The 144,179-nt window shown below is 41.9% G+C and overlaps 1 long non-coding RNA gene across 2 annotated transcripts; it reads right to left on the bottom strand.

Annotated features, from left to right (window-relative positions):
* Window positions 1–59,109: 59,109 nt before the first annotated feature.
* LOC137163046 (uncharacterized) lies at window positions 59,110–117,055 on the bottom strand. 2 transcript variants are annotated; one of them, XR_010922605.1, is made up of 3 exons: window positions 116,849–117,055; window positions 114,028–114,131; window positions 59,110–59,155 (listed from the first exon to the last, which is right to left on the bottom strand). It is a non-coding gene; the product is annotated as an uncharacterized lncRNA (long non-coding RNA). The 2 variants fall into 2 exon arrangements; XR_010922604.1 differs by lacking the exon at window positions 59,110–59,155 and adding an exon at window positions 103,360–103,937.
* Window positions 117,056–144,179: the final 27,124 nt, after the last annotated feature.

Consider the following 144,179-nt stretch of genomic DNA (forward strand, 5'->3'; position numbering starts at 1 on the left):
GTTTCCATATCATACAGGTAATGATAATCTAGCAGGCATACCTCACAGTGTTGTTATTTCTCTATTAAATTGTCAGGCTTTAAAACAATCTCATTTCTTAAAAGCTCCAAGTTTCTTCCCTTCACAGATATCACAACTGTGGCATGAATTTCTCTCTGCTCTGAAAATAATGCACATTGCAATTTTTTGGTTTCAACTGAGTCAACTCTTGACTCTAAACATTCCCAGTGCTTTCCTGCACATTAATAAAGCAAAAACCAAAAATTGCCATGGTTCTATCTTAGTTCAGTTTGTGGTTTTAGTACTTGTACAATGGGTGTGAGTCGTAGTGTCTATAATTCCTTATTAGATGGAAAATAGCTCTTCTATACTCATAATGAGCTTCATTGAAACACAAAGCCACTTCTTTGCATTTATTTAAGCACAGAGCTAGAATACAGACCTGCATGAAGAATTCTAAACATAGTTCACATCTGGCCCAAAAACCACAATCAATTTATTGCTGTATCTGAAACATTTTCAGCATCTGTCAGATAATATATTTTCACACGTTTCTAACAAGACATTTTCTTGGATGTAAAATAGACAGGTATATCTGTCAGTTCAATTCCATGCAAACAAAACAAAAGATTTTTTGGCATGGATTATTATACTGTCTTTGGAGCAGTGTAACCATCACGTGAAGAGGGTATTATTTAAGGATGCCAAAAGTTCAGTAATTTCTTCCAAAATGTGGAATTACTGACTATACAGCAGATTTTTTTTTAAATCTTTACCTTCCTTTTTTCCATTTTGATAGAATTCATTATTAAATGTATTTGAAAAGAGTGCACACAACATAGTTAAAAAGTCCATCCTTCTCCCATTACTGGGATTTTTTTGTACTGTACGTTAAAGTGTAATCTTTGTCAGCATGTTCCTGTAAGCAGAACTTTATTCAAAGATTTATTAAAAATTAAAATGCAATAGAAATCCCATTACAATTCTTAAAAGTTCCCCATTTTCACCCAAATCTCTCCTGGGCATTCCAACAGAGAACCACAGATGTATCAAAATAGCTTGAAAGCGCTGAAACCTAATAAATAGGCATGCCAACTTGCCCCTATATTGGCCCCAATACAGCCATTTACCACCTCATTTTTGGCTACATAAACTGCCTCTAAGAACTTTCTCATTTGAAAATCATGGGGTTGCTGTAAGAGCACTGCATTAACAAACAAAATCTTCCCTCTCCTACTTCCCTCCCTCCCTCTCCCACCTGTGCTCATATATGATCATACAGGCTTTACCTTTCTAAGGGTATATGAAAGGCAATCAGATGGTCTGGATGAGCATCCTATTCAGGTACAATTCTATATTATGACTCTCCTCTCCATTTTAATGAGGAAATTAGATGAGGCATTGCAGGGGCAGAGTAGATAACGTGCTTGGATAAGCATCCCATGCTCTATCTACAGAGGGCTTTTCAGAAACATGGAGAATTAGTTGATACTAATTAACAATGACCCACCATGGGAGGAAGATCTTGAAATGGTTAAATACTTGTTCTTATCAAATTAATATTCACTGGAATTGATTAAGGATGAAAGTTAAGCCGTTTCATAGACAAAGGGCCAAACACTACTGTCCTGAATTAGGTGAAACTTATTGGACTCCAGTAGGATTTTTGCCTGAGTAAAAACTTCAGGATTTGGCCTTTCAGGCTAACCTAGATGCTGCAAAGTAAATTCACATTGTTCAGAATGAATTTTTAATAATACAGCCTAAGATGTGGCTTCATATCCTCTCAATATCTTTGGTTAATAGGATTATACTGTTATTATTTGTATAATGCCAGCAGCGTGCTGGTGCTGTACAGGCAAGTATGAACACTAGGTCAGTGCCCCAAAGAGCGTATAGAAATTAAACAGAAATAGACAAATGATATATCCTGGATTGGGAAGTGAAAAAACAAACAGTGAGTCTGGACAATGAAGTAGAGCATGTGGCTTGTTAATTCCATGATATTTGTTTGTTTGTTTAATTTGTTAGGTGCCATCTTTTATCAGTCATCTGTTAAATTAACAAGTCTCTGTTAGGAGATTAAGCAGAGGCTTGGAGGAGGAATAGGGGAAGGCAGGACAGTCTGGATCCGGGAGAGGCGTACATGGAAGGAAGCTAAGAGATGAGAGAGGTAGGAGGACACAAAGAATGCAGATAAGCTGAGCTGCTTGGACAAGGATCAAAATGGGAGAAAGGCCAACATGTAAGCATGGCTCTGAACTACCTGACTGACTTTAATAGAATTCCTCTTGATTTACACCAAAAGTGTGATGTCAGAATCAGGCCATTGTTCTGTGTAAAGGGAGATTATTGGAGTTTCTTGTAAAGTTGTTTCTGTTGTGCAGGGGAGACAGTAAAGTATAGGTGTGATATTAAAGGAGGGTAGGTTACTAAATTAGGGCCTGATTCCCCTCACATTTACTCTGTTTTTACATAGATGTAAGTCCAATGACAGTGACTTCAGTGGGACTACTCCTGATTTACACTGATGTAAGTGAGAGGAGAATCGTGGTCATAGCATTGAATATATATATATGTGTACACAGGAGGGAGAGTAAGACGCACAAGATTTTGTGTGCTGATTCAGTGCTCTTAAAGGAGCCCTGGGGTTTTTGAATGAGAAAGTGCTTAGAAACAGTTTATGTAGCCAAAAACAAGGTGGTAAATGATTGTACTGGGGCCAATATAGGGGCAAGTTGGCATGCTTATTTATTGGGGTTGCAGTGCTCTCAAGGTATTTGACACAGCTGTGGCTGTCTCTGAGGATGCCCATGAGAGGTATGAGTGGAAAAAAACAGAGCTTTAAAGAAATGCTAATGTGATTTCTATTGAATTTGAATTTTTAATAAAACTTTTAATAAAGTTCTGGATAAAAGACTATGATACTCTAATTTTTCATAAGAACATAAGAATGGCTATACTGGGTCAGACCAATGGTCCATCTAGCCCAGTATCCTTGTCTTCTGACAGTGGCCAATGCCAGGTGCTTCTGAGGGAATGAATAGAACAGGCAGGGCCCAAGCATAATTTTTTCAGGCCCAGTACAAACTTGTAACATGGGCCCCCTCCCACACACATACCACAATCCCTCATCCCATACATACAATGTCATGAGCCATGAAAACCTTTTTCCTCGTGGCAATGGGGGTTGCAGCCTGGGCCAGGCCCACCAGGGCCTCTGGGCCCCGGTAAAATGTACCCTTTTTCCTCCCCATGTGGGGGCCCTGAGAACAGGTAATCATCAAGTGATCCATCCCATCAGCCCTTTCCAGTCTCTGGCAAACAGCAATCCCTGCCTATCCTGGCTAATAGCCATTGATGGACCTATCCTCCATGGACTTATCTAGTTCTTTTTTGAACCCCCTTATAGTCTTGGCCTTCACAACATCCTCTGGCAAGGAGTTCCACAGGTTGACTGTGCATCGTGTGAAGAAATACTTCCTTTTGTTCATTTTAAACCTGCTGCCTATTAATTTAATTTGATGACCCCTAGTTTTTGTGTTATAAGAATGAGTAAATAGCACTTCCTTTTTTTACTTTCTCCAACCAGTCATGAGATTTTATAGACCTTTATTATGTCCCCCTTTAGTCATCTGTTTTCCAAGCTGAAAAGTCCCAATTTTATTAATCTCCCCTCATATGGAAGCTTTTCCATACCCCTGATCATTTTAGTTGCCCTTTTCCAATTCCAATATATCTTCTTTTGAGATGGGGCGACCAGTATTCAAGAAAAGTACAATTTCCTTGTATTATCTGAGGTATTTAAGTAACATAAGCACATTGTGTTCTAACAAAACATGGAAAACTTTGGCACATACTGTTATTCTCATTTTGTTTTTCCTACAGTATTAATTAATGCCTTTACAAGCAAATCCCCTCAACACATTTTACACCAGCTTTGTCTCCTGGTAAAAATATATTTCCAGTCAATTAGCTATGGGAAGTTTTCTAGCTCCATTGAATAAGTTTAACCATTTGACTGCTGAACAACATACCAGGTACAGAGAGCAAAACAAATATATGGCACTACCCCATGGATTAAGTGCTTTGCCTTAAAATGTTGATATCCTATTGGAACACTCTTGCCTCCAAAGAAACCAGCTGCATTCCACTATCCCAGAAACTATGATGGAACATGGAAGTGAAGGAGTTAAGGAGGCATCCTCTGTATGACTGATATGCACTGATAAAAAAAAAGGAAGTTCTTCATGGTAGAAATTAGATGAACTGTGGCATTACTGAGAAATAAACCTTTTGCAGGTTAGCAATACACATTATTAACTTTCACACCCAAAGAAAGGGTGTGCTCAGTTGGTTTTGTTTTTCTGTGATTTTGAAGGCCGTTAAGGTTTCCATTTACCAGTGATCTTTTAAAAGAAGTGCCTAGTGGCTTCCAGGTCCATGCTATTCAACAAAGTGCAGAATTGATGGGTTACAGAAAGTCACCTGTGGAATGAACAGATTTTATCTTTCTGAAAACACTGTGATAAGTGTTACAGAGATTTATAACTTCCCTAAAAGTCAGAAATCTAGCTTTTCCCAAAGGTGAAGAAAGCCAAACCTGCAAGAGAATGCAAAACCATGAGGAAATGGGAATGCTCACATCTATTTACACATCTGCAGCCATTTGGGACATCTGACATTCAATAAGAAAATGCTCGTGTTTTTCTCCCACTTAAGCCATAAATAGTTAAGACAAGGTCCTCACCTGTCTTAAATTTTCTCAGTGCACTATAAATAGGTCACAAACAGGCAGGGACTGACTTCAAAGACTGTCAGTGGCATGGGCTGCAGCTGCATTAAACAGGAGGGTGGAGGAGCAGGTGAAGAGGTCAGTCCGTTGCCCATAGGTATCCCTTGGGTCTGTAGATGCGGATGGCATGGAGCATAAAATATTGGCCCACTGAAGGGAAGTGTTTTAATGACCTGTCATGATTTAAAGGGCAAGTCTGAGTCTTTCACATAAAGCAGACGTGCTTTGCCAGTCCATATCAGATTAGAAGCTATATAATATTTTTATGCCACATGCATAAACCAAACACCTACAGGCAATGAGACTCTAGCAGGCATCCCCATTCCTTTTGTTCATCCTGTTACATTACCCACAAACTCACAGCAGCAGCAAATCCAACCAGTGTTTTCAGGCTGTTAAGTATTCCAAGTAAACTGGTGTAACCCTTCTGCTAGACAGAGTCAGCAGCAGCAAGGGCTGGGGTCTATATCTAGGGGTCCCTGTCAATGATACCACACCAAACTGGCTCGAGCCCCCACCCGGTCATCTGGGAAATCACACACTATCCCCTGGGTGCCCCAAAGGGCAATGCTTCCCCTCTCGCAAGCACAGAGTCTGAGTGCAGAAAGTAAACCTTTTAATAACAGAAGGGAAGTAACACAGCACTGGTTTGGGAACCAGTGCAAACAGCATTCATGAACTCAATGAGCCAAACCCATCCCAGAGTACTGGGGCGTGTCTTTCGCCTCTCCCTTCTTGCTTTCCCCTATACTGACCATCATAGTTGCAATGTCCACCTCTCATTTGGGGCTCAGCCAGTCCCCCTCTGCAGGCTCCTGCCGGACACAGGCTTGACCAGGCCTCCTCCACTGCTGCCTCCTGCCACCTCCGGGCCTCACTGAGTCCCTGCGGCTGGCTCTCACCGTCTGCCAGCACCAACCGCTCCTGGCTCCCACCATCTGCTGGTCTCCCACTGTCTACAGATGCTAACCGATCCTGGCATCTGCAGGCACTGACTGCTCCTGGCTCCCGCTGTCTGCTGGCGCCGACCGATCCCACCATCTGCAGGCACCCACCATCTGCTGGCATTGACTGCTGTTGCTCCCGCCATCTACTGGTGCTGACTGATCCCGCAGTCTGCAGGTGCCACCCACTGCTGGCACCTCTCTGCTGGTTGTCAGTCAAGGTTTCCCAGTTTGTCTAGTGATTCAGTTCTTAGTGAATTTCAATTCATGGGAAAACCTTCTGCTGACACAGAAGCAATGTCCCTGCTTTTAACAAACAAAAGACTCCAAGAGGAATAATTAATTCTACCTTTTAACAGTGGGAGGAGATCGTCAATCCATGCCTGAGGGTAGCCCTTTGCCAGGGCTAGTGCAATCTCAACAGGAGACTTCTCACCTCTGCCTCTCCCCCTTGCAATGCTGAAACATCCGTCCGCCACCCTTTCAGCTGCTGAGCAGGGAGAGTGCCACTCAGCCACTCAGACCTTGCTTACACTGGGATGATCTGTTTTCTCTTATTCTCCACGTGTGCTCTTTGTAAAGTGCTGCTATTTTATAAATAGTAAAAATCATTGTTCAGCACAGGTACATCTGATGCGCAGCCTTCAATATCTGTCATGGGTACAGGTGTCTGCTGTGAGAAGTCAGTGTTTACCAACAGTTTATACAGCGTGTTGGACAAAGTACCATGGTCAATACCTGCTCTAAGTTCAAGGAGATAACGATGTCTCTGATACCAATATGTAGTAACTGCTGTTAAATATTGATTTGTTTAATGCTGAACACTCTGAGAGTACGTCTACACTTGTCAGGACCCATAACAGGGCAGTCTGACCTAATGGTCGTAGCCAGTGGCAGTGTCAGGGTCACAATTTGAAGCCACACCCCTGTCTGCTGCTGGCACCCAGGGCTGCAGCTGCTTCTCAGCTCCAAGCCCCCTTTGACTGCTCGCGAAGCTGGTAATAGTTGCCCGGGGGGCAGGGAGACCCAGCAGAGTCCTTGGGGAGCAGCGACCGTGGGGGGGTCACATGCAGCTCCTAGCTATCCCCTACTGCATCCTGAGCTACCCTCCTGCCTGCACACAGCCCCTAGCTACTCCCTGCCTACACCCTGAGCTACCCGTTACAGCCCCTAGCTAACCCCTGCCTACACCCTGAGCTACCCCATTGCCTGCACACAGCCCCTAGCTACCCTCGCAACACAGACATGCTGGGTGGCCAGCTGAGGTGAGCCAGGAGGTAGAGATTGTGCTCCCTCTCCGGGTCCTTCTGCACGGAGCTGGCCTGAGCCCCACAAGGCCTTGCCCCTCCAAATAGAGAAGTCAAACTACGCCTATGCGAGAGGTGTGACTGCAGAACCTATGGACACACCCAAGCTAGCTTTGATCTAGCTAGCTCACATGACAACAGAAGTGAAGCTACAGCAATGCAGACTGTACAAGCCAACCACAAAGCCTAGATGTGTGCGTGAGCAGCCAGCCTGTGCAGCCACAGTTTCACTGCTTCCGGTATTTGTGCTATCTAGAATCACAGAGGATTAGGGTTGGAAGGGACCTCAGGCGGTCATCTAGTCCAACCCCCTGCTCAAAGCATGAATGAAGAATGAAGCTAGCTCAGAGAATGAAGCTAGTTCAGGTGCTACAGTCATACCTCTGACTGCAGTGTAAACATACCCTGGCTGTTCAGCCTCTCTGAGTTTCTCCATTCATTCATCTTACTCAGAGGAACTGTCAGTTGTACTGGAGTCACAGGAACTGCACGGGTGTACTGCCTTGATCTATGATCATTTGTGTGTGGCAGGGCAAGATTAAGCCTATTCAGAAAATGTCTGGAACAAGAATACAGCACATGTATGTCAGTACTCAAGATGTGACACTGTCTATCAAAAACAGAACTACAAATGACTAACCCATCCTGCTGCTTGTGCTGCCGCAACTACACTCTATTTTTAACAAGCCAGCTCTATCGGAGCTAGCACAAGTATGTCTCCTTGAGCTGACAATCACATCCCCAGCACCAAATGTAGATATACCCAGAGTGGAACAAATCTCCTTAAGGCGGTCATACCACACAATGCCTCCCCCAACCCTTGGCAGCATGGTGCTGTTCTGCACTGCCACAATATGGAACAGTGCCTATAACAGTCACAATAGAAACCTTAAGCGTTTATTTACTAGCTTGTTTGCAAAGCATATAAATAGTTTCTCTTAAAATGTTAAAAAAGACTTTACATGATCTATCAATAACGAACACACCGACCTGACAGAATTCAAATCCTAAAGCTGCACAGTGCCCACGCTCTTTCATCAAACTTCTCACCGCAAATCAAATGGTAAAACATCGGCAGTATAGGACGTAACAATTTCAGCAGTTACAATAGATAGCAAAAGCTTTGAATTTAATTGAGCAAACATGATGGAAATGTAAAAAGTCAAAGTAGCTGCTAGGATGAATAAACAGTTATTTTTACTGTCCATTAACAATATGAAATATTTCTATTGTATCTTCTATCCAAGATTTCCAAAAATGGAGCCTGAAGTTAGGTTCCAAAATCCATATCTAGGCACCCAAATAAGTGCTTTATTTTCCAAAAGCACTGGCCACCCAGCCTTTCCCACTGGACTCAACACAGCTGTTGCATGTTCATTACACTTGAAAACAATGGTTAATGGTCTATTTTGACTAACTGTAGAATCCTATTTTTTAAAAAAATCTTTGTCTTAAACTTCACAGTTTCCACATACTCTACAGCAATGACGAAATCTATAAAGTCCCCAGCAATGTCCCTGGATTCTACATCACCAGAGTGAAAATAGCAGGTGCAGTACAGTGTTTTAATGATTTAAATAGAAAAATGATCTAATAAATTCTGGGCACTATCTAACCTGTATTATTTACTTTGATAGTAAATTCTATTTATTTTACCTGTCCTGTAGCAAGGTGGAATGGCCTCCCTCTGATGCTGGTCAGAAGGGAGGAACCACTCCCCACCCTCCTGGTGGGTGGAGCCAGGCCAGGCCCGCCCCTTGCACCAGAAGCAGAAGGGCAGAACAGGAGGTATAAGAGGTGGGGCCTCCAGCTCAGTTGAGGGAGAACCAAAGAGGGAGTCAGATGTTGCTGGTCCCTGAACTAGGGACTGAGCTGTATCAACCCCCCGCCTCTGGAGGCATACCTGGAGGAGTTGCTACCAGGTGAATATCCGGAGGCGCTGCCAAGTACCCTGAAGAACCTGAGGTCCCGTGAGCAATGAAGCCCTATGAACAGGTAAGGGTAGGAAGTAGCCCAGGGAAACCAGACATTATTCTGGTTGTTGCTGAAACCATGGTTAGTGTATTTCATCAGGATCCCCACTGTTAGGACCCTGGGCTGGGAGCTGGTAGAGTAGGGTGGGCCCAGGTCCCCCTACCGCCATCCCCACACCTGGGGTGGCAGTCTACCCACCTTAGGCTGGATGGCCTGCGTTTGATTGCTGGCTGCCCCAGAGACTGCTTTGCTCTGCCTGGCCAGAGGTCTTGGGCCTGACTGCGATGGTTGTCTGCCCCTGTCAGGGGTCTAGACTAAAGGCTGTTAATTGCCCTGTGCTGAAGGGCCAGGGTTCTAGACTCTTTACTGATTTACAGTGTTAATCCCTTGTTGATTGGCCATCAGTCATTAAGTGGCGTAGCAAGGCGGAGTGGCCTCTCTCTGATGCTGACAGGGAGGAACATGCCCCCACATATCAGTTTTCAGTGTGCCAAAGATTTTTGTAAAGACAATACATCACAGACAGTATCAGAGAGAAACTGGAGATTTTGGCAACTGGGTAGGAGCAGTGAGGGTTTTTGGCAGCTAGGAAAACATGGGAGATTGTCTGGGATTGTAGAATAAATCCATCAGGTGGATGTTGCACTGCTGATCATTTTAGCATTGTGATTATTACATTTCAAAATTAAAACAGCAGCAATGAACACAGTACTTCCCAACTCTGAGTTATTGCTTTGGGCTCTCTTCCAAATGAGGAAGACACTGCATCAGTTACACTTGGTTAACATTTTCAAGGTCATCTTCACAACCATGAGGGCTAGAAACATAATATTTTAAAATGAAAGTTCAGATTCTGAAGCATAGTTCTGCAGCAAGGAGTGAATTCTGTGACACATTATGTAGCCACTGAACTCCTGGAGATCATGATAATAAACAACACAAATACACAGCTCTAATGCTAGAGAAATAATTTTCTTTTTTCTTTAATAAAGCTAAATTTAATTTATTTCTAGACTTTGGCATTATTATTAAGAACTGCTATGTGTAAGAGACTTTATTTGCACTGTAGTCATATAACTGAATGCCTTTGTAATTAAGTGCTTTTAAATGGTATGTACATAAAAATTATTTAAAGTTGGCAAGTGAAAAAGATAAAAAGGAGGAATTCTTTTTTAAAACACGAGGTATTTGAATTGGCTGTGATGTTCAATCCCAATAGCTAGTGAGGTTTTAATTAGTATTGAAAATCACAGAAATTGGAGATGAAAGAGACCTATTAGGTAATCCAGTCTAGTTCTCTGCTAGTAAAGGACTGTTCCCAACAGTGTATTTCCTAGTGTTTTGTTAGGTCTGGTATTAAAATGTCCTAAGCTTGTTCATTACATAAGTAATATGCTCTTTTGATGTGACAGAAAGGGAGCTGCTCTAAAATCCATTTAGGTGTTCTATACCAATGGTTTCCAAACTGTGATCCTCGGACCCTTAGGTGTCCACAGATTATGTCTAAAGATTCCACGAAAGGTTGTCATTACCATAGAGGAATGGTTTTCAACATGTGGTCCTTGGACCTCTTGAGGTCTGCAGACTGTCTAAGATTTTCTAAGGGATCGGTACCTCTATTCAAAATTGTTTAGGGGTCCACAAATGAAAAAAGGTTGAAAACCACTGTTCTGTTCAATTAATAAGGAAAAAGAAAGACATGTAAAGGATGCCAGCTAGTATATACAGGTACAGGGCAAGATTCCAAAGGGCCTGTTAACCCCATTATTCCCAGAGGGATAGTCTGAAGAGCCTGAGAAAGACCAAGCAAGGGCTAAATGGCATAAGTACGGATGATGGACCAGCTGTTTAATACTCCACAGAACTGGTCCTGTGGGGACCTCAAAGGGGTGGGTCAAAAATTTCATACATCCCCTTCACTAAACCTCCACTGACCCTGGCCCAATTTTCTCCCCACACAGGGATCTCTTTGAATTCCCTCCTTCCATTTATAAAAGTTCCAGTCAGGAAGAAGAAACAACACCATGTGTCTTCAGTGACCAATCCTATGACACGAGCAACGAGAATTGAATTGTCAAATACTAAATTGAGGTGAAGCCTGTGCGAATGACCCAGCACCGGCTGAAATCCATTCCTCATAAAGTGTTGGTCGAACAACTTCTGTCAAAATTATGCATTTATTCAATCAAGTCCTGTTCTCAAACAATTGCAAACAGAAAAAAGGATAAATTATTCACTGTGAATAGTTCACCCAACTCTAGTCCTGAGAAAAGCTATACAAAAACTCCCTAAAAAAAGGTGTGCAATATTTTTATTAAATCAGATCTTGAATTTACAAGAACAAGAATTATTTAGATATTTAAAAGTCCATTTAACGCTTGGCATAAAACTACAGCTTTTTACATTCAGTGCAAACACACTTCAAGGGCACTGGAGTTCAAATTATTATCCTGTGAAGTGTAGGGATTGGCTGAACAGTTCAAGAGTAACTCAAATACCAGTGAATCTGGCTTGTTCTCTGTCCATAAACTACACAGCAAATGATCCTGCTTACTGACGTTTTTTCAGCTGGGACAGCTGCTATAACAACTCAGAGCTTTTCAATCTGTATACAGTACTCATGTATAACCACTTCCAATTTTCAGCGTGGACCCATTTTTCTTTCTAGGCAGTTTTGTTGGAGCTATGAGAGCCTGGGGAAAAGCTGCTTTGATAGCCTTGGAGGAGGAGGGATATTAAAGTCAATGGAGAATTTAAAAGGGGAAAAATAGGGTAGGAAGATTTACAGCAAAAAACAACATACATCTTGAATCTCATCCAGGAGAAGCCACAGGGGGCTGGTGCCAGTCATCACTGATGAAAGGCTTCGAATTTGTCAAGGAGAAAGATGCTGTATAAAAACTGCATTAAAGCAAAGGGGAACTGCATTAAGGGGACAATCAATGGGAGTTTTGCCTGAGCAATGTCTGCAATTTCAGGTGCTATGGTAAATATTAAAATTCTCCCCCTTATACTCTCTTTTTTAATATAAGGGCTCAATACTGCTGTCCTTCCTCAGGCAAAATTTCCGTTGAAACCAAATGAGAGATTTGTAAGAACTTTAGGATCAGGCTCTTAGTCCCTGGATTTTATTGTTAGGTAAAATTCCCCCGTTGCCTCTGTACTTTAGTTGCGTAATATTAAATGGAGCACGGCAAAATTTTTCACCAAAAAAATGCAGATTTGAGTCAACCACAGCAACTCCCTAATTCAGGCTGATTACTATGAATTGTTTCAGTCAAAAAAGAGAAAAAAAATTAAAAATAGTAAACGTTGAAAGGGTTCATTTTTGCATTTCTGAAACAAAATGTTTCGACTTTTCATTTCAGAAAGTAGAACTTCCCTTGATTTTATTTTTAAAAAATTAAAACCCCTCAAAATCAAAACAAAACCTTTCTCAATTTCTGTCTGCAGTTTTTTTTCTTTTCAGCTACTGAACCAAAAACTCAGTTATTCACACAGCTGTAATATTCAAGTCAACCACTTTATTCCTCCAGTCCACTAGTCCAGCCATAATTTCTTCCATTAACATATATTTCAGTGGGCACTTGGTATGGTTCAGTCTCCATTTTTTCAGACTGTAGACAGTGGCTACTTCTCATGGAGGTATTGCCAGTGGAAAACCCACTAGTGTAACTATTCCTATGGAGGAGCACATCATGGCTCACTTACTGCAATGGGAGGAGTCAAGGGGAGAAAATCCACTGCAATAGAGTAAGAAATTTGCAGTCCTTTGGCCACTGTATGCAAGAGGCCATAAGCACCCTCACTGGCCTCTTTATGGCCTCATTTTCTTAGTTTCTTCTCATTAGCTATCAAAATACCTCCCTTCCATAGGATGAGAATATGTTCCTGGTTAGGTTTTTTTGCGTATATTGTTTTGAATGTTGTTGTTCCTTCCCCTCTGCTATGCTTCCCATTCTAAAGAGCAAAGCTCGCACCAGCAACCTAGATGACTTTTGTTCAGATGAAACAACAAAGAATATAAAAAATCTCTGCAAGAAAGAACAAAATGAGTCATTCCAAAACATGATGCAACTAAACTGAAACACAAAGTGGCAGCTACTCCTGCAGCCAAGAGGGGGTCACTGTTGCCCTTCAGATCTGAGCAATTAGCCAGTATCTGGGGTCTTGTGGGTTGCTTCCATTCGGAGAAGAAATTGATGATGGAGTCACATATTTCTTTAATGCAATCCTGACTATTTACAAAGAATGTACGTAAAATGCTGTTTCTCTGAACACAGTAAGAATCACACAAGAGGCAATTTCTTTTTTCAGTTTCAAGTCTCTTGCCAACCAGTACGCCAAAAAGCTCCCTTCTCTTCACTTTGTTTCATGGCGAATGTTTCTCATGTAGTCTGCTTCTGTCCACAGACACACACACACCTCCATCTCCCTATATTTGCATTCAACCCACAACAAAACCAATCTGCCCATATAGCTCAGCTCCTGACCGGCTGTGCAAGTGGCTGTGTTTTGGGTGGTGGCTTCAATTGTTTCAGCTATCTTACTCAATAAATAAATAAATAAAATAAAAGGCAGCTTAACGACTTCTTACATTTATCCTGAATGAAGGATGACCAGCTTCAATAAGGTTCCACACTAACTCCCACCATAACAATACATTTAAAGGTGCAGTAAACAGAAGACAAAAAGATCACTCCTTTAAATTGTTCAGCTGCACAGAAGAGGGACTGCCTTTTTGTTCTGGGTTTGTACAGCACCTAACACAATGGGGTCCTGGTTCAATCCCAACCTCAAGGCCTGATGGTTCAAAAACAGGTGCCTGAATATATAAGATTCCGGGCTTGAACTGACACTGTAACAGTGTACACAGCTTTCTTAGAGGCATATGTATTGGGTCCAATTCTACTTGCACCTACTCTGGTTTTACATCAGCGCAGTTCTTATGACTTCTACAGAGTTACTCCTGGTTTACTCTGGTATATGTGAGCTCAGAATCAAGTCCACTGTGAGAGGGTAGCAGTATTTTTCCTGTAGCATGGTAGCTATATGGTTCCTGCTATTCCCAAAGAACTGTAACAACAGAATTCCTGCACTTGTGAGATAAAATCTTCTTTAGATCAGGAGTTAGTTTGTTTCTTTTTTTTTAAAGCTGACTTGCAGTGTCACCATTGGCATAAACAGTCCTGACTTCTCCATCAGCTATTTCCTTCTCCACTTCCTCTTTCACCGCATGTTTTTCACATTTGTACTGTACTTGCAAGCTCAGAAAAGCTCATCTGACTGTGTCTGCAACTCTGGCATGTAGCTCAACTTTTTCCCCCTCTGTCTGAGATAAGATTTTGCACAATATGCTACCAATTTCACTCTTTATTTGCTTATTTGATTCCTTCCATATAAGCAAAATATATTTCATTCAGATATTTCTTACACATTTTATAAAATACGTTGCACATACAGAATGAATTTGGTCCCATTGTAAAATGATTTGGCATTATACAATAGACTAATTCTGCTTTAACACACAGAGAAATGAAATCTATGTAATTAAAAGATGGGATGTACATTCAATTTTCATTTATTGTAGTGATTGATTGCTTTAGTTATCAGTGATGAAAACATGACAGACTATAAATAAAAACTGTATACCACCCTTCAAAGACATTTATTTTATAGGAGGGATTATGTTCTAATTTTTTCAAGATATGTTGCTTTAACAGTAGCACTTCTACAAGAGTCAGCATGTAAACCTTAGTTTCCTGGCCAGATTCCAGTGTGGTTAATTTCATTCTGCATACTGCACATTTCCCATGTAATTTTCAGTTAGAGAAATCACTTCCCCAATTCTTTTAAAATTGTTGGTTAGTTCTGCTGCATGCAAAATGGTGTTCCACCCCAGAGGTGGCTGCATGTAGGCAACAGTGAGCAACCTGTCTATCTATTGGCCCCAGTGTGCTAGGCATGGTACATACATATAAAAAAAGACAGTCTCTCCCCTATAGGGCTTGCAATCTACACAGAACTTGATTCAGCAAATCCTTATGGAGCGCACCACAAAATTGCATGGTTGTTACTCTAGTGTAACTGTGAGCAGAGATTACTTGGGGGCACAAGGGAAGGCAAATCCTGAGCAAAAGTAAGTTTCAGGTTCCTCGTGCACTTACTCCTTTTGTCTTATGAGAAGAGGGCAAAAAGGGATGGGAGATGCACAGAGAATAGGAATGTATGAAGAGATCTGTGCATAGGTGTGAACTTCATTATGCTATTATGGGCTGCTCCATACACAGATTTTCAGCCAAATAATAGGGGTGAATGAAAAGTGATTTAGTTATTTCAGCGCAAGTCTGTGTGTAGACACTTATTTCAAAATTCAGAATAGAAGTAGCTAAAATCAGTTTGTTACTGATCTTTACTAAATGTTGGGGGGTTTTTTGGTGGGGGTTTATTTTGTTGTTGTTTTTTTCTCTCACTGACAGGAGTTTAGGCGGGAAGGCTATGACAGATACAGAGGCAACAGTGGTAGTGACCCCAGCTGTGGAAGAGACCAGGCAGATGACTGGATGTGAAAGCTATGGAATGTACATGATCCTGGAGGGGGTATCTCAAAAGAGCTTCATATGTACGAAGTGCTGCCTGACGAAGCTGATGGAAGAGAAGATCCGAGGTTTGGAGATGCAGGTGGAAACTCTGAGTTTAGAAGGGGGTTCCAGCAGATGAGAGAGCAAAGGCATGAGGAGGCTGAAGGAAAAGTCAAGACTTGCAGATGGAAGCAGGACCAAAGAACTCTGAGGGGAGACTGCTGGGTGAGGAAAGTGGCCAGTGGAAGCATGTGACTACGAGAGCCAGGCAGAGGAAACGACGGGCTAGTGAAGAAGAAACAGAGCTCAGGAACAGGTTTGCGGAGTTGGAAAATGAAGAAGGGGCGCAGCAGGCGGTAACTGAAGGTGGGAGGGCAAGGAAGAAGAGAAGAGCAGCTAGTCCTATATGAAGAGTGGATGAGTCAAAAGAGATTCCACCAAATAAGAGCCCCAGGAGGATACAGGATGAGATGCAGAAGATTGCAAGAGAGAATAGAACACGAGAGAACTTGCAGCCAGAAAGAACACGGGCTAGGCTGGAGAATCGCACCATCACCAGGAAAAGGCAGGTCTATGTGATTGTGGACTCCCTACTGAGAAGAATAGACAGGCCTGTAACCAGAGCTGATCCAGAGAACAGAAGGGTGTGTTATCTGCTGGGTGCTAAGATATGGAATGTGGACCTGAGGCTTCGTAATGAGAGCGAGAAAGAATTCACTGATTGTCCTTCATGTGGGAAAAATGATGTGGCCTGATTCTCACTGGAACATATCAAGGGAGACTATGCCAGGCTGGGGAAGACTCTTAGGAAATTGAGGCTCAGGTGATCTTCAGTGAGATTATGCCTGTCCCTGCAGGACAACAAAGGCGTGACAAGATTATGATGATCAACAGATGGCTCAGGCAGTGGTGCTATAAGGAGGGCTTTGGGATGTATGGCCACTGGGAGACATTCATAGACAGAGGACTGTTCTCTTGGGATGGATTTCACCTGAATAGGGAGGGGAATAGGCTTCTAGGATGGAGGTTGGAACAACTGATTAAGAGAGCTTTCAACTAGGAACTTAGGGGAGATGGTTGGGAGATGCCTGGGTAATCTCCATGACTGATTTTAACGTTGAGAGGGAGGAAAATGAAATAGGAAAGGCTACAGCAGTGGGTTGGAGAATGGACATTAAGAGGAAGGGTGGTGTAGATACCAGTCTAAATAGGTGATACTGGCAGTAGAATGACTGTGACCAATTGTGTAAGGCACGTGAGCAAAGCCAAAAAGCAAAAATTAAGATGTTTGTACACCAATGCGAGGATCCTGGGTAACAACATGGAGGAACTAGTGCTACTGGTGCAGGAAGTGAAACCAGATATTATAGGGATAACAGAAACATGGTGGAATAGTAGTCAGGACTGGAGTACAGGGATTGAAGGGTATATGCTGTTTAGGAAAGACAGAAATAAAGGCAAAGATGATGGAGTAGCATTGTATATCGATGATGAGGTAGACTGTAAAGAAATTAGAAGTGATGCAATGGATAAGACAGATCTGTCTGGGCGAAAATCACATTGGGGAAGAAAGCTACTAGAGCTTCTCCTGAGGTAATGCTTTGGGTGTGCTACAGACCACCGGAATCTGATTTGGATATGGATAGAGACTTCTTTAAAGTTTTCAGTTAAGTAAATACTACTGGGAATTGTATGATTATGGGAAATTTTAACTTCCCAGATATAGACTGGAGGACAAGTGCTAGTAATAATTATAGGGCCCAGATTTTCCAGGATGTAATAGCTGACAGATTCCTTCATCAAATAGTTGCTGAACCAACAAGAGGGGATACCATTTTAGATTTGGTATTGGTGAGTAGTGAGGACCTCATAGAAGAACTGGTTGCAGGGGACAACCTTGGTTCAAGCGATCATGAGCTAATTCAGTTGAAACGAAATGGAAGGATAAACAAAAATAGATCTGTGACTAGGGACTTTGATTTCAAAAGGGCTAACTTTAAAAAATTAAGGAAATTAGTTAGGGAAATGGACTGAACTGAAGAACTCATGGATCTAAAGGCAGAGAAAGCTTGGAATTACTTCAAGTCAAAGCTGCAGAAACTATCGGAAACCTACATCCCAAGGAAGGGGAAAAAATTCATAGGCAAAAGTTGTAGACCAAGCCGGATGAGCAAGCTTCTCAGGCTTGGTCTACATTTACCCCCGCGATTTGGTGGCAGTCGATGAGAGTTACGCAAACTATGCAGAAAACTTGCATAACTCCCGTAGACTGCTGTGCTTCTTGTCTGTGTGCCATCTTCACTGCGCCGACAGGAACCGCTTTCCCGTCGATACAGCGCTACGCCACTCGTGGGGGTGGATTAATAGCGTCAACTTCACTCACCACTCAGTCGATCCAGATAAGTCAATCTGATGGCAACAACTTTGCCGCCATCAGTGCAGACATAGCCTCAGACAGGTTATTAAGAGAAAGCAGAAAGCCTACAAGGAGTTGAAGATGGGAGGGATCAGCAAGGAAAGCTACCTCTAGGAGGTCAGAACATGTAGGGATAAAGTGAGAAATGCCAAAAGCCAAGTAGAGTTGGACCTTGCAAAGGGAATTAAAACCAATAGTAAAAGGTTCTATAGCCGTATAAATAGGAAGAAAACAAAGAAAGAAGTGGGACCTCTAAGCACTGAGGATGGGGTGAAGGTTAAGGATAATTTAGGCATGGCCTAATATCTAAACAAATAATTTATCTCAGTTTTTAATGAGACTAACGAAGAGTTTAGGAATAATGGCAGGGTAGCCAATGGGAATGAAGATATTGAGGTAGAAATTACCACATCAGAGGTAGAAGCCAAACTCAAACAGTTTAATGGGACTAAACTGGGGGACCCAGATAATCTCCATCCAAGAATATTAAAGGAACTGGCACATGAAATTGCAAGCTCATTAGCAAGGATTTATAATGAATCTGTAAACCATATGACTGGAGAATTGCTAACATAGTTCCTATATTTAAGAAAGGGGAAAACAGTGATCCGGATAATTACAAGCCTGTTAGTTTGACCTCAGTAGGATGCAAGGTCTTGGCAAAAATTTGGAAAGAGAAAGTAGTTAAGGACATCGAGGTCAACGGTAATTGGGACAAAATACAACATGGTTTTACGAAAGGTGGATAAAGAACCAGTTAAAGGGGAGATTACAATGCTCATACTGAAAGGCGAACTGTCAGGCTGGAGGGAGGTAACTAGTGGAGTTCCTTGGAAATTGGTCTTGGGACCAATCTTATTTAACCTTTTTATTACTGACCTTGGCACAAAAGGTGGGAGTGTGCTAATAAAGTTTGCAGATGACACACATTTGGGAGGTATTGCTAATACAGAGAAGGACCAGGATATCATACAAGAAAATCTGGATGACCTTGTAAACTGGAGTAATAGAAATAGGATGAAATGTAATGGTGGAAAGTGCAAGGTCATGCATTTAGGGACTAAACAAAAATTTTTGTTATAAAATGGGGATGCATCAGTTGGACGGGACAGAGGAGGAGAAGAACCTAGGTGTGTTGGTTGATCACAAGATGACTATGAGCTGCCAATGTGATGTGGCCGTGAAAAAAGCGTATGCAGTCCTAGCATGCATCAGGCAAGGTATTTCCAGTGGAGAAAGGGGGTATTAGTACCGTTAGGTGCTGGTGAGACCTCATTTGGAATACTATGTGCAGTTCTGGTCTCCCATGTTTAAGAAAGATTAATTCAAACTGGAAAAGGTGCAGAGAAGGGCTACTAGGATGATCTGAGGAATAGAAAAACCTGCCTTATGAGAGGAGACTCAAAGAGTCTTGTTTAACTTAACCAAAAGAAGGCTGAGGGGAGATATGATTGCTTTCTATAAATACATCAGAGGGATAAATACAAGGGAGGGAGAGGAATTATTTAAGTTCAGCATCAGTGTGGACACAAGAACTAATGGATATAAACTGGCCATCAGGAAGTTTAGACTTGAAATTAGACAAAGGTTTCTAACCATCAGAGGAGTGAAGTTCTGGAATAGCCTTCGAAAGGGAGCAGTGGGGGCAAAAAACCTAGCTGGCTTCAAGACTGAGCTTGATAAGTTTATGGAGAGGATGGTATGATGGGACAGCTTAATTTGGCAATTAATTGATCTTTGACTACTAGCGATAAATATGCCCAGTGGCCTGTGATGGGATTCTAGATGGGGTGGGTTCTGAGTTACAATAGAGAATTCTTTCCGGGTGTCTGGCTGATGAGTCTTGCCCACATGCTCAGGGTTTAGCTGATCACCATATTTGGAGTACAGAGAGAATTTTCCCCCAAGGCAGACTGGCGTAGGCCCTGGGGGGGGGGGGGGGGGGGTTCCCTTCCTCTGCAGCATGGGGTATGGGTCACATGCTGGTGAATTCTCTGTACCTTGAAGTCTTTAAACCATTATTTAAGGACTTCAATAACTCAGTCATAGGTTAGGGGTCTATTACAGGAGTGGGTAGGTCTATTACAGGAGTGGGTAGGTCTATTACAGGAGTGGGTTCTGTGTCCTGCATTGTGCAGGAGGTCAGACTAGATAATCATAATAATCCCTTCTGACCTGAAAGTCTATGAGTTTATGACTTTAGCCACTTTTATTTTAAATTCTGAAATAAGTGTCTGCACATAGATATAAATGAGTTATTTCAGTGCAAGTCTGTTGTATAGATGCTTATTTCAGAATTCAAAATAAAATTGGCTAAAGTCAATTTAGCTAAGGTCAGTAACAAACTGATTTTAGCTACTTTATTCTGAATTTGAAATAAGCGTTCACACACAGACTTGCACTGAAATAACTAAATCACTTTTAGGAAACCAATATAATGAAATCTGTACAAGCTGGTGTGTAGGTCAGTCCTTAGCTATGCCTCCCCTCTTTGGGCCTCCCCCAAAGCCTATTGAAGTCAACAGGAGTCTTTCCACTGATTACCCAATAGTCTTTGGAGCAGGCCTTTTGTCATTACTCCTGCTACTAGGCAAGAGTGATATGGGAGCTGCATAGCAGTTCTTCATTAATGCAGGATTGGTTTCCACTTCATTTTCTGATTATTTCTTACCTTATTCACAACACTCTGCCCCTCCCATATGTAGGTTCCACTTCAGAGACAGTCTGTAAAGAACTCACACCAGGATGGAAAGCTCTATATAAATATAAATTATTAACCTTGGAATACAAGTGTCTGTATTTCTGTGTTATGGGAGGAGAGACTTTGATATGTTAGGTGTATTTGATCCCATACCAAAAGATGTATTTTTGGTGAGCAGAGATACATTGTGCAGGTAGTTAGGCTAATGTTCTTAGAAAACAGGTATATTAGTACAATACAGTCTCTATGGAGCTTTTTAAGATATTCAAAATCAGGACAATTTGCCAGTGTTGTGGTGGTTTAAATAATTGCATGGAATTCTTTTCTGGACAGACTGCCTGATAATCTAACAGCACCAAGATTAGTAATAAGGAGAGAATGGCAGAGGCATCTAATTTGCATTTTCCATTGAGGATACCACCCCCTCTCATTTATCAACTTTTTTTCGAGAATAATGTTCTTCTCTGTGATTCTTCAGTGCCATCAGTGAAGTTTCCTCAAATATTATACTAGACATTGCTAAGATTATATATCAGGTCAGATGCACCAGGAGTACCTTTCACTATACAGTCACTGTTTTAAAGGCCAAATCCCTCAACAATAGCCAGTGTCTGTCAAACAGGGGCACTTCATTGATCAACTGAAATTCAGTCCAGATAGAAAGCTCTGATCACATAAAGTATGCTGTTCCTGTTTCAACTGAACTACAGAATAGTTAGTTCACCAGGAAGTTGATATTTTATCACTGAACTCATTTGAAAAGTTGCTCATGATAGTGGTACTGTAGTGGGAATTTTAGAAGTGGGTATAATATATATAATGTTACCCCACATTGGATCTCTCTGTGCCATGACCTATTGGGATCTCTCTCTCTGACATACACATACACACACAAACAACTAGTAAATCTCAGTCTCTTGCAGCTTTTGGATCCTAACACCTCCAAAGTTAAAAATGGCCATTCTTGTTTCAAAATTGCCTGTCATCCTGCTCAGATGTTCTGTATTTTCAGGCACGTTACTTATTTTAGTCCCAAAGTCACCTATGTTGCATATAAATATGGGGCAAGCAGGGTTTCTTATTAAACATATATATACTATTTATCACAGCGGGGGCCCTAATCTCAATCAGGGCCTCCAAGCATTACTGTAATACAAATAAATAAATGATACTGCTAATAATAATATTAGTAGTAGTAGTAGTAATAGTCATAATAAATTTTTCTCACTGATAAGTCTGATGTGAGCAACATTACACAAAAAGTTAATGCTTATTTACTGGCAGATGATAAACTGACCAGTTCTACCTAATAATTTATCTGAAGATCCCTACCAGTGAGTTAACTTCCCCTTGAGCTTCTCAAAATAACTTTCTAAACAAGTCACCAAGGTTGATGGTGGAGAGATTATTGCACCTGCAAATCTCAATTGGCAGTTTTCTGGCCTGAGTGTGAGATTGCTATAATTGGTGCCCGCTTGTCTATACAAGCCCTGGGAATCCTGACTTTGGCAGTCCAAGAATTCTGTAACCATATTAGGGGTAGGAACATGCACATATCATGATCTCATATCTTACCTGAATTAATTACAACATTCAACGCACTTTTGCCTGTAATCTAGAAAGGTCTCCTCAAAGGGAATGAGTGCAGGTGCAGATGCAGGCAGTAACAGCTCTGTTACTTTGCAGTATTATATTGCAGAAAGAAACATTTAACACTGGAAATAACAATAGCTGCATAACAGTATTACAAAAGACTAAGGCAATGAAAGCACGGATGAGAAAGGGGCTTTACCAACTATACCCATCCTAGGAATAATAATTAACTTTGAATACTGAACGGAGTATTATTTAACTTTTCCTGTTAAAGGAACAGCAATTGCTTGTGTTAGGGAGATGATTGTTTTGAATGTATTATTACGTCACAGTGCCCAAATCTATGTCTACCGCCTCCTGGTACAGATAAGAAACCACTGTCCTTGCCATAAGGGGTTAAAATCTCATTTCAGAGATGGCTCAACAAAGGAGGTAACAAAACAGTAAAATGGAGTTGGGAGAGGGGGACAGCAGTCACCAGCAATAAGATTATATGTGCTTTGTGCACAGCATAGTACAGCATATTATTTTTGGTATAAATACAAACAAATTTCACTGATCACTAATTTTGTGTAGGTCTTAAGGAAGGAACTGAATGCCGAGAGGAGGGAGGCATGAATCATCTCCACATTGGACGTTAAATACCAGTTGTAGGATCAACAACAGTTACATGACATGTCATCAATAACACATTGGACATTAAATGCCTACTACATGTCAGTAACTTTATGCCTGTGAGTGAAAATTAAGAGATGGAAGTTTTTACTGAGTGTCCCTTAGCCCATGCAATAGGGTTTCCTTGAAGATAGGAGGGGGTGCCAAAGTCAGACCTGAAAATTGAGCAGTGCTCATTGGATCTGGGTACAGATGGGAGCAAAACCCATGGGAGCTTTTTCCTGCCCTAGTGGTGGTGACTACCTACTAGAATGAAGTCAGAGGTGAAGGACGTGAATCAGGCAGGAGTCCACATTGGTACGGGTTATTCAAATTACTCAGATTATGAGGTGGACAGAATTTGAGAGTTGGCACAGGAGATCAACAAAGAGCCTATTCAGGTACAGTGAGACCATGGGAAGCCTGGTTCTTTACTGACCAATATTGTCTTAGTGCAAAGCAACTAGCACCTTAAACATTCAGATGTATATTGGGAGTGTGGCTAATTAGGGCTAATAGAGGGTTTGGCATGGAAAGTTTTCAATAGGGCTTTGGAATTTGGGGATCTGCAGGGGAGATCCAAATCCCTGACTCTCAGAGTGTCAAAAAAATTATGGGATGGCAAGGTGGGTTGTAATGTTACAAGGGAGTGGAGAGGCTGGGTTTGGCGGGGTGAGACGGCCTCTATCAGGCTTAATGAGGTTTCAACAAGGAAGGAAGGAACTGGAATTTAGGGATCTCTAATGGAGAGGGGAAAGGAGGGACCTGACACTGACTTGCAGAGTGTCAATAAACCAATTAAGGGACAGCAAGGAGCATCAAAAAACTACAAGAACATGAAGAAGGCTGGAATTTTTCCAGAAAAAACAGTTCAGACTTGCTTAGTGCAGGTGCCACTCTTTCTTCATGGGGACGTGAGTTACCTCAGAGAAGGAAATATCAGTTCCTGGCAATGTCAAAGAATGCGTATGGTTGAAGTTCCCCTGGTGAATTCAGGATTGCCTTCATTACATTTACAGCACACTTTGGAATGGGAGCCCAACAATTCAAACTTATCAATAGTGGCATCCACATGTTTACAAGGTTGGAGTCCCCTGTTAAGGAGGATAATTCAGTGGTTTATGTGCTAAACTCTTTACATATTTATTCTTTCCTTCAGGATCATGTGCATGGCCACAGGAGTGGGTTACTGGATGTGTGGGCATAATATCGTATTGTGCAGTTGGCCACAGGATCAGTGTTGGGGTTCAGCCGTGAGGCAGCTCTGAGTCGGCATGGATGGAGGGGCACGCTACAGGGAAGAAGGATTCAGATCAAGGAGGGGCATGTTCTGGGACCAGCTGATGCCCCTTGTAAATTGTTTGACAGCAGTGTCTGACACAGTAGCAGACATTGGATGTGATTATTTTTCACCTCGGTGAAAATTATTAAGGAATGTGTAAGGCGATTGACTTGATGACCAGAGCTAAGAGGGATTTGGGACTGATACAAGATTTCTTCCTCGGGGAGTAACAATTATTTGGTCTGAAAGGGTGTAGTAGTGAGTCGCAAAGCCTCCATAGGTTGATAAGGCTAGGGATATGTGAACAGGGAGGTGGCTATATTCATATGTGATAATTATTCATCTGGACATATCTTAATGGTTACCCAAGATATTCAGGGATGATGGGGTCCATCTATCCGACTAGTGAGCAGATATATTTTGTCTGATATTGAGGAAGAAACAGGTAAATGTCTGGGAACCTGGCAGGGTGTTGTGGGGAGGCAGTTAAGTTAAATTGCAGATGCCTCCTTGGGGCAGATGTCCCATGTAGGTACTTGTTCTGAAAGAGATATGGTTATCAGATTAAATGGATTGGAAAGGGATTGAAAGGAAAGCACCTCTTAAGGAAGTTGAGGAAGTGAGGTTTGGGGCTCCTGCGTCTAGTACAGCAGACATTCCCCCCCCCCCTCCTTTTCTAGCCCAGACTATGTTTGTTGGGCCAGGCCCTTGGATTATAAAATTATCAGGGTTTAGAGTTTATGTCTCGCTTATCTCACACTTTATGTCTCACTATATGTCCATACAAAGTCTAGCATAAGGGGGTCTAATCCTGCCTGCAACTGTTGGGTGCTACTGCAAAACAACTCAGAAAAAGTAATAGTAATAATGAAAAATGTCCATTTAAACTTCTCTCTCACTGGCAACCAAAAGGTGGGAATCATCTGGAATAGGCTTGCAAAAATAAAATGTGGCATAGGTTTTTTTTTAAAGATATAAAACCATCAGCACTGACCATTTTTGCCCAAAAAACTTTCCCACTGAAAATTGAGACTTAACTGAAAACAATATTTTTAAAGGCAAATGACATTTTATGATTTTCCAGCAGAGAAATCTGAAATTAAAAGAGATATGGTTATCAGATTAAATGGATTGGAAATTTTCATTTCAAACTCGATTTTCTTTTCATTTCTGTTTTTAATTTTCAGATTTTGGAGTTGTTTTCCCTTTATCTTCTTTTTTTAGATTTGCCTCTTTCTTTTTTAACAGAAAAGGAAAGGAGAAGTAAGGAAAAATGTGTGAGAAGGAGAGAATTTTTCATTTCCACTAGTCTCTCCCCACCAGGGGTTTTTCAAATGACAGGGGGAAAGCCTGTTGTCAGAGAGGCATAGACATAACATCTACCTAATAGTGAAAAAAGAAGAGTCTCCGATAGCTGGACGTGGTCTTGGTAGATGAAAAAAAGGATTGGTACTGGCAATCTAGAGAAGGAGCATTTCTGGTAAGACTGTAAGAGGTTGACTAGAAATAAAATCCAGTCTGATGCTGACCATCTGCTTTAGGTGTTTGCTCAAGCTATATCACTGTGACTCTAGAAATGGGTTTTCTGCTGATCCATCTCCAATCCCAATTCTTCAATGCAGACTGTAGGTCTAACTTTTTAACCCAAAAGAATCAACGTTAAAAGAATGGTTAATTGGGCATATGATACCTTCAAATGGGAAGGAAGAACACAGAGCCCACTTTTTTTTTAGCAAGGAAGTTTGTTTAATTTTCAGTCCTGAACTCATACAACAAACCACATCAGAGGTTTAAACTGTCTTCAGAGACAAAACTGAGTCCCAAACATCCCTACCTGGGAAAAGAGACGAGCATTGAAAACAAAAATAGAAGGGGAAATGAGAATGATTTGGGGCAGATAAACAAGGAGAAGGAAAAATCCAGGAAGCAGAGAAAGGATGGACACTGAAGATTAAAAAGCAGTCACAATGAATACACTTTCACTCAGCCAGTAAAGTTGTATGTTTGAAATTCTTTTAAATTTGAACACCAAGTTCTATTGTATTATTCAGGGTACACTCAGTCCATACACCAGCAAACTCCCATGGACATCAAAAGTACAAGTAAAATCTGAGACAGAGTCTGCCAACTTTAACTGACAGTTCTCGTGGGATAAGGTAGCATTTAATGTGAGTAAGGGGGCAGCATCTGTCATGATAAGAACTACAGCATTTGTCCCGTATTTGTTATTTAATTCAATATAGCTCTGATTTTGCTGAATTCTGAGAAACCTAAAACTTCTTCTGATTCTCTCATCCCTACTTTGGAGCGCAGCTTCTGTATTTAGCACAGTAGCATTTCCACTCAAAAGCTTTTGCAGCAGCTTTAAGTACCATTGGCCTAAGAACTGCCACAGAGACAGTGCAAGTCTGAGACATTGCTAAGCATTTTGATGTTTGTGGTTACTAGTGTCTACATGATGATTACCCATACTCTGTTCCAGTTATTTAACTGCAAACCCAGATTGAAACCCTGGTCACTATGTGGTCTGAGTTCTGAGGGAACAGAGCATTTCATACTACATTGCATTCTGTAAACAATGACTTGTTGCATACAAGAAACCATAAATATTACTTATCTTGACATAGGCCTTAAAATGTCCAAAAGCCAGAGCTAATTAGGGTTCAATAACAGATTTAATAAGCCAAAGCCTGTTGGTTTTGGGGTTTTTTGTTTTTGTTTATTCTAACAAGCAAAGCAATGGTTATTATCTTCTAATTTGTAAATACTTTATTTGATAGTTGAGAATGAAAAGTATGTTTTTGTTTGTCCTGTCAAAGGCCTTAGAATGGTCTGAAGTCTAGTGGAGCTACCACTGTCACTATTTAGCATGTTTTTCCCCAATGTTAACACACTTTATAAAATGCAAAAAAATCATAAATATCAGGATAAGGATTCAATAAGGATGGGTTTTTTTCCAAACAAAAATCAATTAAGAGTTTTCCTTTGAATTCGTAACTTAAAACACAAAACCAATGTGATCTTCATTGTGTTTGTGGACAGAAGTTTTCGTGGTGACTCTTACTCATGACACTGACAGCAAGGAAGCTCAGTTTGTAGAACATGTAATTCTATTCTATATAGGTTCTTATACTGCACTCACCACACTAGTATCTGCGCACCTTCCAGTAGTGCATTAAGCAACATGACTAACATCTGCCACATATTTGTTCTCTCAGGAGAGAACAGGCCCAAACCAAAACTCGACAACCCTGAATGACCTTTGTTATTTCAAGACCTGAAAAAAAGGTACTAGCTTCCTTCTGTCTGTCTAGGTCCTTATTTGGCTCTAATTACAACAGTATCTGAGCAATTCACAACATTAACAGATCTTTATCTTCACAACCCAATGAGGGAGGAAATTATTGTCCCTAGTTTACAGATAAGGAACTGAGGTATATGGCAGATTAAGGAACTTTGCCAGTGTTATACAGGCAGTCTACGGCTGAGCCAAAAACTGAACCCAGGTCTCTTGAATCCCATTCCAATGCCCCATCACTAGATCATCTGCCCAACCCTTTTTGCTATTTATTATTTGTTCAGTGGCAACAATGTGCTCATTGCTATGCAAAACCCCAGACGGCTTCTGAAAGTCTACAGCCTAAATGCCAGACATGGAGAAGGCAGCACATATTGGGAAATTCAGACAAGGGATTGATTTTAAATTTTGTTTTCCTTTTTTCCTGTAGCTATTATGAACTTTCAGTTTGTAGACACTGCAGAAGTGGGTTTCTGCAGAAGGAGGAATTTGAATGGGGGGTGGGTGGCAGCTTTGCAGATAAGGAATGGAAGATCATTCCATGCTTATGAGACAACATGGAAAAAGGCAGAGACAGGAACTGGAGAAGGAAATGAATGGGGCATCAATATAGGCATCGCTGGCAGAGCAGAAGGGTTATGGAATGGGGGAATGAGAGGGTCTTTGGACTGAGGCCAGGTCTACACTAGAAAATTAAGTCAACTTAACTACATCACTCAGGCATGAAAAATCCACACCCCTGAATGGCATAGTTAAACCAACCTTATCCCCAGGGTAGACCGTGCTAGGTTGACAGAAAAATTCTTCCACCTACCTAGCTACTGCCTCTCATCTATGCTGCCAAGAGAACCCCTCCCATCAGGGTAGGTCGTTTCTACACTGAAGCGCTACAACGGCGCAGCTGCAGTGGTGCAGCTGGACCGCTGTAGAGTTTTAAGCATAGGCATACCCTGAGTATTTGTACAAAGCAAGTAGTGCACTGTTGTCTCATTAAGTATTGTGGCAGGCAGCCAGAGTTGTAGGAAAGAGATAATTTAATAGCTATTATATGGAATGCTTTATCTGCAGGGAGCCACGTATGCAAAGAGTGGGGAGTGGAGGAGAGCATGGCTTCCTCCCACCTCTGCTAAAACAAAGAGATCTCCATAGCCTATTTCTCCTCTTTGGTTGGTGAAAGAGAGGAGGAAAACCTGGAGCTTTTATGGAGCTCCCAGCCTGTCTGGCAGCAGCAGCACCTGATGAGAAACACAGATGTCCTATCCCCTCTCTATCTCCTCTTGTCTTCTAAAGAATATCACCTCACTCTTCACTGAGTCCCTGTCCCTTCCAAGGAGAGAGGGGAAGGAGAAGATCTCTCCCTTTTAGGGATAAGGCTGATAATATACAGTATCTTGATTTTAGGCATAAAATCTATGGGGGAAATCCCAACTTCATTGAAGTAAATGGTAAAATTCCTCATGACTACAACTGGGCCAGGATTTCACTCTATCTTTGACATGTTCATCTTCAAACATGCAGGAAATTGTGTCAAGTAATTTTTAAATATTCTGTGGAAAAAGCTACAGAGCTCCCATTTTTATTTTTACACTGCTAATGCCTCATTATGTTTGTCAAATCTAAATGACAGTATTATAGCAATGGGTGAGGAAGTGTCCCTGTATACAGCATAACCAGCCAAACAAAAGCACAGAGGCCTGTATGGGGATGAGAATTCTTTCTGATGGCCTCAATTCTGTTCCTGTGTTGCAACCTCTGTATGAGAACGTTCCACATCCTCAGCAATAAGAAAGGGAAAAACTGAGGAACCTATAAAACTACAGCATAGTAGATTTAGATTAAATCTCAGGAAAATTTCAGTTAAGCTGGGAGAAAAAAGTGTCCTATGAAAAAATGGCTCCTGGACAAAGGAGCTGTTTTGGTGTAGTGCCTCTCAACACAAGATGATGCAATGCTGCCTATTGTCCAAAAGTGGCAAGCTCCTGCTCCTATCATGAACCACTGGATATCTATACTGTCTAGATTCCTGAAGAACTCCATTTCAGTACTGTAATTTTTCTTAAGATATCCTCCCGCATCATAAGGGATCTCCTACGACCCACCCAGAGCACTAATGATCAACCTGCTTCATTTCTATTCTATTCCACTTTCCACCACACTTGAAGTCTTGCATCACAGTCACTATCTTTCTGATTAAGGACAACTGAGTTCGATTCTCTCCTATCAATACAGGTCCTTAATCAGCCAGAGGATAAAGAAATTACTGCTCATGGATATGAGACATTCCTTTACCCCATGAGCAATAGAGCTAGTAAATAAAATTCTTGTGGATTATTTTTTAATTTTATTTTTTTTAAATTCAAATACTGAAAAATTTGGCCAAAAACTGAAAAAGTGCACTTTGGAAATGTTCCCATAGTGCTTTGTGGGAGTTGTAGTTTGGACGACTCATGGTCTTATTCTCCTCTAGTAGGCCAGACCTTCTAGTCATACCACATCTCCCATCATGCACCACTGTCTTCCCTCTTGGAGAGGGGAGGCAGTGCAACATGGGACTTCCTAGTCAGAGTGCATCATGGGAGATGTAGTCTATCCCAGAGGTGACATATGGGAGGGGCATGTGGGGTCACGTGCCCTCCCAGATTTGCAGCTTGGCTTGTACTGAGCATGCTCACATGGACTGAGCATGCTCAGTAACACTGCTGAAGCCAGATGTCCTCACTCTGCCCACCATTATCGGCAGGCACAGGTCGTCTCTGCTCTATCTCATGGAGGAAAATGGGGACATGCTGCAACTGAATTACAACTCCCATAAGGCACTAAACCAGCATTTCCAAATCAAAGTATTTCAGTTTTTGGCCAAAATATTTTGGTTTTCTCGTAAAAAAAAATTAAAATTTGCCGCTGAAAACAATCACTTTACACAAAAAATTTTCAATTAGTTGAAAACCTAGTTTTTTGTCAAAAAACAGTTTTGATGGAGTAATTTTGACTCACCTTAATGAGCATGTTGCTTCTCTACTATTAGCAGCTTCTGCTGAAAAAAACCCCAGCCACAAAAATCTAACAAATATCCCTTGTTTCTAGAGCATTATTACTGAGCCACTTGACTAGCCTTAAACAAAGATTTTTATATGAATTATATACCCATAGCAATTTAGCTTTCACAATACTTGAAGTGGGTGGAATTTCATTTTGTTTCAATATATATATCATTGCCACCCTTCTTCTGCTAATTTTAATTAATGTTGTTAATGATCATAGTAATGGGTAATACTTAGAACTTAGGTTGGCCACCATTAAAAAAGCAACATTTACACAAAATGTACCACTTACCAGAATCTCAGCCTTGCTATGTTCTCTTTCATGAACCCGGTTGGAAGGGGCCATAAGGCTAACTTTCTGCATGTTACTGTGAGGTAGACCCACTGTAGTGGTTCTATGTCACATCCCTAGTTTGGGTATATTCCCAAGTTAAAAGAGGCGAGCCAGGATGTGCCTACAACCCAGTTATCCTTGACTGCCAGAACAGCTCCTTCAAAACAGATACTGCTCCTTGAGACCATAGAGGACAACTCAGAGTAGCCCTGAAGCTGCTCTAGGCTGTGCTGGGAACCAATATGCTTCATGGCCAGCTCCAGGATCCAAGAAAGACAAAAGGTGACATTAAGCCACATTTGCCTTCTTCCCCAAGTGGTGTTGTTATTATTACTTATGTATTTGTATTACTATATCACCGAGGAACCCTAGTCATGAACTAGGACCCCCACTGTGTTAGGTCTTGTGCAACCCAGAACAAAATTATGGTCCCTACCCCAAAGTGCTTATCATTAGGCTTTGCAGAATTCAAAATTTTGTATATAATTTTTGGGTAATATCGATGTTTATTTTTAAGCATTTTTAACTATTTAAATGTCTACTGTGGTGAGAAATTATGGGTTTTAAGCATTTTAAAATATTTTCATTGATTTAAGTTTTCACAATTGCAAGAATTCTGAGTGAGTCAGATAATTATTTAACTACAGCAGATATTGCTACAGAAAAAGTTAAAGCTTTGTAACTGTTAAAACACACATTGTCAACATCATGTCAAAATATACAAAAAAATATCCTCAACTCAAACGCTGATATGTTCTCACACAGCATTTTTATTACTTAGGATATCTGTAAATTTCAGTTATTATCGATAGAAATGTTTTTTCTCTGGTTTGTGTGGGTATGGTATAATAAAAATTTACTGACGTTTACTGATAAAAATCTAATCTTTACAAGCCTACTTATAATGTAAACATGTGCCTGAGCACAGCTCATCCAGACCAGAGAATCTGAGACAACGGTATCTAAAGCGTTCTAAATAAATGTCTAATTCTACATAATATCTCTGATACCACTCTGTGCTAACTATTGTTAAATGCTGACTTTTAAATGGTGATCATTGTATTCAGTGCTTTCTCTTCAATGCACTTTACAACATTGACTTTACCCTGTGACTCAGCTCCAGAAACAGTGCTAATTTCTTTATTCTTGAGAGAGTTCAAATGCTGTCTGTTCAGTCACTAAATAGCTAATAAAACTAGCAATCTAAATGAACAGGACAACTGACTCCTATTGTACTCATTCTCAGACAGGCTTAGTTATGATGTTTCAGCTATACACATTTAAAAGCGACACCCTGCTCATAAAGTCTGGGTTTTTTACAGTGATTTAAGAATTTATCCTTGAAGAAAATAAAGTTTATTCTATATCTTTATCAGTTTAAATGAAAGATTAATTGCCATTTGCCCATTTTTCACAAAGTCTTGTAGTTTCATGTTATTTATGTTAGTTTCATACTCTTCATATTATTTTTTTGTAAAGCATGGGGATCAAGTAATAGATGGAATCTTGTAATATCAGTTTATAACATGGCCTTACTTGGTGACAGACACTACTTTCCTCTTTCCTTCCACATAGCGTGTCCCATTTCAGACCCACAATTAGTTGCATTTCTTGTTATCCTTGTGGCTCAGCCTCTTGGTTTAATGAAAGTCTTCATTTTCATCTTACATACAAGTTTGTGATGCCCTCCCCCATGTATTATGCCTTTGAGCGGGTCAACAGCAGCAAGGAATGATCCCGGGACCTTAGGGTCTAAAAGCACAAAGCCACTAAAAGGTTTGAGCTAAAAGGATCACTTTCATTAGTTGAGGGGCAGTAGCAGTCTCATAAACTTCTTTATGTGATCTAACCACTAGAGTTGAACAAAGAGCCACACTGTTAGCTTATTACAGCAGTATTCAGTACTTTTATCACTGTAAGGGAGAATACGATGGTGGTACCTGTCCCAGTTACAGGGCTAGCCAGTCCCCGTCCTGCTCTCTCTGAGTGCACCCCCTCAGGGTTCAGCCATGAGCCTTTATCTCTCCTGGCATAGAATTCTGTAATTCTCCCCCTCTGAGACCAGGCCTAAGGCTACAGTACCCTGCATATCAACTATGCTTACCAAGCAAGTCCGACTGAGTTCTGACACCTGGAGTTCTTCCCTTCGTGGGCCTCTGATCAGTGGTGTATAGTGATCAGACAGCCTTCTTAACCCAAAGTATGGCTTATTATAACAATAGGAATGAAGCATTTAGAGGGGAAAAAGGATTTTCAAACAGTCTTAAATGTACGTCGATCTCTCTTAAAGTCTTACCATTCCCTGATGTTAAGCTAGACAAGCCTAACTTCTTTAGACCCCGCAGGGTTGCTGTGTCTCAGTCTGGTTTCTTCAAACAACTCCCCCCTCTCTCAAGTGTTCCTTTTTAAATTTGCCACACTTCTTTTGATCTCTGGTGTGCATGGGCCTTTTCCTGTCCTGGCATTGTCTCGTAACAACCCTCAAGCTTTTGTGGAGAAACGTCTTATCTTTAGCCATTCTTTTTCTTTTCCGCTTATTTTTCCTTACAGCTTCCTATTAAACTAAACTCATATATTCAGTCATTCATATTATTAAATGTAACTGGGCTCAGGTCTCCTGTTTCAGTCCATGTGCTCCCAGGTGGGCCAAATGAGAGGGTGGGGCAGCATCTGCAGGCTATAAAGAGTCAGTCAGGAGGCCAGAGATGAAAGCTGCCAGAGACAGAAGGCAATTGCTGGGAGAAAGTTGAAGGCAGCAGAACAGCAAGAGGGGTTTGCTGGCTTGTGTCCCCAAGCCAGAGCTGAAGGTAGGAGGTGCAGTAGCAGAGGGAGATGCCTTCTGGCTCTAAGCTAGAGCCAGGAGCCACAGAGGGCTGAAGGAAAAGGTAGCAGTGGAAGGGCTTATCTGCTGATGTCTCCCTGCAATAGAGCTGGACTCTAAAGAACACTGAGGGCTGGTGGGGTGAGGGATGCTCCCGGCAAGGATGCTTCCAGCAGAGAAGCTGTGGGAATTGCTACTGGGAAGAGTGGGGGTATGCCTCAGAAGAAAACACTGGAGTGGCTCTCCAGACAGAGGGACAGAGTAGGATTGGCACCACCGTGTGTGGTGGAAGACACAAGAGTTTGGTATGTGTTATGTCAATGGCCAAGAGGATCTGTTTCTGTTTGATCCTCAGATTCCACTATTGAGTGAATCTGAGGTAGAAAGATGTGGCCTGCATCCAGCATATGAAGGGAAATAACACAAATACAAAAAACTTGAGCCTTTTTTGATCTCTATGTCCATTATCTTTTGAAGCACTGAGGTGCTCAGACATATGAATATGGCCTGAGAGTCAGAAGACTTGGGTTCTATCTGTGCTCTGCCACAGCTTCATTGTATGGACTTATGCAAATTGCTTAACCTCTGTGTGCCTCAGTTTTCCTGTCTGTAAAATGGAAATAAATGGTACTGTCCTTCGGAAAGCATTTTGAAATTCTCAGAAGAAAAATGTTTAATTGTTATTTCTCATTTTCCCTATGTAACACTGCCCCTCAATTTATTTCTTCCTGGGGAAAGGGTGTTCTAAGAAATAAGACAATAAATTCCCCTGGCTGTGTTCCCCTCATGCCATCATTACAATCACCACCTCACCTGAACATCGTTACAAACACGTAGAAGACAATTATTTTTCTTACAAAGTAGTTTTGTTTTATAAAAGTAATTGAAGATAATTTGTTTGAGTACAGAAGCTGAGTGAATATTGATCTCATCTGTAATACCAAACAATAAATGTCACTGAATAAACACAAGTCACAATTATATTCCTCACATTAGAAGCCTAATCCAAAGTGTCGCTGAATCAATTGGATTGTTTCCATAGACGTTAGTGGGTTTTGGATTAAGCCATATGTGTCTCCCCAAGAAAATAGCTGCTCATCTGTATGACATTTTCACTACTCATACAAAATATAGGCCTCAACTAACCCTATAGTTCAGTTCTTCAAATACCACATTCCACAAACAGCAACCATCACTGTTCACACAAAACACAGCATATCAACTTCTACCTCAGTATGCGGGTCTGCAACAACTCCTGTTTAAGTGCTGATGTAAAGAGCAGCCACAGGAAACCATTTGCAGTGCACAATATATTTTTTGGTCCCAGAAACGAACCGTCATATTTTTGAATACCATAAACTCTCACCTTGTCTATTAACTATTTGAATACACACATGTAGTGCACTCCTGCAACACTCCACACACACCTCATTCTCCCACCCCCTAAATCCTCTGAGCATCCTTACTCTCAGGCTCACCCCCAGATGGAGGGAGGGGAAGGCAACTGCTTATGCTTCTCCTAAAGTTCCTTTTTACTACAAGAGCAGGGCATGGCATGGCAAGAGCATATAAACAGGCACCTATAATACAGTCAAAGTAACTTTGATGAAGGCATCCCCGCCAGGTAACTGCTTTATATCCATGGATGAAAACACACTGGCCAAAACTTTGAAACCTGGTACCTCATTTAGCCCCGTGAATAAAATTGTTCTTTTTCAAAGGTGCTGAGTATCTGCAAGTCCCATTGACTGAAGTGAGAGCTGGGAGTGCTCAAAACCGCTGAAAATCAGGCCATTATATAGGTGCCTAAATATGAATTTAGAGTCCCAACAGAGGCATCCCATTGGAAAATTCTGGCCATTATAAAGCATTTGTAATAAAACAGACCTTTTAAATATTAGAATGCAATCAGAAAGCAAATGACACAAAATTAAAATCTTAGTATTAAACTGAAATTGCCTCCTCACAGTGCTGGCAGCGCCAATGCTTCAACAATTATTTCCACCTAATCCCCTTTAGGAATGGAATCAGGCAGACCCTTATATCTATGCAACTAAAGGTCCAGATATCTATCTACAGAGTGGTTTTTTTCCTGAGTAGGCATCTGGCCCTGGACTTGTAGTTACTGAGGAGGATGCTGTGCTGATCCTTCTGGAATAGTCATCGCTGCTACATGCTTCAGTGAGGCTGGCTAGACTTCCTTGTCCTCCTGGACGGCCCTGTTGTTTTCTTTGAACTTATCTCTGACCCTTAAGAATTCCTACACTGATACAAAAACTGCAGTATGTCCAGTGTAAAATTGTTTGCATGCAGCTTCCAATTGTGAAAAAGGGTGGATCTTGAGAGGCCAATGATTTATGCCAAACAACAAAGACATTAGGGACAAACCACTACCCACCATATACAGTAGGACTTCTGCATGCCAATTTTTCAAACAATGCAGCTTCTTGTCTGTAAAAAGAAAAATATGGAATGCTATTTGGTGACCATACAGACAATACATAAGAAATATCACACAGGATCATTTCTCATGAAAATTGGTGATCAGATCAGACAGGCATTTTGAGACTCTTTGAGACTTGGGCTCACACAGCTCCGGCTATGGGGCTCTTCAATTGCAGTGTAGATGTTTGGGCTCGGGCTGGGCTCTAGGACCCTGAGAGATGGGAGAGTCCCAGAGCTCGGGCTACAGAAGAAGAAGAGCTCTGTATGGCTCGAAAGCTTGTCTCTCCCCCCAACAGAAGTTGGTTCAATAAAAGATATCACCTCACCCACCTTGTTTCTCTAATATGCTGGGACCAACACAGCTACAACCACACTGCATAATCCACTAATGGTGGATTGCATGTCAGTGCCTTAGTGTCCCCACCCCCCAGCCCTCCACCCACCATGTGGAATTCAAAATGGAGACCAGGAAGCACAAACAGTGAAGCAAGCTTCTACAAGTGAGGTTTTACTAGCAAATTTTAGCTAGGATATGCCCATTTGTTATGAAAAAGAACCTTATATTGCTTTCCCTGTAAGCATGTCGCTCCATACCAACCCAATGGTGTAATGAGCCTCCTGTGAATAGTGAACTGTGGAGGGAGGTTGAAATGTAGTCCGTTTACAACTGTACTCCATTTCAGTTAAATGTGATCCATGGGTGATGAACTAATTTGTCCTAAATACATTTGGGAGTTTGAATGCAGTACAGAAATGTGCCAGGGGAAAGGAAGGGGGATGGTGGTGAAGTTCTGTGTGTTTTCATGCAGTCCTAAAAGGCAGTATCAGAAGCCGTGGGGAACACAAACCCATGTGGACGCTATCCTGTTCATTCCCTCATGAATTTTGACCCAATCCCGGGTGCTGATAGCTGCAAACTTTTCCCATAGCAGGAGCTCCAGATAGGTAGTCACATTTTGGGAAAGGGTGTATCTTTCATAGATGTGCTTTTCATCCACCATATGTTTGAATACTTCAGTGACACATACAGCTGGCTACCCACCACCAGCTTGGAATAAAACCTCTCTTTGCCACTTTTTGACACGAGGGGTGTTATGTCCTTCAAAATGTACAATTCCTGAAATGAGAGAGTAGGCTTCTGTAGAGCGCCACAGCAATTGCCCTCCACCAAAGTGGTCTGCAATTTTTAGAAAAAAGCAGTTGTGATTTTTAACTTAACATTCTCTGTGCACATCCTTCACTGCAATTAACCTGACTGTGTCCCAGGACTTTCTGCGGTCCGAGATGTCCCTCTAACAATATAGTGAAATACAGTTTTACAAAGTAACATCTTATGTCCTTGAAAATACAGCAGGAATTTTTCTGTGCTCATGAAGTGAGACACTTGAGACAATGACCTTCAGTGTCTTGTCTGCTTCTAGGCCCTACAACCTCTATAGACCATAGTACTCAACAGCTTTCCAACATTCATTGCCGCATCCAGTAGAAGCCTGAATTAATGTACTTTCATGGACCAATCCAAAAGAAAGTGTTTCCATGGTGAACTTATGGTTGACATTCTGGAAAGACCAACAAGCGGGTCCAGTAAGAGAGAGGGACTTACAGCAAGTGCAAAGACAAGACAAGAGGATGGCTGCACATCTTGAAGACAGGATTTCAGTGCAAAAACAGACACTTGCTTCTTAGTTCCTGGAAAAGGAATGGTGGTTCACAGAGGAAGATAGAGCACAGCAGAAAGAACTGTTTGAATGGCTGCTTTCACTAATGACTCCAAGATTGTAGGTTCCTGCTACGCTCGTCCACAGCCTGGGTCCCCTCCATGGTACAGTGTACTGCAGACAAGGAACAGTTTGGACAATTCCATGGCTGGATGGGCCATGCAATCATAGAATCATAGAGTTAGAAGGGACCTCAGGAGGTCATCTAGTCCAACCCCCTGCTCAAAGCAGGACCAACCCCAACTAAATTGTCCCAGTCAGGGCTTTGTCAAGCCACTCCTTAAAAACCTCTAAGGGTGGAGATTCCACTACCTCCCTAGGTAACCCATTCCAGTGCTTCACCACTCTCCTAGTGAAAAACTTTTTCCTAATGTCCAACCTAGACCTTCCCCCCTGCAACATGAGACCATTGCTCCTTGTTCTGTCGTCTGCCACCACTGAGAACAGCCTAGCTCCATCCTCCCTGGAACCCCCTTTCAGGTAGTTAAAGGCTGCTATCAAATCCCCCCTCATTCTTCTCTTCTGCAGGCTAAACAAGCCTAGTTCCCTCAGCCTCTCCTCATACGTCTTGTGCTCCAGTCCCCTAATCATTTTTGTTGCCCTCCGCTGGACTCTCTCCAATTTCTCCACATCCTTTTTGTAGTGGGGGGCCCAAAATTGGACACAATACTCCAAATGCGGCCTCACCAATGCCGAATAGAGGGGAATAATCACTTCCCGCGATCTGCTGGCAATGCTCCTATTAATGCAGCCCAGCACACTGCTGGCTCATATCTAGCTTCTTATCCACTGTTACCCCCAGGTCCTTTTCTGCAGAACTGCTGCCTAGCTCGTCGGTCCCCAGTCTGTAGCTGTGCATCGGATTCTTCCGTCCTAAGTGCAGGACTCTCAATCAGGCACTATCAGCAGATGGACAGGCCAAATGTACCCTTTGAAGTCCCCCACACTGAGCCCTTCTTCTGTGGACATCTCCACTTCCCTGCCCTGGTGCCCAGCACACAGCAAACATGTAAGGAAGGGGAAGGAGAATGGGAGGCCAGGGGATATGCCACAACAGGGAGATTCTGTCTTGAAAACTGTTGCACTGTTTGCACTTGTTCATGCACTTTGTTCATGTTTTTGTTAAAGGCTTTTGCGTTACTGGTGTTTTGTGTGCTAATGGTTGCTGGCCTGCCTGGCAATGGTTTAATATTGTGCTTTTCTAATAAATGTTGAAAAATAAAGGTTTCTATTTTATTGAGAATTTTGTATTACCATCACTGCATTACATGATGTAATGTGTTTTTCAAATAATAAAGATAAACACATAATAAGGAATAACTTTGAAACACTATATATTTCTCAATACAGATATGTAAATCCACCATTCTCCCCCACACCTAATGTAATTTAAGCATTGCACAAGCACATTCATAAAGGTACTAGTCTCCCTCTTCCATTTGCCCATACAAGTCAATGATGTGGGAGCACACAGCATCCTTGATTTCTGTATCCCGGGTGCACCGAGCTCCAGCTGTGGTAGGTGCACTTTCTGGCTGAGTACAAGTTCAGCAGTCCATCTCTCTCTTCCATTCAAGGGGAAATGGCTCACCTTTGACTTCATTACAATGGTGAAGAGCTCAGCAAATCACAGTAATGCAGCAAATCACAGTAATGCAGCATTGATGATGCTGGAATCCAAACAGATCTGTAGACAGGGCCAGCAGAATTTCCATCTGCTAAACACACATTCAACCACTGGTCTACACCTCCTGAGAGTGTAATTAAACTTTCTTTTGCCAAGGCCTCTGAGATCAGGATATGGCTTCATAAGCCAGGGCTGAAGGGGATATTCAGGGGAATCCAGAATACGGGTGGGGACTGTAACTCTATTCATGAGAATGTCATTTGGTGGGAACACGGTCCCATCCTGTCCATGAATGTAGACTCCCAATCAGTAGAAAACCCTGGCACCATGAACTTTTCCAGTGCAGCCCATGCTGACATTCATAAATAAGCCTCTGTGGACCACTAGGGTCTGCATAACAACAGTGTAGTACCCTTTGTGATTTATGTACTCATGTGCCCCTTGAGGAGAGCAAACGAGTCCCATCAGTGGCCCCAATGCAGTTTGGAAACCCCATTCTCTCAAAGCCAGCAATCACTTCAGGAATATTTTTTATGCCTGCCCGGTTGGGGTAAACCACACATCTTCTTGTCTCGGAAACCTCCACCGGCACTTTACCCACAGTCGACTATGCAACATCAAATTGGTTGGCAAAGGACCTGTAGCAGTCTGGAATAGCTGACTTCCAGACGGTTATAGCAACCTACTTCTGGACCAGTATGGCTGCCCTCATGCGTGGGTCTTTATGCTGGAGGGTCAGAGGCAAGATCATAGAATCATAGAATCATACAAGATTAGGGTTGGAAGGGACCTCAGGAGGACATCTAGTCCAACCCCCTGCTCAAAGCAGTGACCAACCCTCACACAGATGCAAAAGTGTAGCTTTCTTATGTGAAAGTTCTTGACTCACTGCTGGTCATCCTAGGTCTGCATGACAATATAGTCCTACCAGTCTGCTCCAGAAGTGCTGTTCTACATTGAGGGCATGAGCAGCATCAGCCCCTTTGAGCCTGCCATGTTTGTGTCCTCCTCCTCCATCATTAGCTCCATCAGGTGCTTTTGGTGGGACAGAAAACACTGCTGGAATTTCCACAGAAGCTCTGCTCATTTCCTTAAACAACCGTGAAAGTGCAAGTGAGATAAGTTCTTCAAATGGCAACTCCGTGTTGCTGGTTCTGGTTGCTGGGAGCATGAAGAGCAAAATGACGGCTCAGCAGGATGTGTTGAACTGCTGCTCAAACTTTCCATGATGCATGGCAGGGGACAGTTAAGTTTTCCTACACTGCACCACAAACAAAGGGGTAGAGCAGCCATATTTTGGGAGTGTGCAACGAAGTCTGGGATATGGTTGGTTGGACTCAGGCCTGTGTACTGCAGTTGGAGTCCAGGTTCAAAAATTCTCAACCTAGAATCTGCAATCAGCATAGTCACTCAAACCCTTGGTTCTCAAACCCAAGAGGCACTGACTCAAGTTCCTCTAACCCTGTGTAGACATACCTGTGTCTTAAAGACACTAGCCTGTATTGGGGCTGTATAGAGACATATCATCCCAGTGGGAGCTCTAAGCACAGGAGCTCATTGAGCACAGGAAAGTGTACATGTTCCCCTACTGGCATCAGGCCATACCTTCAACCTTTCTGGGGTTGATCAGACACCTAGCACTTGGGAAAATAGAGAGACTGCCTTTATAACTGGCTTTTCCATAGGAGGTTTATGCAGGGAGGGGCTTCTTGTGTTTTCCCCATATTGTACACTCGCCCAAAGGCCAGTCACAAATGACCCCTTAACCATATTTTAAAACACTGTTCATTCATGGGGGTTTTTTCTCTGCCCATCATTTTTCATGAAACAGACTCTAGATACTTTACCCAACCCAGACACAGGTTTCACTCAGAGACAACTTTTTAGTGAAAACATTTTACTATTTTTCTTGTTTCCTGGCTACCAAAAAGAGTAGGGGGTTGGGAACGAAGGGAAAGGCACTTGACTTCTAACTAGAGCTAAGACAGATGTAATATCGCTCTTGTAACCTACACACATGTAATTGGTAACAGTGTCTGGCTCTTGGACTAAGACTACACTAATTTCCTCTGATTTAGCCAACCAAAAAAAATCTAATCTAAAATCAGATCTGGAAATTCAGGAAACCCACCAGCCACTACATTTAGAAAACATTTGCAAGTCATCCAAAGACTCAATTTCCTTCCTCAAAGAAATAATACAACAATGTTTATTTTGTGAGGAGGAGAAGAAAATCCTTTTCTGCACACTTACAGTAGGTTTGCTGTCTTTTTGGCTCAGCACCCTCGAAGCATCCAGGAACTGAGGACAACTTGTTTCCTTTTTACGGATTTTTTTTTATAGTGACCTCACCACTTCCAAATGTGCAAAATGTCTAGCATTACACTGCTAACACCAAATAAAAACTTAAGTCATTTCCCCACACCCAACAATAAAGGGAGAGAAGTGATGATAGTAGAATTTCATTGGCTTTACATAAACAACCTTTCTGTCCCCTCACAATACTGTGCTATTACTATAAAACTTTTCTGACACGTTACTTTAAACATTAGCGCATGGACATGCCAGCTCTGCACTTCAGGAGCTGCAGTTCAATGCCAGGAGCTATTAGTCACATTAGGAAGGCTATTCACAGTATACTGGCTACAGGAGAATATACTTCCTGCTTCTCATGTCCTCTCATGCAATTGTGCACCCTACCCTCTCCTTGGTTGAGGCCATACTGGTGAGGAGGGCATATCAGCATCACTTTTTTTGCTTTCACCATAGTAAAGGTAAATGTCATGCCCTGTAATCTCTGATGCTACCACTTGGTCTCGCTTCAGTCAGCCTTCCAAGGGGAGCATGAGTGGAGGCAAAAAAACTAGCTGGCTTCAAGACTGAGCTTAATAAGTTTATGAAGGGGATGGTATAATGGGACAGCCTAATTTGGCAATTAACTGATCTTTGACTACTAGTGGTAAATATGCCCAATGGTCTGTCATGGGATGTTAGATGGGGTGGGTTCTGAGTTACTACAGAGAATTATTTCCCAGGTGTCTCGCTAGTGAGTCTTGCCCACATGCTCAGGGTTTAGCAGATCACCATATTTGGGGTCAGGAAGGAATTTTTCCAGGGCAGATTGGCAGAGGCCATGGGGGTTTTTGTCTTCCTCTGCAGCATGGGACATGGGTCACTTGCTGGTGGATTCTCTGTACCTTGAAGTCTTTAAACCATTATTTGAGGACTTCAATAACTCAGTCATAGGTTAGGGGTCTATTACAGGAGTGACAGGGTGAGGTTCTGTGGCTGTGTATTGCACGAGGTCTGACTAGATTATCATAATGGTCCCTTCTGACTTTAAAGTCCATGAGTCTATGAGCTGAAGAGGAGTGATGAGGAAAGGTAAGAACAATAAAGTTAAACAAATAGAAAAGGTTACGTGAAAGCTCTAGTCTAAATAAACAGCTGTACATATAACTGTGTGGTTTGCATGTGTGCGCTATACCCTGGAATGAACATTGCCCTCATTTACACCCTGCCCAGCTCCACTGACTTCAGTGAAAGTTGCCTCCTTGGGGCCAGAATTTGCCTCATCTGATTAAAACGTCTTTTGAAGAGCTATATGTATTTCCTTGTCGCTATTCCAAAGGAAATAAAAGAAGAAGAAAATCATTTACAATCCAATCAATCACTTTACTGTTACATATGTACTTATCTGGTTTAAAAATGGGATTTAAATACTTTATTAAAAATTGCTATTTACAAAACAGTCATCACGGGTAATAATCCGTCTCTCATTTCTTCACATAAAGGGGAAGTCCAGGGTATTTGAAACAGCCAGAAAACTCCTAGACAAAGATGCAGCCAAAATCAAATAGAGAAAGAGGGGAGGGAATGCTAAGAGGAAATCAGGCAAACCACAATAAGACCATACCTCTTTGTTAAATGTATACTTAAAAAGGTAGTTTTATGATTTTCGTTTGGTACAAGCACATTCCATTATTAATCTTAGACAATGCCAGCTAGTGACATAACGTCCATGCTGTAATACAATATGGTAAGTACATGTGCAGGACATAAAAGAGGCTACAATCTGTAAAAGTGAATGTTGTGCCCATATATCAGTTGAAATGGCCTGCAACTCAGGGAGTAATTGTTTTGAAGCCATCTCACATGAATTCACCTTCATGAGATTAGAGGCTGAAGTCACTATGAGGCTGAAGTCATCAGCAATGACTTAAGCTAATGGGATAATGCCAAAAGAACAGAGCCGTTGTGCTAAACTTAACTCCTTCCAAGCACTGAGGAATGCTGAAAACAATGTATCTCTTCTGTTCGCAGCATTTTCTCGGTCATTTTGAAGCTTTAGCACAGAAAGGACAGTGGTTGACTAACAGGCTGAGCGTGAGCTCTCTTTCAAATGCTGCTGTGCTTGGTCTTGATGTCTGAGCTTTTTAATAGTGTTTGTCAAGTGGAGCTTCAAAGTCACACAAAACTGGCAGTAAAGCTCAGAAAGTATTTTATGATGTCCTGTCCAGTTCCTGCAACACTAACTCGTGAAAATAGTCCTTACTAGCTTGGGTCACTGAAGCCAATGTGATTACTCATGCAAGTGTTGCAGGATCCAGTCTTATAATGTTTAGGGACACAGGGTAGGAAAGGGATCTTGCCCTCATTGATTATGATTAGGGCTGCAGGTTTTTCATGGGGGCAAAAACATCACGGAACCCATGATTTTTCTGTTAATCTTTTTTTTCCTCTCCGTGATTTTCCCAAAGGGTGGGTCACCAGCCCAATGTGGAGGGGAGGACCTGGTAGAGAAGGCTGATGAGTGAGCCTGCCCCAGCATTGTGAGGAGGGGAGGTTCTGGTGGGGAGGCTGGAATGTGAGCCCTGCCTGCATTCACCAAGTCACAGCGCCGCACAGGTTTGGCCCATCTGCTCCTCCATCATGACAGGGAGTGGGGGGCACAAATCTGAACGGTGCTGTGACCCTGCACGCTAGGTCACAATGTTTCTAGCAGGGCACCAGGCTCAGCCCCACAGGACAGAACTCACAGGAGCTGCCGCTACAGGGTAAGCATAAGTCCCAGTCCCTCAGGAGAGGAGCCAGAGGAGTCATCACTGCCTGAGGTGAGTGTGGGTGGGCTTGCTCTTCAGCCTCCCTGCCACAGAGCCTGAGCCTCCCCTCCTCATGGGGTGGGATTAGGGTTATGGTGCTGGGGCAGAGAATGCTGATGTGGGTGGTCGAGGTCCCCTCGGCAGGGCAAGGAGGATAGGATTTTTTAAGAAAAAATCAGGAAAAAGTCATGGTAAATTTGGTAACCCACCAATTTTGCTAAATTTACTGTGACAGCTCTGTGATTTTTGATAAAACTCCCATGACAAATCTGCAGTTCTAACTCTGGCAAACATTTTCTCAGAAGTAATAGGCAAACCAGAACACCAGTCATTGCATGTGGTTTGACCAAAGCAAAGTCAGCACAGCCTGTTGATGCCAGTTTAAGACAACTTGTAAATCTTGTTGTGATATAAGCATGTGATTTAAAGACTCATTGGCATTAAAGTCATCAGGAACATCCTGGAAAGTACAGATATTTTTCTGTGACTGTATAATACATGCCTACATGGGAGTAATAAGAGGCCGCAATGTTTCTAAACTGAAATTTTTAGTTTTCCACAGAAAATATTCAGATGAACTTTTTTGGTTTGTTATTTTTTCCATTCAATTTATTTTTTAATTCAAATTTTTCCTAGTATGGGGGAACCATTTTCTGATCAGCTCTATCTAAGGCCTTAACTATGGCTGGGATGGAGAGGATAATGAAGATAAATTTCTGGAAATTATGATTTCATAAATTAGAGCAATCAGAACAGGAATAAGAGATGTGATGGCCTGCATGTGTGCCAGCCACCATCTTAGCTAACACCACAGATAGAACCAGGCTAAAAGTATGAGTCTCTGAAACTTGAGCTAAAAAGCCAGGTTCTGTAGATGGAAATTATAACAGACTCACAACCCAGTGGAACAGGCACAGAGTAGACACATAAGACACACTGGCCAGTGTGTTACACAAAAGTAGATTACTTTGCTGAACAGCAAGGTTGAGAAGATAAAGTTGAACAAGTTTCTGCTTAACCCCTCCTATTAAGTTTTTATTTCATAACAACACTGTCATGACATAAGGATCACATATTTTCCTAAACAGGAGGTGTTTATTAAAGAAAAGGCTACTACTATAGATGACAGGCTTCTACCCAGTTCCAGGTTTGTCATCGGTGTTCAGCAGGAACCACACACTGCCTGGAATCCTATACAGTACAAAAAGACGTATAGTGGCTGAGTGATATATTGCAGTCAAACATAGCATTACTAATGCTTTACTCTTCCATAATACCTTCCAACTAAGGAGCTCACAGCATTTCATAACAATTAATTCATAGGCTCATAGATTCATAGAATTTAAGGCCAGAAAGGACCATTATATCATCTAGACTGACCTCTTGTATATCACAGGCCATTAAATTTCATCCAGTTACCCTTGTACTAATAATTTATGTTTGAACAAATCATAACTTGTGTTTGGATAAAACATATCTTCCAGAACGGCATCCAGTCTTGATTTGAAGACATTGAGAGATGGAGAATTCATTCATTTTGTGTGGCTTAATTTTTGGTGCCCTACTTAAGAAGCCTAGAGCCTGATGTTCACCATTGCTGAGCACCCACAATTCCATTCAAAGTTAATGGGAGCTTTAGGTACTCAGCACCTCTGAAAAGCACATCCCAGAATTCTAAAGACAGGTGTGTCGATTTTGAGATGTCCGGCATTAGATACCAATTTTTAATCTTTTGGCCTACATAACCTGCCTAAGGTCACACCGCAAATCTGTGGCACCACTAAGAATATAATCCCAGTCTCCAACTTCTGTGCCTTAACCACAAATCCATCCTTCCACCCATGTTCTTTCTTTAAATGGTGCTGGTCCTGTGGCACATCTTAGACTGGGCAAGTTGGAAGTTTCCTCCCACCTCCAACTTCACCCATTTTGAGCTTAAGCCTATTGCCATAAGACTGTCAATGATTTCAGTAGGAATTGGATTGGGCAGTAAGTGACTGGCATTTCCTGCAGCTGAAGAGAAACTGGCACTCCCCTCACTATGTAGCAAGTGGGTATGAGAAGTGGGGGCCAACTCCTGATGAAACACTATGACCCATTTCTCTTAATATGTGAGACTGGTGACCTGCAGCATCCATCTACTGTACTGAGGGAAAGAGTGGAGGTAATTCTAAGCTTTTCATTATGTTACTATGCCTTTTATATTAATGTTAAGAAATAAGAAAAGGAAAAAAAAAACTTATAACTTGAGAGTCAAGTCCTGAAAAAGGAAGTTTCTAAGCTCTTAATTATAATTTGCTGTGAGCGCTCCAATGCAGCCAGTTCTGTAAGGCTGGTGGCAACTGACTTATTATTCTAGCTTGCTTGACGGAAATATAAAATTACATATACTTCTTCATTAGATGGTTTCTAGGGCCCAGGCTCTCATTGACCGTCAGTGGGTTATATACTGAGTTTTTATGTCAATGTGTAATAAAAAGAGAAGTTTTCAAAAAATTAAAAGCAACTCCTGAAAACAATTCCATTCATATTAGGTTTTATAAAACCCACGGCTAGACTGGGCTGAGCCATGTATGGATAAATAAATTAAGATTGAAGAGCCTACAATGGTAGCAGCCATTAATCTGATTCTTATGCTGTGTTCAAAGACTGGGAATTTCTGGCATCACATACCTCAAAGGATATCGGCCAAGACACTGCTCCCCTTCCACACCAACCAACAAAACCAGAGTACCTCAAGAGGAAACACATGCTGCATCATCTTCAAGGACATCACAGAGCTCTGCCAGTGTTATCTTGACTGAACATATGTCTACACTGATTTTGCTGTGTCGGGCTCCACGGATCAACGCAGCGGGATCAATTAAGTGGGCAGTGGAGACCCACCCAATCGATCCCAGAAGTGCTCTCCGGCCAACACAGTAAATCCACACACACCCCCAAAAAGATGAGCGCTGCGTCAACCAGAGTGCATTTCCTGTTGACACAGCACAGTGAAGAGTTAGTGAAAATTAGTAAATTGACGGGAGATAAGCAAGTTTCAGTAGGTAGCTTGCATATGATGCTGCCATCAGTGTGGACCAGGCCTCAGTCCACTAGAGGTGTCAAGAATGAAGGCCTGCAGCTGAGCCTAGGACTAGCTTGCTCAGTCTCCACACAGACTAATGAACAAAGGTGAGCTACAGCAGAACTGCCTGATTGACTGTAATAGCTGCTGCCTTATTCCTGCTTTATTCCAGCTTTGTTGTCCTGCTTGGTTCCTGACTCTGCTCTTACCCTAGCCACTGCTCCAACCACTAGGCAGGACTGCCACTGTTCTGACCAGTAGGCAGGACCACCCATGCCCTAGTTGCTGACACAGAATGGCTCTGGAAACTGTTGCTGCAGTGGCTCCCTTGTCCTGCTTCCATGCTGCTTGTAGCTGTAAATACCAGAACACAACTGTGTTTGAACTTAGCTCCTTGACAATGTCCTTCTAAGGCTTGTCAGTTTCCTGTATGAAGCAATATGTGACATAATGCAGTGCCTCCCCAAGCAACATCATATTGCATGAAATAAACATACATTTAACAGGACTGATCTTTTGGGGCCCCATTTTGTGAAATGCTAAGCACCTGATGCAAGATGATGCATGCCCCAATCTCCCCCTGAAGTCCCCTCACAGGAAATGATCAGCATCTTACAGGATCAAACCTTTACACCATGAATAAATTGATAGCACCTCCACCAGTGAAGGCAGTATCAAAATACCCACAAGGAACAGAGATCAGAAGCAAGAAACCAAATACCGGGTTACCTTACTCAGGTGGATACTCCTATTGATTTCAGTGGACTGCTCACACGAGTAAGGTGAGAAAGAGTTAGCTTTTAGTCCTACAACCTGTCTACTTTCTGATGCCATGTTTATACTGACGGCAACAAATTCGCTGCCGCCAGATCGATCTTCCTGGATCGATTGAGCGGTCAGTGTAGACCCGCTCAATCGATCAGGAAGTCGACTGAGTAAATCCACCCCCCCCCAAAAAAAAGCGTAGCGCTGCATCGACAGGAACGCTGTTCTCATCGGCGCAGCGCAGTGTAGACAGCGTGCAGAAGGGAAGCAGAGCAGTCGACGGGAGTTACGCAAACTACTCTGCGTAGTTTGCGTAACTCCTGTCGACTGCCGCCAAATCGCGAGGTAAGTGTAGACCAGCCCTGACTCTAAAAGAAAACATCCTCAGTGTTTTATCACTCTGACTTACAGAGATGCTTGAAAAACAAATAATGTATCATATGTATGGGCACTGCAGCTTTAATTCTGAAAACTGTTAGTGTTTCATTTCCCTGTATTAGATGTCCCTTGTTTTGTTTTACTTGCCCTTTATATTTCCCTTGATACTCTAGAATTTGAATAATAAACCCACAAAAGAAAAGTTTACTTTTTGTTATCTGATCTTTAATTCCAGCTTTTTTCCCTTCCACGTTATGGCTAGGGAGATATGTTTTCAAAAACATAAGGGAAACTCATCTGCTAATCTGTCAACAAGCCGTCCATCTGTCATGTCTGCTCTACATTTGTTTTGCTATGTCACTATGCTCTAAATGTTAGGTGCAGATGTTTTGACACATGAGCAATAGAGCAAAATGAAGTTTGCTTTTTTTTTTAAAAAAGCATGTATTTAAATAATAACTGCTACATTTTTATTTTAAAGTAAATAATAGTGCACTCCATACAGATGGCTATTTGACTTCTCAATATCCCTAGTCCATTGTGTCCCTTTGCTCTTTGATACACTGAAACAACATTGGCAAACATAAGTCTGTCCACTTCAGGTTTTATACTTGGTACAAATCAAAGTCACACAAATACACTCTCTCCAGATTCTATTAAAGATGGGATTCAAAGACTTTTGTTTTAATAAAAGGATATTGCTGTGAAACTACTTCCCATTTTACACGTACAGCTACAGCATCTATTTTCCTAATTGTCAGTCCTATATCTTGCATTAGGTATTGTGCCAGAAATCATACCAACTGAGAGCTAAGGAAAGCATATCTGCTTTATTTGAGAACAAACATTACACTGAACATGAGTTCCTGCTCTGTCCATGTTCTTTAAATGCTTTTTCCTCAGAAAAAACAACAAAATCCTATCTAGCAAACATTACACGGGCAATGTAGGCTGAGCTGATGACAGGCCTCATCAGATTTTCGGATGCTCTGAGTGTCAACTCTAACAACCACCTGTGAAGGGGCTTAAACCCCATCACCTGCAAGGCAAGTGAAAGACTCCCATTTGTCATACTTCCCACCTGGGGGGTTATTAACTAATTGTCTCCTGGCCAGAGGATGTGGAACTAAGCCTTATAAGCAGACTGAGGGAGATCAGTGAAGGGAGAGGGTGTAGAGCATATAGGTTTCTTTGGCAGAGAAAACATAAGAACAGCCATATTGGGCCAGACCAATGGTCCATCTAGCCCAGTATACTGTCTTCCAACAGTGGTCAGCACCAGATGCTTCACAGAGAATGAACAGAACAGGCAATCATCATATGATCCTTTCCCTGTCGTCCACTCCCAGTTTCTGACAGCTTGAGGCTAGGGACACCCAGAGCATGGTGTTATATCCCTGACCATTTTGGCTAATAGCTATTGAGGGATCTATCCTCCATGAACTTATCTAATTCTTTTTTTAAGCATGTTATAGTTTTAGCCTTTACAACATCCCCTGTTGATGAGTTTCACAGGTTGACTGTGCATTGTGTGAAGAAGTACTTCCTTTTGTTTGTTTTAAACCTGCTGCTTATTAATTCCACTGGATGACCACAGGATCTTATTTATGTGAAGGAGTAAATAACACTTCCTTATTCACTTCCTCCACACCAGTCATGATTTAATAGACCTTTAGCCTATCCCCTCTTAATCATCTCTTTTCCAAGTTGAAAAGTCTCAATCTTTCTAATCTCTCTTCCTATGAAAGCTGTTCCATACCCCTAATCATTTTTGTTGCCCTTCTCTGTACCTTTTTCAATTCTAACATCTTTTTTGAGATGGGGGTGACCAGAACTGCACACAGTATATTCAACGTGTGGGCATACCATAGACTTGTATAGTGGCATTATGATATTTTCTGTCTTATTATCTATCCCTTTCCTAATGGTTCCTAATATTCTGTTGGCTTTTTTGACTGCTGCTGCACATTGAGCAGATATTTTCAGAGAACTATCTGCAATGACTCCAAGATCTCTTTCTTGCGTGGTAACTGCTAATTTCGACCCTATCATTTTGTATGTATAGCTGCGGTTATGTTTTCTAATGTGCATTACTGTGCATTTATCAACATTGTATTTCAACTGCCATTTTGTTGCCTAGTCATCCAGTTTTGTGAGATTCCTTTGTAACTCTTTGCAGTTTGCTTTGGACTGAATTACCTTGAGTAATTTTGTATCTTCTGCAAATTTTGCCACCTCACTGTTTACCCCTTTTTCTAGATCATTTATGAATATGTTGAACAGCAGTGATCCTAGTACAAACCCCTGGGGGACAATACTATTTACATTTCTCCATTCTGAAAATTGACCATTTATTCCTACTGTTGTTTCCTGTGTTTTAACCGGTTGCTGATCCATGAGAGGACCCTCCCTCTTATCCCATAACAGCTTAATTTGCCTAAGAGCCTTTGAAGTGAGACCTTGTCAAAGGCTTTCTGAAAGTCCAAGTATACTCTATTCACCAGTCATCCTTGGCCACATGTTATTGATCCCCTCAGAGAATTCTAATAGATTGATGAGGCATCATTTCCCTTTACAAAAGCCATGTTGACTTTTCTCCCCAAAAAATTGTGTTCATCTATGTGTCTGATGACGCTGTTCTCTACCATAGTTTCAACCAATTTGCTTGGTACTGGCCTGTAACTGCAAGGATCACCTCTGGAGCCTTTTTTAGAAATTGGTGTCACATTAGCTATCCTCCAGTCATCTGGTACAGAAGTTGATTTAAGTGATAGGTATGTAACACTTAGTAGTTCTGCAATTTCATATTTGAGTTCCTTCATAACTCTTGGGTGAATCCCATCTGGTCCTGGTGACTTATTACTGTTTAATTTATCAATTTGTACCAAAACCCCCTCTACTGATACCTCAGTCTGGGACAGTTCCTCAGATCTGTCACCTAAAGAGCCCTGGAATAGGGTATAATGGGCCAGATATAATGGAGGATGAACATTATAGGAGCAAGTGAGGCTCCTGCAGGAGAAACCCTGTGATAGGACCAGAATGGAATTACACTGATGCCTGAGAGCGGTGGAAGGACTATTAGTTTGAAGATTGTTGATGCTATCCCAGAAGGGATATAGGCTTTTATGTGGGTTGGCCAGAAGGCCAAGCCATAGAATATGTAGACGGGGAGTTGGGAGAAGATGCAGGGTAAGAAAGGCTATTACAAACCAAGGAAGTGGCCACCAGAAGGTCTAAGAGCTGTGCAATGCTGTGCAATGCTGTGTCTAGGTAGGACGGGGTGCCCTAGAGCTGAGGACATGCACCTGCATCCTTAGTTTTTTAAAATATAAGTTTCTGTCCCTCTATTCCCAAAATAGCCTTGAAAATATAAAACATTTATGACCATCAGGTATTTGTCACAGTTATGTTTCCTAGCCTAAATCAGGTGCCCCTTGCAGCCATCCAGGGAGAGCCTTTTGGGCCTGTGAAATCCACCAACTTTTGGGTAGACCTAAGACAAATGTATGGCTTTGAGGACTATGCCACTTCCACTAGCAACAGGACCACCACAAGCTCCTTCCTGGATGCAAGCCAACTGCCTGCAGCTGAGCCACCTCTCTGCTGATTAACCATTATGGCTTCTGGCCACATGGAGAAGCAACTCATTACCACAAGAGACCGACTGGTATAGTGGACTAAGCATAGGACCCAGCACAATAGACTGCTGAGTTCTAATCCTTGCTATAACCCAACTTTTTATGTGGTCACAGTCAGATTCATGTCCTGGCTGGCAGGAAGGCTTTGCAACATTTCAGCTGTTCTCGACTGCCTCTCTGTCTGATGCAGATCTGTCCCACATGCCATTTTCAGTTCTCCACTGGCCTTCCAGGGGCATCCTTCACTTCACCCATTGAAGTCATCTTTATATCCACTCCCAGTTGGGTGCACAAATCATTGTGAAACAATAATCACTGAATCCCACAATGACACTTTCCAGAGTTGCTATTTACAGTAAGGTTTGGGGGGTTGAGAGCAGAGATGCCAAGAAGAGTGTTCTCCATTTCTCTCTCTGCCTCTATGCATTTTCACTTCCCTATCACACTGCATGGCCTATGTGACCTAGTAGAGTTAGAGAGGCTTGCTGTTGCTGCAACCACTTCTGCTTCTGCGAATGACTGGGTTTCAAATCCAGAAATCACCACCCACCAAATAGATCGAACAGTGTACGTGGTGGTTGCTAAACCAGTAAAAGAAGAAATTAAGAACTAAACACAGTTGTTGGATGGTTTAAAGAGATTGGATATGATAACTGCCTCTGTCTCACCAATAATATCAAAGAAGTTAGAGATAGAAAAGGCCTGCTAGATCATGTAGTCCTTCTCCATCAGCAAGTCCACGATTTTTCCCTGCAGCCTTTAATATAGCTGTAAATGATACAAAATAGGGGGTCTTCCACATTTTCCACTGGGAGACTCTCCTGTAGATCTCAGTCTTGCCACCAACTAATTGAGTATCTGCCTTGTCCATAATTTCATCCTATTGATCTTTGTATCAGACTAAATTATTAATCTCCCTCTTTGGAGCCATACAGTGGCTGTCATAAAAAGCCAGAGTCAACTCTTTGATCCTCACTCACCTGGCCCCAGCAGAATCTGGAGCAGCAGAGGGCCTACTCTGCCTTTTGCAGTTGGAGTCAGGGAGTGGAGACCATGCCAACAGATAATCATGCATAGTTGAACTCAGCTCCTCCCACCACCAACATGCCCCAACCCACCTTCAACATATACACTCTTCCTGATTTGTACTTATGTAATTCAATTTATTGCTACAGAGTTACTTCTGATTTAGCCTGGTGTAAGTGAGAGAAGAATCAAGTCATTTGTGTGTATGGATATTTCAAAAGGCACCAGGCCAAAGGCTAAGTGATGTTACTTGAGAATAGCACTAATCTCCTCAAAGTGCACTGTGGAATGTCCTACTTCTGTTATGAAATGAAATTTACAAAGAAAATAAGGGAAACAATCCAACATACTTTTATTGGGTAACATTGAAATGGATGTGACATCACTATAAGCCTTATGAAATTCTCAATCTGTGTCCAAAATTCCAATGTCATTTCTTAATAATTGCTGATAACACTGCCATACTGTGTACTAATTTATAGGAACAAGGTCTCTGATTCAGGAAAGCATCCCTATTCAAGAAGCATATTTAAACATGTGCTTAAAAAATCTTTTTCAGCGGGGTCTTTTTCACCATACTTATGCCCTGTTTGCTATTCACCAACATTTACATGAACTGCTTTTGTTCACATAAGTGTTTTGGGAATAACTATTGTTCATATAAACACTCACATTTGCATATTAACAATGGTATTTGCTATTAATGCAAGTCAACATGGAAAATAGATCTTGTCAAACTAACTGGATTTTTTTTATAAGATTACAGCTTTGGTTGATAAAGGTAATAGTGTTGTTCTAATATAATTAGACTTTTGTAATGTGTTTGACTTAGTATTGCACAATATTTTGATTAAAAACTAGAACAATATAAAATTAACTTGGCCCTACTCTATTAACATTTTTATCAATGACATGGAAAAATACATAAAATCATCACTGATAAAATTTGCACATAATCCAAAAATTGAAGGAGTGGCAAATAATGAAGAGGACAGGTAATTGATATAGAGCTCTCTGGATTCCTTGGTAAACTGGGTACAACTTCGCAAGTACATAGTATGTTTTAGTATGGCTAAATGTAAATGTAAATATCTAGGAACAAAGTATATAGGCCTTTCATACAGAATGGAGGACTCTATCCTGGGAAGCAGTTAATCTGAAAAAGATTTGGAGGTTGTAGTGGATAATCAGCTGAACATGAGCTCCTAGAGCGATGCTGTGACCAAAAGAATTAATGCAATCCTGGGATGCATAAACAGGGGAATCTCAAATAGGAGTTGAGAGATTACTTTACCTCTACATTTGGCACTGGTGCTATTGCTGCTGGAATATTGTGTCGATTTCTGGTGCCCACAATTCAAGAAGGATGTTCATAAATTGGAGAGGGCTCAGAGAAGAGCCACTAGAATGATTAAAGGATTAGAAAACATGCCGTATAGTGCTAGACTCCAGGGGCTAATCTAGTTATTTTAAAGAGAAAGTTAAGGGATGAGTTAGTTACAGTCTAAAAGTATCTACATGGGGAACAAATATTTAATAATGGGCTCTTCAATCTAGCAGAGAAAGGTACAACATGATCCAATATCTGGATGTTGAAGCTAGACAAATTCAGACTAGAATTAAGGCATAAATGTTTAATGGTGAGAGAAATTAACCATTGGAACAATTTGCCAAGTATTATGGTAGATGCTCCTTCACTGACCATTTTTAAATCAATATTGGATATTTTTTCTAAAAGATATCCTGTGGGTATTATTTTGGGAAAGTTCTATGGCATATATTATACAGGTCAGACTAGATGATCACAATGGTCCCTTCTGGTTTTGTAATCTAGTCATTATTTACTAGTTGCCAATTTGTAATTTTTTTCTTGTTTAGATCTTCCATTTGCCCAGAGAGCAGAAACAATGCCATGTGACCATGGTGACCTGGCCTACCTAACACAATACAAATACAAACCATAAAATACCAAATCAAGGAAAATGACCATTCATTCACTGGAAGTTCTTCATCCAAATTATTTGCAAACAACAAATACTTAAGTAGAACTTTAGTAGAGTTAGTTCTCCTATTGTGCCAGAACAGAAAGATTCTACCAGAGTAGAAAGTTTCTGCTCTTTGGGGCAGAAACTTTCAATATTAACACTATATTAGCAAGGTGCTATCTGAGATTCTGCAGTACTTTTGTGCTGAAATTGTAAGCAGTTTTTAAGGTATCCATCATCCAAATAATGAAACAAAATGCCCCTGGGAGGGCTCTAAATGACAATATGCATTCTTATTAGACATAGTAGATTTAAAATTCTCTCACACATTATCTGATAGTGTTATGTCTTTGATTTTCCTAAAAGTGGAAATGCCATAGGAAATGCTATATTCCCACTATACATTTATGAAAGAATGAGTAAGGGGGGAAAAATTAGAACTGTTATATGCCATTATGATTCAATGATATTCAGTAGTATCATATTGAACCATTAGCAGGGTTCCTGAAATAAATCAAACTCCATTGTGATTCTGAAATAAATCCCATTTATGATTCAGACAAACATGTTTTACTGTTAACATTCTTCAGATCAAAGAAAGAACATGTAGAAAAGCACTAGAGTGTTTCTTTGCTGTTTGGGACTGGAATTTTGTAAATATAAAGCACAAAAGAAGCCTCTCTATTTAGATGCCTCTTTAGTAGCTGAGTCACGTACATATAGCTGGACATGAAGGAAAGTTTAAAACAGCCTTGCAAAATCCTACTCCCATGAAGTTTTTTTTTTTAAATCTGAGATATCGTTAGCATTTTCATTATCATGGTAAGGGGCAAGAAAGTAGATTTGTGCCTTTGCTAGCATATTTCCATGACAATTTTGCATGACTGGTTTAAAATATTGTAGTAATTATATGGGGGAAATGATGAATAATTAAAACAGTCAGTTACCTTGCTCAACTTCTTCATAACCATCTATGGCCCCCCATTCCCATAGTAGCTGAACACCATACAAGAACAACATAGAACTCCCCTATGAGGCAAGGAAGTGCTATTATCCCCATGTTATAGATGGGGGACTGAGGGACAGGGAGACTAAGTAACTTGCCCAGTGTCACACAAGTCTGTGGCAGGGCAGGGAATTAAATCTCAGTCTCCCAAGTCTCTTGCTTATGTCTTAAGCACTGGACCATCTTTCCCCCTTACCTCAGTTGCTAGGTCATATGGTATGGGAGACAGACAGACAGACAGACAGACAGACTCAGAGGCAAGTAGATTTCTAGCCATGAATATAATGCATAAATAATAGAATCCTACCATTCATGATTTGTTAGGGCTTGATCCTATGACATGCCAAGTGACCTCAAATTCCACTGAATTAAATAGAAGCCAAGGCTGTCCATTACTGTGGACCTAAAACAACATATTCAGTACCTTACAGGATTGGATCCTTAGTGAAAACCTAGTGGTGCATGAATTGAATGTCTGAGTGAAGGGCAAGAAAGATGATCTTAGCAACAGTGCTTTATACAGAGTGAAAGGAATGCAATGTGGGTGTCAAGGAGGCCAGAGAAGAGCAAGTCATGGTAATCAAGGCAGGAGATGAGGAGGGCCTCAATGAGAGTTTTAGTTGTAGATATGAAAAGAAGAAAGACGGATCTTTCAACTTTTAGAGGCAACATTAGGATCTGGCTTGGACATATGGGGCAAAGGAGAGCATAGAGTCAAAAACATTCCTCAGGTTCCATGCTTGAGCAAAGGGGAGGATAGTGGCATTAGACACATTAATCACTATCTGAGAATTACTGGAGTGCAGAAAAACTGAGTGGAAAGATGAGTTCAGGGTGGGTCACATTGGGGTTAGGAAGATAGTGAGACCTATAGGAGTGCAAGTCAGAGAGAAAGAAGAGTGTGATATTGGAAGGATGGTGACAAGTTGGGAGCAGAGCTCTCCAGGATAATGCATTGTGCAGCAAGTTCCACAGTGCAGCTAGTTCAGTCCTCCTGTCCCACCACTATTGCTAACTAGCTGATGGTGTGGAGGAGGAATTGCTCCTCCTGCAGCTCCAGGCCTCTGCTGCTCTCTCCTGCTCTTCAGTCCTCCCTTTGAGGGAGCAGAAAGACTTGTGGTGGGGGTGGAGAGCTGGCCAAGAGGAGCCATCAGTAGTTTTCAGATAGAAGTGGGGTGAATGGACAGACAGAGCTGCTGGGCTGTCACGTTATTCATGGAGAAGGGGAAGGGAGCAGATCCTGGTGTGAGCTGCTGGACTCTCTTTGCTGCCTCCTGTGAAAAACCTCACAACTCCCTCCCTCTTCTCCTCCCCTATCCAAAAATGTATTGTCAGCTTCAGACCTTGCCTCACAAGCCTCTGTGTGCTCCTGGGTGGGGAGCAGGAGAGCATTAGCCTCAAGTGGCTAAGGCAGGAGCAGCCACCATTGATGATTGTGGGGGAAAGCAGTTAGTGGGGCCAACCAGCATTAACTGTGAGGGAAGGCATTTATTGTGAGGCAGAACCTCATAAGCATTAATTGGGTGGCAGATGATATTAATTGTGGGAGGGGACAGGTGACTGACACTTGCTCTATGGGGAGTTGACATGAATTGTATGCAAAGGCTGCATTAATTAGGAGGTTGCATTAATTGTAGAGGGGGCTGTATGAATTAAACTTAGGGGCAGAGTATGCAGTGCCCATCCCTCCCTCGATGAACAACTGTCCTTCAGACAACTCAAGAGAAGAACGGACAGGGCTCCCAATCAGCCCTCCAATGTGGAAGCTGTGATCTGGTACGTGTTGTGCCATAGTTGACAGGTTATACTGGTTTCACAACCTCTTCCACTATTTAAGGATGTTTCCTCACTGTGTGAACCAAATGAACTAGTGTTGTGATCTGTAGTTTGCCTTCCTGCCCCACTTAAACTGCTACCAATCAAAAAACTGTTTTATTTGATTCACACAGTTTGACAATATCCTTAAAAATCAGGTCTTATACTTAAAAAACTTTCTAATCTCTCATTTATGGTATAATGTGCAACAAAACACAGGTGTCACACATTCTGGTCATTGGTCACACATTTTAATGGCTTGTTGCATCACAAATTGGCAGGTTTGAAGATTGAGAGGTCTGGTCAGGAGTGAAAACGTAGATTTTCAAGTCATCTGAATAGAGAAAGTAGCTGAAGCCCTATGAGAATATGAGCTTGCCCATAGAAAGAATGTAAGCAAAAAAAAAGAAGGGGCTAAAGACAGAGACCTGTGGGACCCGACAGCAAGCAGGAGAGGAGGAAGACCCACCAAAAGAGACACTGAAGTAATAATTGCAGAGATAGGACTAGAATCCGGAGTGGACTGTATGTACATATACATGTAACAGTGTGTATAAATCAAAAAGCCTCTAGACTGATGTTTGGGAGAGACTTTATGTAGTTTTGGTGCATTTTAAAAACGTCTTGAGTTTTTCTCCCTCCATTTAGCTCCTGGGTATTACACGTTAACAAACAGCAACATTTTCAGCCTAGCCTTAAATATGGCTTCCATTTTGCACCTACAAACTGTAGGCATAATTTTGTCCTTTCAAATATTTCTGGTTGCAGTTTAGATGATGTAAACATCTACTTACCTGATTTGTGGGTGCAATCAGGCATTTAGATGACCTACGCTAGGTCTGCAATTAAAAAAAATGAAGCCAGGCTATAAAAATCTGGTCCATACAAGTAATATAATAATAGTAATATTATTGTAATAAAATAATAAAGTAAATAAAATATTAAAGTAATAAAATAGTTTATGGTAGATGATTGGTTATAGGACAATTAACACGCAGCAAAACAATAACATTTTAAATTGGATCGTCCTTTCGTATTTAAGAATGATTGCCGTTATCCTGACATATTTATCACTTTGAGGCTAAGCCATTTATTATTCTACAGGTTTGTGCTGTCCTGTGGCTGACAAATATTATCATGTCCTATAAAATCATGCATGACTTACTCTTGCAGCTGTAATAAAAAGGAGAACAAATACAGTAACCGTTTTTTCTTTAGGATCGTAGCCCTATGTAAAGGTGCCATTTAATACATCTGTTGCTTAAAAGTTTAGACAAAAGGTGCCTGAGTCTGACCTCTCTCTTACACAAGTTTTATACCAGCATAACTCCATTAATCTATATGGAGTTGATTATGCCAATGAAAGCAAGAACAGAATCAGGCATGATTTGTTTTGACCATGTTCTGTGTGGCTCCTGTGTCTTTGCCAAAGTTTTTTTGTTTTTCCCCCGAGATCAAAAAATGTCTTGTGACTTTCATATTTATCTCAAATCTGTTCCTCGGCATATTCCAAACTGGCACAACTGCTCTATTTCTTTGGGTCAGTTTGCTTCTGTAGGATCCTGTCTCCTGAACTTTGCAAGGGTTTTCTTATCCTAAGCCTCCCCCCTTGGGTATATCTCCCAATTAATGTGAGTGATCCAAGGCGTTCCTGCTGCAATTCACACAGTTCTAGGAACTTTATGTTTTTTATCAAATTGTAATGTTTCAAACATCTCCACTTGCTGGAATAGCATGAAAGCTACTCAGGCAATATTAATTTACACCTTTCTTTCAGGCACCTATATTCACAGTTCCACAGTGCACGAGACACAGCGCTCCACAAGTGCCTACTATTTCAGTTTATGGTATGTATGGCCCGCTTGAAGTACATTTAATTCAAATCTGGCCCGCCATAGCAAATGAGTTTGAGACCCCTGGTCTAGCATGTCCTGTATTTACACCCACTTAGATTTTGTCTCTGATCTCATTCCATAGGCACTAAGTTGAAATGCTTGAAATACCCCTTGATTTCAATTATAAAAGCTAAACCAGGAGCATTATACATTCATCATTTAGCTTTCTTGGCCAAAAAGTTAATGTCATACCCAGTATAGCTGTAGGCACATGTGGCACCAAAAGACACAGATGGACTTCGGTTTCAGTTATAAGATGACAGGTGAGTTCAGAACAGTCAGAACGACTAGTTTCATTTCATTTGCTTATCTGATGATACAAGAACTTCTAAAATCTAGAAGCAGGTCAGAGGGGTTGTATTAGCACAACAGCCCACCATAACAAGGATCTCCTAGCTAGGGCTCAGCACCTCATACCAAAATCTGAGTGCCCTCAGCTCCCACTGAAGTCAGTGGAGGTGGGAACAGCTTGGTTCGAGAGTGCTTAGCCCCTTACAGGAGTTCACCTAATTGGAGCTGAGGATACTCAGCATCCTGCAGGATCAGACCTCATGTGTCAGGGTTATGGGGAGATCCAGTCTCTGCTGGGACAGGCAGGACTGGATGAGGTGAGGCCTTTGATCAAAAAGCAGGCCAGGTTGGTGGTCCATATTTGTTGTCAGTTACACTAATCTGGGACTATATCTCAGGAGTGTAGGACACTGGTTGACAGAGACTTATTCTTCCATGCTGTTCAGCACACGGCTGATGAAATTATCATCATTTGTGATCTGATTGTAGATCAGACCCTGGATTCTATTTATATAACCAAACCTGCTCTGGACAATTCAGCAGCATCTTTATTAGCCCAGTGTTCTCTGAGCCACAGCTTTTGACAAGTGATATGCTAACAGAGACCTAATATTTCTGTGAAAAAAATTGACAGCCTCTGTGACAGAAGTGGAAGCTGCTCAGTAACAACTTAAGAATCCTGTTTGCTGACTTGGTTATTAGATGTTTATGGTATCAATATATTGGTTTAGTTCAATAGAAGGCTATAAGGAAAAGAAAGGAGGAAGGGAAATAAGCCATGACCGCCACCTCAGTAAACACTTAGGGGTTGTTAAGAGATAGTGTCTGAACTATTAGCTGTGAAGATTCTACCTCCTGGCTCCAGATGATTTACAGAACTAGTTCTGACCAAGCAAGGCCAAAGCCCAAGAACTGACAAGAACAAAGGACTATAGCAGTTTTGAAAAAGGGTCTTCCTCTCAGGAGGAAGGTAGCTCTTTAGGGATTGTTTAGGAAAAGCAGGCTGAGACAGGCACTGTCTGGTCACCAAACCACTGGTCACCAATGGAGGAAAGAATTGCGGGTGTCAAACCCAGTTAGACCTGCTAGGTAAGTATGGTTAATACACAAGGAACTGTAGCCAGGGCCTGGACTCAGAGAATGAGAATCAGGCGGTTCCAGCCCAAAAGAGGTAAAAGCGTGAGGTCTGACACTTGAGGGGGTGCATTCAGAGAGACCAAAAAGAAGATAGTGGTGCTGCTAGCCCTGTAATTATGACAACATCTTTCCCATCTGTTTTGTGTAAATATTTTAAACAAAAAATATATTTTAAAACTTTTCATTTTCTCCCCTGAGCTTCAGGAATAAACCCACATGAAATACTTGGCAAGTTTCTGTATTGATTGGCTTCAAAGTCTGACGAGATGAGTCAGAGCCTGCTAATGACAGCCTTTGGAAAAATCTGGTGGAGCATTATCTACTGGAGCTTAACTCTCAGAACCACCAAGACAACCTATTTAACATTTCTGTTATTAACAAAATATATCCTGAAATTACACAAATATTGATCGCAAACAAAATCCAGGATACTGCCAAAAGCATTTTTGCAAAAACGATGGCTGTGGCCTAGATTATCTCAGAGAATATGCATGTCACCAGTGCTTCAAACACCGGAGTACTCTAATAGGATTGTAACCCCACCAATCTAGAGACTGCAGTATTGATTTTCCTCTTCTTTCCAAAGGCAAAGAGGACACTCATGAAACATTTCTGTTGTATCCATGATGCCAAGTTTATACCAGTCACACACCACTCTCTTTAGTGAAGCAGCTTGATTTAGGATATACTGTCTAATGAAAACATTTTTCTTAATTAAGCCATATTTTCTAGTTCTTTTCCTTTGTTTTTATTTTGCCTTTTTTACATTTTTCATGTATTTTACTGAGAAGTTTTCAATGCTATTATCTATTTACAAAATCACTCCAAGTTAGCTCCTATTTCATTTTTCCCTATTTCTGGTTACTTACAAACATTGGTAGATACTGAGTGTCTACATCTTGAGACATTCACGTAACAGGCACACACCCAAAATGTATAAAGCGGAATAAAATATCTGCCATTCTTTAAATGTGTTCCTCTGTTGAAGCTTCTACCTATAAAAAAAAACTTGTTTCCTGTGGAGTCAACTACAGAGACTTTGATGACAAAATAATGCAAAGTGTTCTTAGGGGTGATTATGAGATTTACATGGCAGGCAGAGAGAAGACGTGTGTAGTGTTCTTTCCTCCAGGGCTGTCATCACATGGGTTAAAGATCTTTCATCTGTATTTTTAAATCTAAAAATTCCAAACAATCCAAGAAAAAGCTCAAATGGCTGCAGACGGCTCTTTCCTTTATTTATGATGCAGCTTGTGATAAAATGAAATTTTCTGTGTACATGACAATGTGCTCACACTAGTAAGAGACACAACTAATGGCTTCAGTCCTGGAATGTTGATGCTTTCTGCACAGATTGCTTAGTACAGTCTTTTTTTTTTAAATGGGTTAAGCAGTGTGTAGATTCCTTAGATAAGGAGGCTTCAGAGTTTAGTGCATTTCTAATGCCTTAAGACAAAACACACAGGAAATAGAAAACTGCACAGAAGAACTTCTGCCACTGACCAACCCTTGCGATTCAGGTACCAGGACCAGCAAGCAGAGATTTTTCTCCTTGCAGTTCATAACAGAGCTACAGTAAAGTCTTCACTATTTCCAATAAATCTAGTAAAAGTTCAGCCTTCCATACCAGTGCAAATGTTATCAACATGTTTCCTGGACATGGATTCACTATAAATCTACAAAAGAGCTCTGCTTGGTTCCATCCCATGACTTAACTTCCGTAACAACAAAAAGTTTCACAAGAAGTGACAGCCTAGAACTACTGCAGTAATCAGAACTTCAAAAATAATGCAGAGTCTAATCACTAAGGTTCTGAGAACCTTCAGAGGACAACCAGACAGTAGGCCAAATCCTGATCTCCCTTACATCTTAGCAAAAGAGCTGTGTGGGAAGATTTTCTTTGAGATTTAAAAAAACACATAAGACCGTAAGAACATGAGAATGGCCATTCTAGTCAGATGAACAGTCCATCTAGCCCAGTATCCTGCCTTCCAACAGTGGTCAGCACCTGATGCTTCAGAGGAAATGAAAAGAATAAGGCAATTATTGAGTGATCCATCTGCTGTCATCCAGTCCCAGCCTCTGGCAGTCAGAGGTTTAGGGACACCCAGTGCATACGGTTGCATCCTGACCATCTTGGCTAACAGCTACTGATGGACATGATTCAGCATGAACTTATCTATTTCTTTTTTGAACCCAGTTATACTTTTGACCATCACAAAATCCCATGGCAATGAGTTCCACACACAGACTGTGTGTTTTGTGAAGTATTTCTTATTGTTTATTTTAAACATGCTGCTTCTTAATTTCCTTGGGTGAACCATGGTTCTTATGTTATGTGAAGGGATAAATAACACTTCCCGGTTCACTTTCTCCATATCATTCTTGATTTTATAGACCTTTATCATATCACCCCTTAGTCATCTCTTTTCTAAAAGGAACAGTCCCAGTCTTTTTTAACCTCTCTTTGCATGGAAGCTGTATTCTACCCCTTCTCATTTTTCTTGCCCTTCTCTGTACCTTTTCCAATTCTACTATATCTTTTTTAAGATGGTTACCAGAACTGCATGCACTATTTATGGATTTATATAGTGGCATTATGATATTTTCTGTCTTATTATCTATCCCTTTCGTAATGGTTCCTAACATTCTGTAGATTTTTTGACTGCCATTGCACATTGAGCAGATGTTTGTAGAATACTAGTCATGATGACTTCAATATCTCTCGAGTAGTAACAGCTAATTTAGAACACATCATTTTGTGTGTATAGTTGGGAATATGTTTTCCAAAGTACATTACTTTACACTTATCAACACTGAATTTAATCTGCCATTGTGTTGTCCAGTCACCCAAATGTGTAAGATGCCTTTGCAACTCTTTGCAGTCAGCTTCGGACTTAACCATCTTGAATAATTTTGTATCGTCTGCAAATTTTGACACTTCACTGTTTACCCCCTTTTCCAGATCATTTATGAATTTGTTGAACAGCACTGGGCCCAACACAGATTCTTGGGGGATTCCATCATTTACATCTCTCGACTGTGAAAACTGACCATTTATTTCTACCCTTTGTTTCCTATCTTTTAACCGGTTATTGATCCATGAGAGGACACTCCCTCTTATCCCATGACAGCTTAGTTTGCTTAAGAGCCTTTTAAGTGAGACTTTGTCAAAGGCTTTCTGAAAGTACAAATACAATATAGACACTGGATCACCCTTGTTCACATGCTTGTTAGCACCTTCAAAGGATTCTAATAGATTGGTGAGGCATGATTTCCCTTTATAAAAGTCATGTTGACACTTCTCCAACATACCATGTTCATCTATGTGTCTGATAATTCTGTTCTTTACTACTGAAAATAGTCTTGCCAATCTTTAATTGACAGGATCGCCTCTGGGGCCTTTTTAAAAAAAATCTGTGTTATATTACCTATCCTCCAGTTGTCTGGTAGAGAAGCTGATTTAAGCAATAGATTACATACCATAGTTAGTAGTTCTGCAATTTCGTATCTGAGTTCCTTCAGAACTCTTGGGTGAATACCATCTCATCCTGGTGACTTATTACACTTAACTTATCAATTTGTTCTAAAATCTCCTCTACTGATACCTCAATCTGGGACAGTTCCTCAGATTTGTCATCCAAAAAGAATAGCTCAGGTGTGGGAATCTCCCTCATATCCTCTGCAGTGAAGACTAATGCAAAGAATTCACATAGTTTTTATGCCACAGCCTTGTCTTCTGTGACTGCTCCTTTAGTACTTTGATCATTCAAGTGGCCCAACTGATTGTTTGGCATGCTTCCTGCTTCTGATGTACTTTTTAAAAAATTTGCTGAGGTTTTTTTTTGTGTGTGTGTCTTTTGCTAGCAGCTCTTCAAATTTTTTTCGCCTGCCTAATTATCCTTTTACACATTATTTGCAAGAGTTCATGCTCCTTTCTATTTTCCTCACTAGGATTTTATTTCCAATTTTTAAAGAATGCCTTTTTGCCTCTAACCACCTCTGCTAATATGGGAGGGGGGAGGTTAGTCCTCTTACTGTTTTATTTAATTTATTTATTTATTATTATATTTGGGGTATACATTTAATTTGAGCCTCTATTATAGTGTTTTTAAATAGTTTCTATGCAGTTTGCAGGCTTTTCACTCTTGTGACTGTTCCTTCTAATTTCCATTTAGCTAGTTTTTTCTTTTTTGTGTAGTAACCTTTTCTGAAGTTAAATGCTACTGTGGTTGGGTTCTTTGGTATTTTCCCCGCTACAAGGATGTTAAATTTAATTACACTATGGTTGCTATTAACTAGCAGTTCAGCTATATTCACCTCTTGGACCAGATCCTGTGTGGCATTTAGGATTAAATCAAGAATTGCCACTCCCTTTGTGGGCTCCAGGACTAGTTGCTCCAAGAAGCAGTCATTAATGGTGTCTCGAAATTTTATCTCTACATCCCAGCTTGAGATGACATATATCCAGTCAATTTAGTCTGCAAAAGAGAAGAATAAGGGGGATTTGATAGCGGCCTTTAACTACCTGAAAGGGGGTTCCAGGGAGGATGGGGCTAGGCTGTTCTCGGTGGTGGCAGATGACAGAACAAGGAGCAACGGTCTCAAGTTGCAGGGCGGGAGGTCTAGGTTGGACATTAGGAAAAAGTTTTTCACTAGGAGGGTGGTGAAGCACTGGAATGGGTTACCTAGGGAGGTGGTGGAATCTCCATCCTTAGAGGTTTTTAAGCTGAGGCTTGACAAAGCCCTGGCTGGGATGATATAGCTGAGGTTAGTCCTGCTTTGAGCAGGGGGGTGGACTAGATGACCTCCTGAGGTCCCTTCCAACTCTAATATTCTATGATTCTATGATTCTAATATATATGAAGATAGTTGAAATCCCACATTATTATTGGGGTTTCTGTTTTTGCAGCCTCTCTAATCTCCCAGATAATTTCACAATCACCATTACCATCTTGGTCAGGTGGTCAGTAGTATATTCCTGCTGCTATATTTCCCACTGTTATACCCTTATTCAATCATGGAATTTCTATCCATTGATTGATTTAAGATTTTTACTATATTGACTCTATGCTTTCTTTCACATATTGTGCCACTCCCTGACCTACTTTGTCATTCCTATATATTTTGTACCCTGGTGTTAACTTTTCCCATCATTCCATCAAGATTCTCTGATGCCTATAATATCAATATCCTTATTTAATACCAGGCACTCAAGTTCATCCATTTTAGTATTTAGACTTCTAGCATCTGTATACAAATACTTATAAAATTCATCAATATTTAATTGTCTGCCTTTATGTGATGTAATTGAAAGGGACTCTTTCCTGTGACTTTTTCTTTTCAGTTCCCACCTGTACTTTATCAACATCTATCCTCTCCTCTTTATTAGGATATAGAGTATCCCCTTTAAGAAATTTTCCCCTGAGCGATGATTCTCTCTGAATGGTATGCTCCTCCCCACCTGTTGACTTTCCTCCAACCCTTAGTTTAACAACTGTTCTACAACCTTTTTAATTTTACATGCCAGCAAGCTAGTTCTGTTTTGGCTTAGATGAAGTCCATTCTTCCTGTATAAGCTCCTCCTTTCTCAAAAGGTTCCCCAGTTTCTAATAAAAACAGGGTTACTTACCAGTAACCGTTGTTCTTCGAGATGTGTTGCTCATAGCCATTCCATTATAGGTGTGTGTGCGCCCCGTGCACAGATTCCCAGAACTTTTTTCCCCTTAGCGAGCCCCGTAGGGTTGGCTCAGGCACCCCCTGGAGTACCGCACTCATGCCGCGGTACTTAGGGCACTGCCGACCCTGCGGGCCCTTAGTCCCTTCTTTCTGCCGACTCCGACAGTGGGGACGGAGAGTGGGTTTGGAATGGATATGAGCAACACATCTCGAAGAACAACAGTTACTGGTAAGTAACCCTGTTTTCTCTCTTTGAGTGATTGCTCATATCCATTCCATTATAGGTGATTAAATAGCCATACCTTGGAGGTGGGTAGGAGTCAGCGTTGAGCTACCTTTGCCAGCACAGCTCTGCCGAAGCCCGCGTCCTCTCTCGCCTGTTGTACGATGGCGTAGTGGGATGTGAAGGTGTGGACCGACGACCAGGTCGCTGCTCTGCACCTGCAGGGGCACCCTCTCCAGGAAGGCCGCGGATGAGGCGTGGGCTCTGGTTGATTGCACTGTCACAGCTCCTGGAAGCGGCACCTTTGCCCACTTGTAGCAGGTCCTGATACAGGCGGTGATGAGGTGGAGATGCACTGGGTGGAGACAAGAGAGCCTTTCATCCGGTCCGCCACTGCCACAAACAGCTGTGTTGACTTCCGGAACAGCCTGGTCCGCTCAATGTAGTAGGCCAGGGCTCGTCTGACATCCAGGGAGTGCCATCTCCGCTCCTCCTCCAAACCGTGTGGTTTGGAAAAAAACACGGGGAGGAAGATATCCTGGTTATAATGAAACTGAGACACCACCTTCGGCAGGAAAGTCGGGTGGGGTCTCAGCTGGACCTTATCTTTGTAGAAGACTGCGTAGGGGGGCTCTGAGGTCAAAGCTTTTAACTCGGAGACCCTCCTAGCCGATGTAATGGCCACCAGGAAGGCTATCTTCCATGAGAGGACGAGCAGCGGGCATGTAGCCAAGGGCTCGAAGGGGGGTCCTGTCAACATGGTGAGGACCAAGTTCAAATCCCAGGGAGGCACCGGGTCACGGACCTGCGGGTATAGCCTCTCCACCCCTTTGAGGAACCTGACTGACATGGGGTGGGAGAACAGGGATCGTCCTTCCACTGGTTGATGGAAGACGGAAATAGCTCCCAGGTGCACCTTCAGGGAGGCCAGTGCTAGACCTGGAGCTTTAGATGGAGCAAGTACTCCAAAATTGCCTGTATGGGCGAACCACTTGGTGGGATGTCCCGGGACTCCACCCAACAGGTAAACCGTTTCCACTTGGCCCGGTACACCACCTGAGTGGAAGGTTTCCTGCTGCCCAGCAGAACCTGCTGGAGCTGTACGGAGCAAGCTCTCTCTCCCTCCGTCAGCCACAGAGTCTCCATGCTGTCAGGTGGAGGGAGTCCAGGTCCGGGTGCAGCAGGCAACCCTGGTCCTGTGAGAGCAGGTCATAGCACCTCGGGAGCGGGAGCAGCGTGTTGATAGACAGGTCAAGCAGCATGCTGTACCAGTGCTGCCTCGGCCAAGCAGGTGCAATCAGTATGATGTCCACTCTGTCCCTCTTGAATTTCAAGAGGACTTGGGGCAGGAGCGGAATGGGGGGGAACCGCATACATGAGGGTCCCCGTCCAGTCTAGAAGGAACGCGTCGGAAAGGGAGCCCGGCTCGTGACCCTGGAGCGAGCAGAACCTCGGGCACTTCCTGTTCCAGGACGATGCAAACAGGTCCAGTTGGGGAACCCCCCACTTTTGGAAAACTGAGGTCACCACCTCTGGGTGTAGTGACCAGTCGTGGCGGGGTAAGAACGACCTGCTGAGGCGAGCCGCCTCGTCGTTCCTGACCCCCGGGAGGTGAGAGGCTGATATGTGAAAGTTGTGCCTCACTACAAAGTCCCAAAGACGGATGGCCTCCTGGCACAAAGCCGAGGAGCGCGCCCCACCCTGCCTGTTCATGTAGAACATGGCTGCTGTATTGTCCGTGAGGACCTGAACCATTCTGCCCCTCAGAAATCTGAGGAAGACCTTGCAGGCCAAGCGGACCGCTATGAGCTCCCTGACGTAGATGTGAAGACACCTCTCTTCTGCCGACCAGAGCCCCTGGGTGCTCATGTCGCTGGAGATGTGGGCCCCCCATCCCACATCTGAGGCGTCCGTAATCAGCATTACTGATGGGGCTAAGTCTCTGGAGGGGACGCCCCTCAGAACTTCCCCCAGGTCCCTCCACCAATCTAGGGAGGACAGTACCGGGGTGGGAATAGTGACCACCCTGTTCATTGAATGCCTCGCTGGTACATATACCGAGACCAACCACCCTTGGAGAGGCCTGAGCTTGAGGCGAGCCAGCCTCACCACATATGTACATGCCGCCATATGTCCCAACAGCTGGAGGCAGTGCCTGGCTGTTGTCGTGAGGGACCTGTGTAGATCGGCGATTATGGTGGCCATGGTCTTGAATCGAGGCCGTGGGAGGAAGGCTCTGGCCTGGGTGGCATCCAGGGTGGCCCCTATGAAGTCTATGCGCTGCACCGGGGTGAGCATGGACTTCTGCTCGTTGATGAGCAGCCCCAGTCTGGTGCACGTCGCACAGGTGAGTGCCAGGCTGTTCCTCACATGAGCCCTGGACCTGCCCCAGATCAGCCAGTCGTCCAGGTATGGGAAGATCTGGACCCCCTTGCAGCGCAGGTGGGCCGCCACCACTGCCATACACTTTGTAAAGACCCTGAGGGCTGACAAGAGGCCAAAGGGCAGGGCCGAGAATTGGTAGTGGCAGCCAGCTACCATGAACCTGAGAAACCTTCTGTGATCAGGGAGGATCGAAATATGAAAATATGCATCCTTTAAATCGAGGGCAGCATACCAGTCCCCTGGATGTAGGGTAGGAATGATGGAGGCTAGGGAAACCATGCGGAACCTGAGGTGTCTCATAAATTTGTTCAGACAGAAGAGGTTTAATATCGGCCTCAGGCCCCCTTTGGCCTTGGGGATTAGGAAATACCGTGAGTAAAAACCCTTTCCCCTTTCCTGTGGAGGAACCTCTTCCACAGCCCCAAACAGGAGGAGGGAGTTGACCTCCTGTGTGAGGAGTCGCTCGTGAGAGGGGTCCCTGAAGAGGGACGGGGCAGGGGGAGAGTCCGGGGGGAAAGCCGTAAGCTGCAGGGCATAGCTCCGCAGGACTATCCCAAGGACCCAGTAGTCCGTAGTGACAGCTTCCCACTTGGCGTAGTGCCTGTGGGCAAAAGGCCAGAGAAGATCCAGGGGAAAAGGAGGAGAGCCACCCTCATGCGCCCCGTCAAAACTGACATTTATTATTACTCTGGCCCTTGCCTGGGCCTTGTTGGGATCCTGCCAAGGACCCTTGGCGGTCACGGCAATAGGGTGCCCGGTACCAGTCCCGACCTCTCTTAGGTTGGGCAGGTCTGGGGGGCAACCTGGGAGGAGGCTGAGGTTGCCTCTGGGTCTGAGGCCGAGACTGACGCCTTGAGGCCTGCGGGGTATAAAGCCCTAGGGACCTCAGTGTAGCCCGGGAGTCCTTGAGGGTGTGAAGCCTATCGTCCGTTTTATCGGAAAAGAGGCCAGCGCTATCGAACGGTAAGTCCTGAATGGCTTGCTGGACCTCTTGGGATAACCCCGATGCCTGGACCAAGGAGCAGCGTCTCATGACTATGGCCGAAGTCATGGCCCTGCTGGTGGAGTCCGCCGCATCACTGGCAGACTGTAAGGCTGTTGCCGCCACCGCAGCGCCCTCCTGGGTGACAGTAGCGAAATCCGCTGCTTGGTCAGGGGTCAACTCCAGAGCAAACCTCTGCAGCAAGGACCACAAGTTGAGGTTATACCTCCCGAGGAGCGCCTGGTGGATTGCGATCCTCAGCTGCAGGCCGCAGTCGAGTACATCTTGCGGCCAAAGAGGTCCAATTTTTTACTCTCCTTGTCTTTAGGAGTGTTGCCCTGGCCGCCCTGCCGATCCCGCTGGTTAGCGGCGTTGACCACCAAAGTCCCTGGGGCAGGGTGAGTATATAAAAAAATCAAAACCCTCCTTGGGGACATAGTATTTCCGCTCGGTGCCCTTGGAGGTGGGGGCCACCAAGGATGGGGTCTGCCACAGGGCCTTAGCCAACTTCATGACCCTGTCATGTACTGGCAGGGCAACTCTTAATGGCCCTGCCGACCCTGACACCCTGAATAGGTGGTCCTCCTCCTCCGACATTTCTTTGAGCTCCAGATTAAGATTGCTCGCCACCCTTCTAAGAAGGTCCTGGTGAGCCTTAAAGTCGTAAAAGGGAGCCCTGTGGTCCCTGGCAGCCGCATTGTCCGGGGACGAGGAGGAGGACTGCGGGAGGGGTCCCGTGGAGGGACCTTCCTCTGGGTCCGAACCCTCATCCGAGGGGTGGCCCTGGTCCCGTTGACTGAGGGAGGGGGCACTGGTTGGGCCACGGAGGACTGGACAGAGGTGGTACCTTGGCCCACCTGGGTACCCCAGGGCCCCCAGTATGGCCACTGCCAGGGGCCTCAAGCCCACGCTGGAGCAGGCATGGACGTCTGCTGGGTCGCCTCAGGGTGGCGGCCCCAGGACCCAGAGCCGCTGGACCTTTGTTTGCAGCTCTTGGGTGGTGACCGGCCCAGCAATGATGAAGACAAGGGCAACCGCCGGTGCTGACGTCTGTGGTGCCGTTTGGGGGACGAGCTGCTGGAGGAGCTGGATGATGCTCATTTCCTCCTCCTTGAGCTCTTGCGATGACGCTTCCCTCCTCGGGACAAGAAGCGGTGCCGTCGATGTCGCCGCAGTGCCAACCGCGAGTGTGACCGGCTCTGCGGTGCCGAGGCAGTCGGCGCCGAGGCAGTCGGCGCAGCGGTCGGTGCAAATGCAATCGGTGCAGCGGTCAGCGCCGAGGCAGTCGGTGCCAAAGCGATCGGGGCAGCGGTGGATGCCGAGGCAATCGGTGCTGAGGCGATCGGTACCTGACGGTGGTGTGGACTGCCTGCAGGGAATCTCGCCTGGTGCCGTCCCTGTGTCGGACAGCGCACTGGGGTTGGAGATCGATGCCGGGCCGGGCTCTGTACCGGGGTACGAGAGCTAGAGCTACGACCTCTGCGCGAGGCGGAACTGGAGCGGCATCGCCTCGCACATGTACCTCTTGACCGCCCTCGGTGCCACGGTGTTGAGGAGCTCGACGACTGGGAGTCGGAGCTAGGAGGGGAGCCCGCACTCTCGACCCTCTTTGACTGTCTGGGGGGAGACCTTGACTCCTGTCTCCTCCACCCACCACGGGCACCCAGCGTGGGTTTACCCCGAGACACCTGCCCTTGCACCTTCGGCCGAGAGGGGGACGGAGGTGTGGGCATGAGGGCGCGTGCTGCTGCGAATGCCTCCGGTGTCGACGGCCCTTGTAGAGGCGCTCCCCCACCCCCAGGAGTCAAGGGAGGCTCTCTGTGAGGAGATGCCGGTGCCGGAGTACTCTCCACAGCATGTGGCTGGGGCATCTCCTGGGTGACCCCCTGCTGTACCGGTCACAGGGGGAGTCCATGTGGGCGGCCACGGGCCGCTTCTTCTTCTTCGGCACCGAGGACTTCGGTGCCGGTGCCGGTGCCAGTGGAGCGCTCCGCACCGAGGAGACGCTCGGTGCCGCCGGAGATCGGGATTGTTCGGAGTCTGGGCGGAGCGCGGACTCCATCAGTATCACCTTCAGCCAGGAATCCCATTCTTTCTGGATCTGGGGCTTGAAGGCCTTACAGATTTTACATTTGTCCTTTCTATGCTGCTCTCCGAGGCATCGGAGGCAGCGATCATGAGGGTCACTCATGGGGAAAGCCTTAGCGCATGACGTGCAGGCTTTGAAGCTGGTGGAGCCGGGCATGGCTCAACCGCAAGCCCCTAAGGGCAACTATCAAATTACTATCACTAACGTACTATTTAACTCGAACAATAAACTGCTAAATGCTAAAGGGGTGCTACTTGCCACAACAAGAGGCAAACGTTCCAGCAACCGTCACATGCGGAAAGAAGGAACTAAGGGCCCGGAGGGTTGGCAGTGCCCTATGTACTGCGGCATGAGCATGGTACTCCAGGGGGCGCCTGAGCCGACCCTATGGGGCTCTCTAAGGGGAAAAAAGTTCCAGGAATCTGTGCACGGGGCGCGCACACACCTATAATGGAATGGATATGAGCAATCACTCGAAGAGAGAACCTAAATCCTTCCCTCCAACACCATTGTCTCATCCAGGCATCGAGACCCTGCTGTCCTGTCTGTCAAACTGGCCCTGTGTGTGGATCTAGAAGAATTTCAGAGAATGCTACCGTGGAGGTCCTGGTCTTTAATCTTTTATCTAACAACCTAAATTTGGTATCCTGGACCTCTCTCCTACCTTTCCCTATGTCACTGGTACCTACATGTAACACAATCACTGGCTCCTGCCCAGAACTGCACATAAGTCTGTCAAGATGTCTCGTGAGATCTCCAACCTTCACACAAGGCAGGTAATTCACCATGTTTTCCCTGGTCATCACAAATCCATTTCACTATATTTCTAGTAATCTAATCCCCTATTGCTATTACCTGTCTCTTCCTATAATTGAGGTCCCCTCCCTCAAAGAAGTATCCTTAATGTGAAAGGATACCATGGCCTCATCTAGAAGGAGGGTCCTAACTATGGGATCATTTCCCTCCACTCCAGCCTGATGTTCTCCTTCCCTGAGACTTTTATCTTCCTCAGTAGCACAGTGGCTATCAAACTCAGGATGGGATTGCTCTCTACTGTGTCAAAGTCTCCTCTATGTACCTCCCTCTCCCCCTTAGCATCTCTAGTTCAGGCTCTCTGGCTTCAAGAGCCCATACTTGGTCTCTGAGGGCCATGAATTCCTTGCAACAAATGCACCCATGCACCACCTGCCAAGAAGGCAGGTAATCATACAAGCTGTATTCAGTGCAGTGGATAGTCCCTATTCTGCTTTTGGACTTTTGCCTGCATTCCTTTTACTCTTGCAGGGTTTTTTGTTTGTTTGTTCTTCTTTTTGGGGGGGAGTTATTGGCCTAAGTTTAGAGTATGCTTGTTGGGTGTTTCTGCCTTTTGCACTCCCTCTAAAAAAACTGCCAGTCTGTACTGGGATAAAAGTGATATCTTTCAAAATTTTTTGGCAATAGCCAGAGGAAGACAGACAACTCCACAACAGCCAATAGCCCAGTGTTCTTTCTCTCCATCTTTCTCTGGTTATTTAAGAAAATTTTCAAAAGGTCTCAATTTCATCCCAAAGCAGAAAAGGAAAAATATTAGAAATCTCAAACATTTTCAGGGGATGGGAAACCACTTCCCTTCCAGCTGCCTCTAAATCAGACAGAGCAGAGACTAGAACCTAGATCTCCAAAATCCCAGGTGAGTTCATAGACTTTAAGGTCAGAAAGAACCATTATGATCATTTAGTCTGACCTCCTGCACAATGCAGGCCACAGAATCTCACCCACCCACTCCTCTAATAGGCCCCCTAACCTGTGACTGAGTTACTGAAGTCCTCAAATAATGGTTTAAAGACTTCAAGATACAGAGAATCCACCAGCAAGTGACCAATGCCCCATGCTGCAGAGGAAGGTGAAAAACCCCCAGGGTCTCTGCTAATCTGACCCAGGAAAAATTCCTTTCTGACCCCAAATATGGTGATCAGCTGAAATCTGAGCATATGGGCAAGACTCACCAGCCAGACACCCTAGCCATTGGTTATCCCTCTTTCCCCTTCTCCCTATATCCTTGTCGTGAGAAAGTTTTATCAAAACTGACCCTTTCCCACACAAAATTTCAGTTTTGCTGAATTGAAATTTTCTGATGAAAAACATTTTGTTGAAAAATTCCTGACCAGCTCTATCTGCCAACCCATTGACTTGGAGGGGTTTGCATGGGTATAAGTGGTAGCAATATTTGGTCCAGTGCCTACAAAGTGTGGAAATGATGGTAGGCCATATGGACAGAGGTCCTTGTTATAAAATCCCAAAGAGAAATATACTGATGTATAACTATAATTTCACTATCATTATCAGACCCACCAGTGATTCATATCTCAAAGGATTCGGGTCTTAGGACAATGGAGCTCATTTAAGGGATGGTGCATCTCAAGGTCACTGACATTAATTTTATCCTGTATTTGGTAATTATCATCAATTGGATGTTAGTGCTATTGTTCTCCTTTTCTCTCTCAAGCAAGCTGGGCAGATTTTCAAGAGCTCATCACCCACACTTGGGGTCAAATTTTCAGAAGAGCTCAGCACCCAACATGCCAAGCCCTTTTGAAAATCTTTCTTCTTATTTTGGTGTTTAAATAGAATCTCAGCAATTCTGAAAACCTGCCCCCGATTGTGGGTGCTGAGTTCTTTCAAAAATATGGCCCTTAATGCTTTATAATTGCTGAATATTTTACAATCATCCTTAGGGTTAAACTGTTGATAACATAGGACAGTTACACTTTGCTAAGATTTTCTTTGTTACTTACCTTTGAAAACTACTGTATTTTCTTTGTACTTTTGTGGGGGTTTATTTGTTTTGTTTCACTATGACTTGTTTATGTCTAAACTACAAGGCCCTGTTTTTTATGTAAATGATTTATTATTAATGACAAGAAAAATCACTTTCCTTGTTTTTTTCCTAAATGAGTATTAATTTCTAAAACTTCAGGCAATTGGTACAGTTCTCAAACTCTTTTCAATTTTGATACAAAGAGAAAGTCAATCGTAACTGAATGCAACAAATGATATACATACTAAAACAATGTTGCATTAAAAAAGCGTCCAGGAGTACTTTACATCCTGAGTTGGACAGAACAAATGAAGACAAGAGTGTTTCTGCAATTTATACTCAGAGGAAATTGAGCTTGAGTTGAAATTGGCTCAACAGATTGCAGCTAGTAGTAAGAGAACAGGAATTACAACAGATCATATTTAAATTGTGTATCTCATGATAAATGTATTTGCAGGCAACAAAAACAAGATTCTAACATTTTGCTTGAGACTGTGTGTGTGATGGGATGCCTAAAAGTCCTTCTGTTCTAAAAGGAAGTCATCATTGGCATGTCTCTGATTTTATTTTATGATCTGCAGTGTGGCTTTGTGTTGATCAAATCAAGTAATGTTTAGCATCAATGAATATGGACATCCTAGAAAAACAGTGGGCTCTCAGAGACACTTTAGCTTCCAAGAAGTTTATCGTTTCATGTGTTAAAATGGTACAACCCCAGAGAGAGCTCAAAGATGTAATATAGAGAGGCATCTTTCATTAGGTTGAACAAAGACCAGGAGAAAATTTGATAGCCTATTGTTTAGTTGGAAGTAAATTAGGAACGTGAAATTGTCCTGGATTAACAATCATGTAGTTTAAAATCATATTTGCTGCTGATTTATCTCCTAAAGTTATACAGTGATTATATTCCCCTCATTTCAGAAAGTGTTGCTGTTTTCCTTATACAAAAAACCATGCCCCATTGCTGTGTTAAATCTGATAATTAAAGTGCAATGCTGCTCTGAAAAGAGACACTGTAAAATTGTATTGTGCGGTTTCATCTTTAGCATCTCTTTATGACTTCCAGAGCAAATTGGTTTATAGGTTTAAAGGTAAATAAAGTTTTTCTTACTGATAGTCCTGCCTACAAACCTGGGATATAAAAAAATCAACGTGTCTTCTTTCCTGATTATGCATCATCACCAGCAACCCTGAACCAACTGGGATAACATGTTAAAATGCAGTTGAGCTATACAACTAACATAGCAACATTGGGTCAAGGTTAGTGGTGATGGTGCACTGAAAAGAATGCATTCAGCTTGATTTTTCTGATTTCAGAGTGGGCACTTGCAGAAATATTTTTGTACGACTATCCTTAGTAAACTTGTTCAAAAGTCAGTAGGAGACTGTTGACATGGAACCACATGTGCCATTTTTGCATTATAATTTATTAGAATAGAAACAACATTTAAAGAAACAATAGGAAGCGTAATGTATCCAGATAGCTGATGAGATCAATATGTGTATTTCCACCATTTTCAATACTCTGACATGTTAAGGTGAGCAGGGATCTGAGGTCATAGAGTCAGAGTTTAAGGCCGAAGGGATCAGTAGTCCATCTAGTCTGACCTCCTGTGTAGCACAGGCCACTACACCACCCAGCACCTGCACTCTAAACCCAGCAATGGAAATGAGACCAAAGTATTACAGCCCACAGGAGACTAGACTATTATGTGCCACAGGCAGAGAATAGCAGGGGTGGATGTGCATCAAGGCCCCCGCAATGGGAGGTAAATGATTAAGTGAGATGTATCTAGATTATACTAGCAAGTGATCCGCACCCACATGCTACAGATGAAGGCGAAAAAAAACCCAAATCACTGCCAATCTGACCTGTGGGAAAATTCCTTCCCAACCCCACATATGGTGATCAGTTAGACCCTGAGCATGTGAGCAAGAACTAGCCAGCCAAGAACTTGAAAAGGAATGTTCGGTGCCCCTCACAGCCCTTCCTGATGTCCCATCTCCAGCCATGGCCATCCCTGATGCTTCAGAGGAAGGAAATTTAAAAAAAACCTCCCAGAATATATTGCAGGGAAGGATCCTTTCCTGACTTCTGCCAGTGATTGGCTGAAACCCTGAAGCATGAGCTTTAGGGAACATAAAACAAACTGGAAATGAGCCCCAGTACCACTGAGCCCTGCCCCGCACCATCACAAGCAACCTCATCAAACATTTGTATTCATAAATTCATCCATCTCTCTCTCAAAACTAATTAAGTTGTTTGCCCCCACAACTCTTATTGGGAGATTGTTCTAGAACCTCACCCCTCTGATGGTTACAAACCTTCTTCTAATTTCTGACCTGAATCTGTGCACAGCCAGTTTATATCCATTTGTTCTTGTGCCAATATTATCCTTTAGCTTAAATAGCTCTTCATCCCCCTAATGCAGGGATTCTCAAACATTTTTTGCTGGGACCCCCCTTTGAAAATATTTCAGGCTGTAATGACCCCTCCCCCAAAGTGCTGAGCCCCCCCTTGCCATGTCACCTTTACCAGCATGTGCCAGGATTGACAGCTTGTGACCCCCCATAAATAATCTTTCAACCCTCTGAGGGGTCATGGCCCCAATTTGAGAACCCCTGCCCTAATGTATGGATAGATGGCAATCATATCCCCTCTCACCCTTCTTTTTGCTAGACTAAACAAGCCAAACTCTTCCAGTCTCCTCTCATAAGATACACCTCCATTCCTCTGATCATCCTACTTGCTCTTCTCTGCACCTTTTCCAGTTTAAATCATCTTCCTTGAACATGGATGACCAGAACTTTATTCCAGACACTATGAGGTTGCACCAGTGCCTTATGCAATGGCATTAATAATTCTCTATATCTACTGGAAATGCCTCACCTAATACATCATGTGCCAGATCTTTCAGGATTCTGGGATGGAAGTTATCCAGCCCTGCAATTTGAGCACATTAAGCTCTTTAAAAGTTCTTCCACCTCATATGTAGTAATTTCCATTTATAGACACTCATTTCCATCGGCCATACTGCCTTCATGCACATGTTCCGTGTTATCACCATTACTGAAAACTGAGTCAAAGTATTCATTTAGTTTTGGGGTCATATCTAGATTATTTTTAATATCCTTCCCTCCACACTGCATACAGCCCAACCTCATCCTTCCTTATTCTCTTTTTTATTGATATAACCAAAAAGCTTCTTGTTTACTTTAATGTCCTTGGCAAGAGCTAATTCATCTTGACTTTTAGCAATTCTCACTTTATTCCCACATCTTCTAATCTTCGTGATCTAGCTTTCTTTGCTGATCAACCCCTTGGTGGAACTGGTAAAGTGGAGTGTATTGTTTCTTTGAAAGCCGTGACTCCGTGAATGCTGCAAGTGTTCCACGGACCAGGGGCTAGACACTTCAAGGAAACACTTGGAGGGCCCTAGGGTTGTGGTGAGCCAATCACTAATCTGCAGGTTAACAGCAAGGCCTGCAAAGCCAAGAGAGGAATGCTTGTGTTACCCATGGCTGGTGGAGTCGGGGAGCTGACCCACGTCAGGCAGAGACAAAACTTCCTCATGCTCAGGGCAGGTGGTAGTGAGGTGCCTCAGTACTCTGAGTACCCGTAAGAAGCATCAATACTTCCCTATTTCCAGTTGCTTCTAATTTTGCAAAACTAAATGTTTGGGCTGAAATTTTTCATGTTGTGTCTCTCTCAGGCTGAATTTATTTCAGAATATTTTAAATCAAAGTGGTTCAGCCATTTCTAAAAACAAAGCTAGGAAAAATAATTGATGTGTCAGGGATGTGTCAGGAATGTGCTGCTTGCCCTCCCCTTGAAATTGTGCCCAAATTTGCCCAAGTAATAAGCACTTTGCAAATGTTCAGTAGACACTTCTTTGAGTTTAGCAGCTAAAATCTCTAAAGATTCTTTCCTCTCTGAGCATGCTCCATCCTTCTCCCAGCTCCTAAATGTGGCCAGACCATAGAGCTGTCCAGAGGACAACAATGCCATTTTGTGGCAACTTTTGAAGTTTAAAAATCTGTTTTTGTTCTACATTGGAATGAAAATATAACCTTTCAAATGTGTTTGCAAAAACAGAATTGTGTTGAAATGTCCATTTTATATTCAGGCAGAAGTATCTATAATGTCCAAGAGTGAGTGTGGCCTGGTGGTTCAGGCACTGGCCTGGTGTGTAGGAGACCCAGGTTTAAGTCCCTGCTTTCTGGAGTTTTTCATCACAGATCACCAGTTCAGGCAGAGCAGGGATTTGAACATGCCTATGGAGAAAAAGTCTATCTGTCTCTTGAGTCTCGACCCAACAAGAGCTTCAACAGAATTTCATTGTGTCAGAAATGTTCTGATTAGCTTTACCAGACTGTGCATGTGCCATCCCCACAGAGCAACTGAACATGCTCCAGCCCACAGTTACAAGGGCTCAGAAGGACTTTCCCTGCTCTGCATTGCTCTGCGCCAGGCACCAAAACTGAGAGAAGATAGTCTTTTTCTTTTGTGTTCTCAATGCTCCCCCTGCTGGCAAACTTGGAGGAGGAAGCTATCTGATTCAAATGCTGAGAGAACAAAAGCCACACCAGGGGGAAGGGAAAGGAGGAGAATGGGACAAGAAGTCTGGTGAGACTGGGACTGGATGGGAGGGGAAAGAAACTATGATTTGAGGTGGGACACTGGGACTGGATGGCCAAGGAGACTAGTAACCCAGGGGAGGGATGGGGGTAGCAGGAAGGGAAAACAATTCTGACAAAGAATTGCAGTGAAGGGGAAGAACTGGGACTGTCTGGGCAAAAAGATTGGGACAAGAGGCCAGGGAGGGGGCGGGGGAGACTGAGGTTGGATGAGGAGCTGGGGAGGGAATAGGAGTCCGTGGGGGCATGAGAGGAGAGACAGATTGGACAAGGAGCTGGGAGGGAAAAACTCAGACAGGCTGTGCAAGAAGATTGGGGACAAGAAATTAGAGTATGGACCTGAAGGTTCCAATCCTGCTAATGAATCATGTGAGTGTCAATACGATGCCATCTATTAGAATTTCTGTTTTTTTCAGTTTGCTTTTTAAAAACCTAGGCAAGTACACACAAAAAAACATATCAAAGAACATTAAATACAAATCAAGCACTGAAAAATTAGACAATGCACTGAATGAGGCAGGGTTCCTGTGGAAAAATATTATCATAAAAATAAATATAAAATAAATATAAAATACGATCATTTAATTCATTACTGTAATAAAATACATATACACAATGGGTCCAAATTAAGGCTGCATGAGCAACCTTCATTCTAGCATTTCCTAAGTTCTGAGTGCTTGATATTGCAACTTTAAAATATATATTACACATAAAAATGACATTCAAACATTATTAGCTATCAGTCCAGCATTTCTATCACTCCAACAAGAAAAATCAGAGGTTGACAGCTGTATCAAAAGAACCCCTTTTTTTAAAAGGTAAAGGTCATCTTACACATTACTCCTGAATTTGTCCCAAAGATGGTCCATGTACCATTGAAATCCATCTATTTCATTACCTTCTTTTTTCCCAAAATCTACTTGACCAATAGGAAAATCAATACCTGGCTGTGAGAAGGGCACTCAGACTATCCAGGTAGGAAGACTGTCACAGGCTGGCAGGTCCCTGTTATTAAAATAGGTCCAGCTCTCCTTTGCTAAAGGAGGAGCTCCCTTGTTGAGCTAATTATGGGGGTAGAGCTGCACCTAAGCTATAAAGGGTCAGATGGAATTTCAGTGAGGGCAGAGCTACAAGGGGAACTACAAAGTAAAACTGCAGGGAAAGAGGGTCCCTACAGTGGGTCCTGTGGAAGAGACTTTGGGCCGGGTAAGAAGAACTGAAGGTTTTGTTTATCCTTTGGGAAAAGGCAAAGAAGACAGACCCAGTCTTGCATTTTCTCCAGCTACTCAGAGAGGAGGAAAGGACAGTACCTCTGGGAGGAGGGGTTGTGCCCAGCTGAAGACTGGGTGGAAGATTTTCTTCTGGTTGTTTTTGGAACTTTTTGTTGATAAAAAAAAAAAATCAGACTTCCAGGAAGGAATGTGATTGCATGAGAGAGACTGTGGAGTTCTGAAGGGGTCCTGAAGAAGAGGAAACAGAGGCAGAGCACTGCAGACCGACATCTGGCCACGAAGGGGGGCCTCAGGAGGCAGCTGATCATGTTACAGACTAATTCAGGAAGATTTAGTATTTAATCAGTACGGCGACAGGAATAAAGGCAACAGTCCTCTAACAGCTGTACTAGCTCCAGCTTGTGCAGAAAACAGTGGTCTGCCTCCCAAGTGCATCAGCCATTGAATACATATCTTGCTGGAGTTACACAACCTCCATCGGCTTTCCGTTTGCAACCAATGCATAGTCAAGGATTTGGTCTTAATCTACAAAACTATCAGTGGATTAAAACCCAGCTACATCTCTATGATCCTTCAAGGTTGCTGAGCCATACTGGACAATGCAGCTAACAAGATCTAGGACAAAGATTATGAGAGCCTCAGATGAAATTCTTTGCCAAAATTACATGACCTTGGAGCGAGCTGCCGGAGGAGATAAGATTGACCAAAAGCCTCTCCATCTTGCCAACACATTGTAAAGTGCCACCTATTATTTGCAACACCTTTCTGTCATAACAGAAAAAAAGGCAATAACGGGAAAGAAGGGATTAAAAATAAAGAAAATTTAAAACACACCAGAAGAGCTTCCTGAAACCCAGCATTGCTGGAGAACAAAATTCACTATTAAGTCCACTATCAGCAATGCTCTGCAAGGGACTACCTTACCAGTTCCTCACTTAGATAGTACAATGATAGCAACTACAGAAGATAGATTTAAATGCATCTTTCCAAATGAGTCAAAAGAGCAACAAAAGCACAGAAGCACAGAAAGACAATCCATGGGTATTACACGCTTGTTAATTTGTGTACTATATGAATGTAAACAAGACAAAACCATGGTATCTAGGAAGGTATTATAAGAGTACCAGCATGTGTATCAACACCTTCTTTCACAAGAGACTTCCAATTTCAGGGACAGATTTTCAAAACAGCTACACTCCTATTTAGGCACCTACATGAAAAGGCAGATTTTAAAAAGTGCTCAGCATCCAACAGCTATCATTTAGAACAAATCAACTGAGTTAGGACTACGAGATTTGGCTGTAGAATATTATTAAACTCCATAAATCAGCAAGAATTGTTCAATTATTGAAACTATGAATTCAACTGAATCCTTGCAGGGTTTAAAGTAGATTTACTCAGAACATACTACTCTGCATACTTGAATCCATGGGAGTTTTACCATTGACTTCAATGGGAGAAGTTCAGATTAATTTAAGAATTACTTTGCTGACTTAGAAAATTCTGTAAGATTCAAGGGCCAAATCTTGTAGCCCTTAGGCAGTCTGTATTCTAGAAAAATTTCCTTTAACTTTCATGTTAGGGACGGATGCTCAGCATCTTGCATTAGCTTTCAGTACCCTTCTACAATCAAAATGCAGGCTTTGTCCCTTAAAGAATACTTGATCCTGGAGATTATTTCTGGTAACGGAATTCCTTTGCTTATTTTTTATTTCCTCACTTTGTTATTACTGTACTTCTATCCTTTTTTGTTCTGGCATGTTTTCCAGACTCTTGGCCTGATATTTAGTTTCCTTAACTTCCACAGTATTTGTTCCTAGCCATCCTGGTTGTCTGCCATGTGTATCAGTTTCCTACCTTCTGACTGGGAGGAGGGATAGCTGTTTCCATTACCAACAGCAATGCCATTCTAGAGATCTCTTGGCAGGTTGCAGAGCAGGAGAATGAATCATTACTTACAACACTTAATCCTTCTTGGTTTCACTGTTCTGGAAGGAGGTGATGATGGTGCCAGTGGCCTCCACATTTAATTACATATAAAGTAAATGTAAAAATTAACTTGATTGTTATTCAAAATTAATTCTAATGCTACAATATAATACTGGTCAATTATGTATATTACCCCTATATTGTATAAACTAAGAACCTATAGATGAACCAGCCCACCTAGCCCATGTAACAGATGTATCCTGCTTTTCAAAAGGTACAAACAGTTAGATTATATGTTCCTAAATGACTAACGATCATTGCCTTAAATTCCTTTACACTACTGTGCTCGCTCCAACTATTACATTTGACATCTATATCTGCATGCTGATCAACTTCTGTGAGAAGCCACCACTGCCATTAGCTAACTTGGACTGTACCTTTTGTTTCTTAGCTTCAATCATACTCACAAGCTTGTTATACCTTTTTCTTGTATTATGCTCTTGATCTTGCTATCATATGAACTCCTTAACTACTTGTAAATCATAAATAGTGTCTTCATTGTTTACTTTTACTTCTTGAAAGTTTCTCTTTCAAATTAAAAATGGCATTACAGCAATATTTCGTGGCAATGACATTTTCCAATTAAAAATGCTATTGCAAACTAATTGGCAGATTCTGTGCTTTAAAATCAAATATCGCAGCATGCTTATTCTGAATTCATGTATGGTACCATTATTCTGTTATGGATTTTGCACTCTTAGACATGAACCAAATCCTGCCCCTACTGATTCTTATGGAATGAGGATAAGGCCACAAGTGATGTAAACATGTTTTGTGTCTCCACTTTTGAGGGTCAGCTACTAACCTCACAAATCCTTCATCTTTGACATTATAATCTGTGGTTGTAAAATGGATTTAATGTTTTAACATTAAAACTTCAGGTACACTTAAGACAAGGATTGCAAAAGAGTTAATAGGGAAAATACTTTAACAAATATTGGCAGAGAAGTTTTAAAAAGCTCAAATGGTCTCCTGACAGAGATATTTTAGTCCTGGCTTTGCCAGCCTTTCCATTAAAAAGCACTCTTAAAATAATTTTTTGTTTTTAAATTTGATCAATTTTACTGCTCCTGAAAGTAAGAGACCTTTAGCACAGGAGAGAACCAGGCAAATTTCAGGTAATTGCTTTGCAAGCTTCCTCACACTTCTGCCAGTGCATCTCAACCTTGACTTACAATACCCCTGTTATTAACGTCCTGGGCCTCTGTTGAACAGAAACTGACAGCCATGACAAATGGTGTGGGTCTTGTGATGAATAAATGTCTTCTAGGGAGTAGCTGGCGACTGCCAAACTCATTTTACTTGTGACCCCTGGGCCACATTTGAGCCCAGGTCTCCAAAGATGCTGCATTAGTGGCCTAGTGCTCCCCCTTTTTCAAGTTTTATGTCTTGAAAGTTTTAATTCACATTCAGTTGAACTTTACAATACCAAGTATCAGCTCAAACACAATTTTCCATAATGCCATAGATAAGCTAAGTCATTTTTAGTCACACAGTAATTTTAATTGGATCTACACACCATCACAAGTACTAGCTGATCTGCAAGAAACCCCTTCTCTGTGGTGACATTAAAATCTTGGCACTATTTGTCTCTCTACATTAGATCACGTCTATTGACATATACCTTCCCCTCCAAAAATATATGAGCAGTGGACAAAAGGGAGACTTGGGGCCAGACAGGCTTCAGACCAGGGCACACATTTTGGGATTGTGCAGAAGCACTGCGGGCGGGGGGAGGGAAGGGGAGGAAGGGGACCCTGGAAGACATTTAGCTGACTGAGCAAAAAGTCCTCTGGGGGCTCAAGGGAAGCACACACTGGAACAGCTGCTCCTCCGCCTTTTGAAAGTGTAGCATGCACTCCCTCCTATGCTGGCTCAGCTCTGCTTCCAGCTTTGTTACTGTCAACATAAAGATATTTCAAAGAAAGAGACACAAGGTACTTATTTTGTTATCTCCCACTGCTTTTTTACTCTTTACTCGTTGTTAAATATAAGCAACAGGTCCATTATAGTAAAGCTTTAAGTCAGTCTATGAAATCTGTGAAGCTTTAAGTGCTATCTATGAAACGTACATCTGGGTACAGAATAGTTCCATTGCTCTGTTCACTACTGAATGCTTCAATCATCTTGCTTATACTCAGCATCTTTACCATGCACAATGGGACTACATTAAAGAAAACCACAATAAAAGGGATAATCCAAACCCACTTCAAAGAGAGGGTGTATGTATATATATATAGCCAAGAGTACTAAAGTGCTAAGGTATATGAAGAATGTTAATGTACAACTTTCAGGAATAATTATAGCACATTATTAAGACACACAAATAATACCAAATATTTCAGTCATAGGAAATTGAAGGTTCTTGTAATGGGGAGCTGGCACTGAAATGAAATTGGGCCCACCTCTCCTGCTTCAGTCCAGGTGTGCCCTAGCTTAGTGTAACAAATGGGACAGGGCTGCCCTGGGAGTTCTAAATGAGAGACAGCCCACAGGCAATAGAAAGTCCAGAACCCAAAAGGAGCACAGTCCAGAGCAGAAGTGTGACAGGAGAGGAGAAAGAGAGATGGGCTGAGAGCTTCAGGGAGGAGATGCCCCTGAAAAAGTGAGTGGTGAGAGCTCCTTATTTGGGCGGTGGAGTCAGATCAAGTTGGTGAAGGCAGAAGGCATGTGAGAGGTCACCTACAAACTTCCCCAGGCCAGAAAGCCACAGTCAGAGAGGGCTGAAGGCTGACAGCAGCAGAGGGAGAGGCTTGCTGGCTCTCGGCGCCAGAGAGCTGAAGCTAGAGGGCCAGAGAGGGCTGAAGGCTGAGGAATGATGGAGGAGTCAGCCTGCTTATGTCTAGGGTGACCATAAGTCCTGTTTTGGCTGGGACAGTCCCCTGGTTTAAGCCCTGTCCCGGACATCCTGACGTTTTTGGCAAAACTAGTCATTTGTCCCATTTGCTCTTGCCAATTGATGATCCTCCCTAGTGGGGCATGAAGGAACATTAAGGGGGGTAGGGGGGCGACCGCCAATTCCAGTCCCCCGGGGATTGGACGAGCAGTGATGCCAGATGGCTCAGGCCAGCTCCATGCAGGAGCCGGGGGTGCTCAGAAGAATGGCTTGGGTGAGCGACTTGTGCCAGCTCCACGCCGGGGCTCATGCGAGCCCTGTGCCGGGGGGAGGGAGCTTAGGCAAGCCCACAAGTGCTGGAACAATTTGTATGGTGAGGCTGCTGAGAGCTACTGAACCAACCTGTAAAACCTGCATATGATGGAAACTACTTCAAGGCAGGGGGTGTGACAGCACCCCCAGTTCTGGCACATATGGGCAAGTCCCATGAGGGAGGATGGGGGGACTTGGGCAAGTCCTGCACAGTGTCCCGTTTTCCCTTTGGGAAATATGGTCACCCTACTTATGTCTCCTGGCAAGAGCTTGAGCCAGGCCTGAGAAAGATGCAAAGAGAGAAGCACCCCGGTGAGAGGGGTTAGGCTGAGGCCTGGTGAGAAACACAAGAGCTGTACCTGAGAGTCTCAGTGGGGTGAGAGACACTGAAGCTGTCCTGAAGAGTGGGACTGTGGGACTGAGAGACACCAGAGCTGTACTTGGGGTGTTGATGAACTGGTGGGACTTGAAAGAGTGAAAGTACTGTTTGGACTATGCTGGGGAATTCACAATTATGGTTGTGGGACTTTTTGTAATAAATTAACCTCACAAAGGACTATTTATACTTGGAAACAATGGCATGGAATTACTGGGGTCTCTGTCAAGGAAGGGGAAACTGAGGCAAGTGCACCAAGTGTGCTGCAGCCTGCCAAAGGAGGGTGCCCCAGGCAGAGGCCATCTTATCACATATGGCGGAGAAAGTGGGCAGGCCCCTGGGAAAAAGGGCCCCCAAAAGAGGAAAACAGAGGCAGGTGGCAGGTTGCAGGGCCACCCTGAGACCACAAGAGGACAGCCTAGAGGAGGGCACACTATGACCATTCTAAACAGTGAAAAAGGTTTACAAATAAAATAAAGGTCTGTTTTCTTTAAAATGCAGAAACATTTCTAGTCAAATACAATCAAAGGCTTTTTAACCTCTACAGCTGTAACAAAATGACTCAATCTTAGAGAATGCAGAGTCACTGTCTCCATAACCGCTTCAATCAGTGTTTCTGCTTTATTAATACTAGAGACAAGCAGGGCTCCCAGTGCTCACGTTCCAAGCTGTTGTCAAGAACTGAAAATGACTCTGTTCTTCCAAGCACTCACTCGCACAGAGCCTTTGGTGTAATAGCTATTATTTGGATTACAAGTGACTGCTCCGACTGATTCAGACACAGGCCTTTTTTCAGTTGTGACATGATGCCAAGCTGAAATGCCAGGGCATACATTACGGGTAAAGGAAAAACAGTATAAGTAATCATTTTCATCATCAAGTGGTTACTCAGTTAATGCATATTCTCATCTTGGTGTTCCTCTCCCTCCCCCTCATTCTATGCATGTCAAAACTAAGGGAGAGAAAGATATGACACTGGAACTCATTTACTGTGGACATCATTGAAAAAGTGAGCTAAATAAGAGGGGTTTCAGTGCAGAGAGGGATATGGGATGGCAGAGCACAGTAGGGTGTATATTCTATGCACGGAGAGCCACACAGAATGAGGCAGGGAAACACTGATAGGAAAAATGGATGAATGTGGTATCAAGGCAGGCCTCACTGGCAGAGTGCAAGGGGTCAGAGTTAGGGCTGCAATGCAATAAAAAAAATCATATACGTAGGGAAATGAGGAGTAAAATAGGGTCTTGAAGGCAAGAACGAGAAGTTTGAATCAGAAGTGTTGGAGAAGGAGTAAGCAATGAAGGGATTCCAAGAGGAGGAGGATGTGATCAAAGCAATGGTTTCATTTTAGCAGCTATACTTTGGATGGTCTGGAGAGACAACATGCACATACACATGCAGGAGACTAGAGTGGAGAAGGCTGCAGTAGTCAATGCCATAACCAATAGGGGAATTAAAGATTTTGTATTCAGCATTTTCCCTCCCTGTCTTACCTTGCAATAAAAGATTCTTAACAGGGAAGAAACCTAGCTGTCAAATTTGGATCCAGGTGACAGTTTTGTCACACAGGGATTTGCCATTTCCTGTCTAGAAAAACTGCTTGATGAATTGGTATGGGGAAAATAATGGCAACTGTTTTGATAGTAGGGTCAAACAATGGCCTATATACTGGGATTTCCCATATAGAAATTGTGCAGCTGCTGTTTGCAGTGACAGCACCATAGCTAAGGTTTTCAAAAGTTTCTGAGTGATTTGTGGTTTGGGTGCCCAATTTGAGAAGCTTCAAAGTGGTCTCATTACCAGAAGGTGGGTGCTCAACGCTTTGAGAAAAACAGGCCCCTGCACAGTGTTTCATGTTGAACATTCCAAAACTGGGGCACCCGAAATCACTAGTCGCTCTGTGGGCGGCCCAGTGCAATTTGAGTTGCCTGGTTACTGTTTTACAGGCCTAGCATAGCTTTAGTTGCTTGCTTGGCTATTTTGATTTTTGTAGCATGACATTTTTTGGCTGGCAGACACACTCCACAGACGGCACTACTGCCTATCGATTAGGGAGAGAGCATTTTAGGGCTACAATGCTCCTTGGTGGCAGAGAGTCTTTAGGTCACTTGGTCCTTTTGCTGAAGGTACAGTTAGGCATGGAGAGGGCTAGGGGCATTTTCAAAGGGAGAGGGCCAATAAGGGAGAAAAAGTGGTGAGGAAGTGCTCAGAAAAAGGGAAATGTAATGACAAAATGCAAATTATGCTGCAATTGGCTGTGAATGGTGTGTGTGTGTGCCTCTGCCCTCTTCTGGATGGAAGTGGAACTGCACAATTGCATGTAAGTAAGGCTGCGCATATAATTCATAGTAAACATACAAGGCAAATTTAGCCTCTTTATGCTCCGAACTAGGCTACTGTAAGATTTATTGGCTACCTGCAAGCTAGTTTAAATGTAATTGTCCATCATCACATCCACACAAAATAACTAGGTATGTGTTCATGGTCCTTGTTGTGAAGCATCCAGCCAGATCCTTCTCTAGTACTTTTAATTGTCTCTCTTTCAAGGAATGGATTTTGGTAAATCTGTTCCCCTCTTGTATTAAGCAGTGTCCCATATAAAATATACAGACTCTACTGATCTTCAGGACACAATGAACTGGAGTAGTCATAGCAGACGTTGGCACCAGCATAGCTGCATCACCACATCCTGTCACCTTTGCTAGTATTGACCACAGCGAGAAATATCAGGGGGCTGTTTTTGGTTGGTTTCTTTTAAATTTTGACTGGAACAAGCAGACAGTGAGAGATTGGATGTTACCTGAGTGCAAACTCTGGTACAAAAGTTGTCCAGTCAGAAGCTAATGCAGATATCAGTGTACTATTACCTGGAGACAAGAGGTTATTCTCAGATAAGGATGCTGGGTTGGAGATCACTAATCCTCCAAACATGTGGTGAAGGAGCAATAAGCTGGAGTAGCAGAAGAGTGCTCATGTGAACGTCCAAAGGAAGTTACTACTAGAAGGAGGCACTACTAGCTGCTAACACCTTACTTTATACGTGTCCTAAATGTAGGAGCATAAGTTGGCAGTGAAACAAGAGAGGCCACAGGAAGTAGTAGAGGTGACACTCTTCAGAAGAAACAGGGTAAGCAGCAGCATGGCTCAGGCACAGAGGACTCTACCTCATTGCCTGCAATGTGCCTCCACCAATCAGGAGACAGAGCAGCTACATCAGCAGAACCCTGACTTGTCCCTAGGAGGCCCATGTCTTCATGTCACAGCCAAGAGCATTAAGAGTGCCACCCATATATAACCATGCAAGGGGGAAATAAGCTTAAAGAAAAGGCAGGCTTCTAAGATATTTTTCTTTTCTAAGAGCTAGGAGAGATGAGGGGATAAGAGAGAATGGGAGATAATTTATTTTTTAATTAGGATATTTAATAGTACAGAAAAATGATTCTGAGGGAAAGTGACAGGATATAGAAGGAAAGAAACAGGACTGATGGAAGAGAAATGAGAGTAGAACTCAAGGGACAGAGTATGTTGGGATTTTGAAAAAGAATAGTTGCTTTCAAGTTGTAATTCTAGCGCATACTCTCTGGTAAGTGAGTGAAACTTTGCCGTTTATGCCAATGGTCGATTTGGCCTCTCATCTAAATGCAGTATAGTACATTTTCTTTGTAAATGCATTATGGCATATTTGATTACATTTTTAAAAATGGCTAAAAAGTAAATAATTTGCTGTATTTGACGTACGTTCAGAGATTATCAGTCTGTTACCCATTTGCTCTAAATGTAAGGCTGTGAAATTGTGCTTGGGTGTTTTGGCTGGTATTGATAATAATGATGTTCTGAGCCTATTATCTGGTTACATAGAAAATCTTGTGTTATTTTGGGGTAAGATAATAGTGAATCTTATACACAGTAAGCATCAAGTCTGTGATTAACTTGTAACCAGTTTAGGCAATTGTTACTACTGTTATCTCAACTTTTTTAGCCCAGTAGACCTTCTAGTACTTGGTTTTGACACATACACAAACAATATCTACATAAGTAAAAGTTTCTGTTTAGTAAATAGCATAGCACATTAATTCCCTTTTAATTAAATCTCACTGAAAGATTTATATTGAATGAAAAATCCTAGGCACATCCTTCAAGATACTTTCTTCAAAAATATCTGGGTTGGGACACTTCTGATGTTTGTGTACAATTCTGTACTGCATGAAATGCTTTCCAGATAATAAAAGCTTCCAGTTCCTGGAAAGAGCCACAGCAATTAACTTCTCATCAAAATAACTTTCTCTTAGTTATTATTTTTAATAATTTTTATCTGGTATTTTAACCATCAGAACAAATACAGAAATAAAGGAAAATCACAGTACTAGAACAGTCAGTATGACAAAATGTAGAAGTTCTCTTTCTAATCTTAATTTACAAATTTATATTACAGAGTCTACAAAAACAAAGAAACAATTGCCTAGAACCTGATTTACGTGTTGCATTAAGGTCCAATCCGTACTAATACTTGTGATTATGTTTAAAACAATCTTGAAATGGCTACATCCACACACAGTTAGAACGTGGTTTAAATCTACACTCAGGGGTCCCATTTACATTACAAATATATTTGAACCAGGAAACTCAGTTAAAATACAGTTGTCCTCTCACTTGGTTACAACACAGTGAAAAATGTTGGTGTGGAGAGGACCTATCTGTGTCAAAGTATCCAAGCTAAAACCAGGCCTTCCGGCTTCAGCCTCATTACAGAGACATCAATGCTGTCCAAACAACAAATTTCAAATATTTTAACTGAATCATGGACTACTGTATTGTACACAGGTGACTTGACTTGGTTACATTTGTTATGTAGCCCAAAGGTCACCAACCATGTAACTATGTTCAGTAGCCATGTTAGAGCATGCTAAGATGGTGTCTACATGAGGGATTTTTACTTCAAAAATCCCCACCAATTCTCACACTGCTGAACTACTGTTAGAATTGGTAAAAGCTCTAGTCTAGAAGACGTTCTAGCAGCTTTTGACATATTTACCACCATGTTAGTTAACATCCTGAAAAGCACATTTAATTAACTTGATGGTTAAAAAATTAGACCTTCTCCGTGCTAGGGCTCCCAACAGTTCCCACATTGGCTTTGCTGTAAGTTAATGCAGTTTCATTGTCTTCAGTGGAATTGTGTCCACTTTTTCCAAGACTGAGTTTAGCCCTTGGTTTCTCACTCCTCAAATCATCAGGAAAATTCATGGGGGTGGGGAGCTTTGTGTCAACCAATGCTAACACCTGTGGGCCAGTGGCATTACTTGAGCCCTGAGGGTAGCCCAGTGAAGACTTGCTGTGACAAGATCCAGACAGAGAGGGGGATACATAGTGAGAACATATAAGATCTTTCTAAAAATGCAGTAGATTCAACAAAGATTTTTCTTTCCACCTACGCCATCATCTCTTGTTAACCTAGCCCCAGATTTCATTACCTGACCAGGTTCTCTGCTAGCTAAAAAGCATATGCTGCATATGAATGTTTAAGAAAGACAATGGCTTTGTGCAATTAGGAAACAGAGAGGTCAAAGGCTAACAGATAAACATGTGGTTCCGTCTTTGATCATGCAAAAATGGCATCTTCTTAATCAACCGATCTGCTTCCTGCATATATTCTGTGTCTTATTAGCCTACTGCCATCTCGTGATAAAAGTATGTTTTTTACTGCTTTTACTCTCCTCGTCCTTTAGGATAAATACAGCTAAGAGGGAGTGAGTTGGTTTCTGTTCCTTGCTGTGTTCCATCAATTCCAATTATATGGGCAGTCATTTACATCTATGTTAACCCATTGAGTTACACAAGTGTCACTGAAGTCATAACCTGAAGGCAACAGGATTGTGCAGCTGTAAATAAGGTACAATTCAGCCTGGTAACCCTTTATTACAGGATTTTATGAGAGAAGGAAAGAACCCAGCCTGACTTCCAGATCCCACGTTGAGTTTGAGGGACCAACAGTCCCTCAAAGATGGCCCTCAAAGTCCCTCAAATTGGGGGTTTTGTTTGTTTGTTTTTTCTTCTAATTGAACTAATGACTGAGATGGAATTTTGAGAAAAAAGATGGAACCCCACAATCTCATTTGGACCAAGTAAAAAAGAATTTTAAAAAGCAAAAAAAGTGTTGGAGGGATTTATCCTAGAGAGGAAGTGAAATGGATTACTGAGATGTAAAAGTAACTCCAACGCAGCTATTTAAAGACCTATGAGGATCACAGATTCTGTTATTCATGCAGATTTTACACAATGTTAATTTCCAAAATGAACAGATTTGAAAATGGGAGTCCCCATGTCCTGACACATTATTTTTAGTAGCTTTAGAAATATTTGAGCATATGAGAAGTACTGGGTTTTTTGGGGGTTTTTTTTTGTTTGTTTGTTTTTTTGGCATGTAGCACATTTGGATTCCAACACCCAAACCCACATCTTTTCCCAAGAAGTGGGTGTTGTCTGGGAGTATTCTCTCAGGAAGTCTAGTACTGTGGACCCTGTATGAGTAAGAGATCTCCTGTATTTTAGCACCCCAGTCAAGCTTCATGCCTTCCATCCTCTGCCATTGTGTTTCTTTTAAGTTCCTTATATTTTTATGCCTTTATCTTATTAGCCAAATTATTCTATCTGCCCACGGAATTCTCAGTTTGATGAAAACCTCCTGCGTACTGCTTTTTCTGTTCCCAAAGCTTGTCTGGTCTCAGACATGTAGACATAATATGATCTGAGAAGACCAATTTCTTCTTTGAGGTCCAGCCTTATCTCCCAGACTGTGGTTTACACAATAGATTCCCTGGGGAATTTTCCTCCTCACACATGGAGCCATTCCCTCAGCCATAAGCTAATGAATGTGGAATGTCTCCAAAGTGCTCCATAAAGACAGACAAGAAGGGTGCACCCTCTGATTCCTCCTGCTTGGAAAACCTAATTCAGAAGAGGGAAATATTAATGCTGATGAAGGTTTTTCTCATGAGTTGGTGAAATTCCTTATATATGTATATATATATATATATACACACACACACACACACTACATAGATAATTTTGCTTTATTTATTTCTTTATTTTTAAATATTTCAAAGATGAACTGGAATGTTTTGTATCTTCCCAGACCTGAAGTACAAGGTTCTGTGCTTCTCCTGCAACAGTGGATGCTATCTCATTATCACCTAAAACACTGCTCAAGGATTTACACTTCCTATTTTGCTTCCACTGTTTTAGATGTTAATGATGCCCTCAATCACAACAGTGAAAACACAAAATCCAGCATTTAGATCTTGGCCGGTAAATAAAAAGGAAGTGATATTCATGTATTTTATTTTTAAAAGTGTTTTCTGTAGATTCTGATTTCTGACTGTATGCACAAAAGGGAGTGCAGTGTGCACACAAACACAATGTATGGTACATCCACAACAATAAGAACCCCGACATACTATTGGGTTGGCCTAACTCACAGCAGGATGCTTGTTAGCCTTGAAGCGGTTTGCTCTCTCTGTTGGAGTCACAAGCTATTGAAGGCTGCTGATGTGCCTGTCAAGTTTCTAGCTGACCACACCCTTTTTTCCAGGAATAAAGCATTTTGTAGTCAATATACTCTATCCGCTTCTTTAGTAGACAGGAGCCTGAGCTGCGAAGCTCAAATTCATATACAAACTCCTCCAAATATAGAGGGTGTTCAGATCAGGGATTGTAGTTTAGGCTCATCTCTTGTCATTACCTTTTCATATCTGTATCCCAATATCTGTCTAGAGGTGTGCACTGTGGTGTGATATCATCATCATTCCACACTGTGTCCAAGGCCTTAGACTAAAATTCTCCTTGCTTGTTTTTCACATTTACATCCCCTTGTTAACTGTTTTTCCTGCTATACCCTCTCCTTCTGCATGTCTGTGTGTAAGATACACCCCACCTTTACCTACTTACAACCATTTACTGACAGGTAACTTACACCATTTTCCTCACCTCTGAATTTGGCTCACACTTCATAAGCAGATACATCCTGCTGAATAATTTGTACAATCCTCCAAATACTAAACCAAAAACACAGCTAATATTTTAGTTTCTTTTTCTTCTCTCCTGCTCATACACCCCAAAAAGCAACTTCTGTTAAACCACTCTCCACGTTCTCCCTCAAATCATTTGTGCTATCCGCCAAGCCAGATAAACTGACCCTCTTTCCTAAGTGTTCACTTACAAAGACAATCTTTTCAGGTCTTTCCCGCAGTGTTTCTTAACCTGGGGTTTTAGAGGGGTCGCAAGTGCAGAGCTGGTAGTGGGGGTGGCAAGAAAGGCAATTGCCTGGAGCCATAGGGGCGCCATGAAACTAAGTTACATGCCTCAGCCCCGTGGGGGTGGGACTCAGGCTTCAGGGGTACAGTAGTTTGGAAAGGTTAAGAACCACTGCCCTAGAGGGACCCTTACCTCTATTTTATTTGGAATAACTGACTAAAACACATTCTGATTTAGGTAAATCTTAACAAAAACAAATTGCTATCCCTCCAGTGGTAACTGTGTAATAATAAGCCATACTGTGGGCCTGATGCTGTAATCCTTAGCAACCAAAACTCCCATTTAAAATCAATGGGAATTCTGAATGTGCAAGGAATGCAAGATTTACTCTTTACAGTAATGGGTCCAATCTTGCTGAGGTACACAAAAAATATACTGGTATGTTAGTCCTAAATGTAATTAAATATTTCAGTAGCAAATTAAGTAAAGAGGAAAAACAATCAGCCACATGTTTTAAAATACAGAAAGTACATAAATATTAAATCATAAAAGGCATATGAAGAGGAAAATGCAAGCATTATGCAGATTTTTTTAATTTCCTCAATTATTCCTAATTCCCCCAGAGTCCTACATTCATTCCTATTGACTGCAGACAGACTAAAAAGCCAAGGCAGGACACCATTCAAGAATATACTGCAGTTTAAATACAGTTTGTTGCTACTCCCATGTCATAGTAGACATGAGAGGTAATCTTATTTATAGATCAAATTCCTTAATTAGAGAATACTGTATATATGTACCATAGATCATGCACTCTTTATACCACTCTGCAGCAGAATTGAGCAGATCCATCCACCAGTGTCTGTGCTCTAAAGGCTACAGAGGTCTATTTATGTAACTCCCTCTATGGAGGAAAGGTGCTGGGAGAGCAGCCAACAATAAATGGAGTGGGTGTGGGAAAACGAAAAATAAGAGAAGAAATACTGCATAAAAGAATGACCATATGGTTTAAACTACAAGCTGCATAAGCTGTAGCTTTAAAGTTATATCAGATAACTGATCCAGTGGGCTAGGTGCATAGGGACAGAAGTTAAAACAAGAGTGCATTAGTCAGGCTTCAAGGGGTGGAAATGGGTGCTAACTGCCTGTGCTGCAAGCAAACCAGTTATTACCATCTTAAAAGTCTTTTTTGAGTTTGCCACAGATTTGATTCACCCATCTACAGCCAACTTAATCTAAATAAAAGGAACGTCTGCAATTTCATGAAGACGTAGTTTTGGAGGAGGCAAGGGGCCATGGTCCAGAAGGAATATAACACAGCTGAGTAAATCAATGTACTTGTTTTCCCCGTCCTACAAAGACCAAATACCATTCCAAAATATATATTACTTTATGTAATACATTGATATTGAGTAGCTAGAAAATACTGCAACCGGATTACGGAAACCCTGCACATTTCCAATCCCTCCAGCTATCAGCAAAGTCACATCGCAAGGGATGGAAAGAGAAACTCATTTAAAATCATCTCTCTTATGTATCCCTAATGTTCCTCTCACTCACATATATAACTAATGGCATAACCTAGAACAAAATGAAGGGGATCACTACTGTAGTTAAAATCACAAGAATACTTTGTCCTTCTCTGGCATCTTTCATAGGGGGACCTCAAAGCACTTTGCAAACATTAACTGACATGAACACATCAGATCACTCCATCCTCCCCTGCAAGGCAGTCACCCTAGGGATAAGAACACAACTCCAAGTCCATGGAAAGTTTGAAATTATAAAGAAGAAAGCATCTAAACATTTTTCAAACAGAATTTTACCAAACTTACTTCAAAAATTCACATAATGGCTAAAAATTCTCATACTTAATTATCAGATTAAAGATGAATTTTGAGGTAAATTTAGTAAAATTCTTTTTGGCCATTGTGGAGATATTGTAAACAGTGTTTTGAAAAATATTTAGATGCTTTCTTCCTAAGCTTCTGAAAGTAGGTACTTACAATTAAAGTGTTTTTTTAGGACTAACTATAGCAGTGTTAAATGTAACATTATAATCAAAGTGCAAATGCATTAAATATTTATAAACATAGTTATATGGACAATACTGCATCCCAACTCCTAACTGCACCTGTAAATATGCTAATTCTCTAGAAAATCTTCCATGAGGGAAAGTCTAGTAATAATTGGGAGTATGAAATGAGAAAGGCAATAATATCAGAGATAATTTTTGCAATTCTTAAGAGTATTTGCCATACACGTTCCATTAATTCCTTAAGTACTGACAGGCTTGTTAGAAGTAATGTTTTAATGCTTTTTCATATCGTCAGTGAGAATAAGAATGAGTATGTCCTTACATTCTTTAGCTACTGCATTTAAAGTGGATTGGAAAGGTATAATAGTTTAGGTTAAGTCTGCTCTCAATTACAGCTGCAATAAACTAGCTAAAAGTCAGCTGACATCTTGAACATTCAAACTTATTTAAACTTTTATTCGTTCCCAAAAGCTACCAGAAGTGTGGGCAGACAAGGGTCTATCTATAACTTCCAGGTTTTCCTGAGCTGTCTACTTCAGCATGACATAAAGTTGCATCATCATGAGGCAACACAGTACCATAATATATATTAAGATAACAGTGTTTCCAATTTATGTACCCTGGGCTAAACTAATTCTGAGACCAAAGACCAAGGATGTTTATTAGCCCAGGATGTAGTTACTAAGTTAACAAGAAGCATCCTCACGTTATTATTGTTCTAACACTTAAACGTCTCTTGTTTAGACGTTAAAGTTTTTCTTCTTTTATCTGCCGGTATAGATGAGAAAGTGAGGAAGCCATATTTGCTGGTAGCATACGGATGCCAGAAGCCAAACAGAATGCAGCTATTTGAATTCTGTATGGCTACTGAAAACTATACTACACCCAAAAACTCATACATAAGGCAACCCTGCAATCCTATTGGCTGAGACTATTCTATTTCAGTATAACACAGTGTAAATGGAAGACTGTGTGAAACACTGAAAAAGTGAGGCCAAGTTAAATAAGCTTAAATGACATTGTGAATTCTTTATGTTTTTTCCAAGAAATCATACTATCAAATGATAGGGCTTTCCAGTCTAGTTTTTCCCCTTGATTTATATGGGGTGGGAGGCTCTGCCTTCTGAGAATAAAAACTAACTGAAATTTATTTGATTCTGGGAATAAGAGAATAAATTTTTAAACAGCTGCCCCAGAGGGAAAGCTGGGCTAGCTAAGGTTCCTGTATGAGCTGTTTATTTTGAATGGTGTTAAGAGGACTTGAATTCTGCATGTCTAAAATTTATTGCGGGGATTGAATGTAAAAATTAAAAGGGCAAAAACTCCCTTAATGACTGGTCATAGTTATGAGCTGGGAATTTAAACTCCAAACAGCAGGAGAGAGTGGGGAAGGAGGTCTGCTGGTGATGTAATGCCCTAAACCCATGATTGCAATCAGTTACTAACTGTCAAATAAACTGGTATGTGCTAAAAGGGGTGATACATCTTTAAATATACCAATTGGATGGCTGGACACACACAGCTGTATTTCCTTTCAGGAATTGAGGACATTAGATATACTGGTGCCAGATAAGGGCTCAATCCTGCAAAGTGCTGAAGATGTCCGTGAGGTGCTGAGCACTCTCTCACTGAAGTCTGGCAAGTCTTTTAAAATTGGACAAAATTCTGAATTTAACTGTCCTGTCTGCCATGATTTCAATTATTTTTTACCAACTCATTCTGACAGTCTCCTTCATAAGTATAGATTGGGGTAGTTAACTGACTCTTTAATTTTAAAATGGTACAAAAGAATAGAAAGAACCATGAGGCAGATGATGATTGCAGAAACATTTTTTAAATTCCACAATGTGCTTTAGGACTGTGTTAAGGCTAGGTAGTGATACTTCTTTTTTTAAATAAATTTGAAATAGTAGTGGATACCCACATATCAGAAACTTAAGATGATTGTACCTGTAAACATTCCCATCTCTCCCTCCCTCTTCCCAGTTTATTTGTATTGTCTGCGCAATCCTCCTCATCATACTTTTCTTCGCATGGTTGGATAGCAACTTCAGCTACTAGAGTCAATAGATACCAACCACTGACATGGTTCACAGTATAAACGTTTGTAACATTATCCATGTCATGTGACTGGCACCAGGAAATTAAAAATATAGTCTCTTACCATCACTCCTGTGTGTCCACCTTTATTATAACTGCCTTCCAGAAATTTCTAGATTCTTTCAAATTAATCCCAACCACCACCACTTCACAATTCCACCCTTTCCCCTCCCTTCAGTATCCAATGTTGATTCTGCCTACTAGCCATGCCCCTCTACTCTGTGTAGGCTCTTGCCTTGTTTCCTCCATGTTATCACAATACCCATTCTCCTTCCATTCTAATCTTCTAGATAATTCTATAACTTATTTACCTTTCCTCATAACTGGCATAAAAAGAACCATGATATTTTCATGAATTTCCTTTTAACTTTTCCTGAATGGTTTAAATTTTCATTCATAGATCGAAATTCGAGCCTAATGTTTCTAGTATTTAAAAAAAAAAAAAAAAACCTTTCAAATACAGCGAGTTCATGTAAGTACTTCAAAACATGAAAATAACACACACACATGCACACCCCAAAATGAGCTCTGAAAAATCCCTGGGTTCATCACAACTCTACTTCAATGGGAGTTTTGACAGAACAAAGGGCTTAATTGTTTGATGAAACATATTTATTGGCTACAACAACAAGGTACCTGTTTTAGTTTAATTTCAGTAAATCAGACCATTTTCTTACCCTATTAATAGGAACTAGGACATATATATCCCTGAAATAACCCTTTCATCGATATTAGATTAGAAGTCTGAGTTTGAGACATTCCCAGATAACATGAAGATTGCTCCCTATATCGTGGTATAATGTGCATTTTAATAAGAGTGTGTTCATTTTGTTTTGTAAGACTGGTGTGTGAAAATATCCAATCACAATTTTCCATAGTTTGGTATTCTCTCTGTGAAGGGGAACTTGTACTATTTACAATAATTAGCATTATCTCCTTTTCCTAGACTTGCAGCTTTTATTTATGATGCAGCAATGACAATGCATTTTCTCAAAGCATGTCCCTAACATAATACTTTAAAGAGAAGACAACCAGGACTGGCCTTTAGGTAGGTAGACATGAGAACATTTGAAATATAGACCAAGATCATAATAAGACTATTGGCAAGCTGGGGGAAGCTGAACTGCTGGGGTGCATCTTGGAGCCTGTGTCACATGGTATCATGCTGAATCTACACAGTATCAAGGTACCTGGAAGTGTACTGTGACACACTTTTACATCATACCTGGGTAGTACAAACATATCGCTGCTTATGTTTTTACATGGGAATTAAATATCAACTGTCATTTTCTCCACCATTTAATTTTACTGAATAGCAGAGTAAACCAGAGAAAAGTGCATGGTAATAACTTCCAAAGCAACCTTCCAATTAACTTATTAGAACACTTTCTGAACTGGGTTAGGCAATTTCCATGTTTACGTACCTATCAGTTATGAGGATTTCAGAACCATTTTATGGAATATGAAGTAATTCCAGGTTAATCACGAAAACAGACACATCTACAGGATTTGTAAGAGGTTAAGTTATCAATAATTTGTAAAGTAATCCTGTAAGGACAGCCAAAGACTGAAATCCTTACTGATTTGTTACTCAATGAAAATGTACTGAAGTATAAAATGAATAGAGACCTCATGATGTGATCTCAGGATGGCAAGTTCTTTTAGAGCTATACAGCCTACAGTATGGCCCTGATCCTGCAGTTTTTACTCAAAAAGTCTCATTGACATAAATTATGGCTTGCACAGATGCCTATAAATCAGAGTTTAGGGTCAAAAGGAACTATGGGAGGAGAAGGAACAGATTTCTTGCTAAAATGAAGCAACTAAATTAATATACAATCCTGGGAGAGATGGAATGACAGAAGGATTCCTCTTGTTAAATGTTTACCATTTGAGTATTGCAACATGTAAACATTTAATACCATAGCAAAGGAACTGTTCTACTCCTTAGCTGACTCCTCTCAGTCTCAATGGCAACTTCCTCCTGCTGTGAGGAACTTTCCTCCCAGTTTGCTGATAAAACTCTAAATAATCTCAGACAGTAAACTGGGCCCCACAATCAACACATCTGTGAGAGAATCACACGTCACCCTCTTTACTAGAAACAGGACCCCACCCTGCTAGAAGTGCTAAAAAGGGCTAATTGTGGACAGCTGCCTGTGCTTTTCCCCACCCCCAAAGCTCTGACATATGTAGTCCCTCAGAGTTCAATCTGACCATCATTCATATTTGTCACTTATGTCCAGCCCTCAGGAAATGCAGTTGGGCAGTGTGGGATGTGATGCCACCACCCCTGAGCTGGACCCATGCCCACCTCCCAAATAGCCAAAGCTATTAGGAAATGCCTGTATGCTCTTTTCTGACTGACATAGCCAATGGTACCACCTCTCAGGGAGACTAAGACCCTGAAACAGGTAATAGTCCTTCTAAATTAAAATCCTTCCTGGATTATTAGGAGGCAGTGGTGATCTGACTTTAGAAGCACCTAACCTCTGCAGATAAACTGGATCTGTCCAAATCCAGCTTCAAGACAGGATGTGGAATTAAACAGCAATCATGGATAGATGTCCTCAGGACAATGAAGGGATGAACTGATCTTGATCTATCAACTGGTTTTGACTAATATGCCCTGGGAGGATCTGATCGCTCAGAATGATTCTATTTTCATTCATTCCTTTCTAGCAGTTCCCAAAAAATCGTGGACAGCTGCCTGTGCTTTTCTCCACCCCCAGAGCTCTAACATATGTAGTCCCTCAGAGTTCATCATTGTTATTTGTCACTTAAGTCCAGCCCTCAGGAAATGCACTTGGGCAGTATGGGATGTGATGTCAATACTATGTTTGTGGCACTATTTTTTCACCTAGCATTGACATCACAGTCTCTCAGATCATACAGTGTCTGGGGGACATTCCAGCCTGAATAAGGACCAAATGCCTGAAATTATATCCAGGAAAGACCACAGTTATGCTAGTTGCAAGAGGTGATTGCTTTGAGGAGCTGCTAAGCACCACTACTTCTGCCTTTATAATGGCATATGACCTCTGGCAGTTAAGATAGCACACAAATTTGTGGTCCATGGTGGCCTTCTCACTGATCCTGGAGAATAAAATAGTAGGAGAATCAAACAGTGGGCCAAAAAATTCACTTTTAGCTAGCAAGAAAACACTGCCCATTCATCTCAGATGAGGTCCTGGATCAGGAACAAAAGAGATTGAGGTGGAGGACTGAGACCAAGGTTAGCGAGGGAAGCTACTGTAGAAAAGGGTCTGAGCCCAGCATCAGGGGGGAAACCCAGACAATAAGGAAAGGATGGAGGTCTTTGGGACAGAAGGAATGACCACAGGGCAATGAGGAGAACATGGCTAACAAATAACTATTCAGTCATTACCATCCTGAGCTGAACTTGAACCAGCAACCTAGAGATCAGATTGTCTCAAATTATCATTTGTTTGTGGGCCAAATTTTTAAATGCATGTGCCAGACCTTATATATGGACACTCAGACTGGCACTAACACTTGAAAATATGGCATTTAGTGACATAAGGTCAGATATGAATTCCAAATTGAATGTCCTGTTAAGGAGCTCATGTTTGAAAATTCGCACCCTGAGTGTTAGAGAAATGAAGCGGAGATCTGAAGTGAACTTCTCTCTTCGGAATGGTAGACTATTAATATTAGGATTCAGATGGCATTGGTTTCCCCACATTTTTAATTTAGCCAAGTATTTGTATTTGCCCTTTGTTAAAGATTGTAAATACTAGGGCAAAATGTTTCATGATTTATTGCTTGAAAATAAAGATAAGTTCAAAGGCGCAAGATTTTCAGGCAGACACTCAGCTGTATCAGCTAGTCAGATGACCAAGGGCCATCAGTGGTGCTAGGTCACCATGAGACCTCTCATGGATACCTGGCTCCAGCTTTGTAGTAGCTTTTCAGGTCAACTCAGATGGGCACTCTCTGCTGTTAGTTCAATTCCTGGATCCAGCCACATTTGGAAGCAGAATGGGAAAATGCTGGGAGAATGGGAAGGGAAGGAGTGGCGAATGTGTGGCCTTTATTCTCTAAAAGTTTCCCTTGGTTACTAGTACTAGAGTAGTTAAATTGATAATAACTACCAGAGCACTCTGTAGACAGGACATAAGAAAGCTGCCAGCATTTTAAACACTGGGTCATTTAACCCTGCTTAGAGCAAGTAGGTCTATACAGCACAATGCCAGCACCGTGTCTGCATTAGTACTCCCATCACTGCTGCTACTGACAAAGCTGAACTGATGGAGTTGAGCTGGAACTAGTGTAGACAAGGCCTGGGGGGAAAGGGTCATGTTTGTGGCACAGTTCAACGCTGTCTAAGCCAGGGTCCCATATTCAACTGGAATGAAGAAATAGGAGAATTAGTTAATTGAAATGAGAAAAGAAGTGATAGACAATAAAATCTCTCCCTATGCACAGATCACTTGTCACACTTCCCTCCCAACACATATAAGAACACTGGTTGAAGCAATAGCAGCTATTTTAAAAACGAGGCATGTTCTTGGTTTGCTGCCAAGAAGAATTAGAGAATTAAAATATGAGACTGATCCAGTCATCATGCACAAGAGTCAAACCAGTATTTCCAATGCAAGCAGTCTCTGTTCATCACTCATAAGTCTCTTGTCAGCAAAATGAGGATTTTTGCAGGGATGTAAGTGAAATTGTTTTTCAATGAAAGTTGGATTTTCAACTAAAGTTTTTCATTAAAAGAATCTGCTTTCTATGGAAAATTTCAACTCTGTCAAAAACCCCAAAATCCAATTAATTTTCATTTTTTTGTCTGAAAACTGAAAAATTTCAAATCAGAAATGCTACCACAGTGCCTCATGGACATTGTAGTTCTGGTGCCTCATGTTCCCATTCTCCATTATGGGCTGGACTATCCAGCCACACACTGCATCTCCCATCATGCACTGCGGCAAGGCACTCTGCAGACACTGACTTCAGGAAGAGGGGAGACCTGTGACTCATCATGGGAGATATAACCTGCCTGGGGAGCCCAGCCCATGGAAGAGAATGGAGACATGAAGGACCCAAGCAACAACTCCCGTGAGGCACTGAAATAGCATTTCTTAATCAAAACTTTCAGTTTTTGGCAGAAAATTTCAGGTTTTGATTTTTCACTGAAAAGTCAAAACATTTTCTGTGAACTTTTTTTTCCTAGCCAGCTCTAGATGTGGTGGTAAAGCCACCATGTAAACGATGAGCCGTTTGCCATTCCCATCCTCCCCACATTTCTGCATTTCCTCCAACTGTCCCCTTGCCCTCTGTAGCCCAGTTCAGATTTACATCTCCAACTGAACCGTTACTGAGATCCCACTGTGAGGTTCGGCTTGAAAATGAAGAGAATCGCTTCACAGCTAGCATATTGCTGCACTGCTAGCTTCTTCTTAAAGATCGTGAGTCAGCAGGCCCAACCCTCGGATTAATCCTAGATCTAGGTCTTATATATTGCCATTCCTCTACAGGACTTTGCTTCCTATGCCAACTGTAATGTCACAAGTAATCTAATGTAGTTTAATTTGCCTTTTAAGTTTCCCTCAAAGATTATTTAGATTTCATGTGAATTTTAAAGATGGAATAAGCAAAATTCTTCTGTCTGGTTTTATGTATGTATATTTTAAAATGAAAATGTCCTGCATGGATACAGGGTAACAGTATGTAGGCCTGAGGCGTCAGATGGTTAGAAAGCGGTATTCATGTGTGTATAGATGTAATTCACTGTCACCACACAGCAGTTCAAAGGAGCAGACTGGTACTAATTACTGTGCTCTTAATGACTTCATCCATCAAACCGTAACATAGTCTGTAATTGCACAGCGCAGCCATATGACAACCAAATGCCAGCCACTATTTCACAGGAGGCAGTTACACAGCAAAATTCCCCTTTAATTGTAAGCAGAAAACTTATAGAAAGTAACAGAAACTAAGTAATATGACAAAGCGGAGCCAAGAAATTTAATTTAAAAAAGGGGAGTGGACTATTATAGTAACTTTTGCATCTGAAAGTCACAGAGGCTCTTTTCACTGAATAATCATCACTTTCCATAGTGAGTTGGAAGGAATAGCCCTGCAAAATTTGAGAGCCAATATTCAGGTCCTTTAAGAAGAAATATATTGAAGGCCTCACTGGGACTTCATTCCCAGTCAGTGAATGAGAGCAGTGCTCAGAAGAGCTTCTTCCATGAGGGCCCCAGTAGGAATTCAGTGTCAGGCAGACAAAATGGCTTCAACCAGATCTTGGATACACAGGAGGGGCATGATGCTGTACCACTTTAGAAAGAAAGTGCAGCACCTGCTTTTCTATGCAATTACAAATTCAGCTTGTGAGGCTTACAAGAAGAGCAGGGTGTGGCCCCATGATCCCCCAAAGCTTTCTGCAATCCCTTTGAAGAGGCCAGAATCTGCAGTAGCTCTAATCTGGAGCAGCCCTTTCACTCTTTAGCAACCTGGTGTAGTGCTTTAAACCGTGTTTTAAGAGAATCTAAAAAACAACAGTGGACCCCCAACAGTGCTGACTTCTAAAACTATGGACAAGATCTAATGTATTAGGAAACAATACATATCCACAGACAAACAAGCCATGGTGTTCAGGTTGAGTGGATGTACTACGACAGTTGCCTACAAGTAATAAAGTGGGTTGCCAGTTCAAGCATTTTTATCAATTAATTGCCAATTTTAACAAGATATTAGAGGCTACTTACCAGAAAATTAGTGAAGTGTAAGTCACTTGACCAGGATAACCAACTCCTCCCCCCCTCCCCAGACCTTCTTATTCTGAGCTGAAGATTATTCTCTTGATTAAATTTTAGAAGTAAATGTTCAAAAAGGACCAAATCACACACAGCTTTAACTTTACTAAGTGACTATTTACTTTGGAAAACAATAGACTATTTTCTTTTCACAAAATTCTAATAGTTTACAATTCTTGCTCCCATGAGCATTTCTTATTTCTTAAGAGTTTCACAAGTCAACTGTCAAAGTAAAACCTGCAATTATTAAACCAGAAAAATGATTATTTACTGTAACTGTGGCTCTTTGAGATGTATGCAGACATGTACTCCACTTAGGTGTGTGCGCACCCAGCGCACCAGGGCTTGAGAATTTTGCCTAGCAGTACCCACAGAAGGGCAGTGCTCATGTCTCATGGCCCCACCCCCTGGCTATATGAGGCAGCGCCCCGCCGACCCCTCAGTTCCTTCACACCAAACACCCAGGGTAGACTCTAATGGAAAGGGGATTAAGGGTGGGTCATAGAACACACGTCTGCATCTCATCTCAAAGAATCACAATTTCAGTAAGTGACCGTTTCTTCTTTGAGTAGATGCAGCTGTGTATTCCACTTAGGTGACTCACAAGCAGTAATCCCTGGGGGTGAAGCTTGGAGTCTATCTGAATAAGGATTACAGGGCCACACTACTAAAATCTGCACACTCTGAAAGATGCGGTAATGACATAATGGTTCATAAATATATGTATGGACAACCACGTAGCAGCCCTGCAAATGTTCAGTACTAAGATGTCACTGAGGAACACTATTGATGTTGATTGTGCTCTTGTAGAATGAGCTCGCACCCACTGAGGAGGTGTAACCAAAGCTCTTTCATATACAGTCTTGATACAGGGTGTTATCCATTGAGAGATCATCTGAGCAGAGACCGCTTGACCATTCATATGATCTGCATGTGACACAAACAGGCGAGGCAAAGCACAAAATGGTTTAATCCTGTCCAGATAAAAGGCTAGTCATCACCTGACATTGGATGTCAGGTGATGCTGCTCCTTCGGAGACTAATGCAGCTTAAGAACAAACACAGGTAAATATACCACCTGGTTCAAATGAAACTGAGAAACCACAAAAATGTAGGGTGTGGTTGTAAAGTCACTGTCTTTGTAGAATTGTGTATAAGAAGATTCTGCTATCAGAGCCTGCAACTCACACACTGATCACTATCAGGACACAAAAGCAGAAATGGACAAGATGGCAGGGGCTTGAATGGGTGTCCCATTAAAGCCACTAGGACCGTGTTACAGTCTCAGAGGAATCGGCCCTCAGACCAGAGGATGGAGTTGAAGAAGCCCTTTTAAGAATCCTGGTACCATGGTATTGGAGAAGACTGAATTTCCTTTAATGTGGGGGCAGAAGAGACGCCAAACGGAAGCACCATATACTGAAAGTGGTGCTCTGGTACAATGAATTAAAGGAATTTTCTGTAGCCTGGCAGAATTGCCACATGAAAATAGGAGTCCTTAAGATCCTGAGCAGCAAACTAGTCTTTCTGAGAAAATGCAGGGAGGATAGTCAATAGAGTGACCATTCAGAGCCTCATGTATCTGATATATTTGTTGAGGCTGTGAAGGTCAAGAATTGGTCTTACCACCCGCATAGGATTTGGGCACCAGAAAGTACCAGAATAGAAACCATGACCCATGGGTTCTGGTAGAACCTCCTCCATCACTTTCAAAGCTAGTAGAGAGCAAACCTCGAGGAGCAGTATCTCGTGAGAGGGATCACTGAAGAGGGACGGGGAGGGATGGAGAGGAACTGGACGGAATAATGCTTAGGACCCAGTCGTCAGTGGTGATCAAGCCCCAAACATGAAAGTGGCCTGCCTTTCCCCAAATGGAGGGGATGGGGAAAAAAGAGCAACAACTGGAACACTGCTCTGGACCAAGGAGTCAAAATGGGCACTTGAGGGCCCCAGGGGAGGGCATGTGGACTGGCCAAACCCTGGACCCAACTGCCTCCTCCTATGGGATCTATGCCCCTTTTGGGGCTAGTCCCACTGTCTTGGGGAAGGGAAAGACTGCCCAATCATGCGCTATGGACAATACTGCTGCTGTTGACTACTGTAGTGGTGCCTCTGCACTGTCGACATGTATACACCCCTAGGACCATGGAGCAGCCCTATAATCCTTTAAGGAGTGCAGAATCTCATCCATCCTGTCTGAAAACAGCTCCTGGCAAATCCTCAATCAAAGGGCAAATCCTCTAAGGTCTGCTGCACATCTGGAACAATGCCTGAATTCTGCATCCAGGAAGCCTTTCCCAAGGTCAACGCCAAGGCCATCACTCTGGCCGAAATATCCACTGGCAAGGCCGGGTCATGGGCAGCCAGACCTCATAGTCAGAGCCAGAATCTATAGTCAGGAGTCAAGAGTCAGCTGGGTCAGGAGACAAGGAGATCAGAAGCGGGAGACAAACTGGAGATCAAAAACCACAAGTCAGTAATGAGAGTCAGGCCGGGTTAGAATACTAGGGAGTCAGAGGCAGGAGACAAGCAAGACACCAGAACCACAAGTCAGAAGACCAGAGCCAAGCCCAGTCAGGACACTGGGAAGTCAAGCCAGGGAGCAGGAAGCATAACACAGAGTCCCAAGCAGGGTGGAACCCAGTTGTTCAGACAGTTTCCTGTTCCTGTTGCTGGCTTAAGTAGGGCCAATCGGCTGCTCTGAAATTCCACCAATAGACATCGGGGTGAAGCCTCAAAATGGGGCTGGGCTTCACTGGTCCTGGGTCAGCAGTTGTCAGCAGACGACTAAGTGGAGGGCTGAAGCAAGGCTGCTCCTGTGGACCTGGGTTTGAGGCCCATAAGTCATGACAGTCGCGATGTCCAGCACGGACTACACTGAAGTCTTAGCCACCAAGCAGAATTTGGTGACAAATGCCTGAAATTCCACTCTTGAGGTTTCAAGGAACTGGTCTGCAAACTTAGATACAGCTGTCCAGATCACAAAGTTATACCTGGACAGTAATGCCTGCTGTTTAGCAATCCTCATATGCAAAGAAGAGGTGGTATAAATCTTCCTGACCACTGGGTCCACACATTCAGAGCCCTTATCCTTGGGAGTCTACTTAAACCTGCCCTGCTGAGCTCTATTGTTCACTGCACTTACTACCAGGTAATTTGGGTTGGATAGGAGTAAAAACTCTTAAATACCTGCACGAGAACAAAGTAGTGCTTCTCCATGCACTTTGTTGCAGGTGGTACTAAAGCCGGTGTGCTCCAGAAGACCTTTGCAGTCTCAAGAAGAGCATCATTAATCGGGAGGGTGACTCTCCCAGGGGCAGATGGCTGCAGGATATCTGCTAACTTGTGGGTGTTCTGCAAGAACTCCACTTGAATATCTAGGAAAGAAGCCACGTGCCACAAAAGATTTTAGTAAGCCTTGAAATTCTTCAGTACCAAAGGGGAGGAAGAGCCAAGCATCGCAGAATCATCTGGGGATGAAGATGAAGCAGTTAATTATGATAGAGCCAGATCCTGCTCGAGGACTAACAGACTTAGACAGGATGACTGCTGAGGTTCCACAAGGGGAAGGCTCACTGGTGCCTGGGTCTGTGGTGGATCAACCACCACAGATCTCATTAGTGATCTTACCTTCAAGCAAGACAAGGAGTGGAACCTCCATGCCTGAGGAGCATCCCACTGATTCCATGAAGGCCACTGCTATGGATAGAGCATTGGTGGCCAGTAGGTGCTGGGCCATTAGGTGCCTAACCCATCCCAACCACTAAATGAGCATCAATCCTGGTACCCATAGCACTCCATGAACAACCTCTGATTCAGGCCAGGTGATGGAGAGTGAGAGGAGGAAGATTCAGACCCAATCACTGAAAAGTCCCAGGCTTCAGGGGATAAAGGTGGAGCCACCCCTGCAGGTGTGAGCAACCATTCCAACTTGTCCACAGCCCAGAGTGACAAGGGAGCTGTGCCAATGGTGGAAACAGTACCAATAGCACCAAATATGTCTCCATTGTTTCCTGTGCTGGAATCAGACCCCAAAGTCGGCAGCGGTACCAAGGTAACAACAGACAGTGCCAAAGTTGAGAGCGATGAGTGCTGTCACAATAACACCAGCCGCACCAGTTGCAAGGGTGCCAAAGACACTTCCAAAGCAAGGGAGGTCTCTTGCACCAAGCCCAGCTCTAGCCCCACTTCCACTGACTGTGAAAGGGAAACACTGGGTTATGGCGCTGACAGACTCACAGGTTCAGAAGCCCACAGGGCTATAAAAGATGCAGTCCTGGCAAAGTCCTGAACTAAGGGCAAGATCAGGACAGAAAGGCAGAAGAGGTCCATTGCTGCCTGATATGCTGCTGGCAAAGAAACAGCCAGTGCCAGCATCACCTTTATCAGTACTGGACTCAGACACCCCAAGGCAGGAACTGGAGTCGATTATATGGGGTCTCTGATTTCCTTGAACAAAACCAGGAACCAGTTGACAGGGTCTGCTCCATCCCACACACTGGCATTCACCCTGTGCCAATCTGCGCTCTTTCTAGAGAAGGGAGAGGAATCCCCATGCAACGTGGAGAGGCCTTGGTCAGTCTTATGAGACCTTTTCCTCAAAGGGAATGACTCCTCCATCTCTTCAAAGAGGTGTCAGCTCCATCACACAAAGTGGCAGCACTTTCAGAACCCAGGGCAACCTCCAGTCTGATAAGGGCCTTGGTGCTGAAGCAAGCTGCAGGGCCTGTTCGAACAAGGGCTCCCTCAGATGAAGATCCTTTGCCACCTGGGTCCATCTGGTGAACGATCTGCAAACTCAAACACCACTCTTCGATGTGGGCTTCACCAAGGCCCAGCAAGCACTGCGAGTGGGGATCGCTTCCCCACACAACGGACAATGTTTAAATCCTGGTGAGGGCATCACCTGGGAAATACTTAAAATTACAGCTAACTAACACTAAATCTTGCTAACACTATACAAAGCTTACTAATGAACTATATACAACTAGAAAAGTCACTAAAAAGAGGGATTGAGAGATGAAAACCACACAGATCTCTGACTCCAGCCACAGGTGGTAAGAAGGAACTGAGGAGGGGTGGGGAAGTGGCTTCTCATATAACGAGGGGAGGGGCTTTGGCAATGAGGCATAAGCGTCACCTTTCTACAGGTACTGCTGGACAACATTATCTGGCTCCAGTACACTGGGCATGCACACACCTAATCAGAATACACGGCTGCATCTACACAAAGAACAAATATTTACAAGTACCTTTGTTCTATTAGACAAAGAAAGGATTTATCCCCATTTGTTTTTACAGGATTAATGAAGTTGGTGTGCAAGAACTGTTTAAAACAAGTCTAGTTTATGAGTTTTTCACTGTCCAAACAGTAAATTGTCTCCTTGCCCCTGGATTTGATTCAAGTAGCTAAGATTATTTCATTTAATGAAATAGCAATTCTTAACCATTAAAAATTAATACCTTTCCCAAATTGACAGTAAAACTGCCTTCTTATTCCCAAATAATGAAATCCTTAGTCAACGCCCTTCCAAAATAATCCACATTGACTTTAACAGTGGTCTGTTAGTCTGAAAGCTTCACATGAAGCAAGATTCTTTTCCAGAAATATCAACAACCAGGATTTTTGGCACAGTGGCCAAGTGAAGTGAGGTCTAGTTCTCAACTTGATGGCATTTCTCTGTCTATTTGTAATGCAATAACTTTGGAATGCTGCATCCAAACCTCTGTCTTCTATCTATCTCCAAGTGGTTGCTGGCAGCAATACACAGTCCCTCTCAAAGCATTTCTAAGATGCCCTCTGCAGTACTCTTCTTTATCCCAGCCTCTCCTCTTGTCTTTACAACCACTGGTTGTTTGTGTCTCTTTTGACTGCAGATAAAATGATGGGGCCAGATATATCTCATGTCATGCTGGCTACACCTCCCAGGATTTGGTCTCCTCCTTATCCTTATGTAATATGTTCCCCTGGTCATATACAATTGTACATTCTGATTTTGGGGTGTGCTAGTCTCTAGAACTGCATTACCAAAACACCTCATGACACTGTGGTATCTCTATAAGTGTATGGGTAATTCATGGCTCTTCTGGTACACATGCACAGTAAGCAGTTTCATTTAATACCATGTGGTAAGCTAGGAATCATTTGGAACACTCCCATGAAAAAACCGATGGAAGGAAACTTGGAGCAGCAGTGAAATCTACCTTTCTCCCGGAGTTTTTCCAAACATGGGCCCTGCTACAGTTCCTTGGAGCAGCCCCTGGCTAAACTTCTGCCAGACTGCTCACAGGCCATTTATTCCTCCTGTTTGATTTCTTTCCCTTAGCCAATTTCTAATCTAGCACAGAACTTCACCTCCTCTCACGCTATGTCTACTTAGTTTTCTTAAATAGCCTCCTATTAGTGATTTTGTCAAAGGGTTAAATACATTATGTCAGCTGATCTTATTTACTATTTTGTTGACATCACAGTATATGATAAGTGAAGACATGAGGTTAAAAGAAATCTGTTTATTCAAAAGGAGTAAGCATGGTTGAGTGGATACAAGGAGCTGCGCTTTAAGAATGTAGAAACCAGCTCAATCACCATAATGTAGGAACATTCCAGGGTTCAAATCTATACAGTGCAGGTGCAGAGTGTTGTGTCTATAAGAGCATGGCCACAAGTGATTTCTGCAGGACAGAGAAGGTGGAGGAACTGGACCAGAACATTGCTCTATGACTGCCAGTTTGCTCCTGCCTAATATCAGGAGTAATGTCTCGGTACCTCATTAGCCTGACAAAGATCATGCTTAAAACCATGTTTTTTCAGACGTGCTCATTCTCCACTCACATCCTGCCTCTTTTCACACTCCACATTTAAAAGTCAAAAAGTAAATGCAGAGGGAGTCTGAGACCAACTATTCCTTCAGTGCAGAGGCGTCCACTTGGCACATAATTTTACTTGACCTATGCATAGTTGGCACTTATTTGCAGCAGCCTTGCACACCCAAGTGAATTCTGTCCAAGAACTTGCAGGATTTAGACCTTCCGCATCATAGACGTCCATCAAAGTCAATCCACCTATTAGTAAGGGTTTGTACTTTGTATTATATAATGTTTTTCTTGTAATTTCTTGTCACATTATTTAAAAATGTATTTCATTGCCACCTCTATTGCCAACCTTAGCGATTGGTTCTAGGTGTAAATTCTCTTTGTTGTAAATTAATTTCTTCTAAATACCCTCTAGAGGCCAGTCCTTTCTCGGCTCCAGTGTATTTGTGCTCTCTTGATGTGGAATCCGTTCACCTATTGAACAGTTTTGTACCATCCACCTTCTTCTCACAGAATTCTATGCACTTCATTCACGTCCTCTATGAATATCTTGTTTTCTAATAAATAGTTGTATAGTACCAGCAGAAAAAGGAAATTGTTCAAACAGGGTCCCTATAGGTAAACATCCATTACTGCCCTCTCTCAGAAATAACAGACTCAAATTAAGAGTGTAGCAGGGTTGTGGGTTTTTTTTACGTGGACCAACCCATATTCACAACAAAGCAGCATGCTGCACTCTTTGGAGCATTTGCCCTATAATATGGTTTTGAATCTGAGTGTGGGAGGCAAAAACATTCAAAGAGTAGACAATGGCTGAAAGAGTACTGAGACAGAAAATCAGAAGGGATAACTGGAAAAAATTACCTCAGTGCGGATGCATCATATTCTTAGATCATTGTGGGATTTGCCAGGTCCACGTAATCACAGCAGTGTAAGGATAGTACTGAAAGATGGGGACAGGGAGGAAGCTGGAATGTAAGAGACAAATGACAAAGTCATTATTATCCACAACACCATCAAACAGGAGGAAGTGCCCAGTGTCTGTAACTGTGACCACAAAAGGGCTCCAGGGCCTGAAGAATCTGAATCCCCTTCCCCAGGATCTGTCTCACGTCCTTCTAGCCTCAAGATATATTAAAGCAAGCATTCCCAATTACACTCACAGGCCTCTTCCTTGTTTTTCAGAAAGAAACTCTCAACAGATACTGCAGTAACACACAGGGCCTAATTCTCACTTACACACTCTGGAATTGTCAATGGGACTTAAAATGGACAAAAATGTTATGAACCCCACTTTAAGGTCCCTTTACACTGTTAGAGTGTGTAAGCGAGCCCTAATGTAAAGGAGAATTAGGCCATTCCATTTCTCTATCACCATAGGATCTGCATCTCACCATACTGATCTCATTTTAATTGAGAAGGTTGCATGAAAGGATGCAGCATCACAGCTAGGTAGCATGGGCTGACAGCACTAGTACAGACAGCCACTTATATAAAATAGTTATGTGTCTGTATTTTGTATAGCGATTAGAGGTAAGCAAAGCGGGATCAGTGCAGCTTTTGCTATACATTTTGCAATCTTACCACAACGGAACCTAAACCCAGTAGTCTCTCTTTGTCCCATGCCAAAGGGATCCCAGAGCCAGGATCTACTCAGTTGCATATGAGGAAGTACATCAGCCTCACCCTCCTTCTGTGCTCCAAGGATGGAGTGCCAGAGTCAGCAATTTGTCAGCCATTTCACTGTGGCTACCTTTTATAGGATTTTGGCAGACTCCAATGTGGCTCGCTTTGGCAAGTTCTTGTTTCATCCTAACTGGCTTGCCTCATATTAATCACTGGGGCAAATTTCACCCTGTACAGTGGGCCAGCACAAGGACCTGAGGGCTTAAGTGGGACTTACCTGTGGCATAGGCCTTGTATTATCCCTCTGCACAGGAGCAAATTTCATCCTATGAGAGGAGCTGAGCACCTGCAACTGCCAAGGAATTAAAAAGAGTTGCAGGTGCTTAGCATAGCTCAGGGTCTGGCCCATTAGAATTAATGTTAAAAGATATTAAGCAAAATTAACAGCACCAAAAGATTTTGCAGCCTTGCAAACTCATTTCTTGGAGGTGGCCTGGGTTATCCTGTCAGTGACTGAGTGTCTTCTTTGGGGGAAAAATTAATTTTAAAGCATCAAATTCCAGCTTCTTTTACTTCTCTCTGTCTTTCCCTCCCTTTTCTACCCTGTGTCTCAGCCTCCTGCTGCCAGTGCCAGGGTTAGTGCATTGTTCGTGCCACTCACACATAACCAGAAACATGCTGGACATAAAACTATGGGATATTGTGGCATCATGTGATTTCTTTTGCTTCCAACAACCTTTATCCAAAGAACGGCCAAACACACATGGCAGGACTGTGCCATGGAATAATTCATCCTCTATAAAAAGGCTGCTTCAGTTAGACAATACACAGAATTCACATTGATTGGCTTGAAAAAAAAAATAGAAAAGCATCCAAGACTACACCTTCTCTAACCTCACAGCCAAAGAGCAGATGAGACATCAGTGAGTTTAATAGGAAACTTGGCAATTTGTGACCAGGTCTAACACAGCCAAATATTAAGACATTTGAGAGAAAAGTCATGAGAAGCTGGAAGTGATGCTCACACATTTGAAAGAGGGGCAATTTTATCTCCCAGTATTTAAAAGTTGAAAACACTAGTCAGCTAGTGCACGTTAACCAAAGCAGGCCTTCTGCGTCAGGATACATATATACCAAGATAAAGATTACTAGACTGCATGTAATGTTACACAGACAGTGGGTACTATGAGTTGGCATTTATTAAAGACTATATTAAAGTCTTTAATAATAAAATAAGAATAATAGTAATACTACTTAGCACTTTTCATCAGTAGATCTCAAAGTCCTTAAAAAAACCCAACTCAGCAGTAAGCATTTAGCAGGTTTTGTGGTAGCATTTTAATTTATGACTTATTTAAAATTTTACCAGACAAGTTCTCATAGTTGTGTCAATAAACAATGTGTTGCAACCAAAAAGGGTTGGCTATACAAAGAACACACACACACTATGCTGGGTGGGCTGCCACACACACACACACACACACACACACAGCTGGGTTGGCTACTTAAATTAGGTCAGTCATCATTCACTTCCTGCATAACTGACTGAAATGCTAAATATATATAGAAAGCAACATGTATACATATTCATGCCCATGTCATGGTAATCAAAATTCTTGTATGAGCTGCAAAATATTAACAATCCAGGCAAAACATCAAAAAAGCAACAGGTTTCTAGTCATAGAAATATGCATTCAGGAAACTCCTGGGACAGAAGCAATGTGCACATAGATCTATAGATAAAGACATAATAGGCTATGCAAGTTTTGCATGAACTTCTGTTTATCTATATCTGTTTTACTGCACCTCTTTACTCATTTTGTGGTCAGTGTCTTTAATACGTGCCTGTGTTTGGATGAAAGTGTATCTCTTGTCCACTTATTTTACTCCATTAACTCAAATCCATTTTAAAAGTTAAAGGAGACCAACGAATACCAAAATCCATTAGTGTGGCTCTCAAGCTGCCAGTGTGCTGGAGAATTATTTAAATTATTAAGAAAATGAAGTGTTGTAAGCCATCAAGCCAATTCACCAGCCAAGCCAATCCAATGAATCCCACCTGCTGAAGTTGAAGTCCACAATGTTTTTTTCAAAGCAGATTTACCAATCAACAGAAGATACAAAGACTCTAAATAATACAAAACACTTAGGAACCTTTCCTGCTTTTCACCGCTGGGAAGAGGACCCATACAGCCTTTCCCTTTGGTAGTCCTTCCTTGTTCCTGAGGTAGGCCCCACTCTCAGTCCTTCCTTAACCCTAGATTTCTCCTACTTACTCTCCCCTTGCCTATGGGGCAGAAAGCTTTATATTCAATTTCCTGTAGCTCACATGACTAGAAGGAAGCATGTGACCTGTAGCTACTGGTCCCAGTTTTTAAACGTCCAAGGGCCATAACAGGCATACAGAAGAGAAGACAATAATGGGTATACATTAGAAAAGAATTCTTCATGGAAATATATAGAGCATCAGAAACAGTATAATCCAATGGACAGGGCACCAGACTGGTAGTCACAAGACCTGCACTCCACCATTAACTTAATGCATGATCTTTACTGCACATAAACTTTGTGCCTCAATTTCCTCATCTGTAAACTGCAGATCATAATTCAAACCTTTTATAAATGCTTTGAGATTAAAGATGATATAAGGGATGATGATTCTTATTGTTATTTCTAAATCAACCTGTCTTCTCTCTGCACAGTCCATTTAAAATTAACACTTTCAATAGACTATGTTTCAGTGAGTTATTAGAGAACTAGGCACATAATCCCAGTATGCTATAATACATCAGAAAAAAGGGGATTTTTTTCTGACTCAGATTCTTTTGAAAGAACACCAGCAGGAAGTGGAGGGGAAGGGAACTGGGACAAAAAGCGATCACAGCATGAAATTGTCCTTTTTAATAAAAAAGGAAAATAGCACAAGCACATAAAAGTAATTCAAGGATCTCAACAAATACAAGGTTTGAAGCAACATAAATAAGAAAGTCAATCTGCTTTGATAAAATTAAAAGCAAACCTTTGTCTGAAAATAACTAAGCACAACAGCAAACTCTTTTTCATATTTATTAGCATTGACCTGATCTCATATTCAGTGCCCAGATGGAATTTATTGCTGATGGGTCTTAATTGTGGCTCTTTGTAGTTTATATGCATAGCACCTAAGTGAGATATTGCATATTCTGATTAAAGTCTAGTGCATGCCAACTGACTTCAGAAAGGGCAACTTGGAATCTTTCAAGTTCAGTCTCTCTCTTTTTATTCTTCTGTTCTCATCTCCTCCCCTTAGCATATTTCCTGTTTCCTCATCCTGTAATAGTTATGTACACTTGAGTGGTGGATCAAACGCCTTCAGAGCTGTTGTTGTCAAGTTTTATTAACATTTCCCACATTGTTTCCTGTTTTCACAGTGATGCCTCAGACAAAAAAGTCCAAATTAGTGCGCAATCCACCAGTTCAATACCTACTCCAAATTGCTAGGAGATAATTATCTGTATATAGCACTGTCCAATCCAAAGGAGATTAAAGACTGTACAGGGATAATTTCATCCACCAGTGAAATGCAGCTACCAATGAGGTGAGATGCAGCAGACTTTAAACACAGCAATATTATGCAAGGGGCAGGGACTGAAGAACGTTTTGTCTTTTTGAAAATGTAGGGGGAATTTGGGTTGGCAGAATGGAATTGTCCAACCTGGAATTTGAACAAAGGGCCTAACATCCCTGGCTCTTCCAAAAGTGCCACATTATTGCCAATGACTATAGGACCTCAGTTTTATATCTCATCTAAAGGACAGCACCTACAGTAGTGTAGTGACCCCTCCTACATATGGGTTTCAGTCACAGAAATGTAAGTTGCCCAGGAGAAGGGTATGGAGAAGCAGGCATCGGTGTTGGAATACAAAGACCCAAGAATCAACTCCAAGGAGGAGGAGATGAGGCGAAATAAGCAAGATGGAATTTAGCCACACTGAAGGAAGGCAAAAGAAGAGCCAGATTGAATAGGCTGTAAAGAAGGAAAAGTGCATGAAGCAGGAGTTGTGATGTGTTAGAAACAAACACCACCACCACAGCTACAGGGTCAGGTGGAGAGAGAGGTCACCACCGGAGAGAACAGTGACATAAACTGTATCAGATTGCAAGGGAGATTGCCTGTCAGAGCCTAAGGGCTAGTCTACACTTCAAATTTACAGTGGCACAACTGTATTGGTACAACTGTGCTGCTGTAAGAGCGCTTGTGTAGCCATGTTATGTTGACAGAAGAGAGCTCCCGCCAACATAATAAAACCACCTAAACGAGCAGTGGTAGTTATGTTGTTGGGAGAGTGTCACCTACCAACATAGCACTATCCACACAAGCATTTATGCCGGCAAAATGTATGTTGCTCGAGGCGAGAGGGGTTCACATCCCTGAGGGATGAAAATTTTGTCAGAATAAGTGCTAGTGTAGACAAGGCCTAAATCTAGTGACATTAAGGGCCTGCTACAAACACTTGTTCATTTTGTTTACCATTTATTAACTGGTGTTGATGTATTTTAATCTGTGTAACAGAAGCACACTGCTTCCATGATAATAGGCATTAAAGAAATTAGTAAAATAAATACAATTTCAGTGTAGTCAAAACTCCCATTGATTTTATTGTAATAATTGTAGGAACTGACCCACCATCATGAATGGTCATGATAGAAAAGGTTTATTAATAAAATTACCATTCAGAGTGCCTTACAAAGGTAGGTAAGTATCCTTAGCCCCATAATGCAATCGAGGAAACTGAGGCAGAGAAAGCGTTAAAGTGACTAACCCCAGGTCACAGAATGAGTCAGTGGAAGTGCTGGGAACAGAGACCTGGTCTCCTGATTCCCCCCCCCCAATAGCCCTATCTATTGGACCATGCTGCTTTCCATTTTTATTGTGTAATCTCTCTCATAAAAATATTTCTTTACTGTGTTGTGAATTGTGTGGCAGTGGGAGGGAGAACAAAATGCTCTGAGTCAGCCTGCAGTGTTAAAACCAGCATGCACCATTGATACATATTTAGAACATGCCAGACAGTGACTGAAAGCTGTGTCAAGCCCACACTCTCCCACACAGCACCACTGCAGGGATTGAGGTAAAGGAGTTGCTTTTAAATGGTTTAGTACTTAAAAAGAAAGAAAAAAAAAAGAGAAGAAAAACACAAAATAATCTGATTTCATTTTAAATGCTTCTATGTTACTACCCAAATGTCTGTGTAAAAAAGGGAACTGAGAACCTTGTTTTTCATTATTCTGTTATCTCGTGGTGTTTGCTAGCTCTGTTACTTTACAGGATACAGTATGTTCTACTGTATTCAATGTGACAATGCTCACAACACCATATAAGCTATTGTGTGCTGCAATACAGTTCTTGGTGACATGAAAAAAATGTTTTCACTTTAAAGATTAGCAGATTAAAGATCAGTATCAGAGAGCTAAAAAACACTACCTGGCAAACAGACAATCTCACCCTTTTAATAAGTTTTTAAAAAATTGTGAAGTCCACCAGTCTCAGGACAATTGTTTGCTTGTACTTTAAAATACTCCTGCTCTTACATGGATACAAATTCTGCACAGAAAAGCATTCAGTGAGGCAGCAGTGTTATGAAAGCAGAATTTGTCCCAAGGACTTTGTTTCTTTTACCTTCCTGTTCCTCTCCAAAAAATATCATTCTGGCTTCCATTTAAGGGCCCATTCTCTGGTCTCTCAGTGCATAAAATTGCTATTGAAGTTATGGCATTGCCATACCCAAGCATTCCAGATTCATGGATCAGGCACCAAAAAATCAGAAGACTAAAATAATTTGGAGGAGGGGGTATTTACTTTCTGGTTTTTGAGCTTGTAGGGGATCATGTCATCAAGCTGCACTCTTCAACCATGAGGGCTGGAAGCTTGCTATTTTTTTAAAAATGAAACAGATTCCTACATAATCACTATCTGGGGCTTTCAGAAAACCTCACATATCACTAGACTCATGATAAAATCATGAGAGTTTCCAACATTGATCTGGAGTTCCATGAAGGGCAATAAGAGCCAGATCCTAACAAGGTGACACAAAATTAAGGTGCTGATTGTGTGTCGGCCTAGGCAGCCCTGAAGGGGCAGAAAGGTGTGCAAGAATCTTCTTTTGTGCCACTCACAAGAACTGCCCGTGCATTCCTGATGGATCAGATTCCTCATTTCCCCTCCCTCCAGGGAACAGGGCCCTGAAACAGTGGTAGGAAGAGATGGGAAAGAAATTAAGTCATAATGACTCTTCCTCCTCTCTTTCATATCAGCCTGCTGATCAGGGCCGGCACACTGATAGGAGCAAATGATGGAGCAGATTGTGCCCCCTCCATGTGCAGTGAGCAGCAGGGGAGACTGTGCCTTCCTGATTCCAAATGTGTATTGCAGAGAGCTGCTCTCACCAGCTAATCAGAGTCCCAGATCTAACTCCATAAACACCCTGAAAATTCACACAATAGAAAATCTTGAAACTTCCAGGAGGGTCAAACTATCATGGTAGACAGTAACACAAGTCTAGAGCAGAAAACAGTTATACCAGTTGAACCCTCCCCTATACTCTCAGACACCTAGGGAAGCAATTATTCTAGAAAAATAACACAGCAAATATATATTTTTAAAGCAACAGAATCACAATCTCATTCACTGGTTTCCAACTCCAGTGTCCAGAAATATTTTTAAATGAAAACTTTCTTAAGGTCCTGGTCCGGTGTGATTCTAAAAATCACTTGAGAGGTTCTGAGCATCCTTAACTCACAACGAAATCTGTAGGAGTTGAGGTGAGTCAGCACTTCTCAAGAATGGGCTCATAGTGCTTTCTCAAAGCAGACTGCCATTCTTTGAGGTCATTTTCAAAGAAGTGGTTAGGCTCAGAATGTTCATGCCGCCGCAGCAGTGATTCCTTGGCTGGACGATTATCCTAAAGGGTGTGTGGCAGTCAGCTCACAATGAGCTCAGCAGTACTCTTGTTCCCAAGAGTTTGAAACTGGTACACAGTTCACTGAAGTTCTAGACTGTTCACTACTCAGAATGTTTTGCAGGTAACTAGTGGTGCATATCCCCGATTCTACATTTTGTGAAGGGAGTTAGAGGTAAACTTTCTAGCATCTGTCATAAACTGTCAGTAAGCTCAAAAACTTTTTAAAAAAAAGAAGACAAAATATCTTTTTTTACACCCACGCAGTTATGTACGTTTGGTTCTTGGGTGCCCCAAAAATTCCCCTGAGCACTTTTATCACTACACATCACTCCACAGTTTAGTCAGCCAAACCATAGCCTTTTCCAGAGCATCTTCACAAACTGCACTTGCACACACACACAAATATCACACAGTCTCATAACTGAGGCACTGGTAAAAATCTCTACCTTGTTTTTCTACAGAGATGAGTAAGATTTTCCTATATAGTTAAAAATATTATATGTATGCTTGACTGTGTAGATATAGAGATAGAAAATATCATTGTAAGGATAAATATTTATAAGAGGACTTTCTGCATTTTTCAGACATGGTTTGCTGCATTTTACTTGTATTTCTACCTTTGAAGATTTTGCACTAAAAGTAGAATACTTAACAACAACAAAATCAGACATAAAATTAGTTATTATTGTTACTAATAACTTTGTGCCTGATTTTACCACATTTACTCCACTGAAGAGCACTTACTCAGATGAATAACCTTAGTGAGGTCAATGAGACTACTCATTTCACTATATACTACGCCAGTGATTTTCAACCTTCTTTCATTTGCGGACCGCTAAACAATTTCAAAAGGAGTTGTGGACCCCTTTGGAAATCTTAGACATAGTCTGCAGACCCCCAGGGGTTCACAGGTTGAAAACCACTGAACTACTGAATGTGAGCAAGTGTTGCAGAATCAGACACTTATAGTCACGTCAGCGTGAAGGGTACTGAAACATATAAAACAAAGTCCAGTCCAAAAGAGTTTATAGTCTAACTATTGGAGCCAAATTCTCTGCTACTATAAATTAACACATCTCCACTGAGTTCTGCAGAGACAAACTGGCACCAAGTTCCTGAAATTAGATTGGACCAAATCCTGGTTTAATACAGTACTAATTAACCTAAAACAATTAATTGGACTAAATATTTTTCTGTACCAACAATAAAGAAACTATATAGTTCAGAGAGAGTTGAAATTTGATGTTTTATTATTTTAAGTACAGATGAACAGCATGTGTTTGACCAGTATAAAAACAACACTTTTTATCAATTCATAAGTATGAAACCGGGAACATTTCAACATGCTCCAAGAAATACCCGAATGTATAACACTATAGATAACTTACGTTACTTATTCACATTAATTTTGCTCAGACTGCACTTAATCTACTACACACTTTGTCTGGAATACCTTTTCATCAATGTTACTTCTGATCTCTTGCAATAACAACAGTTTTAAAAGCAACATTAGGAGAGTAAAGATCACCGGAAAACGGCTCCACTGCTCTAGAAATCTTAAACAGCTTCAAACAATTACATTATAAATTAACTCCTTTGAGAGAGTTTTGCACAGGCCTTTATCCTCTTCCTTCCCCCTTTTAGTAAAACATTCTGTCTCCCTGCTTGATGTTTTCATATTCAAAATAACCCTGCTTGAAATTGCAGCTGCAACTCCAGGCACTGTGACACCTGCTTAGAGCAGAATTAACCCCTTACTTTTTCTGCCTCTGGTGGCCTTCTGTGAACCCACACAACCTATTTATTACTGCAAGTTTAAATCTTCACTCTTTACCTCCTGTAAAACATGATAAAATACTGTGATAATTCCCTAAACATTACATCTATTATGCTTTAAAACCTAAGCAATTAGATAAACCAAACAGCTGAGTAATGTACCAAAGCCTTGCGTCTCATCCTCATCCTTTAATAATTCATTTAATTATTTATTAACTCTTGCAGGCATGAAACAATCCATATATAGTATTTATGCAGTATGATGCTGTCAAATCTGCACCACGGAGCCCTGAAATTTGCTGTGAGGTTAAAGGGCAGGAACCACTGGAAAGCTCCAATAAGAAGCATTCCAAAAAGGGCAGAATTTTTCATGCATGTATCTTCTGTGTTTGTGTTGGAAGAACTCTGGAAGGGGTGTAGTTAGATATAAAGTAGGTGAAATCCACCCTAAACAATACAATGTCAGCAGCAAAGAGCAAATCTTGGGGGATACTTTTGAATACAAATCAATGCTAAAATAATTTGCTAGAATAATTTGCACTCTTCCATATTGGAAACTGTGTGGTCAATAGGGAGTTATCTGGCTACATGTCAAGGTTTTTTCCACATCTGTCAGCTAAATGTGAGATCCCAATGCAAAATGTAGCACTCATGAGCATTCTAAGGCTTCATAACCCTCCTTAGAAGACATCAGACCAAATGCTGTATTCAATTACACTGCTGTAAAACCAGAGTAACAATGCTGAGCTCAGACTGAACACAACAGCAGTACATGGCCCACTGAATCTGCCAAGCATATATAAGTATACAATCATTGTTCTGCCCTAATATTATGCTAACATAAACTTCCTTCCCATTACATTCTGTTAGAGATTTTATGTGATATGAGACATTTTGGTTATGTACAATTAGATCCATTATGAAACAATCTCTCAGATTATCCATTGGGACCCTCTTCTTTCAGCACAGATATAAATATGCTTCAGATAATGATATTCCCTTTTAGGTAGATGATCAGTGAAAATTACCAGGGAGACCATTTTGTGCAGCGAGGCCAGAAAAAGGCATTTTGAGGATTAATTATAAACATTCAGATCAAGCCCCAAGATATGATCCCACTTATTAGCTAAATGCTGACCATGTGTTTTAGAAATACAGATCTGCAAAATACCATCACAGCCAGATCCTCAAAGCAAGAGAGGGAGAGTGAGATCTGTGTTTGTGAAAGAGGATAATCTGGGGAAGGTTCTGCTACACTCATAATGCACTGACATTATCAATATTTTCAATGTGTATATCTTCTGACTGGCTGTATCTGGACAATTATAAATTATGTACTATAGAGGCACATTCTAGACAGTCAGAATATGCTCATATCATACAGGAGCTAAGTTAAATTAAAGTAGTTCAGCCCTACTGAAGTTCATTGAAGTTCAGTTTTATACATATTGGGCCAAATGATGGTATCTTTGGTGAGTTCTGTCTCAGGCAAAAGTCAAATATCCTAAATCCACAGGAAGTCTGTCTAAGTAAGAACTAAGGCAGGGTTTTGGGATTTGAAACATGGAGGAAGAAGCATGATCACAGAAAAACATCATCTAGATAGAAGTTTTCATCTGAATTTGTTTTATTGTGTCTCTAATTAGTACACATCAATACACCTCTTCATGAAATAAGTTAAGTGTTTTAAACACTGCAAGTTAAAGTTACTTAGCCTGTTTAGCCATTCTCCTTTCTTCAATCAATTTTTTAGATTATCCAAATTCAAAATGATATTTAAAACCTAAATTACTACCTTACGTTCAGGGCGGGTCAACATCCAGGCTGGCATCTTTCATTCCTGTGTGAGATTTTAACAAATCCACCCTGGACAAGTGGAAAATTGGTCTTGCATCACCTACTCTGTTATGATCACTGCATTTGGAATTCTGAGACCATCCCCCCACAAAGTCACATTTAGCATAGCCCAGGAGCACCGTACACTGCACTTTGACATTAAAAATATTGTTTGATAAAAAATGTGGGAGATCTGCAAGCAACATGAACTGTGACAATGGGTGTGTTATTACTGACTAACTCCTACATGGGTTAGATCTTAGTCAGCAGACACATGGTTGGGGCCTACACTTAGTTTCATAAACATTTTTAACCCAGCCACAGTGAGAATGAGTACTTTATTTCTATGACAACGAAAGTGTAAGAGGTTTTCTTATCTCTCATGATATTGTAACTGCCATGCTTTAGATGAAGAAAAACTAGTGTATGTGTGTGCATGTGTGTATCAAGTATTGCCGTGTGTAATTAGGTAGGGTTTGGTCTAGAAATCTTGCAAGGTTTAAAACTAGAATTTAATCACAAAACTTTATTATTAGGACCCAGTTTTTCCTTCAGGTCCCCATGCACAACTCCCACTAACTTCAGCTGGGCTGCATAGCTGTAAATGAGGAAAAAAATTGCTCTTATTTCCCACATATGCTACTGAAGCACATTAGAGAGACAAGGTGAGTGAGATAATGTCTTTTATTGGACCATCTTGTCTTAGAAAAAGAAAAGAGCTTTCTAGCTTACACAGAGCTCTTTATCAGGTCTTCTTCTTCAAGTCCTTCTAATTTAAGCCCAGACCTGAAGAAGAGCTCTATGTAAAAAGCTTGTCTCTTGGGCCAATAAGAGATATTACTTAACCCACTTTGCCTCTCTAATATCCTGGGACCAACACAGATACAACCCTGAAGTATATAATCAAGTTACATTAATATAGTCATTATATTTAAATATAGCTTGTCTCTTGTATATGTCTATAACATTCTTTAAAAAGCTGATCCTGTTAAAATATTAGCTTCTCATAACTATAATGCAACTGTCAGGGTGTAAGTGAACAGTTTTTGTGTAGCATGAACTGATTTACAGCTTTGAACTGGCTACACTCACATTTGTATTTATTAATATTAGTGGCCAGTTAAAAATAAGTTCATCAAGTGCTATTCCCTTTGCCATCAGATTTAACATATCCTACCACCTCTTCATCCCACCCCGCTTCCCCTCAGCCTCATGCTAGCATACTGGCTAAAGATAATTTAATTTCTTTTAGAGAAAAGGAGAAAATTAACATTTTTAATTCTAGTTTGAAGTTCAAATGCCAACAGAAAAAAGCCATGTGATATTAAAAGTGCTGTTTACAATGTGATAACATTTTCTCAGTATGAATGGTACTAGTAGTCATAAAAGCAAACACCTTAGGCCATCTCAGTTGAGTACAGTTTACAGTATTGGTCCCCAAGGGATAAAAGTACTCCAATGCTCAGTGAAGGAACTCTGGTATAACATCTCCACTGACCTGTAGTTGAACCTACCACTTGCTGTTTTCCTCTTATAATCTAAATCTGGAAATGTGCTGTCTGGTCAGTAGTGTACTACCAAATCATTCAGCAAAATGCTCTAGATGCCATAGAAGCATGCCTGTGCTTGCAGTACATTAGAAAACTAACTTGTAAAATATAGCCCGCTCAAAGACTGTATTTCAGACAGCCCATATGCTTCTTCTGAGGCACCTTTGTAATGCAGCCAGGCAGCAGCTGTGTGCATTGCAGACATTGTGGGTGTGTGTCTGTCTGTGAGCTCAACAGCTGTCCCTGCCACTGGACTGAATTATTGTCCTGTACTGAGCATACTGTTCAGGATAGTAGTCAAAAAAGTACCTACTTTTGTTCAGGACCAAGCAGACAAGGGATAATTTCAAAGGACTCTTTAAAAACTGTGCTATTATTTAAACACATTCTCTTCAGTTGAATTTTATGAGCCATATATACTTTCACCAAATCTTCTTAAAGTGAAGAGTGTAGATATAAGAACATGTGTAAGTTCACGTTGGGGTAACTTGACAGGATACCACAGCCAAGTTCTTGAAAAAATGACTGTAGAGACCAACTATTTTGTGGGAATATTTGTGTTAAAAAATACCAGGCAGTCAATTGCTGTTTTGGAGCTCTGCCTCCCTCCCCTCCTTTCCCCCAACCTAGATCTCAGTTGTATTTTATATACGTTGATGTTATTTCCATTAAGGCTGCTTGTATGTTTATACCTTCTGCATTTGTAAATGACACTATTAATCCCTCCATAAACTTTCTTGTAATGCCATTGAAAGGAAGAAAACCTTTAGCTTATATTACAGAATTTCAAAGGGGCAGCTATTAACTTTCAGGTTTACCAAATGCCATGTGTCTGACAGAACCTTTTAGTGGAATTTATGGAAATCAACAGTCCTTGATATGGAGTTGCTGGAGTGGACCTGCCCCAACCAATAAGAATAAAGTGCTCTTATTGTGGTTCAGAAACATAGCCACTCTCAATGTGATTCAGAAACTGATGCATCAGCTCTAGTGATCATACAAGTAGCTAGATGTCAATGAATATTAGCTCTTAGATTCTATGATTAGAAGCACTCTACAAGGTCCTGATCCACAATCCATTAAAGTTAATGGGGGTTTTTTGTTAGGAGACCAGGATGTAGACTATCTTGCCTAGTGGTCACAGAGCAGGAGTCAGGTCTAGTGGGGGGAACAGCCATCCATGTTGGAGAACGAAGTCGAGGGTCAGCCCCAGAGTCAACTGCTGATTACCAGAGCCAGGGGTTGAGCCAGAGCCAGGAATTGAAGCAGAGGGTCAGAGTAAGGGTCAGACAGCAAATATCAGAGTCAAGGGTCTGGCCAGAGTCAGAAGTTGGAACAAGGACTAATAACTGATGGTTGGAAGTGAGGCATAAGAGCAGGAACCAGAGGAAAGGCAAGGATTAGGCATGGAGCAGTGGGAATCAGAAGCAAAAGAGGGAGTAAGGTAGGAACTAGGAGCAGAGAAAAAATCAGGAACAGTGCAGGGTGCACTGCAAGTAAAAGTAGGGTCCCATGCAGCAAAAGCAGGGTATCACCTAGTTATTCAGACAACTTCCTGTGCCTCCTTCTGGCAGAAATTGTGTGGTTGGACCAGATCAGTGGAACCGGGCAATCCTCCAATCAGGGATCCTGTGGATGGTGCCTTGGCTGAGATTGTAGTCCTACTAGCTCCTCAGCCCACCAGGTTTCAGCAACATTGGGTGAAGGCCAAGATGCCACAGCTGCCTGGGACCTCACAGGCCTGAGTTTGAGATCTGGGACATCACATCTATTCACTTCAGAGGACTTTGGATCAGTCCCCATCTCAGTAACAGAGATACCTACACATATGGTAGGTTAGCTAGATACAGTAAATATCCACAATAGACTAAGGAAGAGCTTTCATCTCCAGGTTCCTATAACTTTTCTAGAAAAAAGATCATATGCTGAAATAGTCCAAATATGAATTGTGGTTTTTTGTTTAGTAAAATTGTGGTTGGCCATTTTAAAGTGTCCAAGCACGGGAAATATGCATTTTTCAAATTTAAAGCATTTTTTCAGATTCCTCATTGGCACTTTAATAACTTTAAAATGGTGTCTTTTTTTAAAGCTATAACATGACATGTGTGAAGTTCTAAGTAAGGAATATACAGTTTGCTAAGTTTGAAAAAATGATTGAATAAGAAAAGCTATAAAAATGAGTGGAAACACAATATTTTGCTGGCACTGTAAAATATAGTACATCATTTCCCTTCCTAATGTAAGCATGCACAAATCCTGCCCTTTTCTCTACATCTGTGGTTGGCTCTGGCTGAAGGGCAATTGCTGTGGTTCCAATGGGCAGGGAGGGCATATTTTCTTATGGAAAAGCCATTTCATTGAAAAATTCCCAGCCAGTTCTAATCCTGATTTAGATTTTCTGACTTGAGCCCATTTTTAGTCGGAACAAATTTCCCTTCCTTCTTGATTCTCCCCTAGTCTGGACTGAGTCTCCCACAGTCTTTATCTAGCAGCACCAAAGCCTCAGATCAGGCAGGACAATAAAACCTGATTAAGGTCTAGATTGGATTATCTCAGTTGACTGCACTCAATACAAACAACCCAGTGCAACATCCTAGGAGTCCTTACATCCACTCTACATCCCTAGGTGAATTTGTGCACAAATTGCCAGTGGCTGCCTAGCAGTTCCCATGGAGTGACACAGATTTTCTCTGAGCAACAAAGCTGCCATATGTCATGTAAATGCTTTAAAAGTAAACTGCAAAGACAAATTGAGTTAGTGTATATATTTCTGTGCTGACTGTTCCCACTAACCAAGCTGGGAGGGAGCGGAGGCAGTCAGAGACAGAAAAATGTTGTAATTAAACTCTATTAATTTATTTCATGATTTCTAAAATTCTCTTAGAAATTCCTGGCTCACTGAAGATAGCTCAGAACTCCTCATTCTGTGACATTCCAAATACCCTGGATTGATTCATGGATTGCAACAAAACACACAATGGATAGACAATACCCTATATTACACAAATCTCTCTAATACAGGAGCGGCTCCATTTAGACAAGATAGAATGAAAGGCTTTGATACTTACACTTTTTACAGAGATTTATAGTTTAACAAAGAGGAAATTAAATGTATTTAATCCTTAAGGTAACAATTAAGGGACTGGCCAATGCCTAGAAAATCCCAGATCTTTTCTTTGGAAGAAATTGGTTTTAAAAAAAAAGAAAGAAAAAAAAAGGAAAGGTGGGTGGATCTCCTGTTTCCTATGAAACCTAGAGACAAAGCTAAGAACAGTCCAAAAAGAGACTGTGTCATTATTGAAATAATAAAACAGTGTCTGTCAGAAAGATCTGCCATCTCCCCAATACGCCTGGCTGGTGTGATGGTGGCCAAAACTATTACTCTTCTGGACCATTAAAGACAGCCAAATATGATAAATGAATCTAGCAGCTGACAGACTTCAGATGCTGTTTTACAGCATCATGAGGACCTCCACTTTTCTCAGCAGATTCTTGCTTCTAATGTCCCTTGCTTCTTTGTTTAAGCCTCCACAGTGGAGTTATCTGACTGAAAAATCATCATTGGCTGGTTCTGGTTCTGGTTCTGATCTCAGAAGACCGATGTTAGAATATTGACATGGAATCATTTTTTTGTCAGGACCATATATCTCTTGAGCCAGTCCAGTGTGTGTCATGACACTCAAAAGCTGGTACCTTATGTGATCATTCTCACAGGAAGATCCTGAGGGAGCTTTAGTTTTAGACAGCTTCAATAGCTCTTCCCAATTGAGAAGGGATTGCCTGACAGAGTTTGAAAGGCTCAAAATGTTGTGCACATGTCCTCTTCTTGGGCACACTGTATTTATTTAGATTTATAAAAGCATTTGCAATTTCCAAAGCCAATGACCTAAGCACTAAAAATACTATATAATAGAAAGGCCTTTCTCATCCCATCCTCACAGATAAATAAATACTCACCATCCACTAGAGAGCTGGTAGAAGCAGAGAGGAGGTCTGGAGTATTTCCAAGCCTAAGACAGTAGCTCCATAGAAGACATTTCACCTGAGGACATGAAGCACCCATCTGGCCAACAGATTCATAGACAACCTGAGGCCTCTGAGCAATGCATTCTTTCCTCATATCTGCCCCAATGGGAAAACAATAGGAACTATGGGTTCAAAGCAACTAGCAGGTTCAGGCCCCTCTAAAATTTCAGTGCAATAGCTCAACCAAACATTAAGCTGCCTAATAGAAGGAATAGTGGGTCTGTGGAATAGGTGACTAAAAATCTGCATGCATTAGTAATTTGGCACTACAAACCTATATGGGGGGTGAGCTCTGAATTGAATACTCTGCACCTAACAAATAGCAGCACTAGGACAAAGGTTATGAGGAACATCCATGCAAGTATGTTTGCAACAAAAAAGAAATGTGGCCCCCTAACACCATATTAAAGTCTGTGTAGCGATTCTAGTGTGAAATTTCTACAGGAACTTAATGCTCACTTAAAAAATTAACTACACTTCAGACCTACTCTACTTTTCTCTATCAGACACCACATCCCCTACTGAAATCATTTCCTGTTTTATTTTTTCAAATGTTGCTTTAATAAGCTACTGCATGTACTGAAGGTGGGAAGAAGCTCTCTGTCTAGCCTGAAAGTTAGATTGGATTAGGGGACTCAGTTCCCCACTAAGTTGTGTTCTAAAAGAATTGTGGCAGAGAAAAATTAGCAGAAGTGGATGAGAGAGCACCTCTGACCATTCAAAAGCATCTCCTCTGGCTAATGAAGGAGTGACAATGACAGGTCTCAGGGAGAGGGAGTCATCCATTCCTTTAGCCACAGAGCTGGTAGCTGTAATTCTAAGCCTTGTGAGGCATGTGAGATTATAGTGGAGTAAATTGTGAGGGATCAGCAGAACATGGTCTGGGACCCACAGGAAGGAAAGAAAGCTTACAGTATATACAGTATACAATTTAATTTATGTAAAAATCTATTTGCAGGAAAGTTCTGCTACAAGGGATCATACCCTACACAATTGTTCCTTCTAATCATATTAGCTATACTAGAGAAAGTCATAAAAGAGGACTTCAGATTGAAAATCATGCCAAATGGTACTGTGGATAAGTACACTAGCTTTGTTTTTTTATTTAAGTCCCTCCTACAAGACCCAGATTCAAGTTCTACTTAAGCCAGAATGAGTCTATGATTTCATCTTAGTCTCTGTGGAGATCTGTCTACATTACAAAATATGAAAGTGGTAGTGTTTTACCCAGGTGAGGCTCAAGGCTTCAGGTTAGAACCTCCAGCAGGTTACAAGTGAATGAATGACAAAACAACTGCTAGAAATTGTTTCACAGATATTGAAACAAAATATTCATTTTCATTCAGGGTCATTGTGCAGCACACTTTTCATGGAATTTTTACAGAATGGCCAGTTTCACATCAGAACATGCACAGATTTCAATTTTCATGTTTCAGTGTGAAATTTTATTTTCTTGTGAAATTGCTAGAATGTACAGGTTTTGTTAAAAAGCCCTTTTTATTCAAAAATAGTTATTTTTTGTTTGTTTTCCAGTAGAAAATGGCAAGATTTTAATTTCTGATATGAAATAAAATAATTTTCCTGAGTGCAAAGTCTTGAATTTTGATGTATACACAGCCCTCTCACTTTCATGAGCACTAAATTCAGTACATTTTTAGTGGCAACTGTAGCCACAGAGTAACTGCTGCTACATTACCACAGGTACCAGTAGGACTTTTCTATGGGAAACCTGTGAGCATCAGGGAGCCTCTCTATCATATGATATATCATATGAACTCCCCAACTCCATGAGACTCACATTCTGAGCACATATGTTATCTTACTTAAGAGACTCTTTTTTCCCTAAGATGAGGTACATGTGTGATCATTTCAGTTTAGACTGAACTTTGGAAGACAGGATTAGAATTAAAAATGACTGAACATACTGGAGAAATCAATAGGATGAAATTCAATAAATACAAGTGCAAAGTACTACACTTAAGAAGGAAAAAATCAAATGCACAAATACAAAATGGGGAATAACTGGCTAAATGGTAGTACTGCTGAAATGGATCTGGGGGTAATAGTGGATCATAAATTAAATATGAGCCAACAATGTGATGCAGTTACGGAAAAAGCTAATATCTTTCTAGGGTGTATGAATAGGAGTGTTGTATATATGACACAGGAAGTAATTATCTTGCTCTACTTGACACTGATGAGGCCTCAGCTGGAGTACCATGTCCATTGCAGGGTACCACACTTAAGAAAATGTGGACAAATTGGAGACAGTACAGAGGAGAGCAACAAAAGTGAAAAAAGATTTAGAAAGCCTTACTTATGAGGAAAGGATAAAAAAAACTGGTAATATTTAGTCTTGAGAAATGAAGACTGAGAGGGGCCCGATAACTCTTTTCAAATATGTTAAGGGCTGTTATAAAGAGGACATTGATGTATTGTTCTCCACGTCCAATGAAGATAGGACAAGAAGTAACTGGCTTAATCTGCAGCAAGGGAGATTTCGATTACATATTAGGAAAAACTTTCTAATTATAAAGATAGTTAAACTCTGAAACAGGCTTCTGAAGGAGATTGTGAAATCCCTGTCACTTGAGGTTTTTAAGAACAGGTTGGACAAACATCTGTCAGGGATAGTCTAGATTGACTTGGTCCTATCTCAGTGCTGGGGGCTGGACCTCTCGTGACCTCTCGAGATCCCTTTCAGCACCCTTCATTTCTATTGAAAGGGCCTTTTAAAAATAACACCTTGCCAAAATAATATTTCTTTTCAACTTGAGAAAACAAAAGGCCCAGTCCTGAAAGGTGTACAATGCTACTGGTGAGGCAGCAAGGCCTTGAATGAATGCAAGGAAATATGGATCAGGCCCAATGTGTTATCAATCCTCTTGACTTCAAAGGTTGTTGACGAAAACTAAGACTTGCACTGATTCAGACCCTACATGACAGGCCTTCCAGCACTGCAGAATTTCCCTATAAGCTCTGTGTATTTTTTTTACCCTTTTGCAAGATGCCTGGTGCCCTCAGTGCCCAAGCACTTCAGGAGAAATTGAGAGCCACTCAGCCCTTCACATGAAGCACTCTCCAGTTTGCAGCATCAGGGATACAAGTCCCTGGGCACAGCAAGTCCTCACGTATACTGCCACTCTTTGACAGCCTCCCAGCTTTTAATTTTTCAAATATGTATTCCAAAGAAGGACAGACAGAAACACATCTTCTTTACTTGCATATCAGAGAATTCTTTAAAGTATGATGCTAATCCTAAAAGGAGATGAGTTTTGTTTTTAAAAATGTATATATTGCCACTATTAACTAAGAAATTTTGAACTTTTGTTCTCAATACATAAAAATACAGTAGGAGTGAAATAAGCAAATTGCATGGCTTCTGCTACATTAAAGATAATATATTGTAGTGAAAAATCGGCTGTGGTGACACAGTGTGTTTATTCAACATTTAGGGAAGACCACAAAACCCACAAATATGACAGGACCATGCTTGGTGATGGTATCTCACTATAGGTTCTTATTTGCAGAACTGCAACCACAGTAATTGCAAAAAGGATGAAGTCCATAATCATTAATAATGATCAGCTGTATTCAGGAACGTGTGCTGCACAGAGGACCAAAGAAGCAGAAATCCTGATTTCATTGTTCATTACTTGAATCACAAAGACTGATTTCCTTGAAAATCTTAGGTCTCTAAATGAGAAGTGATCAGACTTTGCAACACCAACTTGCTGTAGACCAGGGGACCACACCTGATTATATAAAAGTGTACATAAAAAGTGTAATAAAAATGCACATAACCATAGTATTTGCTTTTACATGACAGATTAATAGAAATTGCTTGTAATTTGAAACCACCACTAACAAAAACTTGCTGTTGATCAGCTTTATCCTAGCATAGACAGGGAAAGAGCAACTGAAGGCCATATTATATAACTCAGTAAGTTACATTTGGATCACAGGCTGCAATTCAGGCAAACCCGATCTAGGCGTCTCTTAAAACATGACAGCTGGGGTTTTAGTTTGTAATTACCAGTGAAGGCTCAGAGGCCTGATCCTCCAACATGCTGAGAACTCTAAACTCTGAGTTTAAGGCACTCGCCACCTCACAAGCCCACCCTTTGTCAGATGCTACAACATTTATTCTATCAAGTTCAACTTACCTTGCTGAGTATGAAGTCTATATTATACTATAATTGGCATATTTTTAATATAGTGCTATGTGAATGATATAAAGCTGTGAATATTATGGTCAATAGCAGACTCCAACTAACACTAAAATTTTCAACATTTATTTCAGAGATCCAGTAAATGGGAGTCAAAACAAAGTGCATGATCATTTTAACATTAAATGATCCCAATTAGGCTTTGAAGTTCTCCATTTTGACTGCTGCTATTATTTGTCTGGACAAAGTGTTCTACAAAACAAATTTAATAGTGCACCAGTTTACATTGTGACAACTACATTTTTACATCAGAAAAGAAAGGAGCTTATTAAACTTTTAATCAAGGTGTGAAAATGTGTTATCTCCTCAGCAATAAAAAAAGTGAGTACTGGGGCTAATAGGCAGATACTAGGCGGCTGGGGAGGAGGGAGGAATAGAGAGAGCAAGATGGAGTCTATGCAACCAGTTGTGAAATGGCCACTTTTGGGCTGCTGCTTTTTGGCTCTGCCAAATGTAAAGGGACATCCCTAGACAGGTGTGCAGGATTTGCAGAATATTGTGGAATGCACAAAAAATTACAGTGAAACACAGAAATTATGGCATTCACAATTTTTAAAGTTTTCTTTGCATCAAGGTTTTGGTTGTGCGGGTTTTTTTGTTGTTGTTGTTGTTGTTGTTTTGGTTTGGTTTGGTTTTTTTAATGTCTAGTCAAAATTTAGAGGATTTTGCTTATATGGTTGTATGTGACACTTGAAATCTCCCTCATTCCAATTATCCCAGCAGCAAGCTGAGTAGCAGTACAACTCCTGCTTCAGCCCCCTTGACAAGCTAAACAGGAAGAATAAATAGTGATGCCACAGAAGGGGTGAGGTTCCATTGAACTCTATTGAAAATCTTAGCAGATGCCTACTGCACAAGCACTAAAGTGATTTTTCAGTCATTTATAACTCTTGTCTTTTTAATGTTAAGAATTAACTAATTTTTAGCTATGGGAGCAATTTTGATGTCATTGCAGTCAATATTCACAAATTAAAACAAAAAAATAAAGCTTTCCTTGTGGTAAGAAACATAGTGTTATGGCTGTGTGTACACTCACCCCGGAGCGCTTGATCATATATACATACCTTGGGTGAAACCCTGGCCCCCTTGAAATCAATGGGAGTTTTGCTGTTGTCTTCAGTGGGGCCAGGATTTCACCTACTGAGGACAACTGCTGCCAAACTGCCTGTGCCATACTGCCTCCCCAACCTCCTGGGACCCTCATTGCCCTTTAAAGTCTCGAAGCATGAGGAATAAATGAGGTGCAGGGAGAGAACTAAGAAGAGAAGAGGCATGGGGAACAATGAGAAATCTGGAAGGGAAAAGTGGGGGAGAGGCAAGAAACAGAAGAAAAAACAGAGGAGTAGTGGCAGACCTCAGTTTGTGGTCTTTTTCAAAAATTGCAAAAGCTTTTGGGACATTGAGTCACAGGACAGAAAAGTGGGTGGCTTTGGAGACACAAGTCAAAATGAAATTAGCTCACCTACCAAATTCTCAGTCAGACTCCACTTACAACCACTGCCAGGAAGTCTGATTAAACAATCTATATTTAAACAACGGAACCAAACTGAAAATACTGTATGGTCTGACTAGTCTATGTGTAAACTATGAATTTGCTCTTTCATTTTAATAATTAAGGGTGACCTAGCATGACTCACAGAGTAATCATCTTTTATTCATGGAATCAAAGGATTTCTTCACTGCTCATATATGAGGAGTGTTGCCCCATGATCCACCCAGATAATCACATTATCCTGTCAATGCAAATGAAATTTAATTTCACAAGAGAGTAACATAAGCATTCTGTTTGTTATTATTCCATACTCCTAGAAAGTGAGGTATCAAAATTATTCTATGCATGGAAGAATTTAAAGGTTTTTAACTATCCATGGGGCAACATTACGTAGATTAATCATGCAAAAAGCCTCTTAGGCCCAGATTCACAAAGGCATTTTGAAGGCCTAGAAAATCACTGTGATCCACAAAGCCTGAGTAAAGTGCCTAGATTCCCTATACAATGAATGGGGAGAAAGAGGTGTCTAAGAATTTGATCTACAAAAGCCAGAATATTAAGTGGAGAGCCACCTAATTTAGCAATGGGAGAGGCTAAGGAGAGAATTGTGCCCTAAACTGGCCCCTCTCACTGAGGCAGACACCTAGGTGCAGGCTACAGGGAGGTGACTGTCTCTACTAGCAGTCCACAGCCCCTCTCTTGGAGGCAGGCAGCTTAGGTAGACTAAGTCATTTCTTGTGAAAATAAGTAAGGTGTTTGCCTCATTCCACACAAAACAGATGGAAAAGGAGGAGGTGTCAATCTTAAAACTTCTATCCTAGTGGCTAGATCACTCACCTAAATTCAATTCCCCCCCTCTGCCCGAGAGGGAGAAAATATTTTGAACAGTGGTCTCCCACACCTCTCAAGAGAGCATCGTAACTGCTGGACTCTGGGATATTCTGACATGGGTCTTTCACAATCCCTCCTGTTGAACCTATTCCACTTTGGATCACTGCTTATGGCAGGTCTACACTACAAAATTAAGTCGACCTAAGTTACATCAATATACAGCCACCACAGCAATCGAATCATTTTTACATGTCCACACTATGCTCGTGTTGATGATGCGCATCCTCACCAGGAGCAATTTAACTGCCAATATGGGGCATCATGGGACAGTTTCTGAAAAGCAGGAACAGTTGATGTAAGCAATGCAGTGTCTACACTGAGGCCATGCCTACACTACTGAGTTAAGTTGACACAAGTTACGCTGACTATCATAAACCACTATAATTACATCACTTGTGCATGTTCACACACAATGCTCTTTGTGTCAGCAGAGCGTGACCACAGTTCTAGCACAGAAAGAGAGAGAGAGCAGTACTCCCTGTATTGCTATCCCACTGTGCAACTCTCCACCTTCTGCCGATAGGAGCTGTGGAAATGGGGAATGGATCGCAGTGCATGATGGGTGCAGGCTCACCCTCCCATGATGCATTTTTTTGTGTCCCATCATTCCATGGGCATCCGACTACATTTCACACCATTTTTCAACAGCTCTGTAAACTGTGTGCCCGCCATCTCTGCCTGAAAGTATGGATTCTGCATTGCTCTTTAGTATTGTGATAAGTGTTATGAACACAACATGGCTGATCATGCAGTATTCCATGAGTTGCGAATCTGAACAGGAATCCATGATGCCTGCCCTGCTGTGTGCCATGGAAAGAAACAATTCCAGATTACTTTTGGCATTCACGGAGAGCTGCACACAGTGGACCATTGCTATTGGGCTTGGGAAACAAGCACTGAGTGGTGGGATTGCATTATTGTGCAGGTATGGGATGACGGGCAGTGGCTGCAGAACTTTCAGATGTGCAAAGCCACCTTCCAATTCCTGGAACTGTGTGTGGAGCTCACCCCTGCCCTGTTGTCCAAGGACACCAAAATGAGAGCTGCCCTCTCGATGGAGAAGCACGTAGCGATCACTGTGTGGAAGCTGACAACTCCAGACTGCTACCAGTCAATCACAAAACAGTTTGGAGTTAGGCAGTCCACTGTGGGGGTTGTGGTCATGCAAGTGTGCAGGACCATTAATCATATCTTGCTACAAAGGACTGTGACTCTGGACAATGTGCATGAAATAGTGGATGGCTTTGCGGCAATGGGATTCCCTAACTACAGCCAGGCAATAGATGGCACACAAATCTCAATTTTGACCCCAGACCATCTTGCAAAGGAGTACATCAATAGAAAGGGCTACTTCTCTTTGGTATTGCAGGTGCTGCTGGATCACTGAGATTGTTTCACTGGTATCAATACGGGGTGGTCAGGGAAGGTGCATGAGGCACACATCTTCAGGAACACTGGCCTGTATAGAAAGCTGAAAGCAGGGCCTTTTTTTCCAGACCAGAAGATCCCAATGGGGGATGTTGAAATGCCCATAGGCTGGGTCTCCAAGGATCACTATCTCTTACATCTGTGGCTCATGAAGCCTTACATCAGAAACCTTGACAGCAGGAAGCAGATGCAGAATGACTGTTGAATTTGTGTTTGACAGATTAAAGGCTTGCTGGCACTGCCTCTTTGGCAGGTTAGACCTCAATGAGGAAAATATTCCCATGGTCCTAACAACCTGCTGTGCTTTGCATAACATTTGTGAAGCTAAGGGGGAAAAGTTTCCCCAGGGGTGGAGTATTGAGGCAGATCGCCTGGTGGCTGATTTTGAGCAGCCAGATACCAGGGCTATTAGAGGGGTTCAAAAGAGGGGCTATTTGAATCAGGGAAGCTTTGAAGCAGAATTTTGACAATGAGCCCCATTAGTGTGTCTTTCTGTAATGCATTCAGCCAGGTTTTGTTTACTTGTCACCTGGAATGACCCTTGGAATGATTGCTTCCTATGAAATGTGCCACTTGCCACTTTATATGAATTCCAGCAGCAACCACCGTTTGTAGGAGAAAAATAAAGATTCATTTTCTTTCTATCAGTACATTTTATTAAACAGCAATAACCAATACACTGAATTCAATTTCTTGCAAGGGACATGACAGTGAGGAGCACTCTCTTAATGGAGGCTCTCATAGCTGTGTGTAAGTCCAGCTGTCATTAGAGAACCTGTCCGAAGAGGTGGAGTGAAAGGGGTACTGCAACAGGCCAGGAACATGCAAGGAGTGTGTGTGGGGAATTCGGGGAGGGCATGGCAGGCAGTTCTGTACGGGCTCCAAGGGGAAGCAAGCATGCCTGTGTTCCGACTGCAGCACAATCAGAGACTTCAGCATCTCTCTTTAGTCCTCCATTGGTTTTATCATCCACCCCAGGCCCTGCTTCCTTTCCTGGCTATCTATTTTCAATTTTTCATTAATTATCTCTCTCCATACCCTTTGATCATGATCTGTGGTGTCAGACGCTTGGAGCATCTCCCTAAACAGGTCCTCCTTAATCGTCCTGGTTCGCCTCCTTATCTGATGGAGGCACTCCGCCACTGTGTAGGGGGTTCCCCTCAAGGACACATCTGCAGAAGCACAAGAACAACCAGAGACAGTATTGTGAGTGCACTCACAGCATTGAATCATAATAGTGAAATACTCCTTACTCTCCCTCTCCTTTGGCAAGCACACAGCTCAGCAAGCACCCTAAACATGGCGAGTTCGGCCCTGGCGGGGGAGTGTGAAATCTTGGTGTGCATTAACAAACTTTTCCACAGGGACCCCACTGCACAGGAGAATGGGAAGCAGACACAAACACTGCTAGTCTTTTACATTTCTATCCCTTAAACCCACTTCTAACATATAATGGAGCTAAGGACAGCTCTACCTCATGTAACCGAGCAATACCAAATCAAAATGATCACTTACCGGAGTGTCCTCTCCTGCATTATGCACGCCAGAGCCAGAGCGCTCGGACTGGCTTGAACCCTCCACAGTTGAGAAATTATCCTGGCTCGCCATGTCACCTGTCTCACATCATCCTCCAATGTCATTTCCTTGTCCACCACTTGTTTTCAGGGTTGAATCTGCTGGTCACTTCTCCACACCCCACAAAGTATCCACCGGGCTCTTGGGGCATGAATGTGGGTGAAGTTGCTGCCAAAGATGGCATCCAGCTCCTTGTAGAAGCAGCAGGTCTTCAGCACAGCACCAGAGCAACAGTTTGCCTCCCTTGCTTTCTGGTACACCTACCTAAACTACTTGATCTTTGTGCAGCACTGATGCATGTCCCATTCATGGCCCTTCTGCAACATGCCATGAGCGATCTGCCCATAGGTATCAAAGTTCTTACAGCTGGAGTGGAGCTGGGACTACAAAACCTCCTTTCCTCACAGACCCAGCAGATCCAACAAGTCCAGTATACTCCATACAGGAGCATGTTTGCTGTGGGGAGCCAGCCTGGTCAGCTGAGAAGATGTGATGTGAGCTCTCCATGCCAAGCAAACAGGAGGTGGAATTTTAAAAATTCCCAGGCCTTTAAAGAGGAAGGAGCAGATGCCTGTGTACCTGGCTGCAGGGCAGCAGAATTCAAACTGCTAACCAGAGCGGTCAGGATGGGCATTGTGGGACTGTGGCGTTCTCCTCTACAATCTGGACTGGTATATCGCTGTGTCACCCCAGTCCTGGCACTCCTGGGATCCATCTTGCACTTGCCATATTGTGTGAACCCCGCACTCCTTGGGCAGCCTACACACAGCCACCTGCAAGTAAGAGGTCCCTGATTTAATGAATGAGTGCTTCTGATCAGCCACTCATGGGATTATGCAATGGTATGACCCTCCTCCCAGTCTATATCCCCAGGCCTAGATATAACCCTAGGAACTGCCGTCTTACAGAGTTCAGGGCTGCCCACAGGACCCTGAAAGCTCATTGTTTAGTCAGTTTATCAAAGATATTGATATGAACCAGCTCTATCACTTTAAATGAGGTCTCTAAACACACCCAAACCACATGCACTGCTTTACATAAAACAAACAAGTTTATTAAGTACAGAAAGATTTTAAGTGATTATAAGACAGAGGAATACAAGTACATTTGATAAGGAAAAAATAAAAGCAAATCACATTCTAAACTAAGCTTAATACTTCCAGTAGCTTCCCAAAGTTAGATAATGCTCACCACAGGCTGGTTGGTCAGCCTCCAACCAGCCTTCTCTCCCACCCCGCCCCGGGCAGTGTTGATGTTGTCTTGTAGATGGATTGCAAGAAAGAGCTCCAGAGACCAAAAGGTCTCCCCTTTTAACATGTTCCTGTGCCCATCTCTGGGGCCTCACCTCCCCCCCTTCAGGGTCAGGTAACAAAAGTATCCGTGCATGGTTTTCTTCATGTCCTGAGTTGATGAGCATCCCCTTATCAGATACTTGGGCCAGTCCATTGTTCCTGTACGCATGCCTCAGCGAAACATGAATTAACTCTGCTTTTAGTGTTTGCCTGGATCAATTCAAGCCATGTAAGATACACATTTGCGAATATTATATAGCAGAGCTTCATAACTATACATATGACATTGCAAGAAACATACTACTATAACAATAATTTTCAATATGTCATGAGCATTACAAAAGCACCTTACATGGCATACTTTGCATTATATAATACACAATTACATTATAAGGGTGAACATGAATGATACACAAAGCACACCATAACGGTGCACTTGGGGTACAGTGTGTCACAGGGACATCTCCTGAAGGCCATTTATAAATGACATAAGCAAGCACAGTGTCCACACCCTGACACCACGTCAATCTAAATTTGTCGCAAAAAGCTCTATGTCTCTTGTTGCAGTGGTTTTATTTTGTCAGCAAAGCAGGAGAGTTAAAATTGGCAGGAGGAACATTGCAGTGTGTACACCTCCATTGTTTTGTCGACAAAAGCTGATTTTTGTAGACAAGGCCTGACACAAACAACCTAACTACACTGGACTTAAGTGTTACTCCTCTCAAGAAAGGGGGAATTAAGTTGGTGTAGTGGGCAAATTACATTGGTGAGAGCTACATTTTAGTGAAGACACTTACAGAGTTAGGTTGACATAAACTGCCTTATCTTGATCTAACTCTGCAGTGTAGACCAGGCCTACAATAGTCATTGAGACAGAGCAAGAGTGAGAATTACTTTATAACCTGGTGGTTAGAGCATTCATGTGGGAGGCCCAGGATCCAGTCCTGCTGCTCCAATCACTTGCTTATTATTAATTCAAAGTGGAACAGCTTCAGTAGGAGAGATTAAGGGACTCCCCATGTCAGAATATCCCACAGCTCAATAGTTAGAGCACTCTCTTAAGAGGTGTAGGAGACCTCTAAATCCTACCCCCCCACCATCAGGCAGAGAAGGGAATTGAACCTGGGTCTCCCACATCCCAACTGAGTGCTCTAACCACTGGGATAAAAACTAAAATGGTAGCAGCAGCTTCTCCTCTGGCCAGATTTTGAATGGAGTCAGAAGGTGGCCTTCAAGCACATCTACTGGATCAGGCCACACAAGTGAGTTAGGTATAGAAACTCCTATCTTCCTTCAGTTCATGGATCACACTAGGTTTTATGCAGGAGATTAAGTGTTTGAATGCCTAAAGACATAAATTTTGTCATCTAGGGAATTTTTACCCTGAAACCTTAGGAACCAAATGAATTAAGGTACCTACATGATTGGGCAGCAGTTAAGTGGATCACAGGGGTGCCTAAAACTGGGACTTAGGTGCCTAAGTATCTATGTGGATTTGGGTCTTACTGATGTAAACATAAGTTGCTGTATTGGTGCACTACCATAATAGAAATAGGAAGGAAACAGAGCTGAAGAGAATTCTGAGATATGTGACAAACCAAGTAGCTTGACAGGAATTGAACAACATGTCAAGTGATATGAAAAGAGGCTGGTTTGTCTAGATATAGTATATATATATATAGTGTATTTTAATGCTAGGATTATGTTACTGTACGGGGGGAAAATACTCAAATTGCAGACATAACAGCCATTAAACAATGGCATATTTTTTTAAAAAAATACTACTATAAATAATTTTCCACACAAAAATTAGTGTGATTTATACAGTCTTAGCAAGTTTAATATCATGTTCAAAATCATTAGTCTGCTCACTTTATCAAATAAAGAAAAAGGAAGTTATTCATCTCTTTTTCATGTTTCAGAACAAAGACACTAGCTTTGAAGCTATGCATTTGTGAAAGAAACAGTTGTTGCCTGTTTAAATAAGCTTTTGGTACTGAAAAGGTTAACTAATCTGGTTTCACTGATAAGTTTATCTATGATCAGAACTGAGTCATACAGAAAATACTCCTACAAGATTTGACCTTTTACTTGTATCCCACACTGAGATAATACTATACTTAAAATGAAGATCAATAAGAACTTTGTTTTAAAAAGTATATTTAAAATAAATTACTTTTAAACAACAGAAACTGTTTTCAATTAGCCTTGTTAAAGGAAATCAAGAAAGTTTGTATGCTTTTTTAATTTTCTTTTTATATAAATTATACCCAGGAGTACTATGATAACAACACTATACAAACTATGCACTACCTTTATATTTATTTCTTATCAAAATAAACTTTACAAATTAG

Source organism: Emydura macquarii, unplaced genomic scaffold (genome assembly GCF_026122565.2).
Source record: "Emydura macquarii macquarii isolate MOO-44397 ecotype Brisbane River unplaced genomic scaffold, CSIRO-AGI_Emac_v2 contig_2473, whole genome shotgun sequence".
Taxonomy (NCBI): domain Eukaryota; kingdom Metazoa; phylum Chordata; order Testudines; family Chelidae; genus Emydura; species Emydura macquarii.